This window comes from Miniopterus schreibersii, assembly GCF_964146895.1.
Source record: "Miniopterus schreibersii genome assembly, chromosome: 4".
Taxonomy (NCBI): domain Eukaryota; kingdom Metazoa; phylum Chordata; class Mammalia; order Chiroptera; family Miniopteridae; genus Miniopterus; species Miniopterus schreibersii.
The window spans coordinates 81,344,165-81,486,038 of record NC_138105.1 but is presented as its reverse complement, the minus strand read 5'-3'; the positions used below and the strand labels follow the sequence as shown (position 1 = coordinate 81,486,038).

Genomic DNA, 141,874 nt, shown 5'->3' with positions numbered 1-141,874 from the left:
GCTGTAGAAACTCCTGGGGTAGGGTGAGAGGTTTTACAGCAGGGTGGGGCAATTGTCACCCCCCTCCCCTCCAGGCAAAAGCTGCTTGGGAGGAAAATGTCTGCCTGTGAAAGTTGTCCTCTGCCATATGGGGGAATTACTCAGCACAGGAATCCAGAGGGGTGCCCTCTGAGCTTTATCTCCAGAGCCCACAACCCTAGATTCTCCTCACACAGCTCCAGTTCACTCTGACCTCCCTCCGCCAAGCCCAAGGTGAGTGGCTGCACACGAAACTTTGTGCGTTGGCTCTTTAAAAGGGTGAGGGCATTTCCAGCTGTCTCTTTTCACAGCCAGGTGTTACTCAGTTCTGGTGATCTTGGCTGGGGAGCCCATCCTGGGGTTTAGGCCCCAGAGTCCTCGGGGGAACCCCCAGCTGAGCTCTCCCTCCGGCCCTTCAGGTGCTGCCTGTGGGAGCCCAGCAAGCCCCTCGCGTCCGCACTTCCTCCCAGTCTCTATGTGGTCTCCTCTTTACGTCCTGGGTTATGAGGGTGCTCTCCAGCTCGTCTACAGTTGCAGTTGATTATTCAGGATGGTTTTTCTATATTTTAGTTATAATTCCAGTTTGGTCCTGGTAGAGTGTCAGTGTAGCTTCTACTCAGTCCGCCGCCATCTTTTTCTGGGTTTTGTTTTCGTCCTTGAATTTGTTATAATCTAACATTGTCTTGACAATGTGTTGGTTTTCTTTGTGTGTCTATCTCCCTCCAGGCTGTAAATGTGAGGAACTGGGATTTGGTTTGTTCATGCCTCTGTCCTGGACCTGAAACAGTGCCTAGCACATAATAGGCCCTCCATAAACATTTGTTGAATGTAGAGATGAAACCTAAAGGCCAACCACTTTCTAGAAACTGTGATGTACACTAAAGAAGGGTTCGTAGAACCCATGGATCCTCTAAAGTAGTACTTTGTGTTTTGTGTGGATGTGCATGGTTTTCATGGAGATGGTTGATGGCTTTTATTGGATTTTCAAAGGGCTCCTGACCCCAATAATGTGAAGGGGTCTTAAAATCCGGGCTTGGTTGTTCAGGAAGGGAAACAAGCTTAAATTCAGTCCCCAAGGCCCACCAGGGGCCTGGGCATGTGTAGCCTGGAGGAAGGAACCTGAGGAAGCCAGGCCCACTATTTGTAAATCTCATGGGCAGCAAGGAACCCAGGAAAGTGACAGGGCTTTTCACTTCAGCAAGGGAAGGACCTCCAAGCTGACCAAGAACACAAGGATGACTGGTGAGGTGGTGAGGTCCTTGTCCCTAGAGGTATGCAAGCACATGTGCATGCCTTTCTGTCAGAAATTGTTCTGGGATGAGCAAGCTAAGGAAATACACAGTTCTGGGATATCGGAATGTTACATGGCCTGAGTCAGAGGGGACATCCCTAAATTAATGTGGCTGTGGGCCCTTCCAGCCTTCCATAGGTTAGAGTACAATGAACATGCCTCTCTCTGTCTGCAGAGTGAGTTCATTTGAGTGCCATTCGCATATTTCACATAGAAGGAGCAAGTCCCCTCCCTGATAGGTTGGTTCCCGCTTTGCTGTTCCCATGACCTTGAGAGGGGTGGTCTGGATCTGAAATGCAAGGACAGGCCTGGGTCCCCATTTTTTGGCCACTGCCCTTTTGCAGCAATGTCCTTGGCTTGCACAGGCTGCCAGTCGGCCCGCAGGACTGCTAGAGGTTTATAATCTTCCACAGGCCAGACTGCCCTCCTCTGCCTCCCTCAGGCTTCCTCAGGGTCGGCAGCTTTCTCTTAGGACCAGAGCATTTCCTTTCACATCCTTTATCTGGATCATCAGACCACATCCTACAGCAATTTCAGGGCCCCCTTCCTGCTGTCCCCTTCGGAGAGAGGCAGCTTTCAGGGAGCCCAGAGCCTTTCTCCTTGAAACAGGAAAAAAAATCTCTCCCTACTTCGTCAGGGGTGCCAGTTTCCTTAGGGCACAGCAGGGGCAGGAGATGGCCCCTCCAGAGGGGCTGTTGGCTCCGAGGCTCAGAGCGGATACTGCTGCCTCCAAGCTCACATGGGAGATGGCTGGCCTGGGCGTGTGGCTGGTGCTTGCCTCCTGATGCAGCTACTTAGCAGTTATGGGACCCCAGACACACGTTTAATTCTCTGAACTGTTCTCCATATGCACCATAAGGACCACCGTGAATCTCACAGATCGGATTTAAAGTGCTAGACAGAGTAAGGGCTCAATAAATTATACATGCTATTATTACTGCTATTATTATTTTATAAATATTGCTTAACCTCTCAGAGCCTCTGTAAAAGTATGATAAGACCCTGGCCAAGTAGCTCAGTTGATTAGAGCGTTGTCCCAATACACCAAGGTTTCAGGTTCAATCCATGGTCAGGGCACATACAAGAAGCAATCAATGAATGTGTAAATAAGTGGAACAACAAATCGATATTTTTCTCCCTTCTCTCTAAAATTCAATAAATGGAGAAAAAGTATGAAGTATGATGACAATATGTGCATCTCATAGCAAAGTTTAATTGAGGTCATGGGATGGAAAGTACACTCTGAGATGCACAACCTACGTAAATGTGTTAGATAATGGTCACCTGTAACATTAATAATAATAATGGAAAGTCCCTCTAAGCGAGAAAGCCTGTTTTCCAGGATTGGCCACAAGAGGGCACCCTCCCCCCTGCCCAAGTCTTGTCCCTATGGCTGCTCTCCCAGGAGGGACCTGGTGCTGGCCTCCCTCACTGTGGAAGAGCCTGGGCCTAGTCCTGGGAATCTGTCACTGGACCTGTCCCTGGGGGTTGGGGGTGGGGGGGAGTGGTGGTGCCAGTTCCTTCTCCCCACAGGTTGGAGGCCCATGGCATAGCATTTGGGGGTGTGCTTGAAACTGTTACTACTTTAGGGCTGGGCTGAGAGATCGTCTCAGCACTGACATTCTGCAAGGGCAGTGCCGAAGCTCAGACTTGTGTGTAGGAAGGAGTCTGTCCTCACAGGGCCTCGGGCTCCTCAGCAGTGAGGTGCAGGCACACAGCGTCCTCTCAGCTGTTCTGGGGAGCAAAGGAGGGTGTGGGGAGCTCGGGGAATCTGGGTATCATTGTGTAAGAGGTTGTCAGGTTGTTGGTTTTTTCCTTAAAATGTAGCAGAACTTGGAGGATCATGCCGAAGGTAGGGGACCTGTGTTTAAATGGCCCCACGTGTTGGCCATGATGCCTATGGGACAGCTGAAGTCCAGAGTTCATTCTGAACCCTAATACCTATGTGGGGTGTGACTTCAGACTCTTTCCTACTTAACCTGGTCAGCCACACCTTTGGGACTGCAGGTGATCGGCTGCTATGTGGCTAGGCCGGGTGCCCCTGGGCTCTTATCTTAGTCCCAGCCTAATGGCCCGTGCCTCCCTCCTCTAACCCTCCATGGTGGCGTATTCCCAGGCATGTCATGGCAGCTCCCTGGGGCTTCTGACTCCCCCGGTGTGGGTCCTGATTGCTCTCCGTGCTGGCCTCTGGAAATGTCTGGCAACATAACCCAGGCGGGGCTGTGTTATGTGATGATTTGTGCCCCCAACTACCCCCCCACCTGCCAAATTCATGTTGAAGTCCTAACCCCCAGAACCTAAGAATATGACTGTATTTGGAGACAGGGTCTTTGAATAGATAATGAAGGTTGAATGAGATCATTAGCGTGGGCCCTAATCCAATGTGACCAGTGTCCTTACAAGAAGAGATTAGGACACGGACACGCACATAGAGTGAAGATACAGGGAGAAGACAGCCTCTATGAGCCAAAGAGAGTGGCCTCAGGAGACATCCACCCTGAGACACCTTAATCTCACACTTCTCGCCTCCAGAACTATGAGAAAGTGAAATTCTAGTGTTTAAGCTGCCCAGTCTGACAGCCTTGACAGACTAAAATAGACTGTTAGATGGGTTCCCTGACTTCTTGTCCACCCCCCTCCCCACCCCCACCCCCGCCATGTTCCCAGGAAGAAACAGGACACAAGTGAAGGGTCCAGCACTTTATTACAGTCACGGAGCACAGGAGGGACCACTAACAGCTTGTTTCACTCTTTTCATCAGAGGAAGCCATTGGGCTGCCTGCCAGGCCAGGCCTGAGGGAGGGGAGGGCGAAGGCAGGTTAGAAGCAGAAACGCAGACGTGATTTGACTCCAGCTTCGTGACTTACAAGCAGTGTGATTTTAGACAAGACTCTAATGCCTCTGAGTCTTGGCTTCCTCATCTGTAAAATGGAGAAATGGTAGAACCTACCTCACTGGGTTGTTGCAAAGACTGAATGAAGTAACGCTGTGAAATGTTTAACATGGTTTCTGGAAAATTGCATGTAGTCAGTGAGTGGAAGCTATTATTGTTGTTGTTGTTGTTGATAGGACCCAGTCATATTTCCTCATGGTCAGGCCAGCTCCAGTCTCTGTGTATGAGGGGGAAGGGGTCTCTTCCTTCATAAATGACTTCAGTGAGGCCTGTTAGGAATACACCTATGACACAGGTGGGAGCCACCTGGTTCCTGGGACTATGGGGACCAGACCCCAAAGTGAGGACTCGGGTCATGGCACCTACTGTCTCTACCAACCCCACGAAAAGCACTAGGAAGGATTTGCAAAAAGTTCTAGTTTTGCACCTGGACCACTCTGAGTCGTTGGCATTCAGTCATTAGCATACTCTATGTCTATTCAGAAAGTGTCTTCTTTTTTTAAGTCTTGCAGTGTTTGCTTTTGGCTAAGGAATTGCCACAGGCTACTGTACTTCGAATCAATCCTGGCTCTGCCTTTTGCTATCTGGGCGACCTTGGGCTGGTCATTTCACTTCTCTGAGCCTCACCAACTACATGACCTCAGGGAGCTTGGAGGAGAAGCCAGGATATGGAAGCAAAAGGACACTGTTGATGGAGGCATCGTTGGTAATGAGATGGTGGATGGGGCTACGGCGGTCACTGGCTCAACAGTGATTGGAGCAGAAGGAGTCTCAGCCCGTGTATGTGTGCAGAGCCCAGTGCTCCTGGAGTGGGTAGAGGCAGGCATCACCACACGGGGGTGCTCTGAGCTTGTCTTCTCTACCTTGAAAAAAATTTTCATTTTTCTATGGCTGCATTCCAAGGTGATCTAGGACTTACGGTTTTTAGTTTACCTAACTGACTTAATAAACTTTTAAAATAAAATCATGTGCATTTATTAGATCCCATACTGTGGCCCCTACCATAGGGCATGCTGGGAAGTGGGGTGAGGGTGGGTGGAGATGGGGAGAAACTGGTGTCCTGGATCTACCACTGCTCAGCTGAGCGCCTGAATGAATTTCCCAAGAGTGTAACAGTGGTGAAGTTCCCACATCCAGCCTCACAGGGATGTTACGAAATGGACCAAATGGAAAGAAAAGCAACTTAAAGGTCAAGAACAGTCTGCAAGCCCTCTTACCTCCAGTACATGGCCTTCCACTTGACCCGCATGCTGTGCTGAAGCCGAGGGCCCACAGGGGCAACTCTGGGATGGGAAGGAGGTGAATCCAGTTGTTAAACCATGACCTCAAGAACAGTATTTCCAGGAATCCCCATCTTAGCATCTAAGGGATTCCTGGGAAAACTGGACCGTGAGGACAAGGTGAGAGTGAGGCCTTCAGCACTGAGGCCCTGCCAGGTCCCTATGGACCAGCTGGAGTTTTCTTCTGCAGAAGCTTGCGTGGGAGCACCACGTATTGCAGGATGTGGCTCCAGGAGACGTAGTGACTGGAACTTCAAGTGCCCTGGAAAGTACTTTCCTTGTGGTCAAAGGTCACGGTGATCAGCATCCATCCAGCAATCCATTCCCCCCTTCCTGTGACAGCAATGCATTCCTTAGTCTCCAGCCAGAGGGAGGGTTTTACTATAAACCAACTGGGCAGATCTGGTCCCTGGTATCCCGCAACTTCCTTGATGGTGACCTCCAGCAAGTCCTTTAACCACGGCATTTCTCAACTGTAAAGTGGAATAGTATAGGACCAACTCCAGATAAATATAATTTGGGGGGCAGGGTTAGGAAGAAGGGAGTTGAGAGGATTGATGGAAAGTGTCTGGGTCTGTCTTTGCTAAAAGTGACTCAAGATTTAAGAACAAGACCAGAGCAGGATTTATTATGTTCACCTCCTGGTCCCCTACCCCTAGTTTTCAATATCACTGGGTAAGAATACAGATCTGAAAGCAAACAGATTAGGTTACAACCCCAGCTCAACACAATCAGTGTGTGAGCTTGGGCAAGTTACTTAACTGAGCCCTAGTTTCCTTATCTTTAAAATGGGTCAATAACATTGCCTACCTCCCAAGCTTATTGGAAGGTTAAATAAAATTGTGCTTAGCCCAGTGATTTTCCTCTGCTGTTCCTTGCTTATCTGAAGCCTCTTAGAGACATTTGTGAGATGCTTGGACTGGTTTAGGCAATAGCCTGGAGCAAGGTTAGGAGCTCAAAGCCCAGGACTTTTATCTTTAGGACTGAAAGATTTCGTCCAATCGGCAAATGAAGAATGGGTTTCAGCTTTGAATCACTGATAGGACTTAGTGTTGAGAAGGATTCTGAAGCTGCATCTGAGCGCTTCAAGAACGGACACCTTGACAATGAGCAGTGTCCGTCTTGGGCTCAGAAAAAGCAGAGGCAGGGTGCAGGGGAATGGCCACCCCTGGGTGTTCCAACAGCTCACGTCACAGAAGGACAGACTGCAGCGCACAGAGCAGCCAGGACTTGCCCAGAATCAAGGAGCAGATGGTGGCATGGGGAGAACTTAAGTCCAGAAACTTCCTCAGTGAAAGCAACCGACAGTATGGAGACTGGAAACGTTCCCGCGCTTCCCGGTCCCCCCCCAGCACCACCACTTACCGCTTGTGGGCAGACGGCCGCAGAACAGCTTCTCCCTTCCTGAGCTACAGTGCTTCATCTCAGACTCCCAACTGACCAGAGATGCAGCACTGCACCTCAGGCTGGGAGACAGGGCGCAGGCCGCGCAGAGGCAGCCTGGGCGGGAGGGCCCGGGCCCGGCTCTGCCCCAGCTCCCGCCCCGCAGGCGGCAGCTACCCGTCTGCCGGCCCGTCCTCAGGCTGGCGCTTGAGGCCCCTGGGACCAAGCCTCAACTTTCCTTTTAGTTTATTTTTCTTAAAAGAGCTTTATGGCAATAAGCCCCCCTCCCCCTCTTCAAAGTGTACAAAGAAATGGGTTTGTAATACATTCACAAAGTTGTGCAACCATCGCCACAATCAATTTTAGAATATTTCATCCCTCCAAAAAAAACCACAAACCTCTCCCCGTTCAGCCCCTCCCGTCCCCGTCAGCCCCAGGCCTGGGCAGGCCACATTCAGTCTCTAAGCCGCCTATCCTAGACATTTCAATAAATGGAGTCTTCCAATATGTTGACTCCGCCCTCCTTCATTACGCTCAGGGTATCCCAGCCAAACAGCACATCATGGAATTTGATATTTTATACTGTCCAACACCTGCCGTGCCCCCTCCCCCGCCGGGTCTCCCTGCTTCTACTGCCCCTACCCCCCAGACTTCCCACCCATCCTTCCCTGCCATCCTCCCACAGTGATTTCTCAAAATGCAAATATGGCGCTCTCTCCCCTCCTTAAATCCTGAAAGGGTTCCCACTTCCCTCTGGCTAGGGTCTGAAACAAGGCTACGGGGCCTGCCCCGTCTGGCCACAGCCAACCTCTTCCTCTTGGGCCTCTCCTCCAGCGAACCCTGCACCCACCACCTCAGGCTCCCAGGTGCCACGCTGCTCCCCCGCCCATCTCCTCTTCATGGGCTTGGTGTCTGCTCAGATGGCCACTTCTGGGACATGCTCCCCGGCTTTCTCAGACATCAGGATACCCTGGTCATGTCCTCAAGCATCCTATGCTCTTTTTCTAACCCTTTGCCACAGTAGTTTCATTTAAGACCACTTCCACTTATGGACTGCATGGCTCAGCCATTGAGGGAAGGGACCCTCACTACCGAGAGCAGGCTCAGGCTCAGGCTCAGGCTCAGGCTCAGGCTCAGGCTCAGGCTCAGGTTCAGGCTCAGGCTCAGGCTCAGGCTCAGGCTCAGGCTCAGGTTCAGGTTCAGGTAGCATTGGCTGATTGGCTGAATCGTTTTCCTCCGTCTCATTTTCTCTAGTGTCAGGGCCGTTTGCATCTGGGTCTGACTGGGCTAGATCTCGTTTCCTGAGGACAGCACCCACATCTTGTTAATTTGGGGGTGTCCCTGGGCCCTGCTGAGGCCTTTGTACATGATGATGGGCCCAGGGAATGAATGCCACTCGGTGAATGATTGAATGACCATGTAGGTAATTCATTTTCCCCTTTAGACCTGGCTCAGATGAGAACATCTGAGTGAGCAGGCTGAGCCCCCTCCACTCCTCCTGTCCCCCAAGATCTCAGGGCACCCTGAGAGCACCCTTCTTTTTTGGATGCCCACCACAGTGGCCTTGATGTCAGATAACATATACTTTCAGGGATGTCTAAAGGGCAAAGACAGGACAGGCAACCCTTCCTCAGGGCTGGGAGTGAGCAGGAAAAACACCTCCTTAAAACTAAAGTGTCTCCGATGCTTCCAGCAGAAGTCTGAAATCAGGCCTCTATCCAAAGAGTATTTTCCTCTGCTCTGCCACCCAGGGTAGGTCAATCCCGATGGTCCCCTGAGGGGGCAGCCAAAGAACTGCCTGCCTCTAACCTGGAACTCTAGTAGGAACTCTTTGCAAACTGCATTTGACTGGGGAGGGATCCCAACATCAGGGTCCTAGCCTGGGGGGACTGGACAGTCCATAGCCTGTCCACTCCTCTCTGCGGCGCTCCCACCAGCTCTGCGAGAGAAAATGCCCACCTGACCCATGTGGAGGTTTCAGTAAGGGACCAGGAAAGGTTGTTCCAAAAAAGTGACCATCTGTTCTCAGGAACCAAGCAGATAAGTTCAGCCCCTGCATTCAGCGGTGCTCAGTTTCCCCCCAAAGCCCTTTCTCCTAAACCACCCAGCACAGGGAGTGAGCAGTCTGGGGAGAGTCTGTGGCCTCAGCACTAACTGGAAGGCAGGTGACTCAAGTCTGCGAGTGGGCTCTCAGTCCTGTCTATAGGGGAGAAAGCCTCCACTGGGTGCTCTCCTGTCTCTGACCCTCTTCTAGCTCCTGCTTATATATCAGCCTTGCAAGCCTCGGTACCAGGGAAAAGTGTAACAACACCCTTTCATTTTCACTCTCTGTGTTCTTCCCTTCATCTCCTAATTATGGTCAGTGTTATAGCTTTCCATTTACAGCAGCTATTTATATTTAGGTATTAACAATGACATCTTAAATTTTAAAATATTATGATTGTTGGCAGATCTGGCAATAATTTTTAAAAGGGGCAGCTGAGTGACTGCAGTCTGGGCCACATGTAATCTTCAGAGCAGCTGATGGGCCCGCAAGGTGATGTTATCACCTCCACATGGAGGGCCAGGAAGGGGTGGAGATCATTCCAGGTCACAGACCCTCTTGAAGGGAGTGGAGGTGTCGAGGGCTATTTCCAGCACATCCCACTGTCCCACTGGGCTCAGAATATTGCTGAAAAAAGAGCAGCTCTCCTGGGTGTAGAAACGGGAAGTAGATGGGGGGGGGCAGTCCCACGCTCCTGCTCCTATGGGAGTGACTCTGGCGCAGGGACAGGGGTTGAGGCACAGCCTCTGACCAGGGCAGGGGTTCTGCCTCCATTTCCTCTGTGGCAATAGGCTGCCTCGTTGTTCCTTTGTGCTCAGAGCAGTCATCTATTGAATGCTTTAATTGCACCAATCCCTGTGCATCCCCAAGGCTCCGTGGGAAGGGAATTTTCCGAGGGCAGGGAGCTAGGAGACGAGCTGGGACTCCTCACTCAGAACAGCTGGCCCAGGGCCCTCATTTTCAGCTTCTATGCTCAATGTCTCACCCCCTGACCAATTTCCAATCCTTTTCACCTGTCCATTCGGCAGACCGAGTTATCTTCTACACGCCTAGGGGGAGACGGGACTAAACCTGATGAGCTCCTTGCCCTGGAGAAGTGCATTCAGGCTGAAATGGACAGAAAATGCCCCAGCAAGGCAAATAGGGGCAGGCCCAGGTGGCATATGAGCCTGAGAAAGGACTGCCAAGGGCTTAGAGGTTCCTGCCCCTTGGGGAAGCTGGGAGAGCTTCCTGGAGGAGGAGGTGGTGAGGCTGGGCTGGGAGGACGTGACTCTCTGGCCCTTGGAACTCTTCCTTTGACTCTTGCGGGCAGGCAGACGGCACTGGCCCTGACCCCTGGTCTCCTTCAAATGAGGACTCAGCTAGAAGGAGGTCCGTAGCCCTCTTATTTCACTTACCCCACAAGAAGCTCCTCTGATTCTGGGTCCCTAGTCAGGGGACAGGGGCCACTTGGGAAACTGGCGTAGTCACTTCTCACAGGCGTGTCTCCTCTCTGCAGTTCTGTTTCCCCTTCTGTCAAGGGAGGCAGTTGAGTAGGTGACCTCAGAATCTCACCTGGTGCTGGCTGTGGGCAGTCTGGCAGTCAGTCTGGCGGTCGGGGGGGCGGGGGGGTTACTCCCAGAGGATGAGCCACTTTCTCCTCCCTGCTCCCCACTGTCTTCAGGAAATGTCGCTGAGCCTAGGGGAACCTCTGTCTTCTGTCGGGAAGCTCTGGGGAGGCTGGGAAGGAGAAAATAAACAGTGGCTGTCTGGGTTTTCTCGCCAGGCCTGAGCCAGGAGGCCTCCCTGGCCCCTTCCCTTATATGGCCAGGCTGCTCTGGGCTGGGAGCCTGCCGCTGAGCTCCCCCTCCACCATCACTGAGGGCTGGGGGCCACCGCTGGTCACCTGGGACTCTGGAACTGCAGAGGCTGGGGCAGGGCTGAGGGTGGAGGGTGAGGGTGGGACCCAGGACATGTCCCCATCGTCACCTGTACAACTTGGCCCACTGTGGCCTCTGGGCTGCTTGGGGTGGACTGGGTAGGAGGATTTTTTGGGACAAGGAGGGAACCCACCTTGTCCTGACTTCCAATTCACGGTGTGACCCTGGCCAAGCCCTTTCCCTCTCCTGGCCTCTGCTTCTCCCTGTGTCAAATGAAGGCATGGAAAATCCTAATTAACCCTCATAGTCAGCCTCATTAGGTGGGAGCTTTTATATCCCTATTTCACAGAAGGGAAAACAGGCTTCGAGAAGCTAATTGGACCACAGCTATCTAGCAAAAAGGGAGCAAGGCTGGATTTGAACTTGGGGTGTCTGACTTCAGGGTCTGTGCTCTGAATGGGAGGATTTCTAAGGCTCCTCTTGATAATAATATTCAACCATTCACGTGCGCCATATGGAAAAGGGATTCTGCTGTAGCTGCTCCCTGGAAGACCAGGGAGGCCCCAGGGCCCAGTGACCAGCCCAGAGGACACCGTTCCATTAAACAATGGGGGCAGAGGCTCTAAGACATTCATCTCGGTGTCCCCATCACCCCCCACAGGGCCTAGCACAGACTCAGGGCTCAGCAAAGGAGAGTTGTGGGATCATTAACTAAATGAACCTCAGTAGTCACGTCTGTGCTATGGGCACAACCTCCTAATTTCAGGCACATTCTGAGGCGTAAACAACACAATGGATGAGAAAGCGCTGAGATGCCACCCTTACAGTGGCATTGTCGTTCCATTCACAAGTTCCTTCCCTCTCAAGTTCCTGCCTGTGTCTCATCCGCTGGCCATTGTCTCCTGAGCTGACCAGTCCCACTCAGCTCAGCAGTGGGACTGAGATGAGGATGGTTCTGCTCAGGGCCTGGGCTCCGGCTGCAGTGACCGTGGGAGAGGCTGCAGGAGAGGCAGAAGGGGAGGTGGGGGTGGGTTGCTGGGAACAGCTCAGAAATGAACCTCGCACAAGCACTAACATCCTGTGTGCTCTTGAGCTAGCGCTGGAACCTCCCTCGGCCCATCCATCATTGTGGCATCCTTTCGGACCCTGGCTCTCTTCCTGGGGCCCGGGGGCGGGTCGAGGGGGGCCGAGACTGACTGTCAGTGTGGCCGAGACACCGCAGCTGGCAGCTCTGCAGGCCTGCTCAGTGTCTGAGCGGACAGTGGCGGGAGGAGGCGCCTGTAGCCCTCCTAATCCAATTTGTTTAGACCCAGTCTCTGAGGCTCCCTGGCTAGTGAGAGGGGGCCCGTGTGTGCGCTGTGCTGGGGTGCACGTTTGCACACACGTGGGGGACGTGCAGAGGTGAACAGGTGTGCTGCTTTATGTAAGCCAGGCCTGCGCCTTGTCACATGTCCCCGAATGTCAGCTCCTGGCCTCCTCTGCTCACCTCCAAGTCTTCCTCCACTTTTTCCATTCTTGTAAGACCTGGCGCCAGAACCCCCCTCTGCAATGACTGTCCGTGCCATTCTGAGTGACTCCCTTCAACTCCCTGGGCCTCAGTTTCTCCACCTGTCTTGTGGAGCCGGCACATCACCCTGCTTGCCAAGAGCTGGCAAGCGTGGGAAGAACCAGATGGATGGTAAAAACAACCACTGTAGTTTCTTGATGTTCACCCTGTGCCAGGCACTGCGCACCCGGGCATGCACCTGACCTCTGGGACCCTGTCAGAGCCCCGCACACTGGTTCCGTCATCACTAGGCTCCCTAGCCCAGGTCTACCTGTTTTAAGAGTCCAACCCTGTTTAATCCTTTCCCGGGAAGTCTGGCATCTCTCCACACTGCCCCAAGCCCCGTGTTCTTTGAAGTGTGCAGGGTTTGGGGTGGGGTGGATATCTGGCTCCTGGTTGTTTTCTCCTTTGGTCTCCCTTGTTTTCACCTGAGGGTTGGGATGGGGAGAGTGTCCCTGTGACCCTGGTTACCACAGGAGCTGCCATCAGGGTGGGGTGAGGTGTCGAGTGGGGTGCGTACTGGGAGATTGGTGGTGGGAAAAGCACTCACAGTTCCGTTTCCAGGGCCCCTGTTGCCTGCTCTCCTCTGCTCTTCAGGAGGCCCCTCTGTGGGGTGCTTGACCCTCCATCATCAGGGCTGTAAGGGTGGCTCCCGCCAGCCAGTGCCCTTTCCTGAAAGGAACAAAGATACCACCTGTCAGACGATGCGGGGGTGCCCTGTGGCCTTTGCAGGTTCTGACCAGGCTGCCAGGCTCTGAGGGGCTGAGGATGGATCTGGGTTTCTGCTGCGTCCTCGAAGACCCAGCCTGAACCGGCTGAGATTTTCTAGGCGTCAGAGAGCTAGCTTCTCAGGCCCTCAGCAGCATTATTCCTGCTTTACTTGGCTGACTTTCAAAAGGGGTCTTCTGAGCAGCTCCAAGCTCCATGAGATGGAGGGGCCTACCTGCTCCAAGCATACCCAGGCCTCATCAGTAAAAGAACAAAGAACGAGTCTAGAAGGAAACTTCCCAGAGCCCCCATGGACCCCACCTCCAGCCTCCCACATTGGAAAAGAACCATTTAGGGGTAGATCAAAACCTGGGGTTAACACAGTGGCCAAGAGCGAAGGGACAGCCCTGGGCCCACCTGTGACTGCTTTCAGCTGCACAAGGTTTTTGGCCTGCAGAGTCCTTCCCCTGACTCAAGGAACACTCATGACCACCACCAGAGGCAGGAATCACTTCCCTCTTGCTGAGCTTCAAAGAGGCTCTACTATGTGCCCAAGGTCATCCACTGGCGATTATCAGAGGCCAGCTTGAACCCAGGGCTGCTTATGCTCAATCCAGCTGTTCCCTGAACTTGGGCAGCAGCTTGCTAGATGACCACCAAACAAAGCTCACATCATTATGGTCATTGCAAAAGCCCCTGTGCCCTTTCCTGGCCTTGCTCATTTCCAAGAAACACGAGGGGCTGGGACTAGGCCACATCTGTGAGCCAGATGGCACCGCAGTGGGAGAGAACTGACGATGGGGCTCTGTGCAGGCGCATGAGCCCAGCCCACACTGGTTCTTTCAGGAGGGGTTTCCTTGCTCACAGTGCCCCCTCCTTGGCTCCCTGGAGCATGTGCACATGGGACAACCGAGGGTGTTTTTCTTGGGCTCCAGGGCCATAGGGTTTCCACCATGTTTGGAAATAATAGAAAAGACACCGGCCCTGGAGCTAGGCAGACCTGCATCAGAATCTCGCCCTAACACCCTCTAGCTGTGTGATCTAGAGCTGGTGGCTTCACCTCTCTGAACCTTGGCTTCCAACTTCCCAGTTGCTTGTGAAGGTTGAAAGTCAAGTGCAAGCAGAGTTGCTGGCACATAGTAAGTACACAAGAAATGGCTGCCATTTCGCTGGAGAAGGAGAAGCAAGAAGGATGAGGCAAAGGCCCAGAGTGGCAGCCAGAGAAGACACAAAAGCTTCGATGGGAGCCATTGTGTGGGTCCCTTTCCATGTCCCCGCTGTGTGTGTGGCTGCTCTGGGCTTCTGTTCCCAGAGTGCCCTCCCATCCCCTTGACACCCCAGCTGAGTTCACCAGCCTCACACGCTCCCCACTTCCTCCCCAGGGAAGGTCACTGCCTGGGGACTTTTGAGCAAGCCCTGGGAACGCAGTGTGGGGCGGAAACGAATGATGCAGGAAGCAGAGAAGAGAGGGAAAGAAAGGGGCCCGGGCCTCCCTGGCCTGGAATTCCAAAGCCCTGCTTGCAGTAGCTGGTGCTCTGGAAGAGTTGGTGTAGAGACCAGCGTCCCCATGACTCTGACCTTCCAGTGAGAACAAAAGCTGGGAAAACGGTGACAATGACAATAGCTCCCACCTATCAGGTTTACATTGGGACATGCTGGAATCAAGCAGTAGCTAACATATTGGGTGTTACAGCTAACTCACTGGGTGCTTTCAGTGTGCTCCCCACTTGCTAAGTTCTTTATTTTACATCAGTTTTCTCATCTGCTCCTTGCAGTCACTTATGAGTTAGGTGCCATTTTTATCTCCATTTTACAGATGAGGAAACTGAGGCTCCCAGAAGCTACAGCACTCCCTCAAGGTCTCCCAGCTAGTAACTGTGAGGATCAGGATTGGCTCCAGGCAGCCCACTGTGCGTTTTCATAGCTCCCCTGTAAGACCAGATAATTCATGGCCTTATTTTGACGAGCGACAACCTGAGTCAGTATCTCATGGCACTTTGTCAGGTGTGTGTGAGTCTGTATGGAAAAGGGGTTGTGAACAGGGAAAGTGTTTTCAGTATCAGTGGAGGCCATGTGGGCTGTGCATGTCCAGAAGCAAGGGAACTTCTCATTTTAGTTGTTGTTCTACCTCTTTCCAGCAGTATTTCTCCCTCCCATGTTGTCTATTTGCTTAAAAAACAAACAAACAAACACACACACCTAAAGAAGTTAGTTCTCCCCTCTGTCCTGTCCACTTTGCAAAGAACTGGGAGCTCCAGGGTTCCAGTTGTTGGGACTGAGCGATACCTTCGGGATAACACAAATGTTGATTTCTTTTGGAATGTGTTGGATGGGAAGAGCAGCGGGTTAGGTACCAGGTCTCCTGTAGATGTGCAGTGTAATTGTAGACAAGTGTCCTTCCCTCTTTGGGTCTCATCATGATGGTGGGGAGAGAACTGGACTCCATGGCGTCCAGTCCTCTCAGGGTCAGATAAGGGGGGATGGTTGGACCTCACCCTTTCCCCCAGGTATGAGTGTCAGTATGAAGGAAGGTGAATGGTCTGCATAGATCTGCATGGAGAGAGAGAGGGATCGAGAGACACAGGGCAGCAAGTGTTGAGGCTGGAGCTCCCCCAGCTGCCTCTCAGTCCCTTTGCCCCCAGCCCACCCTTACTGCTCAGCCCAAAGCAGCCCCAGCGACCTGGACCAGGTGGATTTTCTACAGCAGGACTAGAAGCCTCAGAGCATTAGTGCTGGTTTCATGCCCATTGTTCAGATGAGGAGACTGAGGCGTGGAGAGCAGAAGCAAGGAACTGAAAGTGATGCAGTCAGTCAGAGACCCAGCTGGGACAGACCCCTTCTGTTCACTGAGGGATCCTAATGGCTCAGTTCATAACAAAGAGCAGGAAGGAGGGAGAGAGGAGAGCCTTTAAGTTCCTTTGGCTTTGAACATGGAATAATCATGACTTCCTTTTCCAAATATCTTTTGGCCCTTCCTAGAACCAGATGGCGGATGTTTGGAATTTATGTTGTAAATAGTGTTTAAGAAGGGAGGTGGGGGGGCAGATATGTTACTTTCTCCAACCACCAAAAACAGGATCCAAGGGAGGGGATGGGGTGGGGAGCTGACCCTGAGAAGATTTGGGGAGAAAGGAGAAGGAAGGCTTTGGGAGAAGGGGAAGGAAGAGAGAGGAGAGGAGAGGGGGAGGACAAAGGAAGGGAGATTGATGGAGTGAGAGTGAGGGCAAGACAGAGAGGCCGAGAGAGGAAGAGGAGGGGAAGGAATTGAGAGCTGGGTGAAGAGAGAGGAAGAGAGGGAGAGGTGCGGTGGCGACGGGGAGTGGGCTCTCGGGTGCAGGCTCCATCTTGAGTTCAGGAGCAAACCCTTGAGTTTTCTAAAAATAACTCAGCCTTTCCCCCAGCGGGGCTGGCAGCAGGGAAGAGAGAGGCACGCTTGCCCTTTTATGGTAAGAAAATTCCAGATCCTCAAGGGGGGGAGCTGGGCCTGAGCCTGTAGTTCTGGATGAAGCCCAACCTTGGGGTCTGGGTGAGACAGGGCTGGGTGAAGGTTGTGACTCGGTGGGTGACAACCCTCCAAGGGCCTGGCCTGGGTGGCCCCATCTTTGTGAAGAAAGGGCAGAAGTGGCTATGCTGGAGCCCCAGTGGGAGGGCTCCTAGAGACATCTGGTCTACCTCATCTTTCTGTTTGATAGGAGAAGAAACCAAGTCCCAGAGAGCGGAAGAGATTGTAGGGTCCTCATGTAGGGGTTTGAGGTGTCAAAGCAAGTCACTGCCCAGGTCCACGTGAGGATGGCTTATACGCTCATTGTTCTGGAGGGCAGTGTGGGCGGTGGAGAGAGCACTGGTCTAGGCTTCAGGAGAACCAAGGCCCATCCCCAGTTTGCGAATGGTTTGCTGTGTGACCTTGAGCAATCTGCCAAACCTCTTGGTCTCAGATCCCTTCACTGGGGTGATCTTAAGGGCCTTCCTAGCTTTTTGCCTCTCTGGGAATTCCAAGGCTGGAAAGCAAAACTTGGGCATAGACACAGGGGGGATCTGCAGGCTGCTGTTTTCTTTCTGTGCCTGGCCTACTTCCTGTGCTGAGGCAAAAGCTAAGATGGACCAAGACAGAGAGAAAGGAGGTCCTACAGGAGACTGGGGTAGATCATGGATGGAATCTCTGACTGTCCAAGCTGGTTGGGTCCAGCCCCTCACTGGACACACTGAGGCCAGAGAGGACCTTATATTTAAGATCATGCTGAAGGTCATGTGGAGAGTTGGGGCAGAACCAGGAATAGAACCAAGGGCTTTCCCTCCAAGCCTTGGGCTCTTTCCTCTACCGGAGGCCTCCCATCTGCGGCAGCTGGCATCTCAGGCCAGGAAAAGGGCCTTCCTGGGCAGAGCAGCTAGAACTCAAGATACATCTTCATCTTCTGATTACCTCTTAAAGACAGGTATATCCTGAAAGGGCACCCACCTCTCCTCTCTCCCCTTCCCTTGGCTTCAAGAACCAATACCATGGTCTCGTCTATGACTAGAAGGCAGGAAAGAGGTGAAGAAGGACACACAGGGCTGGGCAGCCACTCTGGCAGTGTGATCTTGGGTGTTGCTCCCTGTTGTTGGCCTTGGGTTCTGCATCTATAACACAAGGAGATGGCCTTGAAGATGCTCTTGACAGGACTTTCAGCTCTAACAGGGCTGTGACACTCTGAGTTTAGGACTCAAAAGCAGGAAAGTTTATTAAGCAGGCACGAGGTTCGCCAGGGTGGATGAGATGGATCTAGTTGTACTCTGTTGCTTTACAGTCTGTTGAGGCAGGGACCCAGTGCCCAGGGTTCCTGGTAGCCCCAGACCTGACACCTCTATCAATTCTGGGAACCTGGGCTGGCTCTCTGACTCCAGCTCGAACCCAGAGCTCAGGTAGCTCTGATCTTTTGTGTCCAGGAATGCCTGCTGGCCTGATTGATGTTCATGCCCACTCCCCAGGTCCCTGCCCAGGCCTGGCTAGCCCCTTGACTTTGCCCTTCCCTCCACCCTGTCTCACATAGCTGCCCACCTCCCCAGGCCCTGCCTGATCCCCTCCCCATCTGCCCTGCACCCCCATCTTTCCACACTCAGCCCAAAGAGGAGGTTTGCTTTCCTCTTCCAGCCTCCTGTGACACCCCCACCCACTGCTGGGGGAAAGGAGGAACAGGAACGAAAGGGGACAAAAATAAAGCGTCTGGTTCTAAGCTTCCCTGTGACCCTCCTGGAATTTCCATGTAAACTCTCTGGGGCGTGTGAACAGGGCTCTCAGGGACCCTGGTCCCCTCTGCCTCATTCCTGCTGGGTGGAAGGCCATCGGTTGAATGTTCCCCAGGGACCTAGTCTCACAACCAGGCTCCAGGTCTCCCTGGCGTTCCCTGGGAAGGGCAGAAGGCAGCATGGGGTGAAAGGAAGTGGGAGGGAGGGAAGTCCCTAGAGGCAGCCAGGGCAGAACTGATGTCATGCCTAGCTGGGAATCTGACATCCAGGCAGGAGGGGGGCTCAGCCCCATGAGATTGTCTCAAGGCAGCTAGAGTTGTGATGTGAAGTCCTAGACTGTTGGTGGGAAAAGCCTGAAGCCCAACCTCCTCTAATGTTTGACTTCTCTTTCCAGTGTCACTGCTAAGCTTGCATACCTCTGGTGATGGGGAGCTCATTGCTTCCTAATCACCTATCTCTCTTTGGATAGACTATTGGAGACCCCTTCCTAATATCCTGCTGACATCTGCCTCTCTAGGGCTGCAAGCCCTGTCCTTTGGGGGTACAAAAAATAAGACCCTGTTCCCCAGAAAGCTCTTCAGGTGGTGATTGGAGCCATTGGGCTTCCTACCAGTCCCGATCCCACCCTAAGGCCTCCTGTTCCATTACTTGACATCTCAGAGTTGCCAATGCCCAAATCCCCAGGTCTCTCCCTGCACTGGGGCTCTTGGCCTGATGGTACTTTGGGAAGAAGCCAAACATGCTAAAGAAAGGGACAGATGCCAAGAAGGACCTGTCCTACCTGCTGGAGCTTTGGTTCCTGGCTCTCCAAGCCACTTCACTCCAGGCCTTCCCCACTCGGCCAGCGTCAAACCTCACATAGTTTCTAAATCTACCCTCTGTTCCAACCAAACAGGCTATTTGCTGTTCCCCTGACGTCTTTCCAGTCCTGCTTCCACAGCTTTGAACACAGAGCTCTCCACCTGGAACAAACTCTCTGTTCTCTGTCTATCCAAAGTGTACCCCCTGCTACTATGACCACCCCTCCCAGGTTTTTCCTTCCTGAGAGTCTGAGCATCCACTGTCATACATGGGGTGACCTCGTTGTCTCCCTTTTATTCCAAATCATGCAACAGGGCAGACTGAAGAGCCCAGAGGGATGGAGGAACTTACCCGAGGGTGTTGGCTGCAGAGCCAGGGCCCGAGTCTTAGCCTGTTTCTTCCCCTTTCTCCCCATCTCGTTCAGCGTATCTCAGCAGATGCCCTCAGACTCAATGGGGTTGGAAGGTCACATGCCTGAGGTCTGGCAGGCTCTAGGCAGACTGACCAGTGGCCTCTGAGCTCGGCAGTCCAGCCAGGGGTGGTCCCATCCCGAGGAGGCAGCCTCTGTCTGGAGACTTCACCCACCCCTGTTTCCCTGGAGGAGGAGGGGGAGGAGAATGGTAGGGAGCAGGAGCTAATGGCAGCTGAGCAGTGTCCCTGTGAGGCTTGCAGGGTCCAGTGTGTTTTCCAGTTTGGGGCTTTTCCATCTCCTTCAGACCGTGGCTTGGGTCAGAGGAGGGTCTTTGAGGAGGGAGCCTAGGCTTGTGGCTGGTATGGGCTCTTGGGGGGGAGCCAGGGTGACGCTGCTTCTTCCAGCCTTGGCCTAGCCAACTGCCCCTTCCTCTAATCTCCCATGGGCATTGCCAGGCAAGGGGCAGCCCCGACAGCTGAGGCCCCAGGGTACTCAGCTCCACCAAGGGTGGCTCATTGGCGAGAAGGATTGCTTTGCCAGGGTGCTTCTTTGCCCTGAGCAGGCATGGGGGTGGGGGTGGGAGGCTCTGTCTACCCCCTTACCATAACAGTGCCTAGTCCAGAAGGAAGCGTCAGGCTTCAGTGTCCCCTCCCCAAATGCCAGGAGTTGGTCCTATTAGGTAGGGTAGGACCAGAACTAGTTCTTGCTCACAAACTCACTGGACGATGCTAGAGTATAATCACATGGTTTCTGGAGTCAGCCAGACCTGGGGTTGAGCCCCAGCTTGGCCTCTTATAAGCTGTGTGACTTTGGACAAATGACTAACCTTCCTGAGCCTCTGGGTTCCCAGGGGGATAATGATTCTTACCTCAGAGAGTGCTAGGTGAAGGGCCGGGCACATGGGCAGAGTTGACATGTGGCAACTGTGATTTTTGAAGGAGCAGTTCATCCCCTCCCCAGGTGGAAAGAATTGGAGCCCAGTACAGCCTCCCCCTCTCCCCCTGCAAGCTGCCTTTAGTATTCACATTTTTGCAATTACTTTTTATTCAGAACTTACTATGTGCCAGTCACTGTTCTGAGGGCTGTATGAATTTTAACTCATTTACTCAGGCAGCTCAATAACCCAGCGAGACAGGTATTCTTATGTTCAAGGTCACACAGTTGCTACCAGGCAGATCTGGGGTTTGAACCCAGGTAGCCTGGATCCCTGTGGCACCTTTAACTGCCAGCCTGCCGCACCTTAGTCCACTCTAGCAGCACTCTGACTCTCGCCAGGTTACCTCATCACCTGGGCACGGAATTCACCCCACATCTGAAGCCCCCTGGCTCCGGAGTCGGCGTCCGTTGCCTCATCCGAACAAAAACGAACCCGAATGAATTGGTCTCCGTGGGCCACGAGAGTGGGTGATTCCCACTGTCCATTAAGGCATGTTGCAAACTGGAGAAAAGGTTTCTGGTGGTGAATCATGGCCACCAACAAGCCTCTTTTGCAAGAGGGAACAGGGCTGGCTCTCAAAATGTGTGGTGAAGCCCCATGGGGCCTGTCTAGACGGGCCCTTAGGAGGTGGCAGCCACCGTGGGCTCTTTTCCCCGAATTCCTGCAGATCGGCCCGCAGGCGACCTCTGATTGGACCAGGGCCACTGCATACTGCTGGGCTGGGGGAGGGCCCATGGCAGTGCCCACTGCCACCAAGCGCCTTCAGGGTACTCTGCCACTTGGCACATATGGGGGGCAATTTCTAGATACCCATGTGGATAGGAGTGTAGCAGCATTTTTGTTTCTTCCTTACGTCCTTTATTACACAAATTTGATAGATATAAAATAAAGTGCGTAACATATGTACTTCAAGAAATCCGATCCTTTCAAGTGTTTTCAAGGCAGGGGCTGCTCCTACACTGCTGGTGGGCGTGTAACTTGGTTCAGCCACTTTGGAAAAGATATGGTGCTCCCCCGTAACGTTACAGGCATGTACCCCAGAGCCCAGTAATCCCTCCCTAGGTGTAAACCCTGGAGAAACTCTGGCTCGTGCGCACTAGGAGACGTAGACAGAAATGGTCATAATAACAATAATCGGAAAAAGGCTTTATCACAGTTCTTTGCACGACTCCATGGCCCTGAGCCCGGGGGACCCTTAAGTTGAAAAATTGCAGTTAAGGAAGGCCCAAGGACAGTCCAGAGGCGAGGACCTCAGGGACCACCGCTCTGGGCCCCTCAAGGCTCACAGGGAAGTCAGACACAGCCCTGAGGGTCCGTGGTGGCACTGGGCCTGGTACTTTCTATTCCTCCGGACTGTGTGTGTCAGCTCGTCCCCAGAACTGGCCAAGCTGGGAAAGGGCTGACTTTGCCCAAACAGCTGCAGCGTGGCCTTTAGGGACGAGTGACAAGGATATTCCTTTCTGTCCTGGGGTGGCGGCAGGGCTGAAGAAGAGCAGCACCCTGGAAACTAGAAGACTTGGGTTCAGGCTCCAGCGTGGCATTCTCTTAGCCTCAGTCTCCTCTGTGGGGTGGAGGGGTCCTAGTCACTGCTCTCAGACGGGCCACGGGGGCAGGCTGAGAGTGTGTGTTCTGAAGTTGCAGACTGGCCTCAGACCCCCTCTGCCACTTTCTAGTTGTGTGACCTGGGGTAGCTCCAGTGGTTCCCTGCCCTGTAAATGGTGGATGATGGAATGATGGAGACTCCTGCCTCACGCTAATCCTCGGAGGATTAAACGATAAAGTAAGAGATTCAGCCCACTCCCTGGCTCCAGGAAAATCCCCCATACCTATTCATGAGGTGCACTGAAGATCACCAGGAAGTTCCAGGATGGGGTGACCAAGGGGCAGGGGAGGAGGTGGGAGACCCTGGGGAGAGAGCATCTGGGGCAGCGGAACAAATACAGTGTCCAGGCTTAACAATTCATGAGCTGTGTGACCTTAGGCAAGCCACTTAACCTCTCTGTGTCTCAGCTTCCACATCTGTACAACGAAGATAAGGATAATAATTGCACCTACTCCACAAAGTTGTTGTGAGGATTAGATGAATTAAATTGTGTAAAGGCTGTAGGAAGTGCCTGGATCATCATACTCGCAATCTGATTTTACTGTCCCTACCACCTTAGGGAGCCCCAGGCTGGGCACAGAATCTGGTTCTGTTCCAGCTCTGCATCAGATCTCTGGGTGACCTAGAGCAGGGCTCTTTCTGTGGACTCAGCTGCCTTGGCTTTGTTTCCGAGGGTCCCAGGCTGCTTGACAGCACTGCATTCTCAAATCTCCACGTATATGGATTCCTCAGGGAGTTTATAATGCAAATTCCTGGGCCCCATCTGATTCCCTGTCAGGAGGTGAGTGTGCAGTGGTTTAGACACCACACTTTGGGACACATGGCCCATGCAATGCCCTACTGAGGCTCAGAGGTGGTGAGTGACTTGGCCAGGGTGACTTGTCTAGTAAGTAAACAAACCGAACCTGGACCCAGGCAGTTGGATTTCAGTCTCCTTTTGAACCATAATGGCCTTGGGTCTGGTGTGACCAGAAATGGGGAGGTGAAGGTTCAGGGCAGGCTGAAGCTAGAGGACTGTGTCCATTCCGGACCCCAGATGTGGCCAGAGCTTGTTCAGAAGAGTGATGTGGCCTGCACGTCTCCCAGTCCTGACCTCAGACTTCTCCCTCTACCTAGCCTTGCCTCCCACGATGCCCATCTCAAGTCTCTTTTTTTCCTCTGAGTCTCCACACCCTGAAGTCCTCTGCTGTCTCTTCTGTCCCCATCCCACACGTCCTGATCCAGAGATCAACCCCTTCCCCACCAGAGGCTGCATGGGGCCAAGTCTGTAGTCAGAGCCCCTTCGGATCCTTTTAATCACTTGAAGCTCAACCTCCAAAAACTCCCACAGGATATGGGTGTCTGCTTGGACTCTAAGCAAGTAGTCAAAGGGCAGACTCATCTCAGGGCTCTTCGGGAAACTTCCCAAAACTGGCTGCTCTTTAGGCTTGAATGGGGCTCACAGCCACATCCTGTGTGGGGACTATGTCGTCCAACAGTTCCATGGTACAGATAGGAAACTGCAGGTCAGAGAGGATAGGGAGCCTTCCTAAGGCCACAGGGCCCTGCAATGAGAGGCAGAGCTGGGCTGGAGCTCAGGCCCCATTCCCCAGCCAGGGTGCCCATCCCATTGCCATGGCCCAGCCAACACCCCGGCCTTCCCGCCTGTCTGCCTGTCTGTAGGAGCCTGAGCTGATAAGTCTTCTCCTCCAACTTTGCTTCTTGAAACCATTATTTGAGAACAGTTTTCCTTCCCTGGGCTCTTGAAGCTGTGAAATCAAACCTCGTAGAACACAGAAGAAGTAGATGGGCCCAGACTCAGTCACGGCAGTGAAGCTCCCACGGGCAAGACATTAACAGTGTCCACTCCTTCTGTTCCTCCCCACCCCCATTTAATCACAGCCACAAGAAGTCCTCAGGGCCAACCGGAGCACAGATTTCACACATCTATCAGGGCAGGAGGGAGCTTAGAGAGACCATCAAGTCCAGCCCCTGCACAGATGGAGAAACTGAGGCCCAGAGAGGCAGAAGGCACAGAGCAGGTTAGCAAGAGAACGAAGACCAGACCCCTGACACAACGTCCTCCTGGAGAGGATGGCATAAGGCTCCCCCAGTTGCACCACCCACACTTGCCACTGGTTCTTACCTCTCCTGTGTCTGGTCCAGGTGTGTCTCCCTGTGGCCCAGAGATGGGGGCCAGCCCATTTGGGGGGTCTTTGAGGATGTCACTGCTTCTTACCTAACTTGACTGGGATTCTGGCACCCCTCACTGCCACAGTGGCATTTTTAAACAGCTGGCACTGGGCACCCCTCCCCTTAGCCCCTTGCTTGCTGCTCTCTGGCCGCAAAGGCCCCTCTGCCTTTTACCTTATATGAGCTGAAGCGGCAAGCCCAGTGTTGGGGCGAGGCGGGTGCTGAGTCCTCCCTGGGCCCCCCATTGGCCCAGGCACCCGCCACGTGACCGCCTCTCCTTGACCTGCCCCCGGTGCCGAATGTTGCTTTTACCCCCTAAGGAAGGAGTGGTTGACAATTTTCATATTTCTTCTAAATTTGGAGATTTCAGACAATGCTGGGAGGCTTGGCTCCAGCTGCCAGAGGCCCATGTGGAAGTCATTAAGCCCAAGAAGGGGGGCCAGGAGAGAGAGGAGGCAGGGAGAGGAGGAGGAGGGAGGGGGTGGGGGACAGAGTTCTGAGGGTTGCCAGTTGTCAGCCTGGGAACATGAGCAAATCCCTGGGAGTAAGCTGTGTGTGAGAATTTCCTTCCTCTCCTTGGGCCCCTGTGTCCCAGGATTAGAGTGGGAGTTCTGAGATTTTCTGGGAACCTTTAGTCAGGAAGACACCAATTCTGGCTCCTGGGGTCTAGGGGGTGGTGGTAATGGTAAGGGACAGGAGACCATGAGGGAGCAAATCCTCTCTCCAGAAAGTGGGGACCCTGAAAGACCAATCCCATCATTGTGCAAAGGAGGCCAGGGACCCAGGAGGGATAGGCCTGCCCTTGTCACAGAGGAGGCTGCCACAGGACAGGAGCTTGAGTCCAGAGACACCCCACTGGTGCTCTTATCCCCTGCGGTCTTAGTTGTAAGAGATGCCCATCTCTTGCCATACTCCTCCTTTCTCATGCTTCAGCCCCATTGGCCCCCTATAAATATCTTAGCATTTTCATGCCTCAGGGCCTTTGCACTTGCAGTGCTTTCTGCCAAAAGTGTCCCTTCCCCAGAGCTTCCCATAGCTGGCTCCTCCTGCTTCTGGTCTCAACTCAAAAGTCACCTTGGGTGAGGCCCTTGCTTGTTGCCCTCCAGGACTGCCACACACTACTTATTTCACATATCTACTGGTTTAGTTGCTTTTGTCTAGCTCTTCCAGGAAGGCATGACTCCCCTGGGCGGAGTCTGTGTCCCCAGGCCTCCCACAGTGCCGGAGCAGAATGGCCAGAAGACAGTATCGAGGGGCAGCCACCAGCACTGGAGCAGCTGCTCTGAGGCCGGAGGAGGGCTCCTCCCAGTGGCCAGCCGAGCCCTGAGCCGAGGGCTGCTACCCCATCCCTGAGCGCTGCTGCTCAGAGCTTCCCTGCTGTGGCCAGGTCGGCTGGACCGGCTGGACCGTGGCCGCTTCCATTCACGTTCTGGTTCCCAGTCCCCTGACTCCTGGCTGCCCCCTCCCGCTCCTCCCTCGGGGCCAGGATTCCCTCCACCGCAGGGCCTCGTGCCATCCCGTGTGGGGCTGTGGCTGGCCCCGAGGGGTGTGGGATGTTCAACCTGGCACAGTCCCTGACCTTACAAGGCTCCCGGTTCAGCAGGAGCATCTTCACCTCCTCTTCGTTCCCTCTGAGGAAATGCTTCTCTTGATGTGGGAGGCCTTGCGCCTGTTACTGCTCTGAGGTCTGGCCCAGTTATTCAGCTGCTGCTCTGAGCCTCACCTTCCTCCTCTGTGAAATGGGATAAGAAGGCCTGCCTTGCACTGTTACCATGAGGGCCTGGTGGGGTGGCCGCTGCTGTCCTGGGGATGAGTCAGTCAGGGGCTCTGCCCACGTGGGGGAGGGGACCTTGGGAAAGTTGCTTAATGTCTATGAGCCTCACTTTCCTCTTCTGTAGAAGGGAGTGAGAAACAGCACCCCCTTCAGGACTGCCGTGAAGATGAGGTGAGACCACGCTTAGGAAGGGCTAGCACGGGGCTGGCTTCCGAGTAGGTGCTAAGTGAATGTTAGGTGGTGGTCGTGTCATGATGCTGGAACTGACACACAGCGGACTCACCATTCATGTCACCCCCTTCCTTCCTGAACCAAGAAGACGGATTCCGTTCATAACTGCCCCCGACCCCCACCGGGTATAAGATGATGGGCAGGGAAGGCTTATGCCCCCCACCCCTCACCCATGCTCAGGGTTGCAGGTTAACATGCCACCAGCAGATCCCAGGGCAAAGATGAAGCCAGCCCAACAGAACCATCAAGATTATGGAAAGTTCACTCTGGAGATTGTGAAACCTAATTTATGCTTCTGTTAGTTCTGCTACTGTAAAAACAGCAGAGGGTTTTCATCAAGATGAAAAAGAAAAACAGAAATACCAGTCTAAGTTGTGCTGAGAGCCACAGTTTCAATGTCCCAAACTCTGTGCCTAGCTAAGTACGGACAGGCTCAGTCATCGGAAAGTTCATTATCCGTGGTCAAGACAAGGAATTAAAGTGACCTGCAGACAGGCCCTAGGACATCCTAGGAGAGGAGGTGTCCTGGCGCCAAAATATCTCAAAAGGCTAACTCCATGGCAGTCATTTGTGATTCAGTCTCCATAAATCTGCCTCCAACATTTCGAAGCCGTTTTTATTTCCTCCCATGCCCCTCTTGGGAGTTATGAGTGCTTTAGGTTTATTAATCACTGTGTGAAGTGGCTTTTCTTTCCAGACTGTGGCAAGCAGCCTTGAAATCCCCACTTCCAGAGGAAACAGGTCATTGATACTCTTAGTATGTGTGGGTAGGCATCTTGGGAGGTGAAGGGAGGGCTCTTCTCTTATTTGGAGCTGGGTATGAGAGTGTTTGGTGAATTCTGTGTCTTCAGAGGGTGTGTGCAGTCGGGGGCAAGGGAAACCCCAACCAGGAGGGTGAGGGGCCTGAAGAACAGAGGACTCATGGGACCTGGGAGAGGGATGCTTCACTTCCACAGGTGATCAAGGAAGAGGTTGAGTTGGAACAACTGGAACCTTTAAGAAGATAGAGTTCAGATCTACATAAGAAGGACTTTGAGGGTTCAATAGACAATGCAATATACAGATGTTGTATTATAGAATTGTATACATGAAACTTATGTAATATTATTAACCAGTTACCCCAATAAATTGAATTAAATTAAAAAAGGGGTAACTTAAAAATAAAAAAAGGACTTTATAAGTCAGTGGAGCTACTCAAAGATGAAATGGGCTAGAGGGCTGTCTTGATAAAGTTGTGAGCTCTCTGTTACTGAATGCAAGCAGAGGCTGAATGACAACTTGCAAATCCCTTCTAGTGCTGAGATCCTCACAGCCAACCTGTCCCTAACTCCCAGCCCTGACTTCACACTGATTTGACCCACAAGGAGATGCTCATAAGCCTTTTGCCTGTAATCTGGCGTATAGTAATTCCTCAGTGAGCGTGTTTTTATTGCTCTATCATTACCAGTGGGAAGGGTAGATTTCCCCATTGTCCTGGGAGACGGACATAACGAACCTTCTCTGATAATCACCGGGGAAGAATGGCAGTGGGGGGAGGGCACAGTGGCTTGCAGTCCAAATCTCTGTGACCCCTGGCATTCGAATGCTGGTAGGAAGTGGGACAGCTAGTGTTAAAGGGCCCTGGGTGGTTGGATTGGAGCCCTTCTCTGGTTGAGGGAGAAAATTAGCTTCCACCTCTGTGGCTGCTCTGGGAGTTGTGGATTTGACCCACAGCTTGGGATATGACTCATCAAAACCAGCTTCTACTCAGACATTCATGTCCTACCGCAGTCAGTGCATTGATACAGCACCAGGGCACCAGATGGGACTGGACACTGTCCCATACCCAAGACCCTTGGATGCATAAGAGGAAGGTGGTAAGAGCCTTGGAGAGAGTGGCTGCACTGCAGGGCTGACCTCCTGCTGTTACCAGCATATGGGCCTTGAACATCTGAATTCTTGGGGCCAACTGTGCCCCAAGGTGGCACAGTGATGGCACCCTGAACCGTGCAAAGGAACACCCCAGTAATGTGTGTGTGCATGTGATTGCACATGTGTGTGAAAATGCAGTTAGATATTTGAAAGAATGTGGGAATTTGGGTGATTTTTTCTTCATTATTGTTCTGTGTTTGATATTTTCCTAATTCACACTGAGCATTTGTTTTTTTTACTATCAGAAGAAGGCAATTATCACATTTTAAAAAGGCATATAACAGGTCCTTGACAACTTACTTTCTGTTAGAACTTATGTATGCCAAGTGTGCAAAACTGAAAATTTAACACAAGGCTAAATGTTTGACAAAGTAGGACCAGTCAAGGTTCAATTGTAGGAAACCATTCCTGTTATTTTAAGCAGAAAGGGATTTATGACAGGGAATTAGGTGCTCACACACTTGGGAAGGCTGGAGAAGCTGTAGGCAGGGCCCTGGACAGGACTGGGCTGAGCACATCACTGAGCTGTCAATCTAGGGCAGCTGCTCCCTCTGCTGCCGTCAGAAGTGTGGAACCAGAAAGGCCGCTCCACTGTTGACTTTGAGAACCCATACTTTGCTGAGTGCAGGGGTCAGGAAGCCACTCTCACCTCTGCCATGACTGCCCTTCGGCACCCACAAAGCCAGCAATGGCTCTATATTAGTTTCTTAGGGTGGCCAAGCCAAAGTACCACAAACTCTGTGACTTAAGTGTATTGTCTGCCAGTTCTGGAAGCTAGAAGTTCAAGATCGAGATGTGGCAGGGTTGGTTCCTTCTGAGGGCTGTGAGGGGAATTCTGTCCCAGGCCTCTCTAGAAGCTTCTGGTGGTTTGCTGGCCGTCTCTGGTGTCCCTTGGCTTGTAGATGAATCAGCCTACTGTCTGCCTTTATGTTCGCATGGTGCTCTCCCTGTGTGCGTCTGTCTTCAAATTTCCCCCTTTTATAAGGACACCACTCATATTGGATTAAGGTCCACCCTACTTCATTGTGACCTCATCTTAACGAATCACATCTGCAACAGCCCTATTTCCAAATAAGGTCAAATTCTGACATGTTGGGGATTATAACGTCAACATATGAATTTGGGGGCGATACAGGTCAGCCCATCCAAGGGTAATGGAACATGACTGTGGAAAAGTCCATATGGTAGTGTTTGATGTCAGCTACAATGAAGCAGCAGGGATATGACCTTCATCCAGAACCCTAGGAGGTGTGAGAAATGTTTTTAGCTTATTAGACTCTGCAGTAATGAAGGCGTTCTGGGAGTAGTCTGGAATGGATGCTCTGCCAATCCACTGAACCACACTCCTAAATCCATCACCCTCTACCTGCCACCCACCCCGGGTCAATGCAGTTGGCAAAAGTTCACACCACTAAGCACATGAACTTGGGGTACTAGAAACAATATTGTCCTCAGAAACCAGGAGTTGGGAGTCGGAGCCCTGGCCTTCCCCTAAACTTGTAGGGTAACAGCCATAGCTAACCAAAGCTCACTGATAAAAAGCCCGCCATCCACAAGTCACTCAACAAGCACTACGCTCACTGTCATCACCACACTCTAGAAATGTGTGCCATGTGCTGGTAGCTAACTTCATAAACTTCTTCCACAGGCTGTCCCATCCTAATTTGTTTCTTTGTTTTTTCTTGCTACCCTGAGTTTGTGGGTTTTTTAAAAAAGATAACTGTCTTCTCCCAACCATGACCAATTACTTGCCATCACTTACTGGGGGACATTAGGTAACTGATTACCCCAAGCTGGGCCTCAGTTTTTTTGTTTGTACCATAATTGGGTTGGACAACTTGTTACTGAGGAAGGGACAGAGAAAACAGTCACACACACTGGACGTGGCTGCTTCTGCTTCAGAGGGGTGACACCTGATTCACTTCTAGGTGACTCTGTTGACTCATAAAGGTGAGGCCTCCTGGGCCCATCCCAGAAAAGAGAGAGAGAGAGGGAATGAAATGATCCTCTTCATACAGTAACAGGTATTTATTTATTTATTAAAATATGTTTTTATTGATTTTAGAGAGGAAGGGAGAGGGGAGAGAGCAGCATCACTGAGAGAAACATCAGTCGGCTGCCTCCTGCATGTCTCCTCCTCCTGGGGATGGAGCCCGCCACCCGGGCGTGTGTCCTGACCGGAATCAAATGGGTGACCCCTCGGCGCATGGCTCGATGCTCAACCAACTGAGCCGCGCCGGTCAAGCATTTATGTTTTTACTTAAAAATAGTATTTATTATCTGAATAGATAACATCTGCATATTGTCCCCATCAAAAAGGAGTGCCCTATGCACCACTTCCCCTCCCCAGAGGACATCTTTGCTACCAATTTTTTGTGTATACTTCCCCAGGTAGCCTAGGCACATATGTGGTCCCTACAATTTTTTTTTTAAAACATAGGAGCATGTTATTCACACTTTCTGAACCTTACTTTATTTACTTAACAATGCATCTCAGATATTGCAGCCCATCATTAGCTAGAGGGCTGTGTCCCACTGGGAGGATGTGCCATGATTCAGGTCACCAGTCCTGCACGAATGTGTGGATGAACGCCTAGAGGGTTTCCAATCCTTTCCTATTATTAACGATGCTGCAAAGCCTGCCCTGGTACCTGTGTCATTTCTCCATGGACATGCCTTTTTCGGACAAAGACCTAGAAGAGCAGTTGTTGGGTTCCAGGTCACATGCATGGGTGATTCTGAGATATATTGTCCCCTGTCCCCCCACAGAGGTTGTGACCAATATGTCCTCTCACCAGCAAAGATGGTCTCTCCAGGCAGCCTGGAAGAGAGAAGGGGGGATGAGAACTTGGGAGGAGCACAGGACAGGGCAGAGTGAATACATAAATAAAAAGAAATTAGAAAAGATGGAAGTAAAAATAGAAGTCTGTACTATTTTTCCTAAGCTTAGAATGAGACCCCATTTTGGAAACCACAGGCCTAGCTTCAAGAAAGCAAAGAGCCAGCTTGTCCAAGGGATTTAGAGGGCTGTGTGTGTGGGGGGGGGACAGTATGGATGGACCTGGAGAGTATTATGCTGAGTGAAATAAGCCAGGCAGAGAAAGACAAACATCACATGATCTCACTTATATGTGGAATCTAAAGAACTTAATAAACTGATGAACAGAATGGATTCAGTGACATGGAAGCATGGATCAGACTGACGAATGTCAGAGGGAAGGTGGGAGTGCATAGGTGGGTGGGGAGAGATTAACCAAAGAATTTATATGCATATATACATAACCCAAGGACACAGACAATAGTGTGGTGAGAGACCGGGGAGGGGGGAGTGGGGGTGGGAGGGGTCAGTGGGGAGAAAAAGGGACATCTGTAATATTTTGAACAATTAAGGAAAAAAAGAAAATAAAATTTATTTATTTACATAAACATGGAGATTGAGCTAGCCCCTAGCCCATTTTCCCCCAGGAGGGGGAGGGGTTGTGCTAATAATGACTGCTATTGCAGGGGGCTCAGTTTGACAGGGAACCCAAGAGTTATGTGATCATTGTTTCCCCTCTTGCCATAGAACGAATTCATATTCACCGCCTGTGTATGAGAGGGTTATGGCAACAGAGGGGAGTAACTGGAGACAATTTCCAACTACGAGGAACCTGGTGGTGGGATTTGGGAAAGTTACCTTAATGTCCCCTCTAGGCTTTGGCTGAAGTTTCACTTGTCTATCTCTCCCCTTTGCTGCTGAGGCCCCCTCCCTGCCTCCCTGCCCCCACCCCACCCATGTCTTGCCATCTGACTCTCCTCCGCCAGCCCTTAGGACTACAGGCTGACTCCAAGCCTTCATAAACCACCCGGGACTGTTAAACAAACCCTATAATTAGAAGCCAGGTTTCCTAAACCAAGTGAAAAATGTGACGCTGTCCTCTGTTCACTGGATGCTCAACACACGTCCCATGACCCAGAGGAGCTGTGACTTTGGGTTTCCAAGAAGCCTTAATAAGGTAATGTTTATAAAGTTCTTAACTTTACAACTCCGCTGGAATACAACTCTGAAAAACAAGGACAAGACATAATTCTAAAGAGATACCCCTTACCCTATCCACACCCACCCTGTCCCGATGGTGGAGACTGTCATCCCCCTATGGGGCGTGTGGAAAGCCCCAAGACTGGGATTTAAAAAAGTGAGTTCTGGTCCCAAATCTGACCCTGAATTGCTGTGTGACATTGTATCAGTCACTTTCCCTCTCTGGACTTTTTTTAAAAAAATAAATCTTTATAGATTCTGTAAAGTACTATTCCAGTTTCCTTATCTGGAAAAGAGAAGAGATGATGAGACTTGCTTGTTCTAAAAGTCCCTTCAAACTGATTTTCTGCAGTTTGGTTCTGTGTCCGTCTGCCGTTGGCTTTGTCTCAAGCAAGGATTCTTCTCCAAATTTGACCTCCCTTCTCTGGACTCCACTGAAGGACTTGCTAATGAAACTTGAACTGGGTAAATCTAGTTTGGGGTTGGCAAGATACATAGATTTGCCTTTTCCTCCCTTGGCTTTGAACCCCTAAGGGCCTCTCTCAGGAGTTAAAATGCATACAAAACAATGTGAAAATGACTTGGGGGGGGGGGGAAGAAAACTCTTTATCTCTTCAAAGGAATTCAACTGGTCAGCATGAACAGGGAATAGAACCAGGGTTGTGCTGTCTGGAGATGGTAGCCACTGTTAAGTTAACCTCACACTTTAACATTATGTTAACATCATAATAGCTGACATTTATTGGGTTCTTTGTATGAACCAGACTCTGCTGGGGACACATCTATCCTCCCAGTTGACCTCACAGCAAATCTGTGAGGCAGGTGCTTTCTCATGATCCTCATTGCACAGATAAGAAACTGACCGTTAAAGAGATGAAAGAATTTGCCCAAAGGAAGGAAGTGGTTGGAATAGGGACTCCAGAACCCATTCTTGAGCTCTATGAATCTGTTGCCTACAAACCTCTGATCCTTTGTGGAAGAGAATGTCATGATGAAGCTTCCATCACTCTGTGTCCCTGAGTGATTCTGATGAACAGAGCATGCCCTGGCAGCCAACCTGTGAGAAAGACACCTCCCCTGGGCTATGCCTCCGAGATCTGGGGGCTGTTCCTTACTGCAGCACATTGTGGCCCCTCCTGACTGATACGTCTTGTCATAGGACAGAGGGAGGAGCTTTGTTCTGTGTATTCTGAAAGAGCAGATATATCACCAGCAGATGGAAGAAGTAGGAAGGTGGGCATTTAAAACAGGTATAGACTAATAAGAGACTCGAGAGCATTGAATAAGAGTATTATTGAGAAGCCAACAAAATGACTAGTAAGGTCCTGAGCCTGAGACTCTGAGAAACGGTCTAAAAATTGAGAAGATTTGGAAGTGATTCTGGAATGACGAGGTCAGAGCTAGCTCTGTGGTTGAGATAATGGGATAGAATGCAAGGGAATCCCAACATGGAAGACAGCAATTATTGACATAGCTGTGTGATCACCAGCTTGAAGAGCCAAACCATTCCAGCTTTTCCAAAAACACACTCCTGGAGAGGAGATTGGGATCCCGATCCTTGAATGTTCTCCCCATCTGACTCAGAACACATGTGCCCCTGGCAACAAGCCCTCTCACCAGACACATTTCCCTCCAATGTAGATTTGTCCATAGGACACAGCTAGGCCATGTCAGCAATCTTTTGGGAGACCTTCGGCACTCTGTGTACACTGCCTAATGACAGGCAGGAGTGCCCCCTGTCATTGCTGCCCAGCTCCAATGCTCATTTCCTAAGCTGGGGCAAAGGTCAGGGTGAGTGGTGGTCAAAAGTGGCCTCAGGGGCTCAGGCTTTCATCTTAAACTCTGCCCCTTTTTCGGTGCTGTATGACCAGGGGCAGGTTTTTTCCCTTCCCTGGGCCTCGATTTCCTCTTTCGTAAAAATCTTTGTATTCACATGGGGTTGATACAAGGAGTAAATAAAGTCATGGGTATAAAATTGTTTTATAAACTGTAGGGTGCTATACACACAACCAGAACAGTGATCGCAAACATCTGCCTGGGTCCTCAGGCTGGACCATTTCTGTCTCCCAGGGCCAGAAACCTTGAAACTGTCTTCTAACATTAGAATAATTATGGAGGCTTCTTTCCTGGGAATCTGACTTTGGAAATGGTCAGATTCCACATGAGCCATTTCTTCCTCTTTCCTCACAAATACAATATTTATGAGAACCGACCTCCAATGGAAATTTGGCAAGATTTCATGTCTTGGAGACATTGTACCTTCCTCCACATGCCCTGAGGGCTGAGGTCATGAGCTTCCCAGGAGATCGGGCAGTTCCCAGGGATATGGGAGGTACAGGAGACTGAGAGGAGAGGGGCCCAGCAAGAGTCCCTATACCGTAGGCTGGTCCTAAAATATCAGTGTTGTGATGTCTACCATCTTTTATAAGAGCATCAGCTCAGGAACTGTTTTAGCTACCCACTGCTGTCTGCCCACAGTAGGTGCTCAATGCATATTTGTGTCAAATGAAGTGAATGAACCCTCCTCAAGAACTCTCACAGGTCCTCATTGCCCATACCTTGCAACTTAAACCAGCACCTGGGCAGCTTCTCAAGATCATCTTTCAACAGGTTTAGGCCACGGAGACAAGCTTCTGGATGGAGACCAGGGCTGGGATGCATTGTAGCCCTAAGAGCCTGCATGTTTTTGAGGCTATTTTCTGGGGGCAGGCAGGCTGGGGATGGAGGCCTTGGCTACGGACATCAAGGCTCCTTGCTGAAGTGCAATGTGATGCTTCTTGGAGTCCCTGTCTGTCCCCCAAGTGATGGGTAGTGAGTAGCTCTCAGGATTTCTCTGTTCCTTTAGCAAGAACTGTCCTGGTCACAGGTCCCCGAGACAGGCACTGAGAAGTACATGTGTCCAAAAGACATGCTGGCACCTGGCCAGGCGTGGCTCAGGAGTTGAGTATTGACCTATGATCTAGGAGATCGAGGTTCGATTCCCGGTTAGGGCACATGCCCGGGTTGTGGGCTTGATCCCTAGTGGGAGGCTGCAGGAGGCAGCCGATCAATGAATCATCATTGATGTTTCTATCTCTCTCTCTCTCTTCCTCTCTCCTAAATCAATAAAGATATATTAAGAAAAAAAAAAAAAAAAAGACATGTTGGCTGCCTGCAAGACCCTTCAAAACCATAACAAAACAAAACACACACATACAAGACCCCACCCACAAATTCGCACTCACACAGATATACACCAAAACAAGTGCAGTAAAAACAGCCCCGTCTGAGGCAATGACAGAAGCCCATATGTAAGGCAGACTTTGAGAAGCACCATTCATTTTCAGCTTTGTTCCTTGGAGCAGGCCTTTGAACCCAAGCTGCAAAGGAAGTCCCCTCCCCCTCTCCCAGGACTCCTCTCCTACAAACAGCCGAAAGACATCAACCCGCTCTCCTCCCATCCTCCACAGCCCAGGCTGCCGCTTCCACGGGGGTCTACACTCTGGGGTCTGCAGAGAACATTTTTCATGCCGGACCCCCTTCCTGCTTCTGCCCAAGGATGGCGAGCCTCCCACCCAAAATAGACACAGACCCACTCTGCAAGAGGAGGGGCCGACAGCTCTGGGGGCAAAGCCAGAACTCTGGATCTTGTAAGTCCAGACGTCCTGTAAACTCCGACCAGAGTATAAACATCCCCCAGGACCGAGGGGAGGAGATGCCGGTGGGCAGGGGGCCCGGCGCCTTGGTCTGCCCTGGGGACAGGCTGTTTATTCCACGTTCCTCACGGGCCCTCGGGGCTCCTTCCTGCTGCAGGTCTGGGCAAGTCAAGGCAGGCAGGACAGCCCCATATGGGGGTCTGAGGCCTTGGACTTGACTTTCACTTCTCAGGGCTGGAAGGGAACTATGTCTTAAAGCTCAACAAGTTCAACCCTTTCCTCTTCTCGAATCTCTCTCACAGCCTCTCAGCTGGTCTTCTGGCCTCTGCTGAAACACCTTGGCTGATGGGGAGTCCACTCTTTCCCAGGGCAATCCATTCGATTATTGGGATTTGGCAGTTAGTTCTAGAAAAGAGCTGGCTAGAATTGTTTTGTGCGACCTAATGGCACAGAGCTGAACACAATGTGTACAATAAAATAATAGCAGGGCCATTCATGATAGGTACCCCTCTGTGACAGCCACTTATCTCGTTAAATCCCCCTTCTTTTTGAGGAGGACACATGCCATGCGCTTTGAGAGGTCAATTCACTTGCCAAAATAGCACATACACCCACAAAACACCATACAATAAACAGACACACAGAAAACCAACCAGGTTACAATAAAAACAGCCCAAACGTGCCAAATATTAAATACCAGTTGTGAGTCAGGCAAATCATAATTTTTATGATAACTCCATTTTAACAACCTTATGAAGAAACTGAGGCTCACTGAGGTTAGAAAACGTGGACATAGCCCGGCCGGGCGTGGCTCAGCGGTTGAGCGTCGGCCTAGGATCCAGGCGATCGAGGTTCGATTCCTGGTCAGGGCACGTGCCTGGTTGCGGGCTCGATCAATGACTCTCTCATCATTGATGTTTCTGTCTCTCTCTCTCCTTTCCTCTCTCTAAAATCAATAAAGATATATTTAAAAAAAAAAAAAATCCTTTAGAAAATGTGGACATAGTCACATAAGAAGGAGTAGAGCCAGTGCCCAGCCACCATTCCTGAAGTCTGCAGTCTCCCTCTACACCACATTGCCTCTTGGGACAAGGTTGGGGGGACTTTAGCATAATGAGAGAAAACTTTTGTAATTATAAATTATCATTCTCAACAACTAGAGCTTTATTTATTATTATTATTTTTTAAAATCCTCACCTGAGGATGTTTTTTCCATTGCTTTTTCAGAGAGAGTGAAAGAGGGAGAGAGAGAGGGGAAACATCAGTGTGAGAGAGATGGGGCCAAGGATAGAGCTTGCAACCGAGGTATGTGCCCTTGACTGGGAATCAAAGCCGAGACCCTTCAGTCTGCAGGCTGATGCTCTAACCACTGAGCCAAACTGGCCAGGGCTCAACAGCTAGAGCTTTAAAACGTGGGATGTGCATCCTCAGAGAGAAATGACCTCCCTGGACTGGAGGTGTCCAGCGAAGGTGCTTTAGAAGGGGTTCCTGCTCTGGTAGGAACTCCACAAGATATACCCCCAGCTCTGAGGTTCTATGGGTGGTGAGTGCTAACAAGAAACTAGGTACAGTGCAAAGTCAATATGCAACCCAGGAACAAACCTGGTGTTTTCAAGGCTGGATGCTGGGCAGGAGGGAGGCCTTGGCCACCCAGTCCCAGAGCACAAACTCATGTCTTGGAATCCTATCCCAACTCACACTTCCTTGATTCCCCTCTGTGGGGGAGGAGGCATTGGCACCTGGCCTGGGCAGAGGGTCGTGTGGATGTGTCGGCCCCTCTGTACATCCCAGGGGCCGCCCAGTTACTGAGGCCTTTCCCTTTTTTGAGAACTGGGAGCTTGCTGGCTGGGTCTGTTCCCACCAACAGTGTTCCCGTCCAGGGAGCTTAAAATAGTGCCTCTTGGCTGGGGCTCTGGGTGAGCAGTGAGGCAGGCATTTGTGCAAATATGGGCCTGGGAGAAGGACTCCTACGGGGCAGGGTGGAGGGTGGGGTGGGCAGCATGGCAGGAGAGCCAAGACCTCCTGTGGAGGATGCGCCCTCCTGGCCACAGCCCCCCTCCATCTTGCAGCAGAGGCGCCTGCTAGTCTCCTCCTGCCTCGCCCAGCCCTACTGGGTCCACTTGGACTGGTCTTTAGGCTGAATCCTGCAGGTCTTCCTGGTCCAGCGAGGTTTCAGGGTGAGCCCACTGGAAACTGGGGCCTCTGCATTCTTCTGTTTGACCCCATCTAACAATGCCCTTCTTATCTAGGAGCACTCCAGAAATATCCTTGAAGGCTCAGCTCAAAACTTGTTTGAACAATAGCAGTGACAGTTGCAGCTACCATTCATTGAGCGCTGACTATTGTCAGGCTCTCTGCTAAGTGCTTTGACATGCATGATTTCATCTGATCCTCACAGCAATCCATTGAGAGCCAAGTTGTTATTATTATCTCCACTGTGCAGAAAAAACTAAGGCTCAGAGATGTCAAGTAATTTTCCCAAGGTCACACAGTTGTGAACAGGTAGAGGCAGGATGAAAACTCAGGCCTGTCAGCCTCTGGAGTCTGAACTCTTAGCTCTTGGGCTGCACCTCCTTCTCCGGGTCCCTGCTTCTCTGGCCTCCCATTCTCCATCCCAGCATGATCACCCTGTATGAGAGACCGCCAGTTTGATTCAATGCATGAACTAGTGAATGCCTACTACATGTCAGGAACATTGCTGGGTGTCATGCCCACGCTCTGGAGTTCTCAGGTTCCCTTGAGGATTCCTATTTGACCTCCCCAGCATACAGGGTCCAGTTTGTTTGAGAATATCAGGGTAAGGCTGAGGGAAGCACTCCCACCTCGATGACCAAGTGACCAGCTGACATTCCCCCTCCTGTCATGGTTGTTATGCTCCTCTCCTCCCACTGTTGGGAACAGCATGTACATGAATCAGAAAAACTTGCTCTCAATCCTCTGACTTTGGCTGCCTGAACCTCAGTTTCCCCCTCTATATTTGGGATAAAATTAGGGCCTCACTACAGGGTGGCTGGGAGGACTTAAAGAAACTATGCACATGAAGGACTTAGCACAATGTCTGCCCGTCAGTAAGTAGATATTAAGCAACAGCTATTATTATTACTAATTGTTATTTTCTGGAAGTTACAGTGTCCAGGTGTCAAATGCCTGGGACCTAGCACATAGTAGGTGCTCCAGGTGAAGGGAATCACTCACACAGCAGATAGAGCCCCCCAATCCTATCCCGTACCCTACTATTCCCCACTCCTGACCAGCTGTGCCATTTCTGCTTCTGATAAGGAAGGTCTCCTCATTAACAATAGGGTCCCTCGGGCAGCTGGGGTGGGCACAGGGCCGGGACCCACTCTCTCAGACCCCTTATTTTCAGCCCCAGGCTCTATTCCAGAGAAAAGAGGTGGCTGGTGTGGAAGTTCCATCAGGGTTTGCCAGGCTTTTCAGGGATGTCTGGTGGCGCCACCTGGTGGCGAGCATAGCACTGCTCCTGCAGCCAGGTCTCTAGCGGCTTTAAGTGCCACCACCCTCTGCCCTTCGCTCTGTAGCCCATCCTCCCCTTCCTGCATTCACATGTACCGACTACCTCCCGTGTGTAAAGACTTAAGGACCCCAACTTTGCTGTGGGGCAGAAGCCCCTGAAGTCCAAGTCACTTTGCCTCCTTGTTAGGCCTGGCTCTGGCTTGTGGGGTTGGTTCCCACTGTGGTCTGTCAGAATTCACACTCAGGACTCCCCCGAAGGCAGATGACCCTCCAGTGGTTTCTAGAAACCAAGGCTGGAAGAAGGGGCCTCCCTCCTGGCCTGAGCTGATCAGGTATGGGAAACCCAGTGATGGTCACTGGGCCTATACTTGACTCCCCGCAGCATCCACCTAGGTACCCCACAGATCCCCTTCTCCATTGGGAGGAGTCTGAGGTCCCCAGAAGGATGGGCCTGACTTCCAGGTCCCCTCCAGACCAGCACAGAGGCCCAGCTGGGCCCAGAGCAGTATGTATAAAGTTTGGGGAGGAGTAGTAAGAATTAGGAGGCTGAGTTGTGCTCCAACCAGCCTTACTCAGCTCTGGCACTAACATGCTGTGTGAGCTTGGGTAAGACCTGGCCCACCCTAGGCCTTGGTCTCCTTGTGGTAAAATGGGGGTGGGTTGGGAGAGTAAGCAAGATGATGGGTGACAACCCCTGTGGCTCCCAGACTTGCTATTGTCAAAGTGCAGATTCCAGGGCCTGCTACATCGGAACTCCGGGGCCAGGACTGTGGGATCTGTATCAATGAGCGCTGAGGTTGGCAGCTGTCTGGGAGACAGAAACAATGACTGTGTGGTGGTTTCAGGGGTCCTGAGAAGCAGAGAAACTCCCTGCAACCTGGTCCCTTGTTAATTTCCCACCTTTCTGTGGAGGTGGGGAGGGGTCAGCCATCTGCTTGTTTGTCGGACCCCACTGCCAGCAGCAGTAGAGGGGTGGGTTGTCCCCATCCTCCGCCCTGTCACTCTGGCTGTTTCAAAGGACAGTGGCATGGGGCTGGGACAGCCTGGGGTGGGAGTGGGGGCCCTTGTTGCCTGAGGAGGTATTTTCAGAGTCCCCCTCCCTGTGGAGTTTCCAGTGATAGAATAGAGCCCTGTCTAGTATTTGACCAAATAAGGTGGTATCTCTCGATGAGCTCAAGCCTCAGCCAGCTTCTCAGTTATGCTGTGGAAACCTGCCCTGGACAGATTAATCTTGTGACATTCAGGAGCGCCTCGCACCCTGCGTTCTTCCCCTTGGCTCATTCCTGTAAATGGCCAAGAGTGGCCACTCAACAAGACGCCGTGGTTCTGGATGTCTGCTCACAGTGTCCCTCTCCTGCCCTCTTCACACTCCCTCCCACCCCTCCTCCACCTCCCTGGGAGGACTACTCACTCACAATTGGCTGGGCTGTTCACTTGAGTGAGAGACCTCAACCAGCCAGGCTGGTCAGTTCAGCATGTGATTCCAGGACACACAGACCCTGGGGTCACCTGAGCTCACAAAACTGTCGCCAGAGCCTGTGAAACTCAGAGCGCTCTCAGCCAGGAGGGTGGGCCCAAGGGGGTAGAAAGGAGGCTTGGCTGAGCAATGCTAACTGTGCTAGCTCTAAGGCTAATTAGAACAGCTGATGTTTATAAAAACAATTATAAAATTATTTTATAATACTTTTCCTAATAAATAGTTAAGTGTTTATTGAGCAGTTACTACATGCCAGGCTCTGTGCCAGCTGTTTAACATAGGGTATTTCTTTTACTCCTTATAACAGCCCCCAAAGGTGGATGCTGTGATGATCCCCATTCGAGAGATGGGGGAACTGAGCCTCAGGAAGATTTCAGGGAGAAACAGGCCAGGCCACAGTCCATTCCTGGGCATGATACCCATTTAACAGAAGGAAACTGAGGCTGAGAGTGAATCAAGTCACAGACAGTCACATGGGGCCACGCCCCTGGAGTGGAGACCTTTTCTATTCAAGGGGGCACACTATAGCAGGAAGGCCAGAACGACTGGCCATGAAGTCCTCATGGATCTGAGACTTGGCTCGAGTGAGAACACAGATTCAGAAACACATTCCCAGCAGGCCAGGATTGCACAGAAAATATCCCAAGAAAAACAGGCTGGGCTGGTGGATAGAGCCCTGCACAGCACCAGGTATGAACCCTAGCTCTGTCTCACTGTAACTCACTATAATCCTGCAGAAGTCCCTTCCTGATCCAGCCTCAGTTTCCCTGCCTATGAACTAAGGAGGTGGAACTCTGGTCACCAAGGGCTATTGAGCTCACCTGAGACTGGTTGAGTCTGTTTCACTGGGAGATGGGGTCTGTGTCCTGCTCCTGGCCAGCACACTCCGAGAACATTTGCTCTCCTGACCAACGGACAGCCCGTCCCTCCTCTGCCCTCACCCCCTTGCCATCCCCAAAGCAAACGAAGCTGATTGTCTTAGCAGGCCCTGTGGGTGCTGGCCGGCTGGCCGGCCGCAGGCCACAGACGGAGGTGCCACCCGCCAGAGCCCCGCCAGACACACAGGGCATTGTCCCTCAGTCAACAGCCCCTGGGCACCTCGGCTCGTTCCTGGCCTGCCCCCACGCCCCTCACCGCCTGCCACTGCGCCAGGCCCAACCAGCTGGGGGCCCAAGGCTCCCAGCCGATGACGAGCCCACCCACCCCCAGCAGCCCCCTGATGAGCTATAATTGCTTCACTCCATCCTGTTGCTGCCATTCTCTTGGTGGAGGCATCTGGGGTTCCAGGCGGGCGGCAGCTGCAGGCCGACCGCCTGGCTCGTCGGGATGGACTGGCTGTGCAACCTGGTACGTGGTGCTTCTCCACCCCACCCCACCCCACCCCCACCCCTTTTTAGGACCCGAGTGTTTCGGTACTTCTTTCCCATTAATTAATGTCTGCCTCTGTTTGGCTTGGAATCTGCAGAGTTCTCCCTGTCCTCTCCCCCAGGACTAGAGAGAAACAGACTGGTCTCACAGCCTGCAGCCATGGCCAGTAGCTCAGGCTCCTGAACTGGGCTCAGCCTGTCCACACTGAAGCCCTTTCAGGCCAAAGGCATCTGGGGAGATCCTGGCAAACTCAGTTATCGGGATTTTTCCAGAGCCCTTGGGTCCTGAGAGCCAGGCTGTGTGGCCTTGGGCAAGTCCTTCTGTGTCTCTGTTTCCTATCTGCAACATGAGGGAAGGGGGCCTTCGATTCTAGTCTGGGTTTCTCTGAATGAAGAGTCAGAGTTTAAGAACACCAAGTGAGAAACTCAGATGCGATGAGAAAGCCTATTGTTAGGGAGACGTTTTTTCTACATCAGAATCTAGGACCAAAAAGGAAGAATTTAGTGACTTGGATCTCTGTTGTGGATTTTGCTCCAGGAAATGGTTCTGCCAAGAAGGACTATGCTAAAACTTGTTTCCAAGGGTCAAGACTTGCTGGGTATCTTGCAGGGCAGGTAGGAGCCTGTCTCGATTCGGAGAGAAGATGAAACTCCCCCTGAAGATTTCTCCCATCTGGCCAGCCCTGGCCCTTGCCCAAGTTCTGGCCCTTCTCTCCCCAGCTTCCTGAGAAGTCTGGGTTCTGCTCCCTCCACCCCACCCCGGGTCCTCTCCTGTGTGAGCCAGAGGCTTTCCTGACACTGCCAGTTCTGAGGGCAGAAGTGGATGGCAGCGGGTGAGGGTGGATATGAGTGGGTGAGGAGAGGGTGAGGGGTGGGGCAGGCAGAGGGTTCGGAGATGGAGAGCACAGGTGTCATGGAGGCCAACAGAGATCCTTGGCCTCCACCTGCCCATCTCTCCAACTTCGTCTCACGCCCCCTCCCCCTGCACACTCTACTTGGGCCTCACTGTTTCAGCAAAGCTCTTAAGCATCTCAAATCTGCTCTCACACTGCTTCCCACCTGCCTCCCTCTTATCTTCAAACTTCACCTGACATGCCCGCACTCCAGAAACGCTTTGCAGGACCCTTACCCCACCACCTGGCTAAGCGGGTGGCCCTGTCCTCTAACCACATGCTGCACTGTCCCGCCATCGCACGTGTCTCTAGTGAGACTTAGGTGTTTGTTTTCTTGTTTACCATCTGTTCTTTCTCCCAGACTGTGAGCTAACAGAAGGCAGGGATGGTGACAGCCATTCACTCACTCAGACACAGAGCCTGCCCTCATGGAGTCTGTGCTTAGTGGGGGACCGACATAGAAATGATGTGTGTGAACATACGGACTGTGAGACTATAGTAGTCATGCAAGAGGCATGTGGTGTGTTGAGAGCCCAAAAAGGTCCAACAAGGCATCTCTAAGGAAGTGACACTAGAGGGGTGAGAGACATTCAGAAGGTGAGGAGAGAGGAGACTCTGCAGGCAGTAGCCTGTGCAAAGTCCCTGTGGCAGGGAGGAGCATGGCGAGAGGAAGGGATTGAGAGGAGGCCAGAGGATGAAGCACCTATGAGAGGAAGCTGAGGCCTAGGAAGGTGACCTTGTGAGATTTGCATTTCAAACAGATGTTCTTAGCCCTGGTGTGGAGAACTGATTGGGAGGAGCCAGGGTGGGGAGTTTGGGGAGAACAGGGAGGAGACTGTTGAGCTGTTCAGGGAAGTTAGGATAGTGGTACAGACTGAGAGAAGTGGGTGGGTGCGGAGACTTTATTTACAAGTAATAACATTTAGAAAAGATCCACCCATGGCCCTTAGAAGCCTTTCCATCAATCCAAATGGCTGGGGAGATTTTTAAAAGGTGCACCAGACAGGCCTTAGTGATGAATGTGGTGCATAAAAGTGTTGGTACACATGTGTGGTGGGCTGGTAGGACCAGCACAGGGCATGGCAGGTAAGAGTCACCCCCTTAAGGCCCTTCTTCTTCCCTCTCCCCTCTCTGGGCCCTGAATCTTGGCCCAGAGGGAGTCCTGGCTCTCTCACCTTTGACCTCTGGCCTTCCTTCTCAGCTGTTTCTTCTCACCATCTCCATTTTCCTGGGGCTGGGCCAGCCCAGGAACCCCAAAAGCAAGAGGAAGGGGCAAGGGCGGCCAGGGCCCCTGGCCCCTGGGCCTCATCAGGTGCCACTGGACCTGGTATCACGGGCAAAGCCATACGCCCGCATGGAGGAATACGAGAGAAACCTTGGGGAGATGGTGGCCCAGCTGAGGAACAGCTCTGAGCCAGTGAGGAGGAAGTGTGAGGTCAACCTGCAGCTGTGGCTGTCCAACAAGAGAAGCCTGTCACCATGGGGCTACAGGTAGGCCAGGCTGGGTAGCCGTGGGCAAGCTGCGTTGTGTGTTGAGGGTTGGGGGGAACGGACGACACCTTGCCTACTGTTCCCATCATTGTAACAGTTAAGACTTTGGATGCAGAGGCCTGAATGCCTGGGATGGAATCCTGGCTCTGCTTCTTACTTGCTGTGTGGCTTTGGGCAAGCTGCTTAACCTCTCTGAGCCTCAGTTTCCTCAACTGTAAATGGAGGTGATAGTAATACCTACTTAATAGACTTGTTATTAAATAAGATATCCATGCAGAGCACTACTGTTATTGTTCAAATCCCTGCTGAAGTACCTGCAAGGCCTTCTCTGAATGTCACTTCCTTCAGCTTGGAGTATCCCGTATACACCTCTCAGTTACAGCATTCCCAGGTGGCCCTGAGTTGACTGTGTCTCATGCTAGACTAGGGCCTACCCAATGCTTGCATTAGAGTCATCTACAGATTCTCATGCTCCATCCAATCAAAACCTCCAGGGCCGAGGCCCAGAAAGTGGGATTTTTTACATCTTCACATGATTAGGGTGCACAGCTAGGCTGGGAATCATGACCTGCTGCTCCTAGATGACCGGAGGTGGTGTCTTACCTTGGTTGTAGCTCCGCTTCCTAGCACAGCACTTGGCACTCAGAAGGGGCCACATGTGTATGTGTGAATGGATAAGGGAGAAATAGACTGCCTTGAAGGGTCCTCACTCGCAAACCCAGGCCACACAACTGGCGTCCTGAGACTCCAGAATAACATGTTCAAGAGAACTTTCTGTGATGATATCAAGTCCAACTAGCCTCATGTGGCTAGTGTGATGGGGGAGCTAACTTTGATTAATTTAAATAGTCACATGTGGCTAGTGGCTACCATATCAGGATTGTGGCAATTGGAAGGGTAGATAAATATCCTCCAAACCTGGGCCTCTCACTTTACTGTGCCCGTGACTTTTTTTTGGATCTTATAAAGATGCAGGTTCTGATTCAAGAGGTGGTGTTGGGGGGATGAGATTCTGCATTTCTTTTTTTCTTTTTTTAAATATATCTTTATTGATTTCAGAGAGAGGAAGGGAGAGAGAGAGGTGAAACATCAATGATGAGAGTCAACATTGATCGGCTGAGAGCCCGCAACCCGGGCATGTGCCTTGACTGGGAATCGAACCTTGATCTCCTGGGTCCTAGGTCGATGCTCAACCGCTGAGCCACACCCGGCTGGGCAGATTCTGCATTTCTAACAAGCTTCTAGATGATCCTGACCCTGCAGGCCCACAAGTCAAGTTCATCCCCTACATTTAGCAGATGAGGAAACCGAGCCTCAGATAAGGCCACAAATTAAGTCCCTATACCTCTGTGTTGTCCATAAACGAACACCTAATGTCAAGGACAGACTCACTCATGTGGAGGGTGGGTGAAATATATTTGTTGCATAAATAGAGATTAAGTTGGAATAGACCCTAGGCCTCCTGACCCCTCTTCCAGTGGGAATCAGGTATAAATGTTCTCATATATTACTTCCCATGGGTTAAGTTTCTTAAAACTATAAACAAGGGGGAGAGGGGAGGGAGACAGAGGGTCCTTAGCTTCTTTGCTACCCCACAGGACCATGTAGTATTAGGATAAGGTCTTGCTGGGTGAAAGAAGAAAACTGGGTGACTGGTGACCTTAAACCTGGATACCCTTGGGGAGCCTGACTTGCCTTCCCAGCTTCCTTTCCTCACCTGGAACACATAGCACAGTGTTGCCGTGGGAATGAACATCCGGGGTTATGAAAGCAGGGGCATGGGTGCTGATTTGCTGCCCCCCACCCTGGCGCCCGGCCCAACACACCACCAGCAGCAGCTCTGCGTTCTCTCCTGCCCTCCTGCAGCATCAACCACGACCCCAGCCGTGTCCCTGAGGACCTGCCAGAGGCGCGGTGCCTGTGTCTGGGCTGCGTGAACCCCTTCACCATGCAGGAGGACCGCAGCATGGTGAGCGTGCCTGTGTTCAGCCAGGTGCCCGTGCGCCGCCGCCTCTGCCCGCTGCCCCCGCGCGCCGGGCCCTGCCGCCAGCGCGCGGTCATGGAGACCATCGCCGTGGGCTGCACCTGCATCTTCTGAAGCCCCCCCCCCAGGCCCAGAGCCCGCGGGCAGCCGGAGGCCGCCCTCCCTGCACCCCTCTGCCGCACAAGGCCAATGAAAAGTAAACGCTGTCTTTCTAAAGCAAGACCTTGGGTGTGCTCCTTGTGGCCCCGAAGCCAAAACCAGGGAGGGGGGGGAAGAGGTTCCTTGGAGGTAGATTTCAGATCAATATAAAGGAGGACTTTGCATCACTCAGAGTTGTCCAACACTGAAATAGGTTATTAAAAAAGAACACAACTGCATTTATTTATACCATTTAGGGCAGTCACATACTTCCTTTAATTTGGGTTTATAAGCCTTATTTTAGCCATGTTATCGGAGCTCGGTTGGCATAAACCTATGCGGGAGTGACCAAGAGTTAACTTTCTCCAGTTACGTCCAGGACCACTGCAAAGAATCTCTTTGGGAGCAGTGAGCTCCCTGTATCTGGAAGGGCCCAGCTAAGGCTGAGCCACTGAAGAATATACTGTGGAGCAGATTCCTGTTCTGGCTGGAATAAGGTCTCTTTCAACTCAGATTCTCTACAGGTCAGCCTCAGACCCAGAGAAGAGCCTCTGGGGGGCTGAAGAGCAGGAATTTTAAACCTGGGCCAGCGACCCCCTGGAATTTTCACATGGAAATGCATTTATTCTGGTCTGGGGATCTCTGGTTTTGAACAAACACTCAAGAGTTGAGAAGCATCGACATAGATCATTCTTTCATCCAGCCTTATCCACAAGGGGATCTGGTTAGATGGTTTGCTGACATCAGTGGTTCTCAAACTTTAGCTGGCACCAGAATCATCCCAGGGAGAAGGGGAGCTTGTTAAAACACAGATTGCTGCGACCCACACACAGTGGTTCTGATTCGGTAGGTTCGAGGTGGGGGGTGAGACTCAAATTTCTAATGCAGAGCTTCCTGCTGCAGGTCTGAGGACCACACTTCGAGAACCGCTGGTTTATATCAAGACACTTTGCTGATCAAAAAGGCAGTATGGATTGGGTTGCCCTAAAGCTCCTACTGGCTCCTGCCCCCTAGATGCTAACTCCCACCCACCCATCAGACCCTTGCAACTCAATCCTTCCCCTGCCCTCCTAGCCCCTGCAACAAATCCTAAATCAGCTGCTCTGAGGTCTAAAAATACATTCCTTCCCCCAGGACAGCTGAGGGGCTCAGGCTATTTTCTGAGGGTAAGAATAGCTAGCACTTTAGAGTTCATTTCAATAAGAGGGCCATCAGCCAGTATAGAAATACTTGGCTGCTCTAACTTCAATGCTTACAGCAGCTTTAGCTCTCAATGTATTAAAGCTCCATAATTCACGAAAGGGCACTGGTTAGGTATGTGTCTGTCTGGGGTGGTAAGTAACTTACCTTTTTTGGTATTGTTCTAGAGTGGATACTGGTTAAAATTACCCCAGGAAGCTTCGGCCTGGCTCCAGACACATGGAAAATAGATTTCTTGTGCCAGCCCAAGCTGATGCCTTCGGCAGCGGCGTCTCCTCCCTGGGGGGTTGCTTGTCTCTGAGACCCCCACAACCTGCTCTTCAGGCCTTAAGACTTGGGTGACACATGAGGGACCCATGGAGTCCAAGGCTTTTTTGTGGGGTGAGGGCATGGGAAGGTTCAAGCGGCAGGAGGGAGGAGACCCCAGGTGCCCTGGGGCATAGGGGTTGGGTGGGGAGACCCCTCGCCTGGTGGGACTCCTACCAGGGCATCAGCCACACAGAGATCTTCAATAAAAGCCAGTCAGTTTATTAGTTTTATATGGATATTGGCTTTTCCTCTTTCCAGGTTTCAGTTTTCTCATCTGTGAAACGAGCAGATGGGATTTAGGGCCCTTCAGGGTCTCCTGCAGTTTTATCATTCTGTGACTCAGGAGCTTGCTCCGGTGAGCCTGGGCTGGCAGCTGGCCCTTCCCAGTCAGTCCCCTGGTTTAAAGGCAGCAGCAGGGAGCTCAGGACCTTTGGAGAACCGGGTCTGCACTGTGCCCCTAACCTCCTTTGGTCTGAGTTGAAATGTTTCCTGCTTTCCACTCTGGTGAGAATTCCCCACTCCTTAAGAATAGGGAGGCCTCGCCTGCCAACTTCAGTGCTGCATCCCCAGCAGCTAGCACAGTGCCACATGCAAAATAGGGGTGCAGGGCTTGATGAATGAATGCATATCATGCAAGGGGGCCTCATAAGGAGCCCAAGATCTGTCCCTAGCTCCCTCTGTTGCTCCTTCAAAGGTAGGTTAGGAGCAAGGTATCCTCCCTCCCCGCCATTCCTCACCCACCCCCAACTCTACCCCCCACAGCCCTCCTCCCCCTAAAGAGCTGAAATCTTGAGTCACCTGCTCTAGGGGTGAGGTTCCTTTGAGTTCTAAACGTGCACTGTGCTGCCTCCAGGACTAATGAGAATGTGTGGCCTCTTTCCTGTTTTGTTTGGCAGATTATAGGGCTCTCTCTTTGCAAATGCCCTCTCTTCTCCCAGAGGGCTGTGGGTCCTTGGGGGCTTCTGGTGGGCCTGGGGGCAAAGATTTCCTGCTAGACCTCATGCTCCCTTCCTCTGCCTTCAGGAATCTCTGCCCTTTCCTTGTAGGTGGGAAGGTAGCGAGATCCAGCTCTCACGTTTGGGCTTGGGGAAGTGGGCAGCATGGGCATTTTGGCCCAGTTTGGTTCTGAGCTGTTCAGGCCTGCCTACCCAGACAAAGGAAGTTTCTGAAGAAGCAGCCAGCTCCACTGCAGTCAGGCTGGGGCACGGAGCCAGAATGCCAGCTTTGGGGACCAGATGTAACTGCCCTGGTTTGCCTCTTCTGTGCACATCCTTAGGTATGCAAGAGAGGGGTGGTTTTCAGGGACAAGTTTGGTATTGGTCTTGGTCCTCTGGCCCAATACCTATGATCATCAGTTATACCATGATAGCCCTGGCATCTTTATTTTAAATACAAACCATGAAAAGATGCCGTTACACATTGATTTCACTGGACTGGAGAGGAGGGGGAGAGCACAGCCCCATCCTACCTATGGTTGACTTTGTGCTTCTCTCCAACACCCTTTATATCCCTCTGACCTTGTAGTTTGGATGAGACCACCTCTGCTCCAGGGATGGGGCCTGACTCTTCTAAGCCAGTAAGCTTAATCTCATCCGTGGGTCCATAGCTGAGTCCTAAACCAATCAGCATGTGGCATTCACTTGGCCACAGGGATTGGTTCAGCAGGGGCCCAACTGGCCCAGAGCCTAGACTTTGGTTTAGGGGCCGTGGGAGAAGACCCTCTCATCCTGGGAGCTGTTGGCAGCCATCCTTGACCATGAGAGAAGCAATGGCGCCGGCATTGCACAGTGCCCTGAGCCTGGACTGTTATGATAACCAAAAAAACCCTTTTATTGCTTAAGTCACTCTGAGTTTGTTTTTCTACTGTCAACAAAAAGAATTCGTATCAATGTGTCAACTTCATAATTCCTGTAATAATTAAGGGCATGCTTCTTGCATTTTAATTTTTAAAAATATGCTTTTATTGATTTTGGAGAGAGGAAGGGAGAGGGAGAGATAGAAACATCAATGATGAGAGTCATTGATTGGCTGTCTCCTGCCCACCCCTTACTGAGGATTGAGCCCACAACCTGGGCATGTGCCTTGCCTGGGAATTGAACTGTGACCTCCTGGTTCACGGGTTGACGCTCAACCAGAGCCACAGCAGCTGGGCTGTTTCTCGCACTTTAAAGACACCATCTCTTTTATGAACACTACCATTGCCTCAGCATGGTAAAATTTTCAGTCAATTTGGCCCTCTGCCTACCTACAGGGCATTTTGCCTCATGCTGAGCTCAATTAATTTTAAGGAGAAGCTCCAGGTTTAAGGTCTGTTCTATGAACTTGCCAAGAGACCTTGGGCAAGTTATTTCCTCCTTTTGCGCTTTTATCTCCATTTTATCAAAAAAATGTTAGCTGGATGACCTCTGGGGTTGTTCGTTAGGAAAGCCACAATATCAGTGTCATTTGGCAGTGTTGTATCCTCCTGGGCCCAACCCCAGAGCCAGATTTAGCAGGTCTGGGTGGGACTTGGGCATCCAAATTAGGTTAACCTCTGAACTCCACCCCAGCACCTTCTCTTTCTTTACTCTGCTGGAATCAATGTTTGGGGATCAGGTATAACTGCCCTCCACCACCTAGGGTCTTGTCTTCTTGCAAGACAGATCACTGTTACACTCTTCAATCCCTGCATAATGGGCAGAATGGTCAATTCCTCCAGGTGCCAAGGAAGTTTTCCTCTTCCTATGGCCAGTATGTTTCCCATTTTCCATTGGTTGCCAGGAAGCTCAGAGCTATACTGACAGCCCTACTGGGGTAACTATCTCTTCCTTGGGTCCTATCACAGTCATCTCCCTCAACATGTGGTGTCACTGAGAGGCTTAGATAGTGTCTAATAAGTTCTTAACTAGGTACCTCACATCCAACAAGCCCTCTGCTTTCTGATTTTCCCTTCTACTTTATTTGTAACCACCTGGTTACATGTGGGAGTAGGCAGTGCTAAACAATAAACTGGACTCAGAGTTCTCTGTCTTATATTCCTTCCCATCGTCATTCCTGTCTCCTATTAGAAAACCAAGTCCGAAGCAGCTGGAGAAGATGGATTTTTATTTCTTCTTTTAAAAAAATAAATAAAATGAACACACTAGTTTGAATTTCCCTCCCTTCTCTTACTCTCTCCCTTAAAAAGGAACAACCACTCTGAGAATCCTTAAGATAGAGGCAGAGAGCAGGCCACCTGGGCCCACACTAGAGAGATGACACTTGATCGACACAGGAGGGTCAGGAGGAGGCAGGGTGGGTGGGCGCAGCTTGCGCAGCTTGGCCACTGTGGGGGTGATCCATCTTCAGCACGGATGGACATTCCCAGGCTCACGCCGGAGCCCTCACAGTTCGGTCTTCACCTTGTGCATCAAGTCCTTTTGGTCAATTTTGTCTAGGTCCTGGTACCAGCGGTTGTAAGCCAGCAGGGCCACGTTCTTGGCAGCTACAGCCATGACCTCCACGGAGCTGGCCGCCCACTCCAGGGCATTGAGGTGGAAGAGCTGGTCGTGGAGTGCGAAGCGAGGGAGGGAGGTGCGGGAGCCATGGACGGGGTGGGCCTGCCACTCGGCTGTCTGCACTGAATAATAGGAGCGGAAGAGGGTCTTTAGCTGGGACCGGAGGAGGGGCTTGGGGGACTGGACTCGCCAAACGGCTGCCTCCTGAGGCTGCTTCCGCCGGAAGTTGATTGAGATGTTCACCGGGCAGATATTGTCTAGGGCACAGAAGAAGGTAGGGAAGTCTGTGGTAAGGATACTGGCGAATGGGAAAAGCTTAGGGTCAGGGAACCCGAAGTAGGAGGAATTGAGGTAGCCGTGGACCAAGGAGACAACGGTGGGCTGGAAAGAGTCCTGGATGACATCAATGGGCGGGTCGAAGCCTTCAAAGGTGATGGTGCTGCTGTTGTCCAGGTGCAGGGGGGTGGCAATGACCACTATGTCGTAGAAGTCAAAGCCAGTGCCCACCTCGTTCTCATATTCTACCTGGTACAAGGGTTTCCCTTCTGGAAGGAGAGAAAAGAGAACACAAAAGTCAACTTACTTCTTGGCTTTTACCCACTGATCTCCCATGTGGGGCCCAGCATGGAGGGTCTGAGACCCTGGGTGAGCTGGGCGGTCCTGATGGTGAGCATTGTCTTTCCATGCTGGTGTGGCTGCAGGGTGAGCACTGGACTGGGGGTTAGGAGACTCAAGCTCTGGCTCTGCTTCTGCTGCTGACTGTGGCTCAAAATCCTTGGTATTCAAATGAGTAGAGCTAGATTAATGCAAATCTGTTTTCTGGCTCTGATATTGGAATTGGGACAACAGTGCCCTCTGGTGTCACTTGGCAATGCTGGAATTTCCCTTTGGTTTTTTGGAATCCTCCCAGGCCGACAGAACTGGAATTTCGGGAAAGAAGAGGTGTAAGTATTCACTGTCTAGGAATGGAGTGGCCATGTCCCCTGCTCTGTCCACTCACCTGTATGTTGCAGGGTCACAGAGGTCACTGTGGCATGGATCACATTGGCCTTGGTGAGCTTCAGCAGACCAGAACAAACGAGCTTGTTGCCTCCCTCCACAGACCACAGGATGCCTTGGGCCCCCGCTAGCGCCATGGCTCCTGGGCAAAGGGGAAAGATGGTTGGTGGGTTCTCAGAATCACTAAGCAGTAAATAGGGCTAAAGAATTCACCACCATCCTACCTGGGCCTCCCTCCCAGGCCAAGACTCCTCCCAACCATGGGCATGGAGACAACACACACACAAATAAATACAACAAATTTACAATGTTATGACATGACAACATTATGCTCAATGCAAGAGCCAGCTACAAAAGAACATGGGTTGTATGATTCTATTTATACTGACTATCCAGAACGGGCAAATCCATAGAAACACTGAGCAAATTCAGTGTTGGAGGACTGGAGAGCTAGGGGTACTGGGGAGGTGATGGCTAAAGCTAAAGGTAAGAGGTTTCTTTTGGGGTCAATGAAAATGTTCTGAATTGTGGTGATGGATGCACAACTGTGAATATACTCAAAACCACTCAATTGTAAATTGTGTGGTGTGCGAATTATATCTCCAAGTATACACATAAAACACTAAAGAGGGAACAGGGAAGCCCCATGAGAGGACACTTAGCAGGATCTGAAGGCTGGGAAGGAGCTAGCCATTCCAAGAGCCAGAGGAATAGTATCCTGGACACATGGGAGGTGCTTGTTAATTACATACCTTTTCATTCATTTATTCACCAAAAATGGGCTGAGTGCCTACAATGGTCCAGGCACTGTACTAAGTGTTAGGGTTACATCAGTAAACAAGGGAGACAGATTCCTGCCCTCGGGAAGCATAAATTCTAGTGGGAGATAAAATAAGTAAATTTAATAGTCTGCTAGAAGATGATACCTGCAAGGTAGGGTGACTGGGACTGCTGGGGCAAGAGGCGGGGTAAAACTAGGAGGTAGGGTAGCTTTAATGAAAGAGTACCATCTGCACAAAGACATGATGGGGAGAGAGTTACCATGATTTCGTCTCAGGGAAGAATGTTCTAACAGAGGGATGGCCACACAAAAACCCTAAGGTGGGGAGCACACCTGGAACACTGGAGACACAGAGAGGAGGCCAGAGTGGCTGGACTGGGGTGAATGCAGGGAGGTGGTGGGGCCTAGACCATGTAGGGCCTTGCAGGCCACTGGAAAGACTTTGAGTTTCACTTGAAGGAAACTGAGAGCCCTTATTGAGTTTCACAGGCAGACCCTACATGATGTCTTTTGTCTTTTGTTTTAAAAGGATCATCCAGCAGATGTGTTGAGAATAGCCTGTGGGGATAGGGGAGGTGCAGGGGAATCTGGTGGCAGACTTGCAATAATCCAGGTGAGGGATGCTAATGGTTTAGACCAGGGAGGAAGCAGTGGTAGGAAACTGTTGGATTCTGGATATATATGGAAGTAAAGCAGATGAGATTTTTTGACATACCATGTGAAGAATATGAGAGGAAGAAATGAGACAAGGTTTTGGCTAGAGCAACTGAAAGGAGTTACTTCCAACCAAGTTGAGAGGGGCAGGCTCTTGGAGAAAAGGTCAGTAGCTCAGCTTTGGATGTGCTGAGTCTGAGATGCCCATTAAATCTCCCAGTGGAGACACAGGGGTGGCAGGTGACACATGAGACTGCAGTTCTGGAGAGAGGTGTGGGCTGGAGATCATGTTTAGGAGGCAGGTGGGTGGAACTTAATGCCTTGTGATTGCTGAGCTCGCCAAGGGAGCATGAGAAAAGCACCAAGGACTGAGCCTGGGTCCTTCCATATGATGAGGCTGGGAGGAGCCAGAGAGTGCTGGTGCCATTTCTTGCCCTTAAATGCCCCAGGCCCCTATCCTCCCATTGCCCCAGCAAAATCCTATTATATCTTCCATGGCCCATAATGGTGGCCATGTCCTGGGGAAGACATGCCCCAAAGGGTCCCCCAGGCAGATTTAATGACCTGTGCTGGAGGAGAGTGGGTTATGCACATGCTTACTGCCCATCATGAGCTGGGAAGATTAGGTAGGCTAATAGATGAATACCTAGGGCCCAGGCTCCCCGCCCCCAGTAGTTCCTGAAACTAACCTAGTGGGGAGTAGTAGAAACACACCAGACCTGAGATCTGAGCCTTGCTTTTACCATCTGTGAAGTGGGGTAAATACCATTTCCTGCCAGCTCAGACTACCGATGACAGAATCAAATGGAGTCGGGGCAACAGAGTGCTCAGGCAATTTTACTGAGCCAGGTAGGTGTGCGATTATTATGGGGAGCCCAGCTCATGCTGGGCACTGTGGGCCAGGGAAGGGCAGGTGGGCAGGCCGAGGGCCTCAGGCTCACCAGCAAAGGCGGGCATCGCTGCTGACTGGCCGTAGCTCGCCCGAAGGACGGCAGAGACGATGTCATCGATAAAGCGCTGTGTGACGCCCACCTGGAGCAGGGACTCAGCCACAGAGCGTTGGGTCATGTTGATGAAGCTGGATTCCCCCAATGAGTAGAGCAGCTCCTCCACACCCGAGAAGGCATAACCATGGGCCTGGTACTTATAGATCCTGGGAGACACGCAGAGCCGGAGCCCTTATACAGAAAGGCCTTTGGGCTGACCACCCACTATTGGATCACTGCATCTGTGAGGGCCAGCAGGGACCCACCTTCCTTTCCACGTGGAGATCAAGAGAGAGGAGGCTAGTTACATCCCCCTTGGTCTGTTCACTGGCTGCGGTGGCCTGTCCCACCTAGAGGGACAGTGCAGAGGGAAGGGCAAATACCCCGGAATCCCACCAGACCTGGCTTCACATGGTGGCTCTGCTGAATGACAGTTGCAAAGTTCTCTGAGGGCACAGTCCTCTTCTCACCCAGCTGGGACTGCCAGGCAGAAGGCCACAAGCCTACTGACGTATCCCCCTCTCTAGCAACTTTGGCTTTGCCCTGGCTTCTAGGACCACATCAGGCGTGATGGCAGTTGTCTCATGCCAACATTGTCACCCTCTCTGCTAGCCCAGCCCGTTCTCTCTGCTAGCTTGATCTAACAGGACTCTCACCCACTCCCAGAGCTCATGTCTTGTCCCTCCCTCCACAACTCCCCTAATCGCCAGTAGCATGTGCTGATGGATTTCCAGATGGGCTAGCCTTTGAAATGCTGCCTCTGCTTGGGTTGCTGTGTAAACATGTTGAGTTTGGTTAGCAACAGGACACCCAGAAGGTGTGCAAGAAGCAGTTAGAAATGTGGGTCTGGAACCTAAGGGGCAACAGGCTGACAGGGATGTCTTCCACAAAAGGGCGAACGTGGCATTGTATGTTTGGATACAACTGACGGAGAAAAACAAGAAAGGACAGTAAGAACAACCTTTGGGGGATACCTGGAGAATATAAGGAGGAAGTGCCATAAAAAGTATAGTTATGAAAGTGGCAGAGGGAAGCAGTGCCAGAGACCAGGAAGGAGGCCTGGAGGCCATGCCTGAGGGCTGGGCATTGGCACCTCTGCACCTGGGCCAGAAAGTGGGGAGAACCTGCAGGAGGGACTTGCAAGGAGAGCTGGAGCACAAGCTTGGCAAGTGAGTGGACAGAGGGACTACAGGCCACTCGTCCTTGTTATCTGGAAGTGATGGGGAGGGGCCGGGACCTAAGGAGGAGAGAAGGATGAAGAAAGGTGTTTGTTCTTGATGGGAAAACTGGGGGACAGAGTTCGTAAGCGTTAGCCCACAGGCTACACATGGCCTATAGATGTCTTTCATTGGGCTAATAAGATGAATTGGCTGCATACCTTGAAAACCGGAAGATTCCACATGTAACTCTAGATTTTTAGCTTTGTCTGAAAAAACTGGAAGATCTGGCCACATGAGGCTGGCATTCCCACACGGCCACAGTTGGTTCTAGCGCAGTGCTGGCTGCCCCCTTCTGAAGGCCTTGCTTGTCAGGTGGCCCACTCCCTACCTTCCTTTTCACGCTGCTGTACATCCCAGGTAAGCCCTTTTAGGTGCCTGAGTTTATGACTCGTGCTTAGCTGAGTGGCGTCAAAGAGAATGCTACTGTGACAATACCAGAGACCCCGCCTGTACCAACTTAGTACATTGCTCACACTGGGGGCCTGGATGAATGCTGCTGCGTTCTCACACCCAGCAAGTACCTTTTCCTTTTTGACTATGTACAGTCAGCCAGTGCCTCGCCCACCTCTTTTCCCCTCTCCCTCCGGAAGCCCCACAGCTCTACCCAGCCCTACCTCATGAATTTCTCCATGACCTCCTCCACCCACATCTGCAGTCGCAGGAAGCTGATGCCGTAGTGCCACCAGAGGCGGAAGAGGTTCAGCAGGTACCAGTCCGTCTCCTCTAGCACGAAGTTCTCCCCACCGAAGATGGCACTCCTGCCCACCACCTCTCGCCGGTGCTTCAGCCCTGAAGAGACAAGGAGCCCTGAAGCTGAAATTCTGGACCTTCCTGAAGGGTGCAAATGGACTGGCTCCACTAAAGGGAATATGAACGCTATGTTGTGTCCATTTGTGCTGCTTGTTTAAAATGCACTGGGGGAATGTTGGGCTGGCTAGTCAACAAAGAGATGAACATTAAATACTGTACCATTTTATTTTTTTTCAAAAGGGATCCACTCAGCCAAGAGTGAAATTCAGATGTCATCCCGGAATGTCAGAGGTGGACAGCTCTGGGATGGCAGCCCTGGGCACCAAGACCACTCAGGAAGAATCTCAGCTCCTTGTAAGCATATCCACACTCTACAGCTTACAGAGCACAGGGACTTGTGTATCTCACTCCCTCCTCTCATGGCCTGGGGAGAGGCAGGACAGGTGTCAAAGATGTGAAAACTGAGGTTTAGAGGTTATAGGACCTTCCCCAAGTCACAGTTTTTTTCCCTTCCCATCTCATTCCTATCCCTGAGCCACTAGTAAGTACCTTCCTTCAGCATCCTTCCAGAGATATTTTGTGCAAATACTCATAAATGTGTATATCTCTGAGTTAGTCCCCTCTACATACTATATAGACTGTCCTGCACCTTACTGACATGCCATGTCTTGGAGATCATTGTTCTATACCTGGACATAAAGGATGTCCTCATCTGGCTGACTAGTCTGTGTACTTAAAACAATAATTTATTTAGTCTCAGTCCCAGTGGGTGGGCAGGTAGGAGAGTTTCAACCTTTTGCTATTATAAACAATGCTGTGATGAGTAACCTTGTGTGTCTTCATCTTTGTGCATCTGCAAGTATCACTTCTGAGAAGTGGAAATTTCTGCGTCAAACAGTATACGTATTTGTGGTTTTGATAGATGCTGCTAAGGTTCAATTCCAGCTCTCTCTTATTAGCTTCATGGCCTTAGCCAAGGTGTATACATTTTCTGAGCCTCAATTTCCTCAGGAGGAGATATCCCCATCTTGCAGGCTGGTAGGGAGGATTAGAAGTAATGTCTACATGCTACCTACAAGGATGCCAGGTACCTGGCAAGCACACAGCACGTGCAAGCCATTTCGATTATGATTATTAAGAGGCAGCAAATTGAAAGGGAAAGAAACTGGCCTGGGAGTCAAACCTGAGTTGTAATCCGGGCTCTGCAACTAACTCACTGTGTAACCTCAGGCAAGTTCCTTCCCCTCTCTGGTCTCAGCTGCTCCATCTGTAAAATGAGATTGGGCTACATGATCTTCTGGCCTTGACCATCAGGGGTGGGCAATCTGGGAAGGACCTGATGGCTACTGCCAGCCTTGAGGGCTGGAAATGGAGCCCCAGGACGGTGTACTCACCCAGGTGCTTGACGAAGTCCTGCATGTGTAGGCTCAGGGAGTGGAAAGAGGCGGCCCCGCTCTCATAGTGCTGTTTGTTGACTGAGATGGTGGCCAAGCGGCCACCCACTGTTGCCTTCTCAAACACATCGATCTGCACGTGGGGGCCAAAATGCTGCTGAAGGAAATGGGTCACGGCAGATCCTCCAATTCCAGCCCCAACTACAGCTGCCAGCAGGCCCGGGAGGCAGGCAAGGAAAGAGACAGAGTATGAGCATGAGACTGCAGGACACACTTTCATGGCCTCCTGGACTACTGATTCCCAGGCACTTGCAGAGGCTCATAACATCTCAAAAAGGCAATCTGCAGACTAGTTTTTAGTAAAGCAATCACTAAAGAGCAAAGGACAATTCGAAAACTGCCATCTACTGTAACCCTCATTTTGTAAAAAAAAACCCTAAAAAATACATATTAGTATACATATTAGTAGCAAAAAAGCAGGAACCAAAAAAATTCAGGATCATTTAAAGAGAATAAATTTAGTTTGATACAAAACTCATTACATTGTCCCTATTTTTATTTCACTATGAAAACCTGGCCACTGACAGGTACTGTTAGGTAGATGAGTGTTTGGGAGGGTTGGCAAAATACAGCTTGTAGGCCAAATCTATGCAGATGCCTGTTTTTGCAAACAAAGTTTTATTGGAACACAGCCAAACCTGTTCTTTAGCTTATTGTCTCTGGCTGCTTGCCTGTGAGGCAGAGCTGAATAGTTGCAACAGAGATTATATGGCCTGCAAAGTCTAAAATATTTACTCTCCGACACTTTGCTGAAGAAGTCAGCCAACCCTCGGTCCAGTCCAACCTATTACCTGATATTGAAATCATTTCTGTATCTGTCCTTGCCAAGACTGGAACGCACCTTGTGACGGGATGCTCATTATCACACAGGGCACTTTATTCCCTATGTAACTCTTGTTACAAAGTTTCTGCTCTTTGAGGTCTGTTTTGAGTCTTATCATCCCTTGTCTTCCCTACACCTCTTGCCTTCCTGTTATTTGTAAACTTTGTTCATATGCCATCAGTATTCTTATCCAAGTCACTGATAAAAAACATTTTACTTCACTGGGCTGTGAGGTGCTAGTGGGAGCCACTGCTCAGATAGATACTAATCTAGATACTAAAACTAAATAGGACTGTGAGAGAACAGTAAAGCAACTATGAAGCTACTGAACTGGCCTAACACCCCACACACCATCTTTGCCCACCATGTATCTGATCCTCTCATCTGACAGTCTAGTCACCCTACCCCAAAAGAAAAAGATAAATCTGGTGTGATTTGTCCTTCCTAGACCTATGTTAGACCCTAAGACCACCAGCTCCTGTCAGGAAAGCAAAAATACAAGGTTCTTTATCATCTGGCCTTTACGTATTCCATTCCCTGACCCACCCTCGCAATACTCCACCTTATCTGTCTTGACTTCTTTTGCTGTGGAACATGACTTTGCTCTCTCATGCCTGTGCCTCTGCATTGCTCCCTTTACCAGGAATGCACTGTCATCCTCTGCCTCACTGTCTTCTATGGCTCTCATGTAACTGCTTGGCTTGCCTGACCCACTTAAGATGAATCAGGGGTCCCGGTCCCTCCAGCACATTTCCGCATCACACTTTCTTTACCCTTGGCCTGGTCCTCGGCCCTTTCTGCTCAAATGGGCTGTTTAAGGACTAAGAACAGGTCAGTATGGCCCCAGATCCTGGCAGGCAGTAGAGTTCATTAAGTATTGTACCTTGGAAAAAAACCACTTCCTCCTTCTTAGTGTTTACAAAGCCACTTCCAAGAATACCATTAACCTTTTTAAACCAGTGTGCTCCCCTCCCCTCCATTTGCAACAAGAGCCCCAAATTGCCCATTTTCCCAAAGAAACCAGTTATCACAAGACCTGGGAGCTGCCCAGGGATCACAGAGAAGCAGACCTCGCTCACTCAACACCCATGAACTGATACCTACTCTCTGGTCTGTGGTAAGATGTGCTGGGGCTCACAATGAATCCAACAGGGCCTCTGTCCTCCTGAGCCCAGGCAGGGAGTGGGCAGAAAGACTTATGCACAATCAGCTATGACAATGTGTGACTAAGTGTGACAGGGAATCCTGTCCTCCTCAGGGAATCCTGAGGAGGAAGCAATGAGTTCTGCCTGAGGGTGGGAGACAGATTTCACTGGGGAAGGAATGTTTGGGTGGGACCCTGGGGGACAATGGGCTTTGCCTGTGAGCAGAAACACATCCTCGACAGAGAGAAGAGCGTGAGGAACTATGGGGGACTTAAAGGGTCCAATGCCACAACAAGGTGTTCAGATTTGATCCTGCAGCAGTCTAAGAGTTAAGTCATGCTAACAGGAAGCTCCTCATTCTCATTGTGGGTAGAGTCCAAACCATCAAGGGTGGACAGAGGCTCCTGTCAGAGAGCTGACGACAATCAGGAAGCTACAGGGCAGCTTGGCACTGCCAAATATCCTGCTCCAGATGACCCCTGGAGTGAGGTAGGCAGGGCCAGCTGGAATGAGGCAGGCAGCAAGCTTTGCGTTACCAGAAACAGTGTTGCCGGGAGGAAGCCCTAAGCCTTCCCCAGTGGTCAGTGGGAGTGTCCCGCTCTGTTGTCCATTCCCAAGAGATGAACAGTGCCCAGTACTTCCAGATACTGCCTGCCTAACTCTTCCCCATCCTTCAAAGCCTGGCTTAAAATCCGCCTTCTCCACGAGGTCTTGTTTGACCACTCTGGCCCTCAAATTCTCTTTCTTTTGAAAATCCTAAACTCTCAGTCCCAAGCTGATTTCTGGCATGCTTCAGTCTATTTTAACCCCTTGTGGCCTGAGCTATGGATTTGTAACCCAAGAAGACTTAGCACTTCGTGACCCTAATAAGTTTGTGGTGCTCCCATGGGACATCCCTCCTTGCCAAGTGGGCACACAGAAGGAAGAGGAGTGGAGTAGGGACTCCTACTCCCCCACACCAGAAGCCCAGCATCTCTGCCTACCTATGGAAATTTTATACATGAAGGATGTGACAATCTTTGAGTCATGTTGAGTTAAAATGACAATTGTTAAGAGGAAAAAAAATGTAAACAAATATGGAATGCTAGTCAATGATATGCACGATAAAGTACTTAGCAAAGTGTCCTGATGTCTGCAAGTTATTTTGAATCCATTAAAATGTAAGATGGATTAATGGATGTATGATAGGTATGTGATAAGGCAAGTACAGCAGCAGTCTGTTAATAGCAGGAACCAGGTGGTGGGTATACAGATGATCACTACAAAAGTCTTTCAACTTTGGTGGATGTTTGGAATTTTTCAAAATAAAATATTGGGCGAAAAACAGCCTCCAAAACCCCACAAAAACGCACACCCACAAATAAAATGATTGATGTTAAAAAGTTCCCCACTCTGTCACTCAGCAAATCTATCTCCGGCAGACCTACCATGGGTTCTGTCTCCACTATGCCTGTCTCCTACTCTCCCGAGGTTGTGGTTTAGAGGTTACTTCCAGAAAGCCCTCCAGGACCCTCCCAGAGCCATCAGAGGCTGGGGTGAAGTGCCTTTCCTCTTTATCAGGGTACTTACAGCCTTAGCACTAACTTCCCCGTTTTGTGCAGTCTTCTCCTTCAGGAACCAGGAGTACCACGCCTGCTACCCAGGCCTTCAGTAAACCTTTGTGAATGACTGTCTCCCAGACCCTGACCTCTCTGTCATCGGGCACCTGGCAAAGAGCCAGGTCCATGGCAGATGCTCAGTTTCTGAACCTTTCGGTGAGATCACTAGCCAGTCCTGCCCCAAGCCTCTTTTCCGCTCCGGATACCCTCGACACATGCCCATGCCACCCTCCGCAACAGCACCTTGACTACTGCAGTCCCTTTCCTCGCTCAGTCGCACTCTTGCCTCTTCCCCACTCAGCTCCTCTCCCGAGCACCCCTCGGTCGCCCAGCTGCCTCCCCCATCCCCCACCCAGCTGCTGCCGGCAGACGACCCTTTTCCCGCGCACCCTCCCCGGCTCAGCACCCCATCGCGTCCTTCCCGCACCGATTTTACTGGGCCGGGCGTCTCCGCCTGTAGTGGCGGCGGCGAGGAACGCGGCCAGCGCGGCGAGGAGCCGGGCAGCGCGGGCCATGGCGGGCGGCGACCGGGGCAGCACGCGGGGGCTCGGGCGCTGGCGCGTAGGCGCCGGGCTCACTGCCCCGCCCACCCGCGGGGGAGCGCCACTGGCCGTCCCGCCTTCCAGCCTCAGGGCTCACAGCCTCTCATTGGGCGGGTAGCCGTCCCTCTCCAGCACAGGCCCTCATCTCTCTCCAGGCGGGCTCTGTCATTGGCAGCTTCTTCGTCCCGCCTCCTTGGTGTGAGCTCCTCATTGGCTGCCTGGTCCTGCTCCGGCGCAGGTGTGCACTCTTCGGGCGCTCAGCATCAGGACCAGGGTCCCGCCGCGGGGAGACTGGTGAAAGAAAAGCACTGCAGCTTTGACGGCCTCGGTTCAGGCCCAGCGTCTGAGAGGTACTAGCTCTGGAACGTGCCTTCTCTGAGTCGCATTCAGTTTCCCTGCTCCACCTTTCTAGGAGGTTGTGAAAATCACGTGAGATAAGGAATGTGAAAACGCTAGACGGGCTGCAAGTGCTGGAAATCGCTGACCAAGAATGCAGCCAGGGTTACCCCGTGTATTTGCTGAAACAAGGCCAGATGCTCCTGAGACTGCTGTTACGTTTATTTGCAGTTTCTACATAGTTGATATTCCTGCCTTCTACTTTAAAAAGAACAAAAGAGAAGGATTTCATCCACTCTCTACTCACATGGGAGGGAAGGTAAGAAGGAAGGGATAAACTCCCATTTTCGCCCTCTAAGAAAACAAGACTAGTCAGTGTGGATGGTTTACCACACTGATAGATTTCCTCTAGCAGGAAATAAAATTGGGAATGAGTTTCAGAATAAGTAAAAAATCCTTATTTATTAAATTATAGCTAAGAGAAGAAACTGAAGGGATTCAGAGAATAGTAAAAGGGCATATAGCTGGGGTCCTAAATTAGCGTTATGAGTCTTAACAGGGCCAGACTGGATTAGTAGGTGAATGACTATGCATTCCTCATAATCTCAAAACAAAAAACCCCAAAACAAAAACTTTGGCAATGTCAGAATGCAAAACCTTTTAAGTTTACTTCCCAAGACTGAAAATGTTCCTTAAATTCTTTTTTGAGCAAAGCATTCATTGATAGCTGTGTGAACTTCTTTTATGTGCGGACTTAATATAATCATGTGGAGTTTTTGCATGGTAAATCATATTAACTTTAAAATAACTTCTTCACTCTACTTTGCTTTTAATTTTAGGGTCCTTGGAAACTGTAGACTCTAGAGCTTTGTTTCCTTGTTAGGAATCTCTTCCAATCCTACCAACACATTGGCAGTGTGTACACATCAAAGTTGTAGGACGAATTCAAAAGAGGAAAGCAAAGAGGCATAATTGTAGTGGCCGAGGTATAAAAACTAGTGAGACTGGGAATGAGGTTGGGTGACTGTATCAGTTATCTATTGGTACACAACAAACTACCCCAAAACTTAGTGGCTAAAAGTAACAATTATTTACTTGTCCCCAAATCTGCACTTTGGGCAGGGCTGTGAGATCAGGTCATCTCTGATCCATGTGGTGTCAGATAGGCTGAAGGATCCACTTTCAAGATTCCTTATGGAGATGGCTGGCAAGATGGTGCTGTCAGCTGAAAGCTTAGTTAGGGCCCAATTCCACCTCACAGGCTACTTTAGCTTGCCCTTGGTTTGGTGGCTCTTGGTTCTAAGAGTGAGCATCCAGAGACGGGAAGGTTTGTGTTGAGAAACTGGCAGTGTCACTTCTACTATATTCTATTGGTCGATCACAAAGTTCAAATTCAAGGAAATTTAGAGCCATGTTTTAAAACCTCCAGTGAAACGAAAAATGTGGACAAAGTCTGTGAGTGCCTAGGAACAAGAATTTACTTACTGGCTAACACTGGGTATATGGGAAACAATGGATTATGGAGCCAGGGTGTACAGACAAAATTGGAAGAATGGAAATGCAAGACCAAATGGCAGGAAAGGCTGGCTCCAAAGAGAGCCACTCAGCCAGGAGGTTGGGTATATTGAAGCCAGCTGAGCACAGGTAAAGACAAGGCCAGGCAGAGGCTGGGAAGGACATGTCAGAACACGGTCACGTGTTAGTAATCTGGTTGAGGATGGTCATAAATCCAGCAGTTCAAGTGAAGTGGTTAAAGGAGGTAAGACAATTAGAAACAAGGAGCAAGCACAAGAAAATAAGGCAATTCCAGAGAGGAAGGCAGGGACAGGAGTCCAGATCTAAAAAACACGTAAGAATCAGAAAATCAAGTCAAGGGGCTATAAAAACACACAAGACTTCAACACAGCGTAGGGTGTGGAATGCCTACACTGTATCCATTTGGCTGGGCTGCTGAGAAATCTCATGGTACCTTCACTAAGCACCAAACAAGGTGGGGTCAGCAGTCACTGAAGTGACCACAACGTATCAATACACAATATGAATTAGGTAAAGACAAAAAACATGTGAATTGCAGTTATTTCAAGTCAGTTTTATTAAAGTTATTTCTGAATATCATATATCATCCTTAGTTTTCCCTATTTGATTTTGCATTAGTGTTTAAGATCCTTTATTCACTTATCAAATCCTTTGCCATGAAAGCACCAAGGAAGTTACATCAGTATCAAACTGACTGATTCCTTTATGGCAGTAAGAAAAATCTGTAAGATTTGTAGAATGCAAATACCAAAACACCAAGATCCCCCTTTAAGTGAGTCAAAGCTTCATTATACATCTTCTGCAAGCCAATGTCTTTTCATGTTACCATCAAGGTGAAAATGATTCAGAGCACCAACACAATTTTCTTATTCCTTCAGTCTAAAAATGTGGATTTCTTATGCTATGGTTAAGAACAAACAAACCCCCAAACAACCAGAAGCTGGAAGGAAAATAAGTCGTTCTGATTACCTTGTAAGTTTTAATAGTTAAGCATCTCTTAACCATCTTAACCAGTATTTCCCTTTTCTTAGACTTTAGGCAGCTATAAAAATGTAGGAAAAACAATGTGTATAATAAAAAGCAATAAAAATAAATATTTGAGAGCCTACTATAATAGGCAATTTACACATTTCATTTAATCCCCACAGTACTGTGAGAAGAATATAACCATTTTACAAATAAGGTACTGTGAGAAGAATATAACCATTTTACAAATAAGGAAGCAGGTTCAGAAGGGTGAAATGAATGGGGCCCAAGGTTACACTGATGACTGAGCTGGGATTTATGTTCAGGTCTATGCTCAATTATGCTGCCCTAGCTCCCCAAAACCCTTCAACTTTTTGAGATTCTTACTGACATAGCTCCATTTTCTAAATTTACACTTTTAAGTCTGCAAAACTACTGGAAAATAAAAGTATCTAAAATTTATTCTCAATCTACCAACTAAAACAGGTTACAAGAACTATTAGAAAACTCTTCAAGTAATCAGAACATTCCATACCTAAAGTTATGGTTATTTTAATTCACTGGTAATGACAGCTGGCAATCCAAGAACACATTTATAATTATAATTGGCTTATTTTCTTGTCGCTATCTGTCAATCTCAAAGGAACGCAGGCAAAAAAAAAAAAAAAAGACAAATTCCTATTGCAAAATCTGACTGTTCATTAAATTTACACTGTGCACTTAGTGGGATGCTAAGAGGTTTTGGTTTTAAAATCTTACCGCCATGGCTTTGTTTGCATTTTAAAGGCATGCAGTTTTTTTTCTTAAGTGTCTAAATCTGGTGGAGATGGTAGGGCCCATTGGTGGATGGCTTTATTGTTACAAGTCTGTACAGTATCCTAGAATTACATATGTCCAAGAGGATAACTTTTACCACTCCACTGAAAGAGGTCACAGAGTTCCATTAGAAATGGATTTATTTTATGGGTAACCAACTTAAACCTAAACCTATGCAATTAAAACAATGAAGGAAAAGAAAACCCTAAACCTATGCGATCTGGACAGCTAACACTTAAGTGTCTACTGGGGACATATTTGTATGTTCATTAAAGAACTACTGAATCTTAAATGACTAAAGTTAACATCCAGTTGTTCCTTATTCAAGTCCTCACTGAAATTTAGTTCACTAGTTTCAGAGATTTTTTTTCTGAGTCCAATTCTAAAAACACTGTTTTCATTCTTCAGAAGCTGCAGAAAGGGTGAAATCAGATCATCATTAAGGCCTCTTCTAGCACTAAAATAGCCATAAGTGACCTCCTTTCTAAAGTCTAATGTATCTTCCATTCACTACCATATATTGAACAAACCTTTTACGAAACACCAGCTATAAGAAGCAAGACTGAAAGAATAAAAAATAAACACATAGGCTCATTAACTCTAGGAAGTCAATACATAAAAGGGGATTGACATGTTTACACATGTGACATAAAGGGAACTGGGTATTTTAATTTCTTGATGTTCCCTGCCTTCCAAGTCTTGCCTGGGTCGTTAGCCCTTGTAAATGGGAAGCGGAAAAAAATGAGTGTGAATATAAAGTCTGTCTGGCAGGAACTATAAGGACCAAAAAATGGCTAAAAGGAAAATAAAATAAAAAAGGTAAAGTCCTGAAAATCTGTATGTATAAAAATCAATCCAAATGATCTAAATTCATACAACTATAAGGCTTTATCATCTAAGTACCCAAATGCTAAACCAGTCCCTTTCCCCCAAAAATACAAGATCCTATATAATTCTGGTAATAAGGACTATTAGAAAGGAACATTCAGTTGAAAATACATAAACATACACTCATTTCCACCTAGTAAAGAGATTTTGGATTAAAAGTCACCAGAGTATGAATTTAAAGATAATTTTCTTAAACATACTTTGATAGAGGCCAAAGAAACACTTGTCACATTGTTCAAATGCCCAATGGCAAGACTTCTGATAAGACCAAACAGGTCACAGTAAATCAAGAGTGTCTTAGAAATAAAGCCAATATGACTAACCCCAAAACAGATCACATGAAGTAGCTCATGTACAATACAAACCTAGTTTAATAAATAAAGGAAACACAGGTGACTGCACTCTGAAGGACACTCAGTTCCTCATGGCCCATTCATAGTCTTCTCTGAGACTCCACTGCCACTTCCACCTGGGCAAGTCTAATGGTGCGGCCATGAAGCTTATAGCCATCTTGCCTTACTAATGCCACCGTGCCAGGCTGCACCCCAACACCAGCCGGCACATGACAGATAAGTTCATGCTGATGCGGGTCGTATTTGTCACCAATGGGGGTCATCTTCTCCAGGCCATGCTTGGCAAACACACTTTTCAGCTTTGCTTCTAAAAGTGACAACCCTCGGAAGATCTTCTCTACAGTGAGCTTCTGGTCCCCAGGCTCTGTTTCTTCGGAAATGCACTCTGTAGTCTTCTCCAAAATGTCTGCCACCTCTACCAGGTCCTTACAAAAACTCTGAATTCCTATGGAGAAACCAGACACTTTTAGTACTTGTGAGGAAATCACTCTGCCTTTGGGGGTAGAGTTTGGGGAAGGTCCAGAGGTGGCTAGTATACTGGGCACACCAGGAAGTGGGAAGATCGCCACACAGGACTCAGGGATCATCAACCCAACTGACAAGCCAGTTTCTCTTGGAAAGCATATGACTAGGAAGCCTACTAGGAAACGAGGCAGATGGTAGAACCCAAGAACTAGGTAAGACTATTTACAACAGACTCAGGAACCAGTCCTTTAAGACCATTTTTATGCTTCTTGTATTTTTGTTGCTTTTTATTTTTAGCACTGAGTTATGTCCTAAATTTACATTTTGAAAATTCCTGCCTGTCTCAGTTATGTTGAGGCATGCATTCTCAATGGGGACAAGATGTTAGTATTCATGGGAGACAATAAAAAACAACAACTAGTTGCCCTGGCTGTTTTGGCTCAGTGGCTGGAGCATTGGCCTGCACAGACTGAAGGGTCCCAGGTTAGATTCTGGCCAAGGGCATTCCCATCCCCGGTCAGCATGCGAGTGGGAGGCAACCAATCGATGTGTCCCTCTCACATCGATGTTTCTCACTCTTCCCCTTCCACTCTCTCTGAAAAGCAATGGAGAAAATATCCTCGGGTGAAGATTTAAAAAAAAAAAATTAGTTGTTAAGACTGTGCTAAGGGGGAGTCAAAAGAGTGGTTTGAGGACTGGGTAAATAGGAACAGAAAATAAGACACATCCATAAATGAGTCTCCAACTGCCTGTTATAAAGGTGTATACACCTGATAGAGATGAGCCAAAACTTGTTTTATCTTTTTAGTCACATGAACTATTATAAGATAAAAACTCAGTTGTTGAGAAATCTCATTACTCCCAATGCTGCACCTTGATTTTTTTAAACAAAAATGGTAAGGAATGTCACTATTACAGATGATAACACCAATACCCTGCTAGGGGCTGGTGGGGGCAAAGGACTTTGCTGATCCATCTTTAATCCAGGAACTGTTTTATAGACCTGTGCCCAAACAGGCAGCCATCTCAACTGTACTCAGAAGTAAATTGGAAGATCACCCACAGGTAAACAATAAGAGAGACAACAGACGAAGGAAAGACTGACAGAGAAGGAGGACTTCTACCTTTAACTTCAGGGTGATAATAGATTATAGCTTCTTGAGCCAAACAAGTAGAATGGGATTCAAACTAGTCTAATAATAATACACATAATGGATTTGGGGGTGCTGGTGCATGATACATGGCAGGAAAGGAAGATACCAGAACTAGGGGAGCCAACTAAAGTAATTTTGTTATGATATGGTTGGAAGGAGAGGAGGCAATGGAAAGAGTGAAATTAGGAGGTATTTCCAGGGAACTGGACTTGGTACGATCAAAGTTGTGGAAGATACCACCCTGACCCCCATTATGGATGGTAGCCAGAAAATGTTAATGGATCTTAATGAGATGAGCTGTGAAAGTAGAAGACCTTAACCAAAGGCCTGAAAAGTATGCCCATAAGATTAGTATTTCATCCAAGAGAAAAGAAGGTCTTATAAAGATCAATCAGGAACATCAAAGGCATTCCTCTGCTTATTTAAAAGAGACACTCACATCGAATTCTGAGTTTCTGGGCTGACTTGTGTACTGCTACGGTACAAAGAGCCCTGGCTTCCAGTCAGTAAAGTTGCAAAAAATTTGGGTAAACAGAAGCCTGGATTCTTTTGTCTATATAGTGAGGTGTGCAGTCTTTGATTCTATTCTAATCATTGTGTTATTTTAAAAGTGGTTGGTTCTGCATCATTTCTCAGGAAGGAAAAAGGATCCTTTGTGAACTGTTTGAGAGAATGTGGGTTACTGAGACAAAACTATCCCTAGAAGGGGAACAGATGTCATGCCATGTCCTTTTAAAGCATTCTCCTTTTTTCATACATCTATGCTCACTAAGCAATCTTCAATTTTCTAAGTATTCCTGGTGACAAGAAAATGACCTAAGGAAATGACTTATATGGCATGTTTCACTAGATACATCTTGCTCTATAAACAAATTAAATTACCTATTACATTCTTTTGAGTTAATATGTACTTGTTCCTGGGGATCTTGTTAATTCTTGAGGAAACTGATATGAGCCAGTTCCTAACTCAAAGCTTGACTTCTGGTAAGCCAACTCACCCTACTCCCCTCAAGCAGGCAGGAAGTCTTCTTCAGTTGTCACAATTGGTTTATTTGCTACAAAAATTCCCTGTAGCTCATAGGTCAGCCAACTTTTTCTGTAAAGGGCCATATAGAAAATATTTTATGTTTTGTGGGACAAGAGGCAAAATCAAGGATTTTATGTAGGTGATTATAAAACAAAAAAGAAAATAAATTGCCACGAATATTTGATGATGAAATTCAGGACTTTATTTATGGACTAAGAGGTGTCAGGCTTGGAATGCAGGCTGTAGTTTGTCAGGCTCTGGTAGCTGGAAATGAGACTAAAATTTGGATGAAATATCAGGAATACAATTTGAGGGTCAGTACTTAGCTGATAATTGAAGACTTGAAACATGATGTCTATAGCACTAAAAGAAAAGCAGAGGCTATGCCAAAGTACTGGGGTTGGACAGGACAGGAATGAAGTGAATCTGTGTACTAACAGCTAAAATCCAGAGAAAAGGAAGTAGTGTGACAGAGGGGAAATAATAATAGATTATGGGTCAGGGACAACGAACTCATGTCTACATCTATCACAAATTCACTGTGTCATCTTACCTGTAAAGAGTGGACTAGATAGAATCCAAGCCCCGCCCCCCCAAGCACTTTCCTTCTATGTGTAGTGAAAGTATAATGTTATATATTAAATTGGGAGTACAGCAAATAATCACAGATTTGCCCTTTACCTTTGAAGCCATTACTCAACTAACACTTTAATGAACACATTTGGAGCAAGATGTGGTGCATGTAGAGAGAAAAATTTCTGAAAGACTTTGAAACAGACCAGAGAGATTCTCTACTGTCATCAGTGAAAAATTAATGTGATCTAGTATAGCCTCCTGGGTTATCTGCTTCCGTGAGGACCAAGCTTTTGTATCTGAGTTATTTTATAACTTAACAAGTTGTTGAATACTGAGAATAATGCAAAATTCTTGTCCACAATCCTAAAAATTGTCTGGTGGAGATACAGTTGATTACTGCGCTATAGATACAGACCAGTTTTGCTACTATGAAGCAAGTTTCAGCAGTCCTGATTGCCAATGTGTCCATTTTTTGGATTCTCCTCGCAACATCTTAATGATTCACTGTTAATGAATTAAACACAACTGTTTGTATGAGCACTAGAATGTTAAATGTACATGCTTGAAAAAGAAAATTACAAAGGTTTGGTCAAACTAAAGATAAGCATTATTTTAATAAACAGTTCCCTTGACAACATCCCTTATCAGCAGCACAGAAAGCCTGTGCTATGGGAACAATGAAAGGGCGGAGAAGGGACCAGTTAAGGACTCAGATATCTGTGTTTTCACTATGTTCAATTTGCAGAACTGTTAGTAAGTGGCCTTAAAGTAAAAGGTATTTTTTATTGTGAATAAATCTCTCACCAAATATCTTGGCATCTTCTACACATCTCTGGGTTCGCCTTCTTATGTTTTCACCATCGGCTATAGCTCTCTGGTATCTCACCTGACCATCAAAAGCAAAGTCAATATGATGAGAAAACAAATGCTTGTTGATAGGAAAGAATGTTTTTGCTAACTTTACAAATTTTATCCCTGTGACAGGGTATTAATTTAAAAAAAAAAAAAAAGAGTTGTAGGACTCTTAAATCAGTTACTCCAAATGCCCAGTCAAAGCAGGAACCTACTCTTTATAGAAGCCCTGAAAGGCTGTCATTTAGCCTGCTAGTTTGAACACTTCGACAGTTTTCAAACTCATCTTGAGAAAAAGCTTTCTTTTTCACATTCAGCCAACACTGCCACTGTCAAACTTTTGTTCAGTGAATTGAACTCTAAGACAAACAAGAGTGTACGTTTAAAAAAATGTGTCATCTATTTGAATGCAGTTATTTTAATCTCTTTAGTCTTTTTTTCTTTCACTTTTATAATCCCTGGTTCCTTTAAATGCTTTCCTAACACATGCTTTCCAACCTCCTTACCATGGTTGGTCTTGCTTTGTAATTACTCTAATACTTATCTTCATCAAAGTGTGTTTGTCAACCCAATACTGGGTGAAGTATGCCAAATGTAGTCTGATCAGCAGAGTATAATGATAAATGACCTCAGTTATTCAACAATTATTTATTGTCAACCACACGCCAAGCACTGTACCTCCTCTGAAGCTACCAAAATATCAGATACCTAAGTACTATAACACAATAGGGAACTGAAAGAGATGACTATCCTTAGTCAGTGATATTTTTTAACTACTACAGATTATTTTGCCGAGTATATCTAGCAAGAGTAGAAGTGGGATGAGGGGTAAAGAGTTAATGACAGGAAACTTAATTTAAAAAACCGACATAAAAAACTTTACTTGGTTTTTTAACCAGAGAGAGAATGTGAAGAACAGATAATATAAAATCTACTCACTGTTAAATCCTGGACTTCCTTCTCCAGTTTAACAGCTTTTAGCTTTAAGGCTCTTTCTGCAAGAGAGGGCCCAAGCTCATCAGGAGGATCCTCAGAACTGCAGTCCTCACCAGCAGTTCTCTGGGTGGCAGTGCTGAAAGGATGCAGACATCTCCTGAAGTGGGAGGGAGGTAGCTCATAATAGAGAAATGCCATCATAAACAACCAAAGTTACAACAAAGTTCAGAGACCTGGGAAGTTTCCAGATTGAACTCAAGACAAAGTGTTTTCAGTCACAGTAACAATATGAACAATTATAAAGTGCTTACTAAGTACCAGACACTGTTTTCAGGATTTTACTTAAATCATATTTTCATTTCATAACAATGTGTGAGATAAGTACTACTATCCCTATTTTACAAATGAGAAAACTGAGGCTTAGAGAGGCTTAAGACTTGTTCAGGATCACATAGCTAGTATTCTTGGAGCCAGGATACTGAGCACCAGGCAGTAAGTAGAAACAGCCAGAAATGGGGACACAAAAATTAGCAAGAAAAAAAATCAAGTTCTGATACTCAGAAGCAGCAGGGCATTTATCAGTAGGGGGGAATTTGAAACACAAAGCCACATAGCTCTGGTTCAACTCTTCATTTTATAGCTGGGGAAAATAAAGCCCAGTACAGTGACTTTATCAAACTGAAGTTAGGCCTAGAATTCTAAACCTCCTTGATTGTGAGCTGTAAGTAAGGCTTTTAGAGAAGAGAACCTGTGCTGAATAGGAAAAATTCTGAGATGGTAACTCACCTATATGTAAAATCAAGTCAAATATGCATAAAACACTTAACTATATGTTATGGACTGTGAATTAGAAAAAGGTGAATAAAAGAGATCTTTGTATATAACTATGCTTATAATCTACAATTTTATACAGCCAAAGTGTTTGACATTGTATTCAGTTTACATAGGAAATTTGGAGTAGGGGCTAGTTTGTAGATCTTGGATTGTAGCAGTTCTGACCCCTCTTTTCATTGAAATTTCCAGTACATCTCCTAGATCCTCATAATCTGATGTTAAGTAAAATCATCAAGAAAATCAATCTGTGAGTACAAAATCTCTTTTAAAAACAGTTTATATAAACTGGCATATATCAAAGAGTGCTCACTGAGGTGACATCTGAGCAAAGGTTTAAAGAAGGTAAAGGTGTTTGCTTCAAGAAAGGGAAGAGTATAAGGTGTAGGCAAGACAAATTTTATTCCCAAACTTTCCAGGCCAGTTCTGAATTCACTGATGTCAGATTATACATATGAAATACTTTCTTCCTCATAAACCCCTAATAAACCACATTTATTCAATAGGAAGTAGGTCAAAATATTCCAAGAGCCAGTTTAAAAGGAAAATGGCCAGAACTCAAGTCGTGAAAGACTTGATGCTTCATGCTTCAGCTTTTCGGCCTTTTGTCTAACATCAAGTGCAATTCCTACTGCTTCAGAACTGGAGTGGGGGTATATTTTATCAGGAGCCATTTTTCTTCTGGTCACTTCCCTACATCACAAACTGCGACAAAGACTTAAAAAAAAAATTAAAATCGTGATAAAAAAAAAAACACAAACCAAAAAACAACAAACTCGAATTCCACCTCTCACCCAGGTATTAGGGCAGGGTGCTACATCAAGTGTGTTAAGATAAAAAGGTGACAAACGGGTTATGCATACAGTAATTTTCGCGTTCCCCCGCGGATTAATTTACATTCAGAGGTCCAACCTGATCCGCCCCCTACTCAGCCATTTTAGTCTTTCTGAGGAAGTAGTAGTCCACAGGGAATTGTTCCAGAGAATAATTAACATTGCTTACTAAAGCCAAGCGCCGATTCTGGAGCCCTGAATGGTTTCAAGTCTGGGTTGCACCATTCCCGAGAAGTTACTCAACTTTTCCAAACCTCAGTTCCCTCAATTAAACGGGGACTAAGAAAAAGAATTACCCCTAGCTCTGCAATCGGTATAAGTAATAGATAAAAACTGCCGCAGCCCATATATAAAAACAGCAACTGGAACTTTACAGACTCCCGAAGGCAGGTGAAAGGGCCACCTGGGGAGAGACCAAATCCAACGCTCTCCTTTTCCCGACAGGTCAGGTGAAGGCCGGATAATGGGGAAGGGACTGGTCTAACGTCATACAGGAGTCAGGGGAGAGAATCCCAATTTACCCGCAGACACCACAGGGGAGAAGGGGCCCGGGAGCGGTACCTGCCCAATTCAATCTACGCTCGGGGCTGCAGAGATTTCCCCCCTCCGAGGACGTGACCTCAGATCTTTCCATCTTCTCCGCGGGGCAAGGAAGCGCGGTTGTGGGCCTCAGTTTGCCTCTCTGTAAAATGGGGCCGTGAGCAACACATCGGAGCGGCCGAGAGGCTTGCTGGGTACTCTCGCCCACGACTGCCTCTCCGGCTTGCTCGTCCCGCACAGCCCTCACGTCCCCCACCCGCGGCCTGCTTACCTGCCGTCAGACGCGGCACTCGAGGCCAAGAGGTGCTGCACCCGCCGCCGGACCGCCCACAAGGACCGCGCGGCCATGTTCCCGACCTAGGCCGACAGAGGCAGCGCACGCGCACTAGCTCCAAGTGACGAGATACGCTCACTCAAAAAACCACGCTTCCCGGTAGCCTTCGCGGGCGATTCCCTCTCAGGGAAGCCGGATGCGAACGTTCATTTCCGGTGCGCGATGCTGTTACCAAGCCCGGGCGCGACACTTCCGGTCCTCGGTGTGTTCTGCGCGTAGGGTGTGTTTCTGTCCCAACGATATAGGCTCAGTGCTAGCCGTGGAATCCGCGGCGAACAAAAGGGACCCCAGCTGTGCTCTCTTGGAGCTTATGTGAGACTATAAACAACAAATGCAAACGCGATATAAAGTCAAAATAGGACCGAGGTTAAGGTGAGGGGCATGGTGCCGCGGAAGCCTAGAATACAAGATGGCCGAATGTGGGGAGTTTTCCTAGGGGAAATATTTGAACTGAAAGCTGAAGAATGAGTAGATGAAAGAGCAGGGAGTAGTTCAGGTAGAAGTAGGCAGCTTCTGCAAAGTCCCGGTGAAGAGGAGTATTGTGAGCAAGGGACTGAAATACTGGAGGAAGGGGAGGGACAGCGTAAAACATACAACGGTTAGGCATGGCCAGATCACCTGAGGGATTTAAAAAATAGGATCCTGACACCCCTCCATCCTCCATCACCCTTCCCAGCTCCTTTTCCTCCAATTTTCTAATTTCCTCCTACTGACATCTCAATTAGGGTAGAGATTTTTTTCATCTGTGAAAAGTGCCCTGATACAGTTCAAAAATTTTTTGAATAAACTTGAGTCTTATTTTGGTTGCAATGGAAAGACATCACAAAGCCTTTACATGTTTAAAGGAGTCACTTTGCTACAAGGAGGAGACAAGCTGTTGAAATAGTCCATGCAAGGGTCCTGGAGTCACCTCAACAGAGACCTTTGTAACCACCTTATGTAAAGTAGCTGCTATTTTAGGTGTGTCCAGCACAATTGTTTTCATGTTAGTATTTTATTTGCATTGTTTTCTTTTTACTTGTTCTCCCAACTAGAGTGGGAGCTTCATGAGGGTGTCTGTTTTATTCATAGCTGTGATTTCTGACATCTAGTGCAATAGGTGCTCAATAAATATTTGTTGAATGAATTAATGAAGTTGGATGGAATGAGTAGAGATGGAAAGGAATGGGTGTATTTTAGAGAGATTTAGTATGGAAAGTTGACAGGATGTGAGGATGGACTGGTGATTAGGGTTAAGGATATTTGGAGTTGCCAGACCAGTTACTGGATAGTCCCTAAGGTTAAAAAAAAATTTTTTTAAGGGGTGGGAAGTGTGCTTTCATCAATCTTTGTGCATTTGCCATAACATGGCTTACTTGTATTTATAGCTATTCGGGCCAGATTTTCTCTCTACTTGTCTGCGAGTTCCATGAGGACAGCTGGAGTCTTTTGTATGTTTATATTCTATCCAAGGCCCAACTCAGATGTGTCGAAGCCAACACCTTATGTTTCCTTTTGGTGTTAGGAGCACAGCAATATGACTTAAGGATGGATTATGATCCCCTTTTACATATAAGAAAATTGAGGCTCAGATGAACCTGCTCAAGGTCCTCCACTGAGGATCAGTGACACTAGAAATCTGATAGTCCAAACATCTGGTAGTGTTGGGAAGGATGGAGCTTCAAGTCCACCTTAGATCCATGAGCCTATACTTTGAAAAACAACCAAACAGCATTTAACAAGCAAGAATTGGAATCTATGGTTTAGCCATTGTCTTTACACTTCTCTTAGCTGTCCAACTTACACCAAATGTGCTGCATACATGCATCCATTCATTTATCTATTTATTAAGTGCTAGTGTGCTTCTGAATGCTGCAGTGCAAGAGGAGGGGGAGAAATTGGTGAAATAGAGCCTTGGAACTGACAGGAAGGCCTCCAGGGTCAGACCTTGCATTCATGTGCTGGCTCCACTACTTCCTAATTACGGACTTTGGCAAGTTACCTAACCTCTCTGGGTTTCCATTTCCTGAACTGTGAAAACTGGGATAATAGTACCTATCTCATAGGATTTTAGTGAAGACTAAAGGTATAATGCCTAGAAAAGTGATTAGTTAGCACCAGGACTGCCTACATAATTTAAAGGGCAAAAGGACTATGTGGAACCCTTGTTCTAAACTTATTAAGAAGGCAACAGCAGAGCAATCACACAAGCACAGAGCCCTGCTAAGCCTGACTGCACAGGTTGCATGCCTGTGAAGCTGGCTCTGGCTAACATAGTACCCGATGCATGGTGAGTGTTCAATAAATGTTAATTATTAATTTCTTAGGGTCCCACCTCTCATAGAGTCTAAGATCTATTGGTGGAAAAAGACACTTTGGGGTTGAGGACACAATTGGGTTGTCAGGTGACATTCCAGATCCACATTTTTAAAAAGCATATTGACAATCCAAATTATGTGAATGCCTTTGTCATTGAAGATACTCAGGGAGAATCTGAATGGAAACTCAGTTACAGATTGGTTGCCTTATAGCTCTTGGTGGTTGTAATTACCATGTGAAAGTTATTTCTTCCTCAGTGGAAAGGACATAGCATTTTGAATCAGACATTTCTTATCTTGTTAATAATAAGAACCACTATTGACTGGGTATTTACTATTTCTCAGACACTGTGTAAGATGCTTCACATGTACTATCTCATTGAATTCCTCTGACAGTCTTGGGAGGAAAGTACTGTTGTTAACCTGGTTTTGATAGATAAGGAAAACAAGAATGAGAGATGTCAAGTGACTTTCCCAAAGTCACAGCTGTTAAGTGGCAGACCCAGCCCTGTCTGGATCCAAGCTCTATAAGCCCTAAGGCTTATGCTCTGCCACTGACCAGCTGGGTTCTTTGGGTCAGGTTATTTTTCTTGCTCTGGTCTCCAGCCACCTTGGAGGGTGGAAAAGTTTGGATGAGGCTCAAGCATGTAAATAAAGCCTTAGGCAGGATCAAGTATGTGAAGCCTCTAGCAAAGTATCCAGAGGTTATTATGGGATTTCCCTTCTCTCCCCTTGAGCTAACCTCTGAGCTCCTACAGCTAAATGGGTTTTATTGGAGGGAAATGTGGTAAAGACTTATAAAGGGACTACAGTGTTGGGAAAGTAGTGAGTGCCACAGTAAGGACACTGCCCAGGACTTGAGGTCCTTGCTCCTCTATAAAAGTATCAAGTGTTTGTAAAAGGTACTTATGTGGCAGAAATGAGCCACTGTCCCTTTGGTTCTCCCTGATAGTTTTACTTGATAGCAGATATGGAAGAGCGGACAGGTGGGCCTCTGAGAGCAAGAGGAGCGTACCCCCTACATTTCTAACTATAACTCCTGGAGCCGAGTGTCATATAAAATAGGTGAATGACTTGAATGACAGCAAGTGACCCCACCCTACAAAGCTTGAAACACCTTGTGGACATTAGAAATCCATGCTCCTGTCACTGAGTATCACTGAGCTTAAAATATGTCAGCTCCTGAACCTCTCCTTGCCTGCTGCTTACTCAGATCTCTGACTTGAAAATAAATCTGTGGTTCTGGTAGCTGCATCTGCCCAAAGCAGATGAAGGATGATTGTAGAATTTGCATGTTCTCTATATCTTTTGTTCACCTTTTTGCACGCAGAGATTGTTCTATTGATTTTTCAGCCTATTTATCTTGCCCAAAGGCTGTCAGTAATGCCCAACACAAATCTAGTTGGCACAGATGTGATTGGATGATCAAGTCGCCTCTCTGTATTGCACCACGGATACTTCAGCACTGCCTTCCTTTGCCCCAAGGACTGGGGATGGGATGCTGAGAATGGGATGGAATGGCTTATTCACATGTGCTTTCATTTCTTAAGAAGGGAAGGCAAAGACATTTAACAAAACCTTTACAACTGTGCAGATGTCTGTCTCCCTCCACCCCCATTTCTCACCCCCTGTAAAGTTATATAGGGATGTCCTTCATTTCCTTCTTCCCTTCTACTTCTTCCCTCCCTATACCCCTATAATCATGCAGACAATAAAGGCTGGTCTTTCAGGTGCCCCGGAGAGTGGGGGCTACTTTCAGTCTTCTGATATCTCCTTGTGAAAAAAGCATTTCCGCCTTAGATGGGCAAGCTGTTATTTCCTTTGGATAACATTTTCATCCTCTCTAGGTCTTCTTCATTTCCCATTCCTGAAGTACAGAAAGACAAGACAAATCGGTTTGTTGTATAGTCTAATGCAACTTATAGGATAAAAACATTTCACTGTTCCTAATTACGTAAAGATCTCCACTGGCCATATTAGAGAGCTATAGGTCCTAGTCCTACTCTCCTTCTTTGGCTGTGGGTAAGTCATTTCCCCACACTGGGTCTCATTTCTTCAGGGCGCTCAAATACCACAAAGTGTCTTTCTCAGCTAAGAAAACTGAGGCCCAGAATGAAGAGGGGGGCAGGAACTGCATCTGGTTCCAGTGCTGTTCCACATGACCTTGGGGTGGGGTAGGAGGCTGATGGAAGAGAAGCCAAAGCAGCTGGTAAGGAAGGGTGAAAGCAGGCATCCCACAGGGCTCCGTTCCTCCTGCCGGGGCTGTCTAGGAGTTCTGAAAGGGATATTGAAGATTGAAGTCATGGCCAACAGTGGATGGCTGTTTACCCATGAATAGCGCGTGGGGTTTCTAGCCAGCCCTTGAGGTGATGGTGTGAACCAGTGTTGAACGTTGTGGTTCGAAAATTCTTGGTGAGGGGAATCTCCAATCCTAACCTGCTCCTCTCCCAGTCTTTGCCAACTAAACCACAGTTGCTCAGGTCAGTAACCTAGGAGTCATCCTTGATTCCTTTCTTTTGCCACCCTCCACATTCTCATCAGCAAATCCTTTGACTCTACCTCCAAAGCCAGCCACTTCATATTACCTCCACTAAATCTTATCTATTTCTAACTAGTCTCTCTTATCCCCTCATCCATTTTCAATATAGTAGCCAGAATGGTCTTTTAAAAATGTAATTCATATCCAAAAATTCCTTGCTCAAAACTTGCCAATGACTTTCCATTATGTTAGAACAAAATCCGAAGTTCTTCCAATAGTCTACAAGGACCGAGGATTGTGTTTGTACAAAAACATTTAGTGGGCCAGATTTGTATGACCTATCAGCTAAGAATGGTTTTCACATTTTAAATGTTAAGAAAAATCATCTTTTCATGACGTGAAATTTATATGATGTTCCTATCTCAGTGTCCATAAGTAAGGTTTTATTGGAGCACAGCTATGTTTATCATTTGTTTACATGTATCTACAGCTGCTTTCCTGCTACAGTAGCAGTTAAGAGGTTGTGAAAGAGCCCATGTGGTCCACAAAGACTCAAATATTTACTGTCTGGTCCTTTATAAAAAATATTTGCTGATGTCTGGTCTAGGTGATCTGGCTTCTGAATGGTTACTTCTTTGATGCTCAGTATTTGTTTTTCAAGACCACATTTTCTTATCTGCAATTCTGACATCCAGAAAGCTCTGAGACCAAAATTTTTCTCAAGTGTTTTGGCACAAACTTATATGGTGGCAAAACCTGACCTGAACTAATGTAAAGCTACTTATAATCTTTTTATTCCATGTGGTGTGATTATGCATGTGTCTTGCTATAGAATTATTAACATGTTTGCTTACAGGGTACCTCTTGAGAACTTGTTGGGGTTTTTCACCTTATATAGTATATGCAGCATATTACCTTTCTAAAATCCAAAAAATTCTAAAGAGAGGTGACTCCAAGAATTTTAGAGATGGGACTGTGCACCAATATCATGGAATGAACCCTGGACTTGGAATTGGAGGAGATGGGTTTGGAAGGCAGCTCTCACAATAGTGTCCTGCATAACCTTGGGTGAGTCCCTTTACTCCCTGATCTTCAGGTTTCTTACCTAGGAAATGGCCTTTCCTGTCTCAAAACACAGTGTAAGCTCAGAAACCAGAGCTTGTTAGAACTGTGTGTTAAGAAAGAAATAGGTTTTGAATGAGATTTGAGGGTCTCCTCCTCTGAGCAAAGTTAATGAATTGGCAGTTCTTTGTCTTTCTCACTAGCCAAGTTTTTTTGGTTCTTGGTGAGTTTCCATAGAAAGGAGGCTGCCAGATCTCTGAATTTTGATCAGTTGAACTATTGCTGTACCTTGGCTTTTTGCAGCACTCTTCCTTGGTTGGAGGTTACGATGGATGGGCTCCTCTTCCTCATCTCAGAAACACAGTTGACAGGGAGAGGTTGCTCTGGTGCATTGTTCTGGGGTTTATTTGTAGTTTCCTGTTGATGACAAGAAATAATTACATAGGTGAAGTCTAGTGCTGGCTACCTACTCCCAGCCTGCCTCCAAAGAATGCACATAGACGGCACTATGCAAACATATTAGCATCAAACAAGGCGAGGGAAGACACTTGAGGGTCTTGGAATAAAGCTGATGGCAGCTAAACTTACTGACCCTCACTATATACTAGGCATTGTGTGGGTTAGCTTATTTAGCCTTTTCAAGCCTTTGAAGTAGGGACTATAGTCATCTTATTTTACAGATAAGAAAAATGGGAAGGTCACATGACTGGTGAGTGGGAGAGCTGGGATTCTTACCCCACTCTCCTTCCTATCCCATATTCCTCCTCATTTTCTACACTTCACTCACTCCTGAAAATTTCCAGATGATCGCTTAGTACCTTATTGGATGTAGTTCCTTAAATGGGACATATTAACAGCTTAGCCTGCAGGGAATTTAGAGAAGACTTTTCTTTATCTCCAAAGGCCATGGAAAGGGTCAAAAGTGGAGGGAAAGTCGTCTAGAACGTGGGCATCAGGGCATCAGGTGGGAGGAAGCAGCTGGGATGAACGAACCACTTCCAGCTTGTCCACTAGCCCTCTGTGACTCTGTGACTCTTGTTTGGTCCCTGGCCCTTAAGCTCTTCATTTTCAAAAGAAGTTGGAAATGTTCATGGAGAGGACATGTAGTGTGGAAGACACAGCCCTAACTTTCCAGTCATAGGCTGAGGTCTGACCAGGCAGCTGTTACCTTGGCCAATAATAAGAGTTCTCAGTGACAATGCACACATATCAGACAAATGGTTTCACTTCTCTGAGTCTTAATTTCCTTGTCTTAAAAGCAAGTAGAACATTTATTTGTTTGAAACATTTATTACACTCCTACTATTTTTCAGACTATGTAAAAGGCTAGGGCTATAATGATAAAAAACATATAGTCCAATTCTTAATAAAAATACCATGTAGTTGAAGAGAGAGACAAATAAGGATAGGAATATATATACACACAAATCGTGGTTAACTGCTGTGAGGAAGAATAACAGATGGGGTGGGACTGTGGGGTACCTTCGACCAGCAGTTCCCAGATTGGGGCAATTTTGCCTTCCCAGGGACATTAGGCAATTTTGGGGGACATTTTTGGTTGCCATAACTGGGGACCTGGAGCTACTGGCATCTAGTGGGTAGAGGCTAGCGATGCTGCTAAACATCCTACAATGTACACTACAGTCCCCTATGAAAAAAAGAATTATCATTCCTAAATGTTGATAATGCTCTGATACAAACATGTTGAGATACTCTGATATAAACATAGGCCCTCTCCCTGAGGAAGTCTCATTCACAGTGTGAGTATCGACCTTGCAGGGTTGCTGGGAAAGAGACAACGGATGGAAAGCCCTGAGGACATGGCCTGGTACACTGGGGATCCTAGGAGAGGGCATGTGCAAGGTTGCTAATGTTAGCAGAGCTCTGGAGTTAGACATCCTGGGTTTGGGATCCTGTCTCCCACTTAGCTGAGTGACCCTGAACAGTCGTTCAGTATCTCTGAACCTCAGTTTCCTTGTCTGTCAAATGTGGTGAGTACACACAGTACTCATATAACTGCTGTGAAGACTATGTGGATAATACAGGTTAAGATGCTGTACTGGCATGTGGTAATTGATCAACACAGGTTTATTATTCTCATTCAAAATATGGTAGTTATTATTATCAGAAACCTCAAGGCCACTTCTGAGACTGCAGTCAGGTGATGGATCAGTGGAGAGAACACAGGCCAGAGAACTTGCTGCAAGAATCCCTTTCCTAGCTGTGCCACCAATGGCATATCCCTTGGGGCCTGTTTTGTCCTCTGTAAATGAGCATGACTCCTAGCCCTAAAGAATGATCATGATCTGTAGCATGTGAGGGCATTAAGGAGCTGCTACCCTGGTGCAGCAGGGAATGGACTCACTGTACTCTTGTTCTTGCTGCTCATGGAGAGTCCCAGGGCTGGCCCCCCTGCCAGAGACTGCTGTAAGCGCTCCTTCACAGCCACCAGCTTCAGCTCCAGGTCAATCCGGTGTTCCTCCTTTGCCCGACACTGAGCTTCCAGGGTGGCCATGGCCTCCTCCAGAACCTTTAATTTTGCTCCTGTGTCCAAAGACATTGATGAGAAACAGCTGAGCCTGACCTGAAGCATCAAGCAGTTTGGCAGGGCCTCAGGCCCTAGTCTGCCCCCCTGGAGGGCTTTTCCTATCCTTGGTCCCGGTTAAGAGATGGAGTTGGGCCTGGGGTTCCAGCTCCATGCTGGGTCGTGTGGTTTTTACCTTCCCAATACCCATTTCCCCATCTTCTGGTTACAGAACCCTGATCCTCCACCTTCCTTCTCATTCTTTGTAGTGAGGATGGGGCTGATCTCACTTCTAGTTCAATGGGTTGTTGGCACATAACCTAGCCCTGGCCCATAATCTTATCTCAATCACTAGTCACAGTGATTGGTTTGGGGATGGAAGTTGGTCAGGGTGAATCCTGAAGTGTTTGTGGGGGCCATTGGGAAAAGAGGTTCTCTCTTCTGGGGTGGCTGAAAGGCTTAGGTGAGGGCTGGAGCTGCACACCATTTTCTCAGCATGAGGGGCAGAGAATGAAACCAATGTAGAGGAAGGCCAAAGCAAGAGTTAGAGAAATATGCTTCCTGGTGACATCACTTAAGCTCCTGGACCTCACTACGCTCGAATGTTGTGTTTCAGTTGTGCTTTTCTTCTTTTCATTGCTATGCCAGTTTAACTCTGGTTTCTATTGTAAGCAAGAGTCATAGCCTAAGGCTTACAGTGACCAGGGTTCCTACTGGAATTTAGCTGCTTATTTCATTTACCCAACAAATCTATATTAGAACCTTCTTTGTGCCCAGAGCTATGTTGAGCCTTACTAGGTTTAAAACATAGTTCCACTGTTTGCCCTAAGGGAGGCTGCAGTGGAGGGTTGTCTAGTAGTGGTGGGTTCTTTTCATTCATTCATTTGTTCACGCGGTAAATACTTAATGCGTGCTCACTATGTACCAGGCACTGTCCATCATTCCCAACACCTGGACCAATGTCTCACACAGTACTGAAAGTGTGCTAAATTGCAGTTATAGAAAGAATTAAAAGGAAACAGCAGAGTAAGGGATTCAGAGGAGCCCAGAGCTGGTAGGGCCTGTGGAGGTCATAGCCCTGGATTTCAGAAGAAGATCCTGGCAAAGTGCCACTGTCCATAATTCACCTATCTGTGAATGAATGAGTTAATGTGAGGTTCAAAATGATCTTTTATTCTTTTGATGGTAAGGCACACTCTGTTTTGCACATTTTAACATTTCTAAAATCAGATTGCATCTTACCACATTAAGTATATACATTTTTGTGAAGCTCTTTCATCCCTTTACCCCCAGAGCAGTTATTAAATAGATGGCACTTCCGTTAGTCAGGAGGGATGGTGATAGTGGTGAGGAGAAGGAGGAAGGGAAGGAGAAGCTCATCTGTCCTGGGCAAGAAAGCAGGTGATCTGTTCTGGGGGAAGTGTCAGGGCTGAGTCCTCTAAAAGCACTCGGGACCACACCCATGTAGGTACCTGGGTTGTTCCGAATGGCATCCTTTAGCTCTCTCTTTTCCTGCCGCAGTGCCATCAGCTCTGTCCGGATAGTCTCCTTCTCTTTCTCCAGCTTCTCTTTTTCTACCAGGTACCTCCGGGCATCCTCCTCAGCTCGGTTCTTACCGTACTTGTATTGATTGGCACCTGTGGAGACATGAAGCAGGAAAAGGCCCTCAGTTCTGACCTGTGATCAGGGTACTTGGGTGGTGTTAGCTTCTCTCTCAGCCTCAACTTCTCCATCTACAAAATGGGAATATTTAATCTGTATCCCTAGATATATTTAGTGTGGCTGCTCTCAGGAAACAAGGAGCAAAAGGGAGGTAGTAGAGGGCAGGGGCGAGGAGCAAGGGCTTTGGAACCAGACAGACGAAGGTTTGTGTTCTCTTTTGCTCTTTACTGGTTGTGTGACATCAGGCAAAAGTGAATGGTGGTGTTTTTGTGCCTTCCCCCTCGGCCCTAGTTTCCTCATTTGTAAATGTGGATATTGATCAAATTTCCTCTTAGCATTGTGGTAGGTTTTAAATGAGATAATCCATGAAAAGTACTTAGTGTAGTATCTGGCAAATAGTAAGTGCTTAGTAAAGGTTCAATAATAATAATAATAGTAATAATAATAATAATGTAAAACAAATTTGGTAATGTATAACACACTTTGGTTTTAAAAGGGCATATTTTATAGTCAACTCTCAGGTATATACAAGACTAAGAGACCGGTAGATATAACTCAGGTCCATAGAGAATTAAGACATTGGGCTAAAGTCAGGCATTGCCCATTTTATTACTGGGATATGGGTAGAGGTAGAGAGGGATCTAGTAGTTTACTATGGGCTCTACACTATGATGATGGACAGAACAACAAATAATTATAGCAAAAATGTATTAAGCATTTACTAACTAGGCCATTTATATGCATTTCCATTTAATTTTCATAAAAACTTACTATTATTAGCTCTATTTTATTGTTGAGGAAATAGTCACAGGAAGGTAAGATCTTACTGCTAATAATGGCAGAGCCAAGGTTTGAACCCATGCTCACCTAACTCCAGGGTCCATGCCATGCACTACTAGTCTAGCTGGGGCAAGGCCATAGTCCAACCTCTCAGGGAAAGTTTTATTTATTTTGTTGCTACAGACAGCCACACACAGTCCTTTGTAAGTTGGTGAGGTGTGGAATGATTCCCATAATTTACTGATAATTGTCTGGGTCTTGTCTCTCCAGTTCTTGTAGAGACTGTAGTGGTTACCCAGTGACCCATGCAATCAGTTCCTGCCACAGATACCCTGCAATACAAGCCAGATCACAAAGCATGGAGGGCAGAGAAGGGGGCTCATACTTCCTCCAACTTCCCAGATATACAACGGCATGTCAGGGGAGTTGGCTCCCAGATGTTTGAATTTTATAGACTGGTAAAAAAAAAAGGGTAGACCAACAAAGGGTTGTTGACATATCAGGTAAGGCCCTTAAAAACCCCAACTACCAACTAATTATTCCCAATATTTTATAAAATAATATTTTAACATCCCCATAGTTGGAAGGACACAAATGCAGAATAAAATAGTCATTTATGTGGAATGGATTTAGCTTTATGAAAAACTTCATGCACTGTGCATTCCATAAGGCCCTATATTTCCAGTGCCCTAGACAGTAGCATGTAAGGAATGTTACACAATAATCCTCTAATTGTTCAGAGGGAAAACTCAGACCCAGAGAGGGAAAAGGACTTCTCTAAAAATACATAGTAAAGTGACCAAGTGAGGAATGAAATACAGGTCTTTTGACCCCAGAAAGGGATTGGAGCTATAATAAAGAAGGGTATTTTAAAAAATAAATCTTCAAAAATCAAAGAGTAGAATTTGATTGTGTTCAGCTGCAGGGGAAGAAATGTAAAGCAACAAATAAAAGACTCTTGAAACATGCTATACTACTGGAAGTTGGCTTGTTCATACAGACAAATCACTTAAGAGCAGATTGCCATTGGAAATTGAACAGAACTCACCCTGGAGTTGTCTGGCATACTAAGTCATTACTGTGCAGTATGGCTGTAGGGCAATTAACTGAACCCTGATGGGGTGCTGTTAGAGCTCAGGCTGGGACACAGAGGTGAGCCATGCTTTTTTTGGTGGCAAGTCCCTCAAGGGCGTTTGGAGGAGTTCAGTTCTCTACTTATTACCCCAGATCAGAAATAATAATTGTCAGCTTCTGTAACACATACAGTTGAGGATGAACTTTATAAATATATACATATGCATGTATGTATGTATATTTGGCTTTATTTGATGTTAAATTTTTTTTAAAGATATATCTTTATTAATTTCACAGAGAGGGAGGGAGGGGGAGAGAGAGAGATAGAAACATCAATGATGAGAGTGTTGTCATTGATTGGCTGCCTCCTGCACGCCCCCAACTGGGGATCAAGCCCACAACCCGGGCATGTGCCCTGACCGGGAATCGAACCCTGATCGCCTGGATCCTAGGTCAATGCTTAACCACTGAGCCACGCCCGGCCGGGCAGATGCTCAACTTCTGAGCCACACCTGGCCGGGCTGATGTTAAATTTTTTAAAAATCAGTTGCTAATAGTAAAAAATAAGTAGATTTCATTTAAAGTCTAGACTTATATGATTTATTTTCATATAAATCATATAAGTAGATTTCATTTAAAGGCTGGAGCTGAGTAGTGGCCACTTCTGAGCACTCCAGTTTCCTACATTCTCCCCCACCCCACTCTGTGTTTCTCCTCTGAGGCCATGTGCTAGCTGCCCTTCATCACTGTGATTGTGATGTGATTTTTCTTATGGTAGAGTATCTTCTTACACCTCTCTTCACTCATTTGTTCACCTGCCTGATCTCTGGAGGAATATGATTTTGAGACTCCTCCCACTCATGGACTGTTTCCCTCCCTCCTTCCTCCCACACAGAACTCACTGGAGGCATGGCGCTTGACTTTGACTTGCGGATCCACTCGATGGGACTTCTCGCTGCAGGAGGAGGCGTGGCGCTTCACCTGGGCCCCAGTGGGACGTCCAGGCTCCTCGTCCTGGGTGGGAGATGGAGGAAGAAGATGAAGTGCAGGTAGGCTCAGAGTCATCAACACGGGCGTATTCTGGTTCATGCTCTGTGGGTGAGTGCTGCTGTGAGATCTTGGCCTTACATTTTTAAACTTGTGCAGCACGCAACAGTTTCTAAACCATGTTTACTAGCAGTATATCATTAGATCCTCATACCACCCAGGGAAGGGGCAGCAGAAGATAACCCTAAATTGGAATATCTGCTGAGAGGAAAATGAAGAAGTCTGAAGAGATTGTGGGTGACCATGTTTGATTTATCATAGCTATTTTGTCCTCTCTCATTTTGAAGTATCCTTTAAGTTTTCTGAATTATTAAAAAAAAAGTCATGGATGAGATCACCTAATGGTAGAAGTTACATAATTAGACTGACTATACATTTGTGCATGAAGAGTATTAAGAACACTCAGAATTCTGTGAAAGCTCAGGAACAATGAATGGAATGTGATAATAAGGTAATATAATAATGATACTAGTTAACAACAGTACGATTTACTTTTCTGTATAAGACCTTCCTGTCCAGGCCCTATGCTAAGTTCTTCCCTTAAAATATTTCAGTTCTTGCAATAGTCCAATCAGATAGGTTTTATCATATCAGTTTGAAGCACGGAAGTGAAGACCAGAGAAGTGAAGCCCAAGGTAACTAGGATTGAGCCCTGAGTCCAAAGTTTGCTACTAAGCTCTGCAACTGAGAAAGATCTCAGGCTGCATCCACTGGTTCATCTGTGTCTGAAGAAAGACCATGTAAAGGAAGTCCTAGAGGTGTGAGCTCAGAGTATCACCTAGCACTGCCCAAGACAGGGGTCCTGACATGACTACTTTCCTTGGCAGCTTGATTCCCCCTCTCTCCCCTCGCTGTGAGGCCTGACCCACCCACCAGCATCTGATCAGAATGTAGTTTTCTGGCTGTCCTGTGGGAGGAAAAGGCATAGAAGGAGCAGTCTCGGTTGTGTGATGGCCACAGAAGCCTCACTGTAATTAATGAGCTGACATCCCCTTGATTTAGTGAGCAAGACAGGGAGCTGTCTTGGGAGCTGAAGTCCAGACTGTGGATGCCACCAGGTGAACGCCTGTAGGTGTGGCCACCGAGTTATTGCCTCCCCCTCCAGACACCACTGAGTCAACAGCTTTAGTTCAGAGAGTCTTCAATGGGTGGAGAGCCCAACACCTTGCTCAAACTGCAGTAGTGCCTTCCAGTGTCCAGAGCCCTTTCTCCTCTTGATCTGGAAGATTTTCACTGTATCACCCAGCCTCCTGTGCCAGGGATTCCTCATCCTGAGCCATGATCTGTGATAAGAAGGGTTGTCCCTCCCTTCCAGCTGCTGGTTAAATGAAAACAGTCTCTCTGAGGCAAAGGAAAAAAGGAGTACAGTCGTGCTGCATAGTGATGTTTCTGTCAAGGCATGTACAACAGTGGGCCCATAGATTATAATGGAGCTGAAAAATTCCTGTTGCCTAGTGACATCATAGCTGTCTTAACGTTGTAGTACATTGCTCATGTGTGGTGTAAATAAACCTTCTGTGCTGCCAGTCTTATAAAAGTATAGCACATACAGTTATGTACAGTACATAATATTTGATAATAACAAATGACTGTGTTACTGGTTTATGTATTTACTATACTTTTAACTGTTATTTTAGGGTGCACTCTTTCCACTTATAAAAAGTGTGCTGTAAAACAGTATACCATGTTACACCAGCAGCCTCATGTATGTTGTGTTTGCTGTCTCTTGATTGCATTATTTTCTCATGTGCTTCATTTAGTTTCATGTTGTTTTGTACAGTGACATGCTGTACAGACTTGTAGCCTAGGAGCAGCAGGCTGTGCCGTGTAGTCTGGATATGTAATAGCCATACTATCTAGGCTTGTGTAAGTGCACTCTATGGTGTTTGCACAAGGTCAAAATTGCCTAACAACGCTTTTCTGAGAATGTATCTCTGACATTAAGCGGCGTGTGACTGTAGTGAGGGAAAAAGAGAGGGAGAGCTAAGAAGTGCCTTTGCCATATTGCTGGGTAGCCCCAAGGGATCGTACCTGCATCTTTTCATAAGGGACATCATCATAGACACGGGGCTCAGGCCACTGATCCTGGCAGGACCTTGCATATCTAGAAAATACAAGGTATGACGATAACACTCTGCAGCTAACAGTGCTTTCCTGTCCACTCTCTCATCTGATTCTGGCATCAGCTCCTAATAGATACTGGAAGGTTAGTAATCCAACCATTCCAGGCAGCACTGGGCCATTGCTGTGCTAAGGGCTTTGTAGGCGGGGACCCATGTATTCTCACAACCACCCAGGAAACAGGTAATGCATCACTTTCATTGTATAAGTGAGAAAACAGAGGATCTAAGCCAGCAAGCAAGCAGCCAAGCTGTTGATCTGTGACAGAATTGTGACTTGAGGCTAGCTGTTCTAGTCCCAAACTCCACATACCAGCCTTATGCTTGGTCCCCCCCAAAGAGGCTCAGGGGTGTGAGAACCTAAGGTTCCATGGCAGGAGAGCAGAGCCCATGTCACTATGAAAAAAGGGCTTCACTTTGCTCATTCCATCCACAGCTTCCCCCAACCCTGGGTTAACTCCTTTAGTCAGCTCAGTCCTGTCTGCTGGAAGAGGAATGCACCCACTCTGACTTCCCAAGGGAGCAGAGTCCTCCTTAGCCTTCCCTCCCAGTGCCCAGGGCTGGACTCAGAGCTTCTGAGAGGAAGCTGAGACAGGAAAGGTCCTGGGCAGCTGTAGGCTGCAGGTTGCGGACTCTTACAGGAAGGAGTTGCGTCCCGCACTGACAATGCTGGTTAAGGTCTCCACATCCACATAGTCATAGTGCAGCGCCTCGGGGGTGACTTTGGAGCCCATCTCCACCAGCAGCAGCCCAAGCCAGCGACCCATGTCCTCTGAGCAGCTTGCCTGAGGGAGAGGAGGCATAAGCTGAGTTCACTTTGGCACTGTCAGACCTCTGGCTACCTGCTCACTTCAGCCAAACCCGTATTTATATAGTACCTGTTATGTATCCAGTACTTAGGGATCCAAGAGGAACAAGGTGGTTTATCTGAGGTAGACAAACCCTGGTGGGAAGGCCTTAGAGGGGATTTCAGAATCAGATCTGGATTAGATCAGACTAGATACCTTTCAGACTTGGGATTTTAAGATAAGGGAGCAAGAAGAAACCTTGGTTCTAGGGTAGCCAGATGTAGCAAATAAAAAGTAGAATGCTCTGTTAAATTCAAATTTCAGATAAACAGCAAATAATTTTTTAGCCAAGATATGGCTCAGATATTGCATGGGATATATACTTGTTTAAAAACATCTTGTTGTTTATCTGAAATTCAAATTTAACTGGGTGTTCTGTATCTTAACTGGCATTCAGCCTTACTTGATGACTTGGCAGCAGTTGGCTTACTTTCCCTTCTTCCTCACTCCCTGTATTGTCCTTAGCAAGGTACCTAAGACAAAAGTTAACTCCCAGGCCAGCACTCCGTTCAGCTCCCACCACCAAGAGCTACCTGGATTCTCTCCTCTCACCTCCAAGATGGCAACCTCCTGCCGGTTGCGCAGGATCCTGAAGGCAAATGGGTGTCTGGGCCCAAAGCCTGGGACCACCTCACAGCCATGGAGGGCGATGGCATTCACATGGGTCCGAAGGTCTGTGCGGTCCTTGTGGAAATACAGAGTGTTGCACTTTAGGCGGCACCAGCGTTCCTTCCAGCTGTGGTTCACCAACACGTTTAGATAGCCTAGAATGGGAGAGCAGCAGTGTGACCTCCTCCTTGACAGCCCAGCCTTGAGGAAGCACAAGGTGGGGGATGCATGGGTCTGTGCCCCAGGGACGAGTGCTTAGACAGCCCTTGTAGTCTGGTTAGAAGAAGGCTTTCTGGATCAGCTGTCTCCTGGCCTGCAATCTCAGGCATCCTCTTCTCTTTCTGAGTTTCAGTTTGCTGTCTGAAATGGGGACTGATAATCACATTTGTACACCTCTGCATAGCCCTTGGAGCATGGCAAGCTTGATGAAAAGGGCAGGGACTGCTATATACAATGAATAAAAGACACAACTCTCTCTCTTGCCTTTCTTCTCCCTAAAATAGTGAAACTATTACTGAAGACAAAAAATAATGGATGATGCTGACACCTGGTGGCAGCATGTGGGAATAAAAATATGTAAACGATAAAGATTTATTAACTGAAGTACAGTCCCATGGCGGATGGGTTTAGAATTCCCTCTTAAATTTTAGATTTAAATTTATTTTTTTTACCATAACATGACCTGATCCACTGCTTATAAACTATTTCTATACAGCCATGTGCCTTTATAACATTCTTTCAATATTAGGGTTAGAATATTACTGTATATCTAAAATATATGATTTTCTATTGAATTCCAGCACACGGAACACTGCATTTAAATAAACAGGAAAATATGTCTTCCCTCTCAAACCACTTTTAACTCACATTGAATACATTTATAATGAAAATTATGTAAATATTTTTGTCCAAGAAATTTCCTTATAAGACTGAGTGGTAATTTACACACTTGGTATGTTTATGCTAGGAAATAAAATACTCTTCTCTCATCATAGTGGAGGAAACTGAGGCCTAGAGACAGGTAGTGATTGGAATTAAGGTCACAGGGAGCACAGAAATATGGGAGTCAGTTGGCTTTTCCTTTTGCTGAGTGTCAGGGCCTCATGGGAGAGAAGTTATGGAAAGACATGGATTGTCCATGGGGTGAGGTCAGCTATCCAGTTGGAGGATTCTCTCTTCTGTTCTGAGGGCAAGGTGGATGAGGCCGGAGGGCCTCCTGGCTTGGCCGCAGGTGCCTGCATCAACAGGGTCTGAATTCTCCTTTGCATGCCTAGTACCCACCACAGCATGGAACCTCCTCTTCAGTGGAGGACATCTGCAGGTCATCGGCCAGCGCCTTCCTCTTGGAGAAGCTGATGATGCGGGTGATCTTTCGGCCCGCAGCCCTGCTCATTGAGCCCTTCAGCTCTGCCAGGCTGCTCTTCTTCCCTTTGCCTGTTGCTGCAGAGATGGATCAGGGGAGGAGAGGGAGCCCCAAGTCCCAGGTCCCTGACCCTCCCAGAGGCCCTTTCAGCCTATACACAGGGCCTGGCCCACAGCTCCAGATGTGGATGAGTCAGGTCACATCACCCAGGTCTCCAGAGTGGTTAGGACCTTCTCTACACTGCATGCCTGGGGCAAGGCCCCTCCCAGCTCTGGCATCCCCTGCCTGATCCCCCACAGGCTCCTACCATGTTCGCTGGCCTCTCGGCGACCAAGGGTGGAACAGTTGTCACCCATGCCCAGGCTGTCGGAGTCTGAGGTCTGCTTCTCTTGGGATAACCTCTGGGGAGGGACACAGACAGACCCACATCAGAGGTGTCCCTTGTTGGTTCAGTCTTCCACTGACTCCTGCACATGAGGATTAGCTAACAAATATTTGTCAGCAATCATACCACGTATGGGGTGGACAGTGATGACTTAGGATGGTTGTATCTCTGAGATACTCACAGTCTATTTGGAGAGCAAGGCAATTAATTATAACACATTGAGATAATTGTCCCAGCAGTTTGGGCCAGGTGACAAGGAGCTGGGAAGATATTTAAGTGGGAGACTAATGTAATGAAACCAGATTAGCAAGTTGGCTCCAGGGGCATCATGAGGGATAGACAAAGGGGAACAAGACTGGAAGCTGAAGAACTGCTTAAGGGAGTGTCATCCTGGGCAAGATGAGACTGGACAGGAAGAACCAAGATTACAGTGAGGATGGAGAAAAAGAGAAGAACTGGCATTTTAAAAAGTCATGACAGGTCAATTAAGTGCCTACTAGGTACAGTGGGAGGTGGTGCAGAGTAGTCAGATGGACCTTGGAAGAAGTTATGTCTCTAGTATCACCACTATTGGCTGTGGGAATGTGGGAAAACCCTTTCATCTCCCAAAGTCTCAGTTTTCTCACCTGAATTACACTCTTTTCAGTGGGCTGCTGTGAGGCACCAGGGAGCCCAAGTGAAATTGCGAAGTCAACGGATTATTATTTCTAACACCTGCATGGTGTGTACCATCTCACTTAAGAAACTAAACTGCCAGCCAGACTCAGGACAGGACAAAATGACACCCACCCACCAGGTGGAATTATAGAGCTCTGAGTCCCTAAACCTTTCCTGCCAAGGACCCCACAGATCAGGCTCAGGGGTGCTTCCCTGTAACACATTATTGTGATGTAGGGAGGACAGGAGAGGCTGTGTGTTTCCCTCAATTTCCAAAGGCTGGAAAACTGGCAACTGTCACTGGAATACACTGGCAAAAGTATAAAGAATCACCCCCATACATTGTGAAACAGAAGTTATGACTCTATTTATTCTGCAACAGATGATAAGTTTTCACCAAGAGAGAAAGTGACACTGTGAGCACTTGGGAACTGACTTCATGATGATGGTGGCACTTCAGTCACGTGATTCCATGGAGAGCTAGACCCCCCAATACCACATCCCCACTCCCACTCCCCTGCAAGAATGCCATTCCAAATGTTTCAGCTACCCTCCCCTGTACACTCGCCCGCAAGAAAACTCATCTCTACAAGCTTGTGTCTTTTTCCTCTTTACATACCCTTTAAACTGCACCGCAGTATGTAACTGCAAGTATATGTGTACACACACACACACACATACACACACACGCACGCACACACTTTCTCTCACACCATCAGCTTTGCTTTCCTTCAGGTCCCACTAACAGCAAAGGCTAAGTGAGGATAGGGTTGAGCTTCTCCAGCACACCGGGCACAGTCCCTACCCTTCCTATCTTAGTGACCTGACACTTTGCTTCTGCTGCTCCCTTCCCTTGCAGCCCCTGTCCCTTGGCTCACCTCTGCTCCAGTGAAATTTTGACCATTCTTTAAGGCTCACCATAAGTACATCTTCTGTAACCCCCTTGCCTCTCGAGCTAGCACAGGCTCCCATCCCCCTCACTGCAGCTCTCCAGGGCCACTCTAATAGGGCCAACAAGCTCCTCCTCCTCTCCAAGCCCAGCCACACTGACCTCTTTCTATTTCATGCTTCCTTCTGCTCTAGGGCCTGATTCATCTTCTTGGAATACCTTTTGCTTCTCCTTCCTTGCCAATTTTTCACCCTCATCGGAAATGTATTTCTCAGAGAAGACAAGAACAGGCTCCAGGGTACCCTCCTAGCACTTCAGAGCTTGGCATTTCTAAAACTGTGTGATGATCTGATTCATGTCTGACTCCCCCTGGAAGGCAGTGGTTGTATGTTTGTTAGGATTGCACCCCAGTGGCTAGCTCAGTGCCTGACACACTAACTACTTGCCGAGTGGAGCTCAGGATGCCCCCCCTTGAGAGACAGGATGGCAAAGTCATCAAGAGCCAGGCTGCCTGGTGGAAATCCTAGCTCTGTTTCTTTTTAACTATGTGATTTTAGGTAAATCTCTCTGTGTCTCAGCTTCCCCATATGAAAACATAACTTATCAAAGAGTTGTAGAAATTAAATTTGGTAATACATGCAAAGCATTTAGAACAATGCTGGCCATATAGTCATATTCTATAACTGCTGACCTTTATTATATCACATCAGACCTACGTATGTGGGTCTTAAACCTTCCTCTAGGATTTGGGGCTGAGTCCTTTTATCACCCACAGTACTGGGCAGAGAATACATACTAGCACATATTTGCCAACGGCCTGGCCAGCTACTAAATGAGTATTTCACTTACGTTGCAATGGGGGACACTCCTTCTCCGGTTGACAAATACAATTTTATCATGGCTCCTTTCAAATGTAACCACTCCTGTCCTGGCAGGATTAGTCACTCCCTCCTCTGGCTTGTACTGCACCTTGGACATGGGCATTCATTCATTCACTAGAATTTATCAAGTGCTTACTGTTGTGCCTGTTCTGTGCTGTGTACTAATGGCTTATGTGACACCACTGTGGGTGTCCACTTCACCACCAGTGCAAGTCCCTCCATGGAAGAGCCTGTGCTGAGTCCCTACTTCCTGGCTCAGGGGAGACCTCGTGAAGACAGATATACCTTGTCTAGGTCCAGTCTGCACAGGAGGACTGGGGATCTGGGCATGTCTGCCCCCTCGGCCCCTGTGATCGGCTTGCTCACCTCTCGGATGACCTGTGGAGAAGATGCACAGCTGTGAGCAGGTGGGCAGGGATGCTGTGGAAGCAAAAGGAAATATAGGGTCTTTGTGGTCAGGGCCATTGAGCAGAGGGGTTGGGACCACTGGCAGGAGAGGTTAATGTGGCTTCCTGCCACATGTGTGGGCATATCAGGGCTTAAAGAGGCTTTCTCCTGTATCTCTCCCTTGAATTGAAAAGATATGGGGCTGGGAACAAAAGGCTTGGCTTCTAGACTTTGCTCCATTGCTTATTAGTTGTGTGGCCTCAAGGAAAGCCACTTGTCCTCTCTGGGCCTCTATTTCCCCATCTGTAACATGGGTTATAACTTCATTGGGTTGTCCGAGGACCAGTGAGATGATGTGTGTGAAGGGCCATGTGAACTGGGACGCCCTGCACAAGGGTGAGGGATTCACTTCTGTTGACTGTGTTGGACATTTACAACAGCCAGCGGGGCAGCCAGGGTTATCACTTCCATTTCAAAGATATGGATACTCCAGACTCCATGGCATTTACTTACCCATCCAAGGTCACACAACATAAGTATCCAGATCATGAAATAACAGTGGTCACCATTTGTGGTTTACCTGTCAGGTGACTGCATGGAATATTCCATTGTATCCCCACAACAGCCCTGTGGGGCAGGGACGACTATGGTCTCGATAAGTTACTAATTAGGATGATGAGGCTCCGAGAGGTGGAGCTGTGGTTGCAGGCCCTTAACCTCTGGGCTTCTGGAACCGATGTTAAGACAGGCATCTTAACTCTGGATCTAGGGCTTCTTTCTCTGACCCACCCGTGCCTTGATGGCAGAGGCTCCACAAGCAGTCAGGTTCTCTCCCTTCCTTCCCTTCCTGAGACAAAGGCAGTAATGAGAAACACTAAACATTCCATTGGGAGAGCTGGTTATCACAGGAAGGAAGGGAGAATGGGGAGGGAGGGGTTTGGTTTCTTTGTTTCAGCAGGAAGATCACAGCTGGAGAGAGAAAGGTGTCAGAGTGAAGTGGAGGCAGGGCGCAGGGCCCCTAGTAAGGGTGTCTGGGGGTGCGGCCTTCACCATCACTGCGCAGTAATCACTGAAAGTTACCAAGCCCTTACTGTCTGGCAGATACTATGTCAAATGCTCTCTAGAATTCTTACAAGAACCATTAAGTAGAGGAGGAAACAGAGGCGAAGTCATTTGCAGAAGAGCATACAGTCACTTAGGCCTGGGAGTTGAACTCAAGTTTGTATGTCACCCAAGTCCCCCGTCATCATCACGTTGCCACCCTGCCTATGGTCTTTGGTGTAGATTTCCTTGTTAGCTTCTAATCTTAGCCCCGACCACTTGGTTGTGTGGCCTTTGGCAAATCATGTCAGTTCTCTGTGCCTCAGTTTCCTCGTCTGTAAAATGGAAATAATAATAGTCCATTGCAAAGAGTAAATGAGGTCAGGTATGTAAAGCTCTTAGAACAATAAATGGCACACAGTAGTAAGTGCCCAGTACATGATAACTCTAACTGTTCTGTGCAGCTGCAAGATGCAGAAGCTAGACTGTAGTGGACATTACAAAGATGCACATTTCATATAAGACAAGGAAGGATTTTCTCTTTTTTAAAAGAAAAAAATGATTATCTTATCTAATGATAAAATCAGCTTCCTTCGTAGATATTAAGCTCCTCATTCCAGGAGGTGTATAAGTGCAGGCCAGACAAGCCCACAGTAGGGATGTTAGGAAGGGGATTCAAATAATGAGAAGAAACACAGGCCTCCAGCCTGTGGTCTCTCTCCTGGAGATGCATGAGGCCCATTTCTACACAGAAGCCCTAGTCATGCACAGGCATCAACCCCCTCCCTTGAGCAAAGCCTGTTCTTCCAGGGACAGGAGCCCACCCCACTGAGGGCTGGTCCTGGGAAAAAGAGGAAGGAAGGAGGGCAGGTGGAAAGGAGGGCATAGGTCCCTGTACCTTCAGCCACTCCTCGGCCTGTTCCCGGCTCTGCAGTGCTAACACCAAGACCTCGGTAGCTCCCTGGGAGAAGCGCAGCTCGTGCCTCTTGTGCCGGCTGTCCTTGGGCACGTAGATGACATTGCAGGCATCCAGTGCCAGTCTCAGATGTGGCTGCCGGTCCTTGGAGCTTTTATAACACTGGACAGGAAGAGAAGAAGTCAGGACCTCCTAGAGTGAAGGGTGCAGGAAGGAAACACTCTTGTACAAAGGCTCAGGGGAGCTCTACCTATCCCATAGAGACAACCCTCCCCACCCAGCCCAACTCTGGGCATGGCCTGAAGATGGACTGTGACTGTTCACCCCAGAGAAGAGAGGGGGTGTCTTTGGGCAATCTTCAGATCTCAAGGGCTACTGAGGGGCCCCAGGGGGCACAACTACCTATTAGGAAGAGATAAATTTTAGCACAATACCAGGAAGACCATTCTAGTCTAACGAACTTCTCTAAAGAGAAGAAACAGGCTGGCTTGGGAGGAAGTCAGCGACCTGCTACTAATGGGCTACATGGTTGGAATGTGGGAAAGAGAATTCTAGCAGAGATAGAGGGTTGGGTTTCGGAAATCAATAGTTTATCAATAATGATTCTTACTTCCCAGTTCTTAATACAAGGCCAGCATTACCTTGCTACCAGAACCTGACAATGACATTACAAAAAAGGAAATTTATAGGCTAATCTCTCTCATTACAGTTGGAAAAGCCCTAAGCAGAATATTAGCAAATAGAATCCAGACACATATAAAAAGCATACTGCATTAAGACCAAGTAGGGTTTATTCTAGGAACACAAAAGTGGTTAACATTAAAAAACCAACTATATCTTCATCATACTAACAGAAGAAAGGAGACAAATGAATCACTTATCTCAGAAGCAGAAAAAGTATTTGCGTCTTTTTATAACACAAACTCTTAGCCAACTAGGAATAGAAGGGAACTTCCTTAATATAATAAGGAACTTTTACGAACAACCCAGAGCCTTGATGGTGAATTACTGAAGCTTTTCCTTTGAGATCTGGACTGATACAAGGAAACTCTCACCACTTCTTTTTACATTGTGCTAGAAGTTCTAGCCTGTGCAATTAGTCAAGAAAAATAGAGGTCATACAGAGGGAAAAGAGCAAGTCGTGACCCTGGACCAATTCTGAACTGGGATTAGCCTTTCACTGCTGGTGAGAAAAGGTCATGTTTCAAATGGATATGTGTTAGGCAAGGCTTGTCAACGAACTTTTGTGTAAAGAACTGTTATTTTTTTCTGAAGTTATGCCCATTCTTCTACTTTGGAATTAAGGGTACATTTTCTTTTATGAAATAATAGTGATGAGAGATGGTAAACTAAAAAACACTTTAAGAAAGCAAGTGCTGCATGGGCTCTGTTTTGGGAAAGACCAGTGTATGAAAATGAGGGTGGAAATAAGTCCATTAAAACTTAACAGGTGCGTCCTCCTTGGGGCAAGCCCACTCCAATTTACTTTTCGAGTGAATTGTCTTTCTCCTAAACTCTAAGAGTCCCCACAAGACTTGCAACCAGGGGAGCAATGGGCAGCGGCAGCTCGTCCCTGGCTAACCCCCGAACCTGTCTCCAAGGCTCCGTTTTCTCTGATTTTCTAGTGAGCTGACAGCAGCCCCGCTTTGGTGCACTTCTTTCTCATAAAGTTTCTAGAGAGCCAAAGCAGACCCGCCTAGGCTCTCTCCTACTGCTGCTTCTATTCTAGGCCCTTCCTTGCTTCACTGTCCCCAGCTTTAGTAACCATAATCCCCCCTCCCCCCAAAAAAACCTTAACGCTGGTTAGCTCTTGGTCAATGGGATTATAGGTGGTGTTTTTAAAAATCATTTGTTTCATTTTGTTTTGCACAAGTTTTATAAATAAATACTTGCATAATGAAAAACAATAAACATTGTTTTAATCCGCACCCAAGGATACTTTTTCCATTGATTTTTAGAGAGAGTGGGAGGGAGGGAGGGAGGGGGAGAGAGAGAGAGAGGACAGAGAGAGAGAGACAGACATCAGTTGGTTGCCTCCCACACCAGTCAGGGCTAAACATTGTTTTAAAATGATAAAAGCCCAGCTGGAGTGGCTCAGTTGGTTGAGTACCCTCCTGTGTACCAAAGGTTGCCGGTTTGATTCCCTTCGGGGCACATACCTGAGTTTTGGATTTGATCTCCAGCCGGGGAGCATATGGAAGGCAACTGATCAATGTTTCTCTCTGGTGTCGATGTTTCTCTCTCCCTTCCTCTCTCTAAGCATGTCCTCAGGTGAGGATTAAAAAAAATAATTAAGTGATAAAAAATTTGGCTCTGGCTGGGAAAGTCTGTGTCAGGTCTAATTTTTTGGTTTTAAAAAAAAATTCTACTCCAGTGGCAGATCACTGATCTTCAAAGCACCAGCCTTTGAGCCTCTGTGCACAAAGCAAGCCCAGAGTAGCCGAGGCAGACACACCCAGACACACACACAGATACACAGGCATGCACAAGTCCACATGAGGCCGAGAGGAAGATGTCCGCACCCACTCACCAGGAGCTGGTCCTCCTTGATGACGGTCAGCTGCTTGGCCCACTGCCCAAAGCGCTTTTTCCGCAGCAGGAAGGCACATATCCTGCAGTCCCTCACCAGGTGCATGGAGGCCTCCTCGGAGGGCCACTGGTGCATGGGCTGCAGGCCCTTCCCTTCCTCCTCCTCGTCGTCATAGGACTCATAGGAGCTGCTCATTGCGTCAGAGTCATTGTCTGCAGGCGCCATGGGAAAGGACCTGCCACTGTGCCATCACCTGTGAGGCACCTCCCTACCCCTCTGCAGGCATCCCTGCTCTGGGGCCCAGGGACCATGAAGAGGTAGGTGTGAGGTGTGATCACGATAATGACTAAACACCCCCCATGGGTGCTGTATTTTACATTTCCCACTAGCTTTGTGGCCTTGGTGACTTGACTTCTCACAGCTTTAGTTTCCTCATCAGCACAACGGTCATAATGAACAAAAGTATCATAGTATCTACTAAGTGGGGCTGTTGGGAGATTCAATGAATGTGGAGTTTAGTTAAGTGCCTGGCACCCAGTGAGTGCTCTGTAAACATCAGTGATTGTCACTACCTCATCATCTTCTCATCTTCTCAGGTCACTCTCATGACATTCCAGCAAATCCCCATTTTATACATAAGGAAACTGGAGGCTCAAAGAGAATAAATGACTCATCTGAGGTCAGTCACCAAGAGTCAGGGCAAGGGGTCCATCGGGGGCTCCTGACTCCTGTGCCAGTGATCTTTCCACTGAATCCTGAGGCCAGTGAGGACAAGGGCTTTGGGGCCTCCATGGTGATGCCAGTGGGTTCAGGCAGGGTGGCACGTGCATGCCAAGGGTCAGGTCAAGGGGACAGAACCTACCGAAGGCCCACCTGTTACTTACAGGAGTTCTTCAGCTCTCCGTTCATCCTGGTCGAGGGGTAGCTGCTGTCTGCGTCCTCATAGTAGCCATCCACAATGGAGTGGGCTGGGCTGCAGCCATCTGTGAGGTTGGCAGAAGGAGCCCCACTTTGGAGAAATGTAGGCAGAGCCCAGGGGCCAGGGCTGGGGAAGACCCTGGATACCATTCCCCACTCAGGGGAGAGAGAGTGGCACTCCCTGCAGCTCTCCCCAGCCAGGGTGTGGGGCCTCCTCAATGTATCTCATCTACTATAGCTCCCCCTGTGCCCTCTGTGCTCCCGTCACCAGGAACTGCCCTGGTGGGCCCTGTCACACCTCCAGGCCTTGTTCATGCTGTTCCCTGTACCCTCTTATTTTCTCCCAGAGAACTCCTACTCACCTTTCAAGACCCAGCTCAAAGACCTTTTCTCTGACCTTGGCAGGCAGAGAGTGATAAGCCCTTCCTCAGTGACCCCAGAGCACTGGTGTGTGGATGTGTGTCTTGGTCATAGCTTGGTCCCCGTACTGCATAGAGCGGTGACCCTGACCCCCTCGCTATTCTGCCTTTGCCTCATTCTCTGCCACCGCAGCCCTTCTGCTTGCACTCCCTGATACACCTCCCTTGTTGTCAGAGCCATTCCCCTTCTAAGCCTCTGACTGCGAAGGAGGAAATGGACTAGAGGAGGTAATAATAATGTACACAGAAGTTACACAGCAGCTGCCCGTGCTGGATTTTCACAACACAATCTCATTCGGGTGCAGCACAGTACATGGCTGGGCACTATCTCAAATTTTATTCTATTTCAGAATGATCAGGTGTCTTTTTAAAATGCAGACCCTTGGGTTGTATCCCCAGAAATTCTGATTCACCAGTGTGGACTGGGCTGAGAAATCTACACTAAAAACCCCTCAACTACTTAATAGGACATTTGAAAACATATGTAAAAACAGAAAATATATTGAACTCCAAGGAGTTGGATTTTTTTAAAGAAACAACAACAAGGTTATTTTGATGTAGATCATCTCTGGAACACACTCTGAAGTTCAGTGGGTTAAGGGCATATGCTTTGGGATTGATCAGATTTCAGTTTAAATCCACCTCCACCATTTGCTGAGTGACCTTGGAAAGAAAACAGTTTCTCTGCATTTGAGCTTCTTTACCTTAAAGTGACATGCACAGTTCCCACCTTGGATTAGTGATATAATGCATATGAACTCCCAGCACAGTGCATGACACACACAATGTGCTAGAGAAACGCCAACAATCATTATTATTATTATCTCCTCCCATTCCCATAATGCAGGGATGTAGGTATCAGCCCCATTTTACAGATGAGGAAACTGAGCTACACACAATTTGTTAGTGACAGAACCTGGATGAGAACCAAGATTGCCAGCTTAGGGGACGGAGGCACAACCCCTCCTTCAGAAAGCCTTCCCTCACCCAGTCCAACTAGCTCTCACACCACACTGCTCTTCAGAGCACTGCTCTGGGCTCCCAGGCCCTGCTGTCCATCTGTTTCCGCAGGATGGCAGTGCTCAAATTCTTAGTGACTGGGACATCCAGTTCTGTCTCCCAAGTGAGGCTCAGAGCCTGCCTTTCCCAGCAGGTACTCTGAGGCCTTACATGCTGGTGACATGTCCGTGAGGTGGACTGGGGGAGTCAGGACCAGAGGGGTGGGGGTGGGGGTGGGGGTGGGGGAGGAGTTGTTGTGAGGGAGAAGAGGGAAAGGCACCCTGGCCAAAGTGCTCAGACACCTGGCAGGGCTGGACACTGAGTATGAGAGGAAGGATACTCCCTGATGGGCTTGGCGCTCTCTCCGTGGACAGGTCCCTGGCCCTTCCTGAGGCCCTCCCTCCCCTACTGCCTCAGGGCCCCTGCTGCTTCCAGAGGCGGATTCTCTGTCCCAGCCAAGAGCGGAGTGAGTTCTCTGGGGAGGTGGAGGAGCCTCATCCAGCTGAAGGGGCTTCATCTGGGATTCAGGGCCACAGCAGCACTTCATTCCCTTCTTCCTCCCCTGTTCTCCAGTGGAGAAGATAAAGTCACCTGCTCCACATACAAACAGCTGCTTACAGTGACATTCGACCCCATGACTATGAAGGCTGAAGAGAGCGACTGATCATCTGTCCAACCTCACCATTTCACTTTGTTTTACCTAGTTTAGTAATCATAAAAATAATATACAGTAGCCCAAAGGTGGAAACAACCCAAATGTCCATCAACTGATGAATTTAGGATAAACAAAATGTGAAATACTATTTGGCTATAAAAAGGAAAGAAATACTGCTATATGCAATGACATGGATGGACCATGAAAACATTATGCTAAGTGAAATAAGCCAGAATTAAAAGGCCACACATTGTATGATTCTATTCTATGAAATATGCAGAAAAGGCGAATCCACAGAGATAGAAAGCAGATTGGTGATTGGCAGGGGCTCGGGAGAGGGGAATAGGGAGTGACTGCTTGGTGAGTATGGGATTTCCTTCTGCAGTGATGACAGTGTTTGGGAACTAGATAGTGGTGATGGCTGTACAGCACTGTGAATGTACTAACTGGACACTTTAAAATGGTTGAAATGGTCAATTTCCTGTTACATATATTTTACTACAGTAAAAAAATATATATGCCCATAGTGAAAAGCACAATCAGCACAAAACAAGTTGAGTTGGGAATATATGCTCTCTTCTAGTGGGAATATAAGCTCCCTTCACCCAGATTTCTCTTCATTTTCCACAGGGAAGTACTGTTAAGAGTCTCTTGTATATCCTAGAAAAATGGTTGAAATGAATGTGTGTGTGTGTGTGTGTGTATCCTGTTAAAAATAAGTGGAGTCATGTTATATGCAGTATTCAGTGTTTTGGTTTTTTTTCTGTGACTATATTAGAATTTATTTCTGATCAGCACAGGCGACCTATTTTATTTACTTCTTTTGTGGTTGGAAAATATTCCAGCACACAAACATTATCGTATACATGTTCTACTACCATGCAAGGTCATCCAAAAACCATCATGTAGTTTCTTGTATGGAATGTTAAGTCCTTACACCTAAGCCAGTGACTTATCTGATCCTCAAAGAAACAGATACCTCTTGCAACACTGAAGGAGACCGACTGAGAGACAAGTCAAAACCAAACACTCTCCTTTCATGGCCAATTTAAGAGATTTTTTTCAAAGATAATTTGTACCAGTGCCCTCTAAATTATTTTATTGTACTCACCTATCAGTAAAAATGTAATCATGAAATATACTTACAGTTGTTCATGTATAAATTGCATATATATAAATATTATGTATGTGTATATTACACGTATACAATTATATTGAAACTAATTATAAGCATCATGCTATTCTTAGATTATAAATACTACAAAACATTCACATAGAAATTTTAAAAAGATGCGTCGATCTAGATATAAATGAAGCTTCTAATGCTTCTGCCTACATCATCTCACAAATCCCCTGGGGTGCTCACAACTCTACTCTGAAGACCTCTGATTTTGACCAGGTACTTTTTTATCATATGCCTTGACTTCATAACCTAATCCACCTGTAAGATATGATTCTGCTGAAACATACATCATTTCACCAGTTCACTGAAAGAGGAGCACTGAGGTTAGCATGAGCTTTAGGGCCAGGAACTGTGGCGTAGTGGTTATCTGTGTATTTCCACCTAGCGCATTTACATGTGTGTATCTAGCCCCTCTTTCTTATTTTGAGGGTAGGGGAACAGAGGCCCAGAGAGGGGAAGAGGATTGTCCAAGGCCACACAGAACGGGGACTAGAGCCCAAATTCCTGACCCCCGGGTCCACACCCACGGATGTACCCAGGATGTCACTAAATAGGCCATTCGTTCAGGCATCTACTCCTCAGGAAGTAGGTATAGCTGGTGGGAGCCAGGCTTGGAGCTTCAGAAGAGGAGCCTCCTGCCCCTTGCCCTCCACTCCCAGGGGGACCAGAACTTACTGTGAGAGCTGATGTATTCAGGGGACTTGCCTGGCCCCAGGGGAAGGGCCTCCTCATAGTAGTCTTCAGGTGGAGGCCTGTTTGGGAGTGGTGGAGGCAGGTCTGCTGCCTGGAGCGAGAAGAAAGAGGTATGTGAGACTAAGAAGGCCAGGAGAACAGAGGGGAACAGCAGAATGACAGGAAGGAGGCTGGGGAGAGAGAGGCAGGAGCTCCTAGAAGGCGGGATCTGACTGTGTAGCTATAATATCTAATAGACTTGCAGAAAGGCAGAGCTGGGAAACCTTAAGAGTTTATTTGGTTGGTCCTGTGTTTCTTATCCAAATTATTTAAGCATCAGGGCTCCTCTGTAATATCTAAAAGTTTTGTGGACTATCACGTAGAAGTTGTTATACACTTGAGTGAGCAAATGCAAAATTATCAAAAGCTACTGTGAGTTCTGCAGCACCATACAATCACCTCTACAGGACAAGTAAACGTGAGACATTATTTAGTGAAGCAGTATTGCCTCGTGGCCAAGAGCTTAGGTTCTAGGGCCAGGGAACCCTGGCTTTACAGCTACACTCTATTACTTTATAGTTGTGGGACACCGACATGTCACTTACTCTCTCTGAGCCTCAGTTTCCTTACCTGCAAAATGAGGATAACCTCACTCAGTTGCTGTGAGCATTTAAAGGACTTAATTGTGGTCAACAGTTGATACTGTTGATGCTGATGATAGTGAATTATGACGTTGACAGACTATGCTTGATGTGATTATGAGTCCCTTACCCTAATTCTATGGCCCCGAGGCTTGGAACCCTGGATATAATCCAAACCTTCATTTTGTAGGTGAAAAATTCAGGCTCACATAGAGTGAGTGATTTGCCTAAGGCCATGCAGCAGTAGGGAAGAGGGCAGAGACCACTCAACTTCTGGTCCAGAGCTTTCCCTCTCACTCCACCTATTACTGCAAGGACAAGTCATGACATAACCCTTTGCCTCATCTTTGGGCCTGATGGGACAGGTCAGTTCACTACATTATCTCTGCTCAGAAGGGACACAGTGAGCATGAATCGTTGAAATGTCCTCATGGTGCAGTTTTTGCCTTTAACTACCACATGGAAGAGAGAACAGGGTCCTGCACATCCAGGAGTGTCCCCAGCATCAGCGGGGGAGCTTCCCTTGCCCCCTCCAGAGGAACAAAGGGCCTGAGGGTGTGAGAAGCCAGTCTATGACTCACGTGTTTCAGAGACGGGCTCTTGGCTGACTCAGGGCTGGCTCCTTTGCTGGGCTCCCCATCGTCCTCTGGCATGTCCCGAAGGTCGCTCAGGTCACAGTCTGTGAAGCATCAGGCCATTGGGCAGAGAAAGCCGAGGATAAGCATGGCAGAGCAGGAAGAGGGCTGGACTTGGGGTCAGAAGGCCTCTACCACCAAACTCCATTAGTAACCCTAGTGAGCAAATCACTTTCTTGCTCCGAGACTTGGTCTTCTCGTATGTAAAGTGGCTTTGTTTGTCTCTCAGGGTTATGGAGAGAGTCAAATGAGATAAATTTTAGTACAATGCCCTGCAAATCTGTAAGGGTTATGCCGTGAAAGCAGTGTCTTCCCTAAGTCTTTCAGCCCTAACACTCTCTCGCCTGACCCATAGCCTTCTTCCTGTGTCAAGGAGTGTTGTCTTCCCTCAAGATGAAACGGCACTGCACACTCTCTGCATGCAGCCCAGCTCAGCTGCTCCCATGCCCATGGTGCCACTGCATCGCTCAACCCAGGGTCCCAGGCGGCCATTGCCGATGAGTGCAAAGTAGCAGGCTTGCATGTTCATCTCTTCCTTTCCTCAAGTTTTGGGGATGATTTCCCATAACTATACAGGTTTGATTAGACTTTCAGACCTGGCAGGGCCCAGAGAGGCCCAGGGACTTGCCTAAAGTGATCAATGTTGTCATGTTGGAGCCAGGCCCAGGTGCAGGTATTTCCCTGCCCATCCAGGACCCTTCCACAGACAGGTTGGGAAAGGATCACTTACCAAATTCTTCAAAGAGGGACTCCACGAAGCTGGGCCCAGAGTGGAGGTCGGCTGTGTTCACATACAAATAGGAAACTTCTTTTGCTGGGAGGAAGGAGAACATGCCAACAGTGAGGAGGGAGGGGACCTGCAGCTGCTGACTCTGAGGAGGACCCAGGTCTCCATTGCCCCACTTGGACTTCTATCCCACACAGGACACAGCACTCAGTTTGCAAAGCATGTGGGCAACCGAAAGGATTCCCTTGGTTTCAAACCTTGTTTTCATTTTTACATTGTTACTGAGATCTCCTTCTCCAAGTGAAAGGATGCCCAGAGCCCTGTATAGAAAACAAATACAGGGGCTGCTCTGGAATTGGCCAGGGATGGAGGCTCCTGCAAGCTCAGCAAACCACTGCCCCTTTCCTCCTCCCAGTCCTGTGAGGGCAGCCAATGACATCAGCCTGTTTTATCACTGGAAAGTGAGGCTCAGAGTCACTCAGTAGTGACTTCCCAGCATACCACTCAGACCCCTTCAGTAGTGTGGGACACAGGAACAGCTCATTGGGGTTCACTGAGCTCTTGATTTACGTCATCTCATGGGCTGACTTGGGGTGTAGAGAAAAGGCTGGAGCAGATGCGGGGGCCTTGCTGCTGGGAAGACAGTGAGGCAGAGAAGCTGTGGGAAGTAGAGGGCAGGGAATGAATAATGTGGGGTCGGTGTACTGCTCATAAAGGTGGTGTATGAGAATGTGTGTCTGTTTAGGAGTGTGTGATGTGTATGTGCTACGTGTACGTGTGTGTTGTGTGTGAGAGCATGTGGGGTGTGACAGATGTGTGTTGTGTGCTGTGTATGAATGCATGCTGTTGGTGAGAGTCGCGTGTGTGCAGTGTGTCACGTGAAGTGTGTATTTGTTATGGATGTGCTGTGCATGTGAGGTGTATGTGAGAATATGGTGTGTGTGAGTGTAGTATGTGGCGTGTATGTGAATGTGTGGAATGTGCATCGTGTGCGTGAATTTGTAGTGGGTTGAGGATGGAGAAGCACAGAGAGCTCAGGCAGGGTTGTGGTGAAGGGCCAAAGTGGATAAGGACATTGGACAGACCACGCAAAGTATTAAATGCTGTGCTGTGAGGCTTAGGCTTCCTCCTGCCAGCAGGCCCTAGGGTGCTACTGAAGGTATTCGAGGAGCTCTAGGCAGAGTGCTGACGTCTGACCTGGGAGAGGCTGCAGGCTCTGCAGGATGGACGCCACGGCCATCTTCTTCTCCAGGGTGGTGTCGCTGAGGTATTCATGGTCCAGGAGGCTGAGCAGCCCCGTGAGCTCGGGGAGCAGCTGCTCCAGCACTGAGAAGGAAGCATGGTCACAGTGCTGTGCCCAGGATCCGGGCCCTGCTCCCATCCCCTAGAGGCCAGGGGAGCAGGGGACAGAGGGTAGGGCTGGGTGCAACAAGGAGACCTCAGGCCTTCACACAGCTATCCCAGTGCTGTCCACCCAGCCTCCCTTGGGAGAGCCCTGCTCAGTTAACTGTGACATTCCTCTGGGCTTCTCCACTCTGCCTCAGACCTCATATGGCCTTTAGCTTGAGGACTGAACCTCCCAGGCTCATTCTGGCAACTCTGAGCCCAGGTAGCCTGAGGAGAGGCACTTAGGCCTCCCTTTGTCCCAGCATGCCCTCTGCTTTGTAGACTCAGGGACGCTTTTTCACTGCAGCTCAGGCTCAGTGCAGGTCCCAGGCTGTAGCCCCTGGCCATCCAGGACACAGGCAGGAAGGGAGCCTTCCTGTCCCATCAGTGCATAGACTTCAATCTCTGGAACCTTCTGTTTCCGGTGCCTTGGCAGGAGCCAAACTAAACATTAACCCTTCCCATCCCAGGCCAAAACCCATCATTACCATTTTTTTCCTTCCATGCTATGCCAGTGTTTTTCAAACTTGAGTGTCTATAGAAATTAGCTGGGGATCTTGTCAAATGCAGATTCTGACTCAGGACATCTGGGTGGGAATTGAGAGTCTGTATTTCTGACAAGCTCCCAGCTGCTGCTGCTGCTGCTGGTGGTTGAGACCACATGGAGTTGCAAAATCGTAGAGCACAGAATCCTTTAAAAGCTGGAGCGTGCCAAGACCATGATGTCATTGACATCTCCCCGTCCTGAACAGTAACAGGAACTTGGTTTGCCTTAGAGCTGAAGAGCAGCCTCATTACAGTAGTAGTATTGTCCTGCTTTGCAACTTGTCAGTCCCTTGTGCCTAATAATAACAGCTAACCTGTGCCAAGCTGTGCTTATCCCTTTCATACTTGCAGTCTTATTTAAATCTCACATCAAGCACTTTATTATGTCCATTATATGGAGGATGAAACTAAGGCTCAGAATGATTAAATAATCTCCAGGTCACACAGCCACCACGGCCTTGACTGGACTGGTTCCCTCACTCTATTCCTTTACCCATAGCACCATAGTGTGAATCAATATTTTATTCCTTTAAATTGATAAGTAATATTCCTATCAGTTGTCCCCTCTGTCCCTTCCTTTCTCTTCCCCTTCCCTCCCTTTCTTTCCATCCTCTCTTTCTCTTTGCTGTGAGGTTCCAAACATTTCTTCTTGCTGCTCTCAGCAAGTGCCTGAGTGTGGCAGCATTCCTGCTTCTAAAACTCTCCTGCTTCTAACTTAAGGTTTGCTACGATTTTTTCTAAAGTAATAACAATTAGGTTGTGAGTTCTCATGTTTAAAAACATGAGCTAGAGTACTCAAGCTTTGTAACACTTTTTGTTTGTTTTTCTCCTGGTCCTTGATGGGGTTCCTATCATAGGACCTTAACTTCTAAGTGTTTTTCGTTTAACTGAGATGTGACCAAAAGTGCAAAGGAGGAAACTGAGGGAATCTGGGTGGAGCAGATGGGGCATGAGGAGCTGCCCAGGGCTGCTGGTGGTATCTGCAGCCTGGAAGGAGCTGGCAGGCAGCAGGTGGCAGAGGGAGAGCCACCTAGCATTTCCAGAGTACAGTTGGCCAAGGGAGTGAGCCAGGAAGGAAGGCTCAGTTTGCAAGCAGTGAATGGGTAGGAGCCCTTCCCTAGAACTGAACCGTTATAGTGTGTTGGGAGTTATCCTGCGTCATCTCATTTAATCCTCATAAACCACACAAGAGGTATGTTTTATTGCCGTCTGTGCCCTACAAGGCAGGAAACAGAGGCTTGGAGAAATGAGGTCATCCAGCCAGTAAACAGTAAGGCCGGGCCTTAAGCCCAGGTCTGTCCGACTTCAAAGCTTGCCCCCCTGCTCCTGAATCTTCCATCAGAAGACTTTGGCTCAGAGCAGCAGAGGCCAAGCTGGGGTGGGGAGCAGGCAGGCAGCCCCTCAAAGCCCTCCTGCTGAGGGCTCTGGGCTATGACTTCACTGGGGCCCCTGACCTGGGGGTCCCCTTACTGGGTGGATGAGAGACCCTTACTGTGGGTCTGAAATTCCTGCTCAGTGGGCCTTTCTCCACTGGCCCCTTTGAACTTCAGAGCCCTAACTATGAATATCTCAAAGAAGAAAAACAAGTATCTCAAAGCACACACCTGACTTAGCAGTGGGATCTCATCCCAGAGAGAACTGTACACTTCATGCAGGAAAGCTCGGCTTTTCAGTACAGAACTCCTCCAAAAAGCTGGCTTTCAGGTGCAGTGAACACAGAGGTGCCTTTGATGGCAGCTTTGTCTTTAAGACCAAATAATTCAAGCCACAAGGATTTAAACCACAGAGAATTGAATTTGTAGAAAAATCACATAATGCATATGACAAATGGTTCTGCCAGGGCTCATACAGGACAGCAGACTCAAATTTTAGCAAGAATAAGACTCTCCCGGAGGGTTTGTTGGAAATGCAAATTCCCAGACTTCCTATCAGGAGAGTCAGATTCAGTAGACCCTGTACTGGGACCCAGCAATCTGCATTTTATTATATATATATTTTTTAAAGTATGTTTTTATTGACTTTTGGAGAGAGAGGAAGGGAGAGGGATAGAGAGAAACATCCATGAGAGAGAAACATCATCAGTCGGCCGCCTCTTGCACGCCCCCTACTGGGAATCGAGCCCACAACCCGGACATGTGCCCTGGCCAGGTGGAATCTGCATTTTAATAAGTACTCCAGGTGATTCTGATGCAGGAGGTCAAAGGTTGAATCTTTGAAAACTACTCCACCAGAAAACACTTACTGTGGGGCATGCTTGTGACCACAGGAAATGTGGGAAGACCTCTCTCATTCCTTAAGAACTTATCCTTAGCCATCCCCTTGTGAAAGGACTGAGAGGCAAGGTGGGAAGAGTCCTACAGAACATTATACTAGCTGCAGCATAGAGCCTTGCTTAAGAGAGCACAGTGATTGGGCTTTGGGGTCAGACCTGTGCAAATCAGAATTCCTGTGATGCCATTCCAAGCTGTACCGAATGGGCACTTGAGAGAACTCTGAGCCCTGGTTTCTCACCTGCAAAATGAGAGTGATAGGGTCCCGACCGCCTAGGCTGGGAGAACTAGGCTGGGTCATGCTTGTGAAGCACTGAGCATGGTGCTGTGCCTGGGGCCAGCACTCATTCTGTTAGGGCCATGGTATTGCTGCTGCTATTCTTTTTGTTGTTGTTAATCCTCACCTGAGGATATTTTTTCCACTGCTATTCAGAGAGAGTAGAAGGGAGGGAGGGGGAGAGACAGAGAGAAAGAAACATCGATGTGGGAGAGACACATCGACTGATTGCCTCCCGCACGTGCCCCAACCAGGAGTGGGGAGTGAATCTGTAACCCAGGTATGCACCCTTGATGGGGAATCAAACCAGAGACCCTTTGGTGCGTGGGCTGAAGCTCTAACAACTGAGCAACACCAGCCAGGGCATGTTGCTGCTATTCTTAATACTCCCCATAACTGTACAGACTCCAGAGTATTGATAGTACTTTGGGACAGATTTGCTACAGTTGTTGTAACAAGTTCCACAAGGACAGGGACTGTGTCTCAATCATAGTAGATGCCCAGTGAGCATTTATTCAATGGACACGATTTTAACTCTCAATTTAAAGAGGGAAAGTGAGGGTCAAGGAGGTGATTTGACTTGGCTGTGGTCACACAACCAATTGAAAATTAAAGTACCTTGTGCTAAATCCACACTAAGCTTGATGCTTAGATGAGTCATAAAGGAGCACAGGCTGTGCACAACCTGGGTCCCCTCCCAGCCCTGCTGGTTTCCAGTTGTGGGCCTCTGGGGAAATGTCTTAACTTTGCTAAGCTTTCAGTGCACTCAGCAGGTGCTCTGTTCATTCCTAGGTGACTCCTGGCAGCTTCAGGTGCAGTAGTAGGCACAAGGGAGGGGGAATCTGAGGGTAAGAGGGCAGCAGGGGACTCTGCAAACCCTACCACGTGGACTGTTCATGTCTCTGGGCCTGACACTGAGCTTGAGGTGCTTATGGCAGTGGGAGGCAGTGGGTCCACTTCCCTCAATGCTCACACTCTTAAGACCCCCTCCATGTCAGGTGAAGGGGACAGCATCTTCCAGTTGGAAGGGCAGTAATGCAACCTAGAAATCCTGTGCCTGTTGTCCCCAGTCAGGAAAGATCTCCTTCACCAATTCCTAACCCGCCCCCTTCCATCTTCGCTTTTGGTCTACATCGTTTCTGCTTTCTGAGGACAGACGGGGGCATCAAGGACAGGACTGTCTTTTATGTCTAAAGTTTATTTAGAACCACGAATAAATTTCATTGATCTTGTTTGGTTTAGTTAAGCCTTAGGGAGGTACAGTGAATCCCAATGAGGAAAAAACACAGGAAGAAATGGTTTAATCATTGTTTATAAGTCTTCAGTCTTTCACTATGTGGGACAGGCAAGCACAGAAACCCAAGATGGGCAATAATTGTTCTCTGGGATGCAAAAACGTTTGCCAAATAAAATTACAAACCTATTTTAAAATATATCTAAGATTAGGCCACAAAGTGTTTATTGTTTCTGGTGAATAACCAACTAAGGCTAAGATCAATTTTCTTTCTGTTTCCCTCCCCTCCCCACGTAATTGAAATAAAAAGGTACAGAGCAGAAATTAAGCCACAGGCAAAAAGCACTGTTACTTGCTCCCAGGACTGCAGCCCTGGTCCATATCCCTGGTCCACACTCCTGATGCAGCTTGAGAGGGAAACCTTCAAGCAAAATGCTTAGCGATGCCAGTGCAGTTCCAGTGCAGGGAAGGTCGGATTCATTTAGAGGTCACATGACATGGCACTGAGTCTAATATCCATGACAAGAGAGAAGTGAATAAATTAATCTTCAGCAAACCACAAGAATAGCAACCTTTGTTTTGCCTCCTACCAGGTGGGCTCAGTTGACTTCTGATCTCATTCCTGGTCACCTTTTAGACTCTGGAATTTACAAAAATGCTTGCAAACAGCTTACAAGTGAGAATTTCAGTCACTGCAAAACAGTAGGAGGAAACACAATTTCTCCTTTCCTCACCTCACTATTTGAAGAGTGTCTTTAAAACAAAGATAACTCATCCTTCTTTGTTTTCAAAGTCAGAGGAAATGCAATTAGCATGGTTTGAAGATGGAAAATAGGAAGAATTGTCAGAATGTGGTTTTATGAAGGGCCTACAATTTTTCTTTTGGTTTATTCAAATTTCCTTTCTCATTTCCAAATAGCAAAGCAAACTAACCCAATTTCCATCTCATAAAGGCTCCTGACCTAGAGAAAGAACCAGTGTATTACTTTAAAAAATTTTGAGTATGATTTTAGAGATGACTCTGTATTTGTGTTTGAACAAGCTAGCACATTAATGAGGTATGACCCATGAGAGCAGTGGAGAGGCAGGTTGCCCTGGAAAGGAAAGCAGTACATTCAACAGATGTGACCTCAGTGTTTGGTGGGAGAAGGAAAGGAAGAGGAACCTCTCTTGTGGCCTTCCAACCCTGCAGGCCCTTCCAAAGAGATCTCCCTCCAGGCTGCCTTCATGCTCTGTTCCTCAGCCTCTTAACCCAGGGCTTTTGCATATGCTATTCCCTCTGCCTATCAGAACTCCCTTCTCCTGAAACCAGTACTGCCCCCCTTCAACTATGGATTCACTCATGACTTCCTAAGGGAAACTCTCCCTGTCCTCTGGACCACAACCATTTCCTATTTATGTTGTCACAGCATCATTCTCCCATGGTACTTTTTATGGTGAAAAGTTATATTTACTTATGTCTTTCTTTGATTAATGCCTGTTTCTCCCACATGAGCCTGAACTCCCTGAGGGCAGGAATAGTGCCAGCTTTTGCTAGTGCCTGACACAGATAAGTACTTAAGTATTTGTGGAATGAATGAATTCTTGAAGCAAACTTTTCTTCAGGGATGATAAAGTATAATGGCTAGTTGATGTGATTTTAAAACCATGTCTGTCCTCACAGTGGTTCAGTATAGTAAAAAGATGCTAAAAAAAAAAAAAAAAAAAAAAGGAAACAAAAAGCCCTGAGGAACAAAAGGAACCAGAAGCCCAGTTGTTTAAGCTCCCAAAACCCTATTTGGTTGAATTTGTACCCATGGTGTAAGTATGGCTGCCAATAATTTAGTGATGCCCATTTTGTAGTTGGTGGATTTTAATCTTAACATATAAATTAGGAAACTAACATATATTGAACAATCCAAACTACTTGAGTTCAAGTCCTGTTTCCGCATTTCCTAGCTGTGCACCTTTGGGGCACTTACACAACCGCCCCATTCCTCATGTGCATCGTTGGTGACCTATGAGTACACCACCTCATCAGTGGGAATAGGCCCTAATACATGAGACTGTGCCTGGAACAGTGTCTGGCACATAGTAAATACTCAATAAATGTTAGCTATTTACATTATTCTTCCACTATTACCATGTAAGTCATACTCTGCTCTAAGAGAGTTACAGGTACTTGTATTATTTTACAGAATTTCATTCTTATGACAAGGTGGGCTAGCCCCATTTTGCAGGTGTGGGAACTGAGGATTGCAGAATGGGAAGAATACTGGGGAGCTACTCAGGGATGCCTCCTGCAGTGCTCCTTCAGGCTGCTACTTTTGTCTATGTCCAGCTCTGGGTTAACCAGCAGAGAAGCCTCCAGGAACACAGGTGAGGCCAGTAGAATTGCCCCTTCACTTCAGGGGTGCAGAAATCTCTCCTTCCCCTGCCCACAGTCTCTTCCAAGCCGTTGCAGATCTACCCATTTGGGGCTATGGGGACATCGCACTTCCTTCCTTTGAATTTACAAGCACTTCTCTAAGTCCAAGTGAAGGCCAAACAGTGGGCAGAACATTGGAGGGGACCACACTGGTTGGAGTAGCATTGTTGATCACTAAAACAAACACTTCCTGTTGTCCCAGAGTGTACAGGGAAGAGTCTTCATGGTTCATGTGGGCTGGAAAAGAATGAAAAAAGAGTAGCAAAGAAATCCCAGCTACAAAGTCAATGCCTTAGTGCCAACTGCTTTCCAGGAGTTAAATATAGCGCTGGTGTGAGGGAGGGCAAGGGGGAGCGAGGTCACCTTGGAAGACTTTTGTGTGTGTTAATTAAAGCTCTTGCAGGAAACTGAATATCCTTTATGCTGAAGAGAATAGTACAAGTTTGACTCCATGGGACAGAAACACAAAATCCTGAGGAAGGGAGTGGTAAAGAAAAGTTGGAAGATTTGGGATTTGGCATAAGAAGATCTGGTTTGGGTTCTAACTCCTCCCACTTACTAGTGCAGAATTTGGGGTCAGCTCCTCTGAGTGTCACTTTCCTCTTCTGTAATGAGGGGTTTAGAATCCCCATGTGTAGGTTTGTGCCAGGGGGCAATGCGGATGGCTGGGGAAGGATTTGTAAGCTGTGGGAATTATTATTAGGGATAGTAGAGTGTACAATTCTCTGACTTACTGTTATTTCAGAGAGACAGGGAAGCCAGAGGTGAGGGACAGCACAGGTCAGGAGGAAGCAGGTGGTGGGTTGTTTCTGGGTGACTCTCTTCCTCGGAGTTGGGTCAGAGTGACAGGGTCAGTGAAAGCCTTGCATCTTAATGGCCTTTCCAGCTCTGCCTAGGTCCTGTCCTCCACCAGCAGAGCCCTCGCTTCGGGCACCTTGTTTCTCAGCCTGGGGGAACCAGGGAAGCCATAGCTCCCTCTCAACCACCCACTTCCAGACAGAAGGGGGTGGGGCAAGCCACCGACTCCTAAGGAAATAACTTTAGGCTGTGGGACGGGGCTCTCCCAGAATTGTTCCTTTGTCTGCAGATTCCTCCCTGTTTAGCTCACAAAGGAAATGGTTCCAGGAGGAAGTGGAAAACTGTGACACACACATCCCCCCCCCCCCCAAGATGGCAGCTGTTTCCATTTTCAGCAGTCTGCACGGTCTGCTTCACCCAAAGCTCGGGAAACAGAAGCAGTCCGGGGGGCGGGGTGGGTGGTGGCCTGGGATACCCAGTGATAATGCAGGTAGTATTTTTGAGCTCTTAAGTGATGTTCCAGATGTTGTGCTAAGTATTTTGTGTTGATTACCTCATTTAATCTTGATAATGACCTTGTGAGGTGAGGCAGATACTGCTTTTACCCTGTTTTACACTTGAACTAAGTGAGGCTCAAAGAAGCCCAGTCATTTGCCTAAAGGCACATAGATAACCAAGATTCAAACATAGACCTAACTAGAGCCTAAGCTTCCTATTGCTGCTTTATACCTTCTGGCCTTCTTCTAACTGGGATTCCCAACCCCCAAAGCTCACTGGAACCAGCAGTGAGCACCTCACAACCATTCCCCACTGGTGTCCATTCATAGGATTGCACCTGGCCTGAGGCCTAGATGGGGCTGGGCTTTCTACTTCTGAGCAGTTTGAGTTTGAGGACCCATATCACCAATAGCCTAGGGCAAACATCAGGAACAGCTGGCTCAGTGGTTAAGCATCAACCTAGGATCCAGGAAATCACGGTTCAATTCCCAGTCAGGACACATGCCCGGGTTGTGGGCTCGATCCCCAGTAGGGGGCATGCAGGAGGCAGCCGATCAATGATGACTCTCTCATCATTGATGTTTCTATCTCTCTCTCTCCCTCTCTCTCTGAAATCAATAAAGATATATTAAAAAAACCAAAAAACAGATGGCTAGGGGTATGCAGATAATGCAGACAATAATAAAGATCTCCAAGAACATTTATTGAACACTTCCTACAAGCTGGGCAGTGTGCCTGACACTTATTTCTTTTTATAAATAGGATTTCAGGTAGAAAAAAATTGAGTTAATTCTAATTCTTGCTTCATGAGACACTGACACATATAGTTATTTATTTACATAATCAGTTATTTTTGCTAATGTGGTAAGCACCCACAAATCTACCATTCCAAGCAAAAGCCAGGATCTGGATGGTATCTTACTTCCCACTATGATCCCACCTTCTGCCATCTGAAATGCTGCATCCTTCACACTCCTGCCTTCCCTTGTATGTAGTGTCTTTGCAACTAGATGTACCCATAAACATTTCTAGTTGTTAACTGTATTCAAAAAGGGTGTAATGCTAGAGGTAATCTTTTGTGACTTTTTTCTTTACTATTATACTAAGATTTATCCAATTGTTGTCTGTAATTGTGTTTACTCACTGTTTTGTGTGATATTCCATGGTGGGAACATTCTCCGTGCCTAATGTTCTATGCCTACTACTTCATTTAATCTTCACAGCAACCCTGTATGGCAGGAGCTCTTCTTCTCCCAGTTTTACTGACAAGAAACTGAGGCCTAGAGAGGCTAAGGAACTTTCTGGAGGTCACAGGTGCCAGGTTGGAACCTTTGTGCCCTCTCACTGTATGCCTTGTTTCGGTGTGAAGGAGAAAACAGGAGCTGGAGTCAAAAGCCAGGCTCCAACTGCAGCTCCCCACTTGCCAGTTTGTGTGGCCTTGGGTAAATGGCTTCTTCAGCATTATGTGTCTCGATTTCCTCAGCATTAAAGTGGGTGATGGTAACTGCCCTACCTACCTCTCAGGCCTATGGTGAGACTCACATCTGACAATGTCTGTGAAAAGTAAGAGCACGTTTTACCCTCAAGTTTTGTAACTCAGTAAATTGTGATTAATAGTGTACGCGCCATCTGCTCCCCTCTCCCCAGACAACAGAATCTGGGTAGGATTCAAGAGGTAAGAATGGACAGACTCCCTCTTCTGAAAGGCAAGGTTAGGTTAACGATCAGCCCCTAGGAACCTCAGTGTGATAAGAGATCCAGAGAATCATCAGTAGGTGCTTCGGGCTGCACTAATAGGAACATAGTATGTATTTATCTTTGTTATGTTCAATGGGTCGTTTTAAAAATTATTACTTGTTATTATTTCTTACCTATTTTCAATATCTGAGACCCCACCACCCCAGTGCTATTTGTTCATGCTGTTTCCTCTGCATGGCTTTCAGCTGCTACCCACTACTAGCTGTGTAACCTTGGACAAGTTACCTAACTTCTCTGTCTCATCTGCGAAATGGGGGTAATAATAATACCTGCACTTTATAGGCTGTCATGTGGACCCAGTAGGTATTATATAGAGTGCTTAGAGCAGTTTCTGATACATACCAAGTTGACTATTACTGTTATGTGAAATTTCTTCTACTTCCCACTCATCCTTTGAAAATTGGTTTAGATACTGCTTCCTCCAGGTGGTCCATCCTGCTTTCTTGGACTTGTAAGGTCATCCTGTTACACCCTTCAGAGCAGATGACTTGTTCAATGTTCTCCATTAAACTGTGGACTCAGGGCAGAGATGATGCCTGATTTAATATCTGCCACTGTTGCCCAGTGCCCTCCACAGTAATGGGTATGTAACAGGTGACTGGGGAGGAATTAACTGACAGTCAAGAATTCAGAGGAAGGACCACCACAGACTAGGGAGGGGCTGTAAATCCTGCCTATGACAACTGTCTCCAAGAGCTCATGTGGTGGGGGGAGGGGGAGAGGGAGGGGGGAGGACTGGGCCCCTGGGGGTACTGGAGGGCAGAAATCTGAACTAAGAAGCAGCAGATGTTCCTTCCAAGAGTTTAATCAGTACAGTGGGTAGTTGAGACACTGGGTGACTGGGGCAAAAAACATCCAGAATCAAACCTGGGATTTGCCTTCCCTAGCCTGGTGACTCTAGGCAGGTGATGTCGCCTCATTTTTCTCATCTGTGAACATGAGAACTGTGATAACAAGAGCACTCAACTCTGAAGGTTGTGGTGAGCAGAAAGGGAGGTAATGAGTGGAGTGTTAAGCATTGTGCCAAACACATAGGAGTCCTTCTGTAAGGTTTGGTTATTACTATTGATGTTGTTGGCAGTGACAGGGGATTCAGGTATCACCCAGGAGTTAGCCTAAATGTTCCAGGTGGGAGGCTAAAAGGTCAGGCTCAGATTGGTAACCTTGACTGCTGCTGAGGTAAAAAGTCCCTCCCTCCCTTCCTTCCTTCCCTCACCTGCCAAAGCCAGTGTTAACCCTGACTTGGTTCTGGGCCAGGTGCCCAGGAATCCAGTTCCCAGGGAGCCCAGCCATGCTGGGGCAGGCTTTGGAAGACCCTGGGGGTGATTCCTGCCCCCAGCACTAGGGGTGGGGATCAAGAAAATGACTGTTGGAGGTCCTTGGAATGAATGTCTTGAGTCTTGAATAGCCCCAGACAAATGTCTCCTCTGCTCCTTCATTAGACCAACAATTCTACACAATTAGCACTATTGAAAATGGACAGAGTTTGAAGTTTTATCTCTTCTTGTTCTTAACTGAAACATGAAGGTGAGTTAATCTTGTACAGTCTGCTGCTCACCTGCAATATTTGCTGCAGCTCCTAAGGGTCACCTCTTTCCAATCTCTCCCTTTTTACTCTGACATGAGCTCACTGCTCGCTTTAATAATTTCCCCAAATGGCAACACTTAGCATAACCCCCTCCTGGTCACACCTCATCAAGAATTCCCCAGGGCAAGGCACCAGTTTCCTTTGTGACACAGGTGAAGAAAGAGCTCCACATGCAGCACGGACTCCCTGTTGCTTATCCCCAATTCCTTTGTAATTCCATCCTTTGGATGGGCCCGTGAGAAGAGAGAAGCCGAGGGAAAGTGTTCCGGAGAGAACCTGGATTTCAATCTAATTCATTAAGAAAGGTGATCATTTACAAACCTATATTTTAAGCATTAGCTTTTTTTTTTTTTTTTTTTTTTTGAATGCTTGCTAGTGCTGAGTGCTTTCCTTGCATGAATTCAATTATCCCCCAAGGATAGGCGGGAGATTGTTATCTCCATTTTTAGTTGAAGAAACTCAGACTCAGGGGATTAAGTGGAAGGAGTAGAACTGATTCAAACCCACCCCCCCCCACCCCACCCCCCGCAACCTGACACCACAGCCAGTGCACTTAGCTCCCACATTATGCTGCCTCTATTATTAGTTACAAATCTAGCAACACAGCCTCTCAGGGACTGGGACACACCCAGTTAAGGACCTGGAGGATAAGGCCCCTCTCTTGGGAAGGACTTCAGAGGTTCCATTTAACTTCTCTCTACCTGCTTCTCAGGGCTGTAGGTACGCTGACCCAGTTTGCACCATCAGCACGTTTCTGTGCCTTTCTTTCACTCTGCCATTTTCTCCACCTGGCTAGAAAGTGTCCCTCAAGCCCTCTTGTCTTTTATATATTCTCTTTGATGGACAATGACCAGATATGAGCTCATGTCACAGGCACTGGTGACTAAGTCTTACTTTTTCTGCCTCACTAGGAGATTCTGGAGTACAGGACCCCTGAGCTTCTCTTCTGTAACCCCTCAGAGCTGCACCTGATGGCTGGCTAGAGGTGAGGAAATGTGACCCGTCCTTCTGGCTTCCCAGCACAGTCCTAGATCAGTTTTCTTCTTGGTTCAAGTGGAGCTAAAAAAAAAAATCTCCCTTGGTTTCGTATCAGTTGGATCTGCTCTCAGCAAACCCTTCAACAAGAATGGGCAGGAAGAATAAATATTTATTCTACAAATGAATAAATCTGATTCCATCTTCAAAAGAAAGCTTTAGTATAAATTACCATAATTTCTCCATTCTAAGATGCCACTGATTTTAAGATGTTTTATCTATTAAAAAACTTTTTGAGGGGGAAAAACAGAAAAAAGAACAAATTAATACATCATTTATGAGCTATGTTCTGATTTGTTTTCAAATTATAAGAGAAAGTTTATTTAGAAAGTTACAGAGGTAGTAGAAGTGAGCCAGCTGAGCTGTAGGCTCAGGAAACAAGTTATATAGAAGCACAAGAAACTTAGGAGAAAGGCAAAGGTAAGGTGCCTGGGGGGAAGAATAGGGGGAAGGGAAAGGCCCCAGCGTGCTCCTGAGAGGGAGAGCATCAGATATATTACGATTTAAAAAAAAATATGCCTTGGTATCAATGACATTAAAAAATATGGTCCAATTCAGTTTTTATTTTCTTCTTTTGGCTCTGTTGGTCTCAGAAAAAAGGCTCCCAAAGCCTTGACCAAACCACTGAGAAGCATGGGCAGGTATCAGCAATATATCCTGGCCAAGTTCCAGCCCTGAATCCCTATGGGCTGCTGGGTCAGTGAGGGCATGTCATGGCCACCCAAGGACTAGTGGCAGCTCTGAGACCTCCAAATCAGTGGACAGGATTTTCTCCCCAGCAGAAGGATGTCTGTGCTCTACTGATACCTTATGACCACATTAGTGGTTCCATGGAAAACCAACTGGGAGTTGATCATGTAACCTTAGGCAAGATACAGCCCACTGAGCCTCAGTTGTGAAATGAGGGGCCTAGGATTAGATAGGTGGTTTTCAAACACTGTTCTGATGAAGCTATAGGATCTGTGTAGCTTCCTTAAGGGCTGCCTTGGCAGTAGGAGGGATGGAGTAGGCTGTACTCAGTGTTCTCATTTCTGCTTTACCCAAAGTAGCTCTGTTGCTTAAGATTTTGTTTGCAAAGGGATTCTGGGGCTAAAAGTAGTTAAAAAAAAATACTGGTAAATGGCATTCTTCCAACACTACTATTGAATACAAAGTCTTACATGGTCTAAGGACAGTGCTTCATTCCTCATTTTGGACACACCCTCAGAATCCTACTCACCACGGTGCTCACACAGGCACTCCCAATTCTACATTCTAATCCAGGGATAGGCAAACTTTTTCTTTCAAGAACTAGATAGCACATATTTTAGGCTTTGCAGGCCATACATGACCACTGTTGCAACTATTCAACTCTGCCCTTGTAGTGAGAAAGCAGCCATAGACAATACATAATGAATGGACATGGCTGTGTTCCAATAAAACTTTATTTACAAAAAAAGGTGGTAGGCTGGATTTGGTCCACGGGCTGAGGTGTGCATATCCCTGCACTGTAATACTTCGAACTGACAGGTGATGAATCCGAAGCCCAGGGAGGGGATTCAGGGAATTGGGTTTGGTTGGGATCCCTATCTCTGGCCACTGAGTGCAGGTTCACCCCTCTTGCATTGCTTGATTAGCCATGACTCTTACCCTGGGACTACACAGCTGAGGGAATGGTGCCTGGAAAAGGCACGTGCCCTCTTCTTCCTCTCAAGAGATCAGCTTTCTCTGGGTTCTTAGAGGACTATAAAAAGCCTGAGCTCACCTCCTGCGGGACATGCTGTCAGAGCTGGAATGACTGCAATGTTGCCACATTCTGCCCCCACTGCAGCCTGACAACTGTGTCAGGGAGAAAAATCTTGCCTAGCTGGCTCTGCACCTCCACCTCGACCTGGGTGCGGTTGGGATTCCCGAATGGAATTTCAGACGGAGAACAAACCCTGCCTGGGCCCTTTTGGGGCAGCCTCTTTGTTAATTCCAGGAGGATCAGAGCTTCTTGAATTCTAAATACCAGAACTCCTAGGGCCACAGCAGTAATGTGAAGGGTAAGAAATCAAATCTCACTGGGAGCTGGCCCTATTGTTCAGATCTCTTTTCCCTCCCCCATTTCCTGGTAGCCTCCCTGCCCCCACCTTGAAGTATTTACCTGGTAAGTCCTTGCGGCTTATCTAACAAGTCCTTCATATAACTGACCTGGGAATGACTCCCCAACACTCATGGAGAAGCAATGGAAAGCAATGGTAAAGAACTTAGGTTTGGAGGTTGGCAGGGTGGGTAGATAAACCTTTCTAACCCTCAGTTTCTTCATCTGTAAAATGGGAAAATTTAAATATATATAAATGAAATGTATAACTATATATAACAAATCTGTAATTATGTAATAAAAATAAATAACAGGAAATAACTTTAAAATGCAACAGCGGACAAAGTGACGATAAACATTCCCATTGAATTCCCTTGGGGGAATGGAAGGAAGAAAAATATCACAAATATATCAAACACTTCAGATAGTTTACGCACTCACACACTGACGTGAACCACAAACATTCCTCCACAGGGGCTGTACTCACTAGCCTACCACAGAACCAGATTTTGCCAAGAACTACAAAACTTTTCATACAAAATTGTACTTACGTATTTATAATTCATATACATGCCCTATCTGCAATTTTAGAAAATAGAAGCTACACACTGTACAGACACTCTGAACTCATAGCTATAGGCAGTATTTTTGGATAGAATTTCTCCCCCAATAAAATTAATGGCATATTTTATGGACATAAAGGCTAAATGCCTCAACTTCATGCCTGTTGAGAGGATTAAATGGCTCAACGTACACATGTAAACTGCCTGAGTCATGGTGAACACTCATTGGCTATTATTATTAAACATCTGCTATGTGTTAGACACTGGAAATGAGATGAAAAGACAGTTCAGACCATAGGATTCATATATACATCAAGAAGGCATTTCAGTTAGTGCAGTGAAATCTTCTAAAAGAGGGTGGAAATAACCTGAAGTCAGAGAGTAGGTACAAGGGGGGATGTGGCAGAGGAGTTTTCACAGGGAGGGCCCCTGTTGCTGAGTGGTCTCTTTCAGGGAGAGGAATAGCAGAGTCATCTTTTTGAACCTCATTTTTTCCACCTGCCCAAGGGGAAGAATGTCTTAGCTGTCCACTTCACAAGGCTTTTGTCAGAGTTGAGAGAAGCCACAGAAGAGAAGCGCAGGGTTGGAACGGTCCCCAGAGAAAGGGTTTTAGTGGTCAATTCTCTGTCTGAATATTCCTCCTATTACCCAGGTTCCTTTTTGCCCATAGCAACCCCCCAGTGAACAACTGCTGAGTGAGAGCAATTGTGATCACCAGAGGTTGCCAGGCTCTGAACGAAGCACCCATGATGTTCGATATCCCCGATACTAAGCTGAAATGGACAACTGGTGAATGTGAAAATGCTTCTAAAAATTAAAAGCTTTATGAAAATGTATGTTTTCATATTGCAGAAGCCCATAGATGAGCCAGCGCTAGGATGTGGGATTTCTGCTTCCATGTCCAGATCCATTTCTGGCACTGTGTGCTGGGACATTTATTGGGGGTTTGTCTTCTCAAGTTAGAGTTCATATAACCTATGGCAGAGTCCATGGCAGAGGGCAGGGTGAAGTAGGGAAGGAGAAGCCTCCAGACAAACACAGGGCATCTCTGGAGGTCCACTGCACAAAGATTTTGGGGGTGGGAGTGTGTTCAGATATATTATGAACTCTAAGAGAAAATTTGCTTGGCTTTTTAAAGATAAAATGGGACATTTCAGAAGGCTGCTTTGGGTAGCAGACCCAGGCCCAAGTCCCACTTGGTAGAAAAGTGTGAAAGGCAGTATTAGAGTGAGCAACAGGGAATCCGGAAGGTGTTTGAAGAGGGTCAAGGGTCATGATAAAAGCAGTGTATTAGAGTAATGAGTACATCAGACTCACCTGGGACCACTGCAAAAAATACGCATTCCCAACTGTTACTTCAGACCCACTGATCAGACCCACTATGGGACGTAGTTTCAGCAGGCTCCCTAGGAAATGATCCTGAGCCCAGCTGGATTTGTGAACCACTGCTGTAGACAAATTAGGAGTGGTCCCTAAGGCAGGCTGGAGAAGGCGAAAGCAGAAAGAGGAAACTCCTACAAGAGATGGCAGGAGGTAGGGGAAGAAGCCACCCAAGATACATTTTTCAATAAAAGTCAGTAGGATTTGGAGTCTTACTGAATAAAGGATGAGGGCAAAGGAAATGATGAATAATGATTAAATTTACCTTTCTGTCCCTAAAATGAGAATCGTTAGTGGCCATATCCAATTTCCATTCTGTGAATTTTGTGTGTTTTTTCTTTCATTTATTCATCTCAACAGACATTTCTGAGCACCTACTGTATGCCAAGCATTAAACTGGGTGCTGGGGAAAGTTGTGGACAGATGAGAAGGGCCCTGCCTTCACAGAGCTCTCATTAACAGCTAATTCAATCCCACAATTAACTGTAATTGTGAAAATGGCAACCAGTGAGAAATATAGGGTGCTAGTAGCACCTTAGGAGATGTAGCTTGGGAGATAGGGAAAGATTGCCTTGAGGAAATAATGTTTGAGCAGATTACTAAGGATGAGTAGGAGTTAATCAGGTGAAGGTACAAAGGCCAGTGTGGGGACAGCCCACAGTAAATGGGCAGGGGTCCAAAGTAAGTTGGTGACAGTCAGGGCAGGACCTTGAGGGCCACCACAAGAACTGTAGTCTATTTCTTAAGAATATTGGGAAACTACTGAAGGGTTTAAGCATGATCAGATCTGTAGTTTTAAATAACTGTCTTTAATTGCGTCAGTCCCTCTTCCCAGATTCTGTCCACAAGCAGGGATAATTATAAGTCCATTAAAATAACTGATATAATGTATACTTAAATAAATGATGAATGCTTTAGGTTGAAGTATACACTCCTAGAAGTCCTGTTCTCTATAATTTGCCAAAGGGCCATGTCTATGGAAACATCGTGAATATTAAGTGAAAGTAGTTCTTAACTTATGTATTACTGTGGTCCACATAAGAGCCATTCTGTGGCTTCTCTGATTTGTGCCCATTCAACCTCTGTTTCATGGTGTCCTTGGGCAACTCCAGTTCTTTTATTGAATATCTCTTTTCACTTGTATGCTTCTCCTAGATTGAGCCCAAATTAAGCCTCTGTTTAACCTCTTGAATAGCTTTCTGGATAGTCTATTACCTCTTCTACAAGACTGATCCCATGTCCCCTCTTCAAATTTAGTCTTGTTCACAAACAGCCCAATTTCCTTCAGTAGCTCCTCATGTGGTTGTGTTAACAGAAAAAGAAACAGGAAGGGTCATCTGATTTGGTGGTGAATGAAATGAGTTCAAGATTGGGTCAGTTGGAGGTTGAGTTGACCTCCGAATGGAAATGTACCACAGGCAGGAGGTAATGCAGGAGTAACTCATGGCTGAAGACAGATATTGATAGTCCCCCTCCTAGAGGGGCTTGGATCCCTACAGGAGTGAGGCTATCGAGTGGGCTGAGGTGGTGGTGGGGGGGTAAGAGAAGAGAGGGGGACAAGAGCTAGAAAGAGGGAAAAGCAAGTGAGCAAGAGGGAAACATGGGCCATAGCAGTTAGTAAGCACCCACCATGGGCCAGGCACTGAGTGCTGGGTAATATTACCACATTTCAGTTTCTCATTGCTGGGTGTCATTCTTGCTGCTTTACAGACTAAGGGACAAGACTTAGTTGGGTCACTTGCCTTAGGGCAGGAGAGGCAGAGGCTGCGAGCATGTATAAGCATGGGGGGGGGGGGGGATGGGAGACGGAGAAAAGGCTTCCCAGAGGGATGGAGCAGCAGTTATTTAACCTAGACTTATTTGATTACAAAATCCACGTTCTTCCCATCTCTGCAAAGTTGGAGAATACATTTAGAAAAATATAGAGAGGGTCAAGAGAGCTACAGAGAAGTCCAGGAGATGAGACTCTGAATAGGTGAAGATTAGATAAAATGGAAACCATTTGTAACCCTTAAGAGTGGGCTTTCAGCAGAAGGTGTAATTGGAAGTGAGACTGCAGGGAATGAAAGAGTGCATGGGAAGGAACAGGAAGCTGTGAGTGCTGACCATTTATTTGAGAAATTTGGCCGTGAAAGGAAGAAGGAAAATGCTTAGGGGTGTCGGGGATATGTGTGTGTATGTGGGGGGGGGGGTTAATTTTTTGTTCAGTTGCAAGTTTTTTTGTTTTTTTTTAAGGGTAAGAAGGGTATGAGAAGCTGATGGTATCCAAAAAACAGGACTGTTTTTCCAAACCAAAGATCAGAATGGAATAATGATATGCTTTTGGCAGAGGGTCGGGAGGGAGGAACTTATTTGGCAGGGTGCTCACCCACGTGAGAAGTGGGGCTTGAAACTGATATTTGAGGGAGAGGCAGAAAAAAACCCTGACTAAAATGGATAAGCCCAAACACTAGGGAGGCTGAGTGGGACAAGGAAATGGAAGTGGTGCCCAGTGACTAGCAGAAGCCTCTAAAGGGAAAAGAGTGAGCTTAAATAGCATGGCCCCATATGACTGCATATACCCATTGCAGAGTGTGGCTAAAATCCAAGTAATTATATTTGATAAATATAACATCTGTCATTTATTGAATATTTCCTAAGTGCTAGCTTTCCTCATGATACTCCAAATGAAATGAAACTGGAGTTCAGAGAAATTAAGTAATTTACCCAATTCATACAAGATCATACAGCTAGAAAGTTGCAGTCAAACTCAAACCCCAGTTCGTTCATTCTCTGACCCACTCAGTTCTACTGAGTTGCCAGGCTGTTCAAGGTGACCTTGCAGAACATGTTTGGGCGGAAAAGATCAGTATGGATGAGTATTCCTTACAGAAGGACAGTGACTAATAGAAGTGGTGAAGAGAATGACCGTGGATGTCAGGGAAGAGGTATAGGAATGCACAGCCATGGGGACAGGCTCGTCATAGGAGCAGATACAGGCTGCTTGGTCAATGAAAGCTATGGATAGGGAATATGTGGCTTTCCTAATCCTCTCAAAGCTGGACAAACAGAGGGCAAGGCAGTTAGAATGGGTTCTTTTATCACCTCTTGAATAATAAAAATTTCATTTAATGAAAAGCAGAGCTTCAAATTATTTCTTGAGTTTCCCAGTAGACAGTATGATTTCCCAAACAATACAGAATGCAGCAAAAGAAACTCTCATCTTGGATTGAATTTGATTGGTTGAAAAATAACTAGTTGTGAAGTGGGAAGGAAAGGAATCTTGGGGAAATCAATTACTTCATATGAGCCAGGCAGATCAGACATAACCTTGGACATTAAGAAGGCATATTAAAAAATCAGAGAAAATTGAGACCAAAGACTTTAAAGAGGAGCTGATGGCTTGAGAAGACTGGAAAGTTCACAAAAGCAGAATTGTGAAGACATAACCATAGTCAGTGGGCACAAATGCATAGAATAAATAAGAGGAAATAGACACTCAGAAATGTCAGTTAGGTAGCGGTCCAGTTATTGAACTTGGATTTCTGAGAGACAAGTACCACAAAGGAGCTCCAGGATACAGAGAAGATCATGACATGGGCCCTGACTCTGAGTTGGACAAAAACTGACCAGCTCATTGCTTAAAACAAAGTAGGGACTCAAAAAGTGTTATCGGAGTCAGACCAACATGTGGAGGGACCAAGCAGAGTTCTATAAAGCAATTTTATTATGTTAAATCTGGTTTTATAAGATTGTAATTATTACAATAGCCAGCACTTATTGAGTGGTTCCCAAGTGCTAGGCATTGCTTGAAGTATTTTCCGTGCACTTAATATTTACAACAACCCCAAGAAATAGGTATTATCAGTATCTATATTTTATCCTCATATAAGGATGTTAATTACTTGTCCTGTAAAAGGTGGTGTATTAGTCTATGGTGAAGGTATTACCTTTGCTAGGCGAATTTTATTATAAGTCTTTTCGAAGTCTGTTACTACATCACATGAATCCTGCTTTACTCATTGGAAGACACATATACTATTAGAAGAGAAATCCTACTTCCCAGGTTTGTTTCCATTCTCCAATCAGTTGACTTTGATGCTATAGTTGCTACTGAAGATCTGAACAGTGCCTCCGCTGGGGGTGGAGGCGCCGGGGCTTGTAGCCAGATTTGGCATCCAAGCCCTGCTGTAGGGCTTGGGCAGGTTAGCTGCCACCATGGAGGCAGTCAGAAGCAAGCTTACACTCAGGACTTTAGTTCTAACCCAGCTCTGTTCCTCTCATGGTGCATGACTATGCAAGTTAATGTCAGTGACCTAACCCCTGCTGTTATGGACTGAATTGTATCTCCCACCCCCACCCCCAAATTCGTATGTTGAAGCCTTAACCCCCAATGTGACTATATTTGGAGATAGGGTATTTTGGGAGATATTTAAGGTTAAATGAGGTCATAAAGGTGGGCCCCTAATCCCCTAAGACTGGTGTCCTTTTAAGAGGAAGAGACACTGGAGCTCTTTCTCTCTCCGTGTATGCAGAAAAGAGGCCATGTGAGGACACAGTGAGAAGGCAGCTATCTACAAGCTCCAAAAAAAGGTCTCACCAGAAACCGACTGTGTTGGTATCTTGATCTTGGACTTCTAGCCTCCTAAACTGTGAGAAAATAAATGTTTGCTCTTTAAGCCATCCAGCCTATGGTATTTAGGCAACCCTAGCTGTCTAATATACCTGCCAAGCCTGCTTTCCTATGATCATAGCCCCCATCCTATCACTTGTTCCAAGAGTAGCCATGGAAAAAGCTGAGCATGGTGCCTGGTGCATGGTAAGAGCTTAATGATTTCAGTTGTTATTGTTACTAATACTGAAGTGTGGTTTCCTCCACGGTGTCCTGGGCATAACTGTCCCACTCCCCATGTGGTAGGTACGGGGTTGAAATGAGACCTGCACTTCTGAAACCTTTCTTGACAACAGAATGGTATGCACACACCCACCTGGGGACAGAGGCACAGCAAGAAATGTCTGCTGGAATGATTTTTCAAGTCTCATGTTTTATCTTAAAAATACACACAGATTTTGCATTCTAATTAATAGTCATGTTTTGCTTTCATTCATAGTGTTTGCAGTAATTTATCATGGCAGACAACTACAACTAGGGATCTAGACAGATAACCAGGTCTTGTGTGGCCCATCTACTTTGCTGGCATTTTGAGAAAGCCTTTACAAGTCACAAAGAACTGTTCTGACATGAGGACTTAGTAATATTCTTTTTAAAAAAACCAGCATTACAATAAACCTGAGGTGCACTACAAAGTATGTTTTATATTACTAATGCACTAACTGAACCCCTGTTAGTGAGCTTCCTACTGTGTGCCAGGCATTGTATCAGCGGAGTGTCCACACAGATCCACTCCCAGCCTCTGGAAGCTTACAGCGGGGTAGGGGAGGTAGACACTACCAGGTAGTTGGATAACTAACTCTTAGCTATGGCTCATTGTGACGAGAACTGGGAAGAAGGAAAGTAGCCTTGGAAAGCCTGTAGTGGGGGAAAGGGCCAGAGCCCTGGAACATTCTGAGTCCTAACAAATTCCTGGGAAGTCCGGCTTCCTGGCAAGAGTGCTCTGGAGGCAGCCTTCTGAAGTGAAGCATTAGTTATTAAGTATTCACACTTGATCTTAGCCAAAAGTCCGAGAAGCGATTAAGTATTTATTTTTATTTTTTATTTTAAAAAATATATCTTTATTGATTTCAGAGAGAGGAAGGGTGAGGGAGAGAGATATAAATGTCAGTGATGAGAGTCATTGATTGGCTGCCTCCTGCATGCCCCCTACTGGGGATTGAGCCTGCAACCCAGGCATGTGCCCTGACCAGGAATCGAACTGCAATCTCTTGGATCATAGGTCGATGCTCAACTGCTGAACCATGCCAGCCAGGCGTTTATTAAGTATTTAAAACTAAGTGAATCATTGTCACCCTTGGTGTGTCTGAGGAGGACATAGTCTGCTCTCCATAGTTATGGGCAAGCTAGTTATGGATTTTTGTACTGGGAACCAGACAGGGTGAAATTTGACAATTTGTGGGGGGTAATGGGATGGGGGGTAGTGCTCTGCTTTAGATATATGATAGTGGGAGGTGGGGACAGAGGACTGAGGGACATTAGAGGTGCCTCTTTTCTCTTTCTCTTTTTCTTCCCCTGTGAGTATGTATACTCTTTGCAGATGTGTCTAGGAGTCAGTTAACGGTGACTCCTATAAATCTTTATATAATCTCCTATATAACGGTGCTTTATAAATCTTGAATTGGGAGACAGGGGTCCTCTATAGCCCTCAGAACTCTGGCTTTATCTCAAATGGGAGTGTAGGGAAGGTTACCCTGACACTTGCTTATGCACAAGTCCCTGCCCCCAGTGCCCTCCTAATTGCTTCCACACCCCTGGTCACTCCTTTCCCCCCCTGGTGGCCTCAGCACAGCAAACAGGCAGATGAAGGGTGCAAGATTATTGTAGGGAGGGGGAAGAATTTTCCATGAACAATAATAATAATGCTTCTTTTGTTGGCACCACACTCACCAATTTACCAACTGTATTCACACCTGTGATCTCTTTGGATCCCAGAGGTGGGGGGTTAGGACCCTGGTGTCCCAGCCTTAGACACAATCCCCATGTCCAAGCAAGCACCTCTTTTACAGACTCATGCTCTTTGAGATGTCTAGGCCGTTTCTTAAGCACAGCCCCCTATGAACGCTGCTCTCTTTTCTCATGTCAGTTCCAATTTCTGCAAGCCCCACCACTTTTGTGAAACTTCTATCAAATACACTCATCTCCTGAGAGTTCAAGCAGGAAGGAAGACTATGTAGTCCAACGTTGTAACTAGCCCTGAGAGCAGAAGGGACTGGGCTAAGGCCACACAGCTTGTCGGGAACAGAGCCAGGGCTCAGACACCCATGCATGCCTGCTTTCTCCTCCCAATGCCCTAGGCAGCTGCGGGCTTCCGTCTCCTGGGGCTTCTCCCCAGACGCACAGTGGGGTCTTCACAATCGGGGTGTTTCTGAACTATAACCTGTCAACCTTATTGTACCCTTCCTGAGGGGGATGGAGTGGGAAAGCCCGCGGGACTCAGTAATTTTGTGGGGGATTCTTTTATGAAGTTAAGACTGAGTGTATGAAACGTTGGTTTTAGACACAGGAGGCCACTCAGCCCCAGAACTAACAAACCCCGGGCTGCCTGGGGCAGCAGGAGGCACCTGCCTTCCATCCCCCACCCCCCCACCGCCCCACCGCTCCTCTCTCCCCTCTCCTCTCTGGCCTCTTGTTCGCCCCGTCTCCCTTCCCCGCCCCGCGCAGCAACAAGTGCGGCCGCTGCGGCTCCTCTTACCCCGGCCTCGGTCCATGGCGCCGGCCGATCCCCGGGGTGGGCGGCACAGGTTGCAGTGGCTCCGGCGACGCTGGCGGCGGCGGGCGCACCGCGCTCTCCAGTCCGCCCCACGGGAGCGCCCTCCGAGTGTCCCCTCCCCCAGACAGGATGCTTGCCCGGCACCCCCGCCCGCCCCTCCACGCCTCTCCCGGAATAGAATCGGAGCACGCCTCGCCCCCAGGGCCGCGGGCCGGTGTCCGCCGTCCCGCACTCGCCGGTGCCACGCCCTCCCTTCCGCAGGCCCGCACGCCCCTCCCGCTTAGGCAGGGAGGGCTCACTTTCCGGTTGCTGCGCTTTCGTTCCCGCGCCACGCGTCCTACTCCAGCCCGAACCAAGGCGGTGTTCAGCTCTGCTTGCTCTCCGTTAGTGATGGGGGGCTCACTATATCGTATCTCCTAGCCCACGTCGTCTTCATTTTGCCGGAGACCATTAGAGCGCGCCCCCCCCCCCCATGGTATCAAAACCTCTCTTTGCAGCTGCCACCCATTTCCTGGCTTTGGGTTTATCGTTTTCAGTCGACAGGTCTTTCCTGAGCAGCTTCTAGTGCCAGACAGTGGACCAGGTGCTATGCTGGTGTCAGTAATGGTGTGAAAGAGGAGTGAAGTAATAATAATTAAACAACACCTTATGCAAAGGCAGAGAGACAAGGAAGGGCCTGAGAAAGAGCATCCTGCACTTTACTGGACCGGGAATTTTTTCTCCATTGCTTTTATGGGCAGGTTGAAATTAACGTTGGCTTTGCAAAATTGCATGGGCAGTTTGTTTAGTGTGCCTGTGAGCACTCAGAGGAAATGTGGTGTAGTGAAAAACAACAACAATGGGATTTGAGTCTGAAACATGTGTGAGCTCTTGCTCTACTACTTTCTAAATATATAATATTCAGCCTATGAGGCTTGCTTGCTCATCTGTCCTGGGGGAAACCTCATACTGAACTCACAAGACTGTTCTCAGGGCAAATGAAATGATACAAACCCACTTTCTAAACCATAAATAGTTATAAAAATGTGAGCCATTATTATTTCCAAGTTCCTCTTTGTTCCTGCCCACTTTTCCAATTTGAAAAGGTCAGTTTAAATTCTAAAGTTGACAACCAACAATTTAGAAGTGGATGAAGTTCCAAAAGTTCACTGTTTGAACTCTGAAATACTTGGAATTAAGGCTATAAATTGTAGTTAGTTCTCAGGCTAGTCCGTTAATACTTTTAAAAACATAATATTTCACTTGAAATAATTTTTAAAATAGAGATCATAACTATTGCAGAAACTCATGGAGGCTTGGGTAGATTAACTCCCAGCAACTTTCAGGAACTTTGGAGGTTTATCAGAGAATTGGAAAAGTAAAGTCAAAAAGGCTAAGAAGGATTTATATGTATCTGTAGAAGAATCTGTGGGATGGATTAACTGAACCGTGATCTGGAAAAGATGTAAAAACCGGAGAACACTGTATCTGTGCACAGTTCTAAGGATTAACAAAAAGAAGTTGCCCTGAAGGTATAGTGGTTCTGGTTTAGATAATTACCCAATGTCCACTGGGTGGCACTGTTGACTAAGTTGACTACAGCTTGGTTGTCAGGAAAACTGAATGCAGGATGAGGAAGCTGGCTGGCTACGTGTGGGTTTTGGATGAGGAATAATTACATATTTTTTCTGTACTTTTCCTTTAATGAAGTCTAGAGTAACCCTAAAAGCTATACCCACTTTTCATCAAATTCACTTAGGAATATTTATTGCACACTGTGTAAGTTTCTTTTGGGAGAACTAACACTAGGTAGGAATAATCTCTTCAAGGAATCTACAATCTAGGAAATAAATACATACAAAATAATTTATTTACAAATTATTATGTGTGAAGCACCAGAGTAGAGATAAAGTGCTTTTTGAGTCCATCAAGACAAAGCAAGAATTTCTTACTGATTATGGTGACAGTACTAGAACACAGACATTTGGGTGGGCCTGCATTGAGGAGATAACATTACAGGCAGAGAAAACAGTAAGAACAAAGACATAGAGATAGAAAACTGCAGGATATGTCTGCCACACCGTTTGGTTTGGCTGGACTGTGGGGTGTCCAGTGGGAAGCACAGGGAGAGGGTGGAGAGGCAGTCTCTAGATGCCTGGCTTTCTCTCCTTCCCATTTCCCTGTTAGAGTACAGCTGTCTGGAAAGGATTTTTAGGATCTGCCTCATAGCTTCGCTTTCCTTCTTGCTCAGCACCAAGTCTTCCAGGTTCGCCTGGTGCTTGTCTAAAGAATTCTGTGTGAAGAACTTCTGCTCAGTAAAAATGGTATCAAATTCGGTCCCTGGGAACAATACCAGGAAGAAAGCTTTCAACTCCCTCATTCTGCCAGTCTTGTGAAAACAAATGATACTCTCCAGTCTCATTCTTAGCTTATCAGGTGGAACTGGGAAGCCCTGGGAAAGGAAAATTTGGAGGCTAAAGGTTCTCTGTCCCAGTGAGAGAAACATACTCTCTCCTTCTGTCTTGTCACTTGCCCCCAGGTCTGCTTCCACCCTGGCCACCAGAGTGACCATTCCATGTTCCTAATCAGATCCCCCCTAAAATATGTGATGGCTACCTCTTGCCTTCAGTGTAGAATCCAAATTCCTTATATGGTATCTAGGGTGCCTTCTTCACTGAGCCCCTCAGAGGAGACAAGCATTGATCTCAGGAGACGTTGGGAAGAGGAAGAAAAACCACAGGTTAGGGGTTCAAATCTGAATTTTTTTAGCTTACTCTGTCACTGTGTGACTCTCAGTTCTTCCATTGGGCCATCAGTATAGAATTTCCTACTTACTTCTCTCCTTACCTCTCCCTGGCCCCCGGATTGCAGACAGTGCAGGGGTGGGTGCTGTGTCTTATTGCTAGATCCTTAGCGCAGTGCCTGGCACCTAGTAAGTATCTTGTGGAGTTAGTGAGTAAATGCTCAAGCACTCAAGAGGCTTCTATGGATGCATGTGTCATGGGGTGGAGAGGGTCATTTAGCCTCTGGGATTGTTTATTTGCTTATTTATTTGCAGAGGGAAATGACATTGCAATGAGGTGTTCTGAGAGCAGTGCTTTTGTGCTTTCCACCCTCATTGCATGCTATTGTAGACATGCAGCCCAGCTCATGGGGCTTCTCCTCAGCTCAGGCCCCCTCTCCTGAGCTCCTTTGTGTAGGGTGAGCCCCAGAGCCCCTTACTCGAATGTCTGCTCAATGCTGGTTCTTGGATGAAAACCTCTCTTGTTCCACTCAGCACAATGTTGCCATTATAACCCTATCCAGGGAAATGACACATGCTTGCTAGTCCACCCTGGGCCCCGGAAAGCAGATAGAGATCTGAGTGGCAGCTGCTGGGGGAAAGAGAGTTCCAGAGATGGATGAAAGCTCCTCCTTTTGTCGTACCTTCAGTTTCTGTTCAGGGCAGGGGCTCCTACCTGCACCCAGGATGCAGGGCTTAGCCTCAGTAGTCAACAGAGCCCAGCGCACTGGTTGTATCTGGAGGCAAAGGAGCTTTTTAAATGCCCAAATGCTGCACGAAGCCCACCCCCTCCTTTTGGGCCCTTCCTCCAGAAAAGAGCACGCTTGGTTCCTTAAATGAGGCTCACAGACTGAAATGCTATAGGGCCAGGCAGGGGAGGTGTGTGTGAGCTGGCCATGGGAGCACTGGGGGTAGTGGCAAAGCAGGACCCCTTGTCTCAGCTGAGAGGCCAGTGGCCAGCACCCTGGGCCATTGTGGCCAGTGGGAGCATGGGCCCGAAGTGGCCAGATGCTCAGACTTTTCAGAAGAATCCATAAATCCAGATTTTAGTCTAAAATCTCTTTTGATGTAGAAATGTTGGTAACTAATACCAGTTGATTAAAAATATTGTAAGAGCCAACTAAAACACCCCTGTGGGCTAAATCTGGCCTATAGCCTCCCCATGTGGAACCCTGAGGGAAATTGTGGACCCAGGAAGAGTTCTTGGGAGTCTGTCCAGCTGAGTGCCTCCACCCTGAGGGCTGAGGTGATGCCCAACCCTTAACAGTACAGCACGGACTAGCTCTCTTCTGAAAGGCTGAGCTGCATGCCCATCTTCACCTCTAGGCATCAGGCTGACACCAGGGTACAGAGATCCAAAGTGAATTTCTTAAATCTGAAACTAGAAAAGCTTTAGATCTGAGAGGAGCCTGAGAGATTAGCCCATCTGGTGCTTTCATTTGTCAGATGAGGAGACTGAGGCCAACAGAGGAAGTCTTGCCTGAAATCACACAAGACCTTAGGGGTAAAACCAAGAGTAGTGCCCAGGGCTCTAGACTCAATGACACCAGAACCTCACTCCTGCCCCTACAATGTCACTCTCTTCAGTTTCTGGGACACAAAGAGCATGACTTTGCAACTAGGTAGATCTGAGTTTGATACCCAGTTAAGAGCACAATCTTCAATCTCTCTGAACCCCAGATGCTTCATCTAAAAATTGGGGCTAATAGCACTTCCCTCACATGGTGATTGTGAGGCTTAAATTTGGCATGTATACATGTAGAGTGCTTGGTGCCTTGCCTGGCCCAGAGGAAGCTCCCTCCAAATCCCTCTGTTTAGAGAGTTGTTGTGCAGTGGTCAAGTATGTGGGCTTTGGGCCGAGACATCCCTGAGTCCCTGAGTTCAAGTTCAGACTGTGCCGCCTACAGCTGTGAAACCTTGAATGAACTACTTATCAAAGGCTCAGTTTCCTCACCTGTAAAATGAGGATAAAAGAGATGCCCGGAGGATTAAATTAGACCTGTTAAGCACTTAGTGCAGGGCCTGGCCCACGGTCAGAAGTGTAAGTTATTACTGTAATCACAGTGCATTTCCTCTGAAGACATCAGATGCTTAAGGAATTGTTGAGGGCTACTGAAGTCCCAGCCACACACCCAGTCTGCCCCCTGCAGGGTACTTTTTGTAAATAAAACCATTAGATTCTGCCAGGTTCCCCCTTCTCTGCAGGAACACTTGATTATGTTATTATTTTGTCAGAAGGACACATTGCTTGGGACAATTTCTCCGGATCCAAGTGGGCAAGACTCTGTGTTAGAGACGCTGTCACACTTCTTTTGTATGACAATAAATTCTTTATCCACACGAGGGCTTTGAGTACAAAAAAGCCCTTGGGCCCAAGCCCTACATGCACTTTTCAGTGACTGACCGAGGCAGATTTTGACCCCTTCATGTATATTCGCTTGGCTGCTCTGGTGAGTCTTACCTCCCATCCCATGATCCCTCAGGGTCAGATGCCTGCACTATTTAAACTGTCATCACTCCCCCTCACACAGACAGCAAAGGTGTGTATGTGAGACTCCACTGTCAGTGTTAATTCACTCTGGAAGCCCGTGTGTTTTTCATGACTCCTTTGTTGGCAAGTGATGGAATCACAGCTCAAAGCAGCTTAAACAAAAAGGGACTTTATTTGCTCTGAGGGTATCGAGGGAGTTGAAGAGGCAAAGTTGGCTTTAAGGCAAGCTCAGATGGCCAGAAATGCAAACAGAGCAGTTGCTGCTTTCTCTCAGTCTCCCACCTTCCTCTGTTGAGTCTTCATCGTCACACTGCCTGGTCTCTTCCAACCTGGCAAAGAAGGCCTCGCTGCTGCAGGTCTGCACGCCTTGGTAGCAGAGATTGCCTGTGACAAAGGCATGCCTCTCTCCCTGTAGTTCCAGCACCTGCCCAGATGGGGCACTGGCAGTCTGGGTAAACCACCTGACCTAAGAAAGAGGGAGATGCTGTGGGGTCATAGGCACACCTCCCCTGCAGCTGGGTACTGTCCCTGAAGCACATCATTCCATCCTTACCACCCTATGAAATAGTGCTTTTATTCCTATTTGCAAGTTTTAGCTAAATGCATGTGTTGTATTAATTTGCTAGGGTTGTCATAACAATACCACAGACTGGGTGGCTTAAACAGTGGACATTTATTTTCTGACAGTTCTGGAGGCTGGAAGTCCAAGAGCAAGTGTTAGCAGGGTTGGTTTCCTTTGAGGCCTCTCTTCTTGCTTTGCAGATGGCTGCACTCTTGCTGCCTCTTCACGTGGTCTTTCCTCTGTGCATACACCCCTGGCGTCTCTCCCTGTGCCCTAATCTCCTGGGCATAGGACCTCACTCAAATTGGATTAAGGCCTACCCTGGTAGCCTCATTTTAACTTAATCACGCCTTTAAAGGCCCTATTTCCAAATACAGCCACATTCTGAGGTAATGGGGGTTAGGGCTTCAACATACGGATTTATTTTAGGGGAGGGGGCACATTTCAACCTATAACCTGTGCCTGGTAAACGTTGAGGCTGAGTCCAGCCATGGTGCTATAACGTCCCTGCCGAAGCTCATGGAGGTGCCTACAGAGGCAAAGGTTTTACCACCCAGAGCAGCCGGGGAAGACACTCTGTCCAGTGAAAACCTTAGCAAGGTCCAGGGACTTCCTGTTTGCATGATGCCCCAGGACCAACCAGTGATACATGATAATCTTGGCTCCCTGAGGTGGACGGGGTTAACCAGACCCTGTTTGATTGTCAGAGTAGCTTGTGTTTTCTCTCCAAGGCACCTTCCACTAGTTTTCCCTTTGGCTCCCCAAAGGCCAGTCGTCATTAAGAAATTGAGGGAATACACATCTCTTCTTTTTCCACTTCTATCAAAGAGAACAGTGTTTCCTGAAGTATGGAATTCTCCAGACTATTGGTGAAGATGTGAGATAAACGCAGATGTTACACAGGCCAACATATGTAAAGATTTGATGACTTTGTCTGAATTTGTATCAAAAACATAGAACCAGTCCTTACAAACCCATAATTTCAATGATGTTGCTTAAAATAGAAATATCGGGTATGAGTTATTTGAAAGAAAAGTGTTATATAAGTAGCACTGAGTAAATAAATAAATTTTATGAATATTATGAGGGTGGTATTTGAATGACTGAGATTTGGAAAACACTGGGGTAGTTCTCCTTGAGAAAGAAGCACTTTCAGTCATGGGCATAGATGTCACTTGACTTTTTTGACCTGATTCATCTGCACACCTGGCCCTAATTTGCCTTGAGGACTAGCCACGGGGGTGACTGCAGGCCTGGATTTCTCTTGCCTGTATCCCTCTCTGTGCCCATTGGACCAGGCCCAGTGAAGAGACAAGTAGGCCCTGGAGTAGTAGTGAGAGGCTGGCCCTCATCTTCACAGCTTCTGGGTTTTATTTATTTAAAAGAGCCTCAAGCTAGGGCTTCTGAATGGCTTGGCAGCAGCTTATAGCTGTGTATGAAAAAGCAGGTGTTTATCACTGTGTAGTCAAGGTTTTTAGCAGCTCGAAGTCTGATGTGGAATGAAGCATTTAAAACTTAATTCCACATGGGGCATTAACAGAGTTGGCAAAGTTCTGCCATACTAATTGCTATGGACTTTAGCAGTGCTTTGTTCTCCTTAAATTTTAAGCCTGTCTGCTCCACGTTTGGCTCTGTTCAGTGGCTAGCTGCAGCTGCTGACACCTTCTACAGCCGGTCCCCACGTTTCTGCGCCAGGTGCCCGATGCGGATGAGCGGCCCCAGGCACAGTGGAACTGGCTGCTAGTCTTGATCTGTTCAAACGCTCAGTGGGCCTGTTTCCTTGGCTACAAAACGTGGCCACAGTATTGACATTACACTCTAACCTCCTGTGATTTCTGCGCCCCCTCCCCCAATTGTGTTCTGCTTTATTAATGTAAGATTGCCCCCCAGTGTCCAAAAAGGTTATATGCATGGGGAAAGGGCTCCTTTCTAGAACTTCATTAAGCCTGACACAAAATGCTGGTGTGTTTGTCCATGAAAGGATGATAGTTTAGAACAGTGCTTTTCAAACTTCACTGTGTATGTCATTAAAATATGAATGATTATTATCTTATTAAAATGCAGAGACAGATTGCGTAAGTTGGGAATGGGACATGAGATACAACAATTCTTACAAGCTCCCAGGTGACTCCAGTGCTGCTGGTTGGGGAGTACACTTTAGTTGCAAGGCTGAGAGTGATTCTCCCTGCATCAGGTATATTAACAACCACAATGCAAGCCAGACAATCTCCACAAAGTCTGAATGAATAAGAGGTGTTCTTTTAGACCCTCTGCATGTTCCAGCACCTGCTTGCCTTTCACTTCTTCTAATCTCACTCTCCCCTTCACTTGTTTCACTTATTCTACTCTGTCCTCACTGGCACTTTTAGTTTCTTAAATACATCAAGCTCGTACCCACCCCAGTGCCTTTGCACATGTTCTCTATGCCTAGAGTACTCCCACCCCCACTTATCCCTTTTCACCCTTAAGTAAATGTATGAAGTGAATTCCTTTCTGCTCCTCTCTCTGGCACCCTATTTGTTGTCTCTGTAGCAGTTATCTTCTTGTACCATCTCTTTGTTTACTTATTTACAGTCTGTTTTCTCCTCTAGACAGGTACTACACAAGAGCTCACACCTGCCTTACACATTCCAGGATCCTTCTGCTCCTGCCTGGCAGCATATACTCAATAAGTAAATATTTGTTGGGTGCATGTATAGGCAGGGAGCAAAGTAACATTCTTGAGTATCCTTTTGCACATTTGAGCCACCTGTCTGGAGGGGCTGCTGCAGGGATGATACTTAGAAGAATCACAGAATGAGAGGTCAGGAAAGGAGCCATTTTTGAACCACATTTCATCTTCAGAGATGTCAAGATATGAAGAAAATGTGTATCTTAGAATAGATGAAATATGAGAAGTCTACATTTCTTAAACAGTTTTGTCAAAGTAGTTTATGAATCATTGGATTAAACAAAGTTACTGTAGGACTTTGCAGACTTTTGGCAGTGTGCATTGTGAGTCTTTAAGGGGGGAGGGGGGAGACAGTAGCTGTGGCAGAGACACTGTGATTCACTTACCCTGAGGCTATTCCTGGTCTGCCCTGCTTCTCTTTGTCAGCAAGATGCCTGCCTCCTACCAGAGAGGCTGAAAATGCCAAATGCTCAGTTTCCCAGCCTTCTTTGCAACAAGGTCACGGGTCTATTCCCTAGTTCTGGCCAGTGGGACCTGGAGAGCAGTCTACTGAGGAGTTCTGGGAAGGTCTTTCTGATTAAAAGAGACACACAAAGGGAAATGTCTTTCCTGTTTTTTGATGTGGCTGAATGAGAACATGACGGCTGGAGTCACAGAGGACACAAGCCAATGTGCTGATGGTAAAGAGATGCAAAAAGCCCTGGGCTCCTCCTGGTGGAGTCACTGAGCTGCCTAATTGACTAGCCCTGCACCGTGGACTTCTGGCTGTGCAAGACAATGTGTGTTCTCATTGTTTAAGGCACTCCTAAGAAGGTACTCTTTACATGGAGCTGAAAACATCCTGACTGATAAGAGTGGATAGATAAGCTGGTCTCTCCAG

The 141,874-nt window shown here is 47.7% G+C and overlaps 4 protein-coding genes across 5 annotated transcripts; 1 reads left to right on the top strand and 3 right to left on the bottom strand.

The window, feature by feature from the left end:
* The first annotated feature begins 42,001 nt into the window (after positions 1-42,001).
* IL17B (interleukin 17B) lies at positions 42,002-46,542 on the top strand. The gene is made up of 3 exons (XM_081136739.1): positions 42,002-42,037; positions 44,152-44,441; positions 46,308-46,542. Exons 1-3 carry the CDS (start codon positions 42,017-42,019, stop codon positions 46,537-46,539), a joined length of 543 nt encoding a protein of 180 aa, XP_080992865.1. The 5' UTR covers positions 42,002-42,016; the 3' UTR covers positions 46,540-46,542.
* A 4,462-nt stretch (positions 46,543-51,004) lies between these two features.
* PCYOX1L (prenylcysteine oxidase 1 like) lies at positions 51,005-62,552 on the bottom strand. Of its 2 annotated transcripts, XM_081135818.1 has the most exons (7): positions 62,386-62,552; positions 58,333-58,539; positions 58,122-58,205; positions 56,803-56,977; positions 54,924-55,135; positions 52,549-52,689; positions 51,005-52,093 (listed from the first exon to the last, which is right to left on the bottom strand). In XM_081135818.1, exons 4-7 carry the CDS (start codon positions 56,835-56,837, stop codon positions 51,435-51,437), a joined length of 1,047 nt encoding a protein of 348 aa, XP_080991944.1. In that variant the 5' UTR covers positions 56,838-56,977; positions 58,122-58,205; positions 58,333-58,539; positions 62,386-62,552; the 3' UTR covers positions 51,005-51,434. The 2 variants fall into 2 exon arrangements, with proteins under 2 accessions (XP_080991944.1, XP_080991945.1); XM_081135819.1 differs by lacking the exon at positions 58,122-58,205 and having other exon boundaries at positions 62,386-62,537.
* A 2,357-nt stretch (positions 62,553-64,909) lies between these two features.
* On the bottom strand, positions 64,910-75,010 carry GRPEL2 (GrpE like 2, mitochondrial). Its single transcript, XM_081137161.1, has 4 exons — positions 74,881-75,010; positions 72,409-72,562; positions 71,422-71,503; positions 64,910-67,840 (listed from the first exon to the last, which is right to left on the bottom strand). The coding sequence occupies exons 1-4, from the start codon at positions 74,955-74,957 to the stop codon at positions 67,476-67,478; spliced, it is 678 nt and encodes a 225-aa protein (XP_080993287.1). The 5' UTR covers positions 74,958-75,010; the 3' UTR covers positions 64,910-67,475.
* A 3,580-nt stretch (positions 75,011-78,590) lies between these two features.
* On the bottom strand, positions 78,591-132,757 carry AFAP1L1 (actin filament associated protein 1 like 1). Its single transcript, XM_081136706.1, has 19 exons — positions 132,492-132,757; positions 108,541-108,669; positions 107,347-107,430; positions 106,563-106,660; positions 105,344-105,452; positions 101,379-101,477; positions 100,495-100,706; positions 97,947-98,126; positions 95,906-95,998; positions 93,116-93,209; positions 92,727-92,885; positions 91,389-91,600; positions 90,628-90,773; positions 89,900-89,972; positions 87,724-87,835; positions 84,778-84,942; positions 83,147-83,325; positions 81,070-81,198; positions 78,591-79,107 (listed from the first exon to the last, which is right to left on the bottom strand). The coding sequence occupies exons 1-19, from the start codon at positions 132,505-132,507 to the stop codon at positions 79,084-79,086; spliced, it is 2,313 nt and encodes a 770-aa protein (XP_080992832.1). The 5' UTR covers positions 132,508-132,757; the 3' UTR covers positions 78,591-79,083.
* Between the last annotated feature and the right edge of the window lie 9,117 nt (positions 132,758-141,874).

What these genes read in the sequence shown, in the direction of transcription:
- IL17B (XM_081136739.1), top strand. Translation starts at nt 42,017, where the DNA reads ATGGACTGGCTGTGCAACCTG. An exon ending in TGGACTGGCTGTGCAACCTG is followed by an intron (nt 42,038 to 44,151) that starts GTACGTGGTGCT and finishes CTTCCTTCTCAG; the next exon opens with CTGTTTCTTCTCACCATCTC. An exon ending in CTGTCACCATGGGGCTACAG is followed by an intron (nt 44,442 to 46,307) that starts GTAGGCCAGGCT and finishes GCCCTCCTGCAG; the next exon opens with CATCAACCACGACCCCAGCC.
- PCYOX1L (XM_081135819.1), bottom strand. Translation starts at nt 62,473, where the DNA reads ATGGCCCGCGCTGCCCGGCTCCTCGCCGCGCTGGCCGCGTTCCTCGCC. An exon ending in GTCATGGAGAAATTCATGAG is followed by an intron (nt 55,136 to 56,802) that starts GTAGGGCTGGGT and finishes CGTGTCTCCCAG; the next exon opens with GATCTATAAGTACCAGGCCC. An exon ending in AGCGATGCCCGCCTTTGCTG is followed by an intron (nt 52,690 to 54,923) that starts GTGAGCCTGAGG and finishes CCCTTTGCCCAG; the next exon opens with GAGCCATGGCGCTAGCGGGG.
- GRPEL2 (XM_081137161.1), bottom strand. Translation starts at nt 74,957, where the DNA reads ATGGCCGCGCGGTCCTTGTGGGCGGTCCGGCGGCGGGTGCAGCACCTC. An exon ending in AGGAAGTCCAGGATTTAACA is followed by an intron (nt 71,504 to 72,408) that starts GTGAGTAGATTT and finishes TTTGATGGTCAG; the next exon opens with GTGAGATACCAGAGAGCTAT. An exon ending in AGAAGATGCCAAGATATTTG is followed by an intron (nt 67,841 to 71,421) that starts GTGAGAGATTTA and finishes GTTTCTCCATAG; the next exon opens with GAATTCAGAGTTTTTGTAAG.
- AFAP1L1 (XM_081136706.1), bottom strand. An exon ending in TCAAGGAGGACCAGCTCCTG is followed by an intron (nt 98,127 to 100,494) that starts GTGAGTGGGTGC and finishes CTTCCTGTCCAG; the next exon opens with TGTTATAAAAGCTCCAAGGA. An exon ending in GCAGACTGGACCTAGACAAG is followed by an intron (nt 93,210 to 95,905) that starts GTATATCTGTCT and finishes GTCCCTCCCCAG; the next exon opens with AGGTTATCCCAAGAGAAGCA.